This window comes from Corythoichthys intestinalis, chromosome 18, assembly GCF_030265065.1.
Source record: "Corythoichthys intestinalis isolate RoL2023-P3 chromosome 18, ASM3026506v1, whole genome shotgun sequence".
Classification (NCBI taxonomy): Eukaryota; Metazoa; Chordata; class Actinopteri; order Syngnathiformes; family Syngnathidae; genus Corythoichthys; species Corythoichthys intestinalis.
The window spans coordinates 34,036,198-34,161,030 of record NC_080412.1 but is presented as its reverse complement, the minus strand read 5'-3'; the positions used below and the strand labels follow the sequence as shown (position 1 = coordinate 34,161,030).

At 39.1% G+C, this 124,833-nt stretch overlaps 4 protein-coding genes across 10 annotated transcripts; 2 read left to right on the top strand and 2 right to left on the bottom strand.

The window, feature by feature from the left end:
- Positions 1-23,939: 23,939 nt before the first annotated feature.
- atf5a (activating transcription factor 5a) lies at positions 23,940-27,817 on the top strand. Of its 3 annotated transcripts, XM_057820132.1 has the most exons (4): positions 23,940-24,189; positions 24,718-24,969; positions 25,143-26,298; positions 26,372-27,817. In XM_057820132.1, the coding sequence occupies exons 2-4, from the start codon at positions 24,816-24,818 to the stop codon at positions 26,556-26,558; spliced, it is 1,497 nt and encodes a 498-aa protein (XP_057676115.1). In that variant the 5' UTR covers positions 23,940-24,189; positions 24,718-24,815; the 3' UTR covers positions 26,559-27,817. The 3 variants fall into 3 exon arrangements, with proteins under 3 accessions (XP_057676115.1, XP_057676116.1, XP_057676117.1); XM_057820133.1 differs by lacking the exon at positions 23,940-24,189 and having other exon boundaries at positions 24,837-25,053; XM_057820134.1 differs by lacking the exon at positions 23,940-24,189 and having other exon boundaries at positions 24,837-25,053; positions 25,127-26,298.
- A 1,060-nt stretch (positions 27,818-28,877) lies between these two features.
- Positions 28,878-42,767, bottom strand: stk36 (serine/threonine kinase 36 (fused homolog, Drosophila)). 2 transcript variants are annotated; one of them, XM_057821023.1, is made up of 21 exons: positions 42,730-42,767; positions 42,570-42,616; positions 42,325-42,465; positions 39,745-39,822; positions 39,537-39,667; positions 39,204-39,453; positions 39,033-39,126; positions 37,145-37,326; positions 36,911-37,068; positions 36,466-36,577; positions 36,260-36,391; positions 36,003-36,179; positions 35,836-35,927; positions 34,556-34,619; positions 34,369-34,479; positions 34,225-34,299; positions 32,991-33,108; positions 32,786-32,912; positions 32,535-32,712; positions 31,337-32,236; positions 28,878-29,190 (listed from the first exon to the last, which is right to left on the bottom strand). In XM_057821023.1, exons 3-21 carry the CDS (start codon positions 42,436-42,438, stop codon positions 29,074-29,076), a joined length of 3,210 nt encoding a protein of 1,069 aa, XP_057677006.1. In that variant the 5' UTR covers positions 42,439-42,465; positions 42,570-42,616; positions 42,730-42,767; the 3' UTR covers positions 28,878-29,073. The 2 variants fall into 2 exon arrangements, with proteins under 2 accessions (XP_057677006.1, XP_057677005.1); XM_057821022.1 differs by having other exon boundaries at positions 42,570-42,741.
- A 1,730-nt stretch (positions 42,768-44,497) lies between these two features.
- LOC130906072 (serine/threonine-protein kinase 36-like) lies at positions 44,498-60,097 on the bottom strand. Of its 4 annotated transcripts, XM_057819979.1 has the most exons (21): positions 60,034-60,097; positions 59,548-59,649; positions 59,317-59,457; positions 59,160-59,237; positions 58,941-59,071; positions 58,616-58,865; positions 58,457-58,550; positions 56,680-56,861; positions 56,458-56,594; positions 53,636-53,723; positions 53,429-53,566; positions 53,168-53,344; positions 52,998-53,089; positions 52,836-52,899; positions 52,503-52,613; positions 48,846-48,920; positions 48,573-48,684; positions 48,360-48,486; positions 48,100-48,277; positions 45,506-46,396; positions 44,498-45,421 (listed from the first exon to the last, which is right to left on the bottom strand). In XM_057819979.1, the coding sequence occupies exons 2-21, from the start codon at positions 59,629-59,631 to the stop codon at positions 45,308-45,310; spliced, it is 3,264 nt and encodes a 1,087-aa protein (XP_057675962.1). In that variant the 5' UTR covers positions 59,632-59,649; positions 60,034-60,097; the 3' UTR covers positions 44,498-45,307. The 4 variants fall into 4 exon arrangements, with proteins under 4 accessions (XP_057675962.1, XP_057675963.1, XP_057675964.1 ...); XM_057819980.1 differs by lacking the exon at positions 60,034-60,097 and having other exon boundaries at positions 56,680-56,825; positions 59,548-59,896; XM_057819981.1 differs by lacking the exon at positions 60,034-60,097 and having other exon boundaries at positions 53,168-53,293; positions 59,548-59,895.
- Positions 60,098-63,233: 3,136 nt separating this feature from the next.
- Positions 63,234-97,200, top strand: LOC130906893 (A disintegrin and metalloproteinase with thrombospondin motifs 15-like). Its single transcript, XM_057821575.1, has 8 exons — positions 63,234-64,354; positions 75,107-75,239; positions 75,497-75,664; positions 83,453-83,736; positions 83,824-84,001; positions 84,100-84,272; positions 90,122-90,297; positions 92,338-97,200. The coding sequence occupies exons 1-8, from the start codon at positions 63,374-63,376 to the stop codon at positions 93,131-93,133; spliced, it is 2,889 nt and encodes a 962-aa protein (XP_057677558.1). The 5' UTR covers positions 63,234-63,373; the 3' UTR covers positions 93,134-97,200.
- The last annotated feature ends 27,633 nt before the right edge of the window (positions 97,201-124,833 follow it).

The following is a 124,833-nucleotide window of genomic DNA, read 5'->3' as shown; positions in this document are numbered from 1 at the left end:
ATGCATTAAAAACATTAGCTCAAACAAAAACTTAGCTTACGTTGGTCTTAACTGGGAGCAGTTGGATTCAGCCATGTGAAAAGAGGCAGACCAGAGGGCAGTGTCCCCACCCTAATCAACAAAACTAAATGCAAACACTTTCAAAATAAACCATTACAGCACCAGTTTAATTAAACGAATACTCGAAGCAACAAAATTTAATTTGAATATTTTTTTTTCTAATCGAATACTCGAGTTAATCGTTGCAGCACTAATCTGAAGTGACAGGATGGCCCAGTAATCACAGAAATAGATCTGACAGGTGCTTATTACATTCCCAACATGGATTATTAAGTTTTCCGCGTTTGAAGTGAAAACACTCGCGCATTTAAGTCAACGTGCCCCCATTTCAGTAAATTGACCCCCCAAAAAGTAGCGTACAGTGCTGGCCAAAAGTATTGGCACCCCTGCAATTCTGTCAGATAATGCTCAATTTCTCCCATAAAATGACTGCAATTACAAATGTTTTGGTGGTAACATCTTCATTTATTTTGCTTGCAATGAAAAAACAAAAAACAAAAGAGAATGAATTTTTTTTTTTTAAATCATTATCATTTTACACAAAACTCAAAAAATGGGCCAAACAAAAGAATTGGCACCCTCAGCCTAATACTTGGTAGCACAACTTTTAGAAAAAATAACTGCGAACAATCGCTTCCGGTATCCATCATTGAGTTTCTTACAATGCTCTGCTGGAATTTTAGTCCATTCTTCTTTGGCCAATTGCTCCAGGTCGCTGAGATTTGAAGGATGCCTTCTCCAAACTGCAATTTTCAGATCTCTCCACAGGTGTTCTATGGGATTCAGGTCTGGACTCATTGCTGGCCACTTTAGAAGTCTCCAGTGCTTTCTTTCAAACCATTTTCTAGTGCTTTTTGAAGTGTGTTTTGACTCATTGTCCTGCTCGAAGACTCATGACCTCTGAGGGAGACCCAGCTTTTTCACACTGGGCCCTACATTATGCTGCAAAATTTGTTGGTAGTCTTCAGACTTCATTATGCCATGCACACGGTCAAGCAGTCCAGTGCCAGAGGCGGCAAAGCAACCCCAAAATATCAAGAAACCTCCGCCATGTTTGACTGTTGGGACTGTGTTCTTTTCTTTGAAGGCCTCGTTTTCCCCCCCCTTTCAACTCGATGTTGATGCCTTTTCCCAAAAAGCTCTACTTTTGTCTCATCTGACCAGAAAACATTCTTCCAAAACGTTTTTGGCTTCCTCAGGTAAGTTTTGGCAAACTCCAGCCTGGCTTTTTTATGTCTTTAGGTCAGAAGTGGGGTCTTCCTGGGTATCCCTCCATAGAATTTAACTGAGCATTTGTATTTTCTTTCACATCTTAACCAGTGAATTTGGCACCAGGGGCATCATTTTCGGACAGAATTGGTAGGTTTAGCTCAGTAAACATCTTGTTTGTACACTATTTACATGCATCTAGCTAGCATGAGGGACAAACGCCAGTTTGACCCCCCCAGCAACAGTTGCTAACATCATGAATATTAACGATCAAAGGTGACGTGTTACGTGCGGTACGCTATTACCACATGACTCCATTGTACCATTCAAAGTAACAATGTTTTTACTCCACTAGAGGGCACTAATGCTGTTGTTCTGGCCCGAATTCAATGATTTTTGTACCATCTTTTTGGCCTAATATGGTCATGTAATAGGTTATAGTACAGTATAATAACAACAGTTAGATGAAGTTGTGCTGAGAAAAAAAATATACCATTGTTTAAAAAAAAAAGAGCCATGATTGGATGCAGTTATTCACAATGTTACTCATTACTTGAGTATTCTTCAAATACTTTTTTACTTGTATTTGAGTAAAATTTTGGATGACTACTTTTACATGAGTAGCGCTACTCTTACTTGAGTAAAATTTTTGGATACTCCACCAACCTCTGGCTGCCTGTGACGTGTTCCCAAAGAGCCTGCCCAGTGGTTGGTTCTGCTGTGCAAACAGAGAAAGCAGTGTGCCATCGACCCCCAAAGTGCTAAAACACAAAAAACCTGAAGACTATAGTGACTTTTTTTGTTTAGTTAATTAGTTAGTTAAAATTTTAAAAAGCATTTTTTTTTTAACATTATTTTTGTCCTATTATTTGAGAAATAATACAGTCTGTTGAGTAACCTCTGAGAATTTGAATTTGTGTCTTTGGTCATATAGCTGATATTTTGTTATAAAACTGCATTTTCTGTCCAGGCACACTTTAAATATATTTAAATGATAAGGCATCTGAGTGAACTTTGAGTAAAATTTGATTATCTCGTGGCCAGGCCTAGTGTCCTCTTTTTTTGGAAATCAAAATATACAGTGTATCACATAACAGTAAATCCCTCGCATTTCTGCAGATATTTAAGTATATCTTTTCAAGGGACAACACTGACAAAATGACACTTTGACACAATGAAAAGTAACGTGTGTGCAGCTTATATAATAGAGTTTATTTATTTTCCCCTCAAAATAACTCAAAATATAGCCATAGATATCTAAACCCTGGCAACAAAAGTGAGTACATCCCTTAGTAAATACGTACATCCCTAAATGTCCAAATTGAGTACTGCTTGTCATTTTCCCTCCAAAATGTCATGTGACCTGTTACAGGAGTGCTGTCAGCATTGCTGCAGAGATTGAAGAGGTGGGGGGCCAGCCTATTAGTGCTCAGACCATTCGCCACACTCTACATCAAATTGGTGTGCATGGCTGTCACCCCAGGAGGAGGCCTCTTCTAAAGACTGTACACAAGAAAGCCCGTAAACATGTCAACAAAGCACATGGATTACTGCAGTACTTCTCAAATAGTGGGGCGGGCCCCCTAGGGGGGCGCAGAGCGATGCCAGGGGTGGCGCATGTGACCTCGGGGAACATACTTTTTTGCCATACTAGAATAATGTATCATTTTCAAAGTGTGTGCAGTATTTTTGAACAAAACCAGAGCACACAGCAAATAGCACTGGAGATATGATGAGCTAAGACGAGGAAATATGACTAAGCAAATGTAACGTTTGGCTTTGACTTTTAATACAGTCGGAGACGAGAAAAGACAAGTCTGTGTCCGAAAATGTTTGCAACGGACAGCAGGAAGCCACATCTAATAAGATGTCGCTTATAAACATTAGACCCCACTCACATTGATAAGCCACTTGATTTTTTTTTTTCAACCAAGACGTGCCGAATATTGCCAAGAATCGTCCCGCTTTGTTTCGCGGTGTTACATCAGTAAACCAGCGAGCATTGTTAACATCATATAAGGTGGCATACCAAGTTGCTCAGTGCAAAATAGCAAGAATAAAAACTGTCTAACTGTCCAATGACACTGTTGTTTTTGTTTGATTATTTTTTGTTTTTACGGTTAAATGGTTATTTGAATGTATTATTATTTGTTTATTGATTTTATTAAAATTTATTTTTCCCTATCAAATGGTTAAAAATGTACAGCGAATGTATTTTTACAGATTGGATGTGACTTTTTTTTTTTTTTTAATTCAGGCAAAGTGATGCACTTTCTTTTCTATACTTTATTGTAAGTTGAGCTATTTATTTTTTCTTTAATATTAAAGAGGACACAATATTAAGCAGAGGTATACTTAGACTTAAAATATTCAGAACGAGGAAAACGCGACGAAGAGAGCCGCAAAATGTCAGTTTCAGTCTCTTTACTCCAATATTTTTACAGGATATTCTTTTTATCCAAGTATTTTTCCCCAATAGCTAAATAAATGGCTTGAGAAGGACTAGTCAGCCCGTCGAGGGGGAACTATTCACAACGAGGAAAACGCGACGAAGAGAGCTGCAAAATGTCATTGTTTCTGTCTCTTTTACTTCAATATTTTTACAGGATATTCTTTTTATCCAAGTATTTTCCCCAATTGCTAAATAAATGGCATGGTCATGACAAATAAGTCTTGTGCTAAATGGAATATGAAATAATAAAAATGCACTTATTCAGGACGACATGGCACCTTTACTGTCGCACCTCCCGAACGATATTTTATGACACCTAAATCGGACATATGTCATTTCCCTTCCCCGGCTTCGGAGAATGTAAACAAACCAAAAGGCGTGACAGCTAGCCGACATGCTAACCCGAACCGAGTGATGTTTCAAAGTCTTCGAAGCGGAAAATCACACATGAATAGCCTGGATTATTTGACATGATGACTGGGTTGTTGATTGTTTTTGCGGATCGGCAAACCGCCCGGCGGAGAGCAATTTACAGTTCGTTCCCCGGAGGAGGGTGGCTGCAGCTGTTGTGCAGCTAACGTGCTGCTAATGTGCATGAGGAGAGCTTTTTACATGCCTATCAATGATCAAACATAAGTAGTCCTTTATTTAAAGAAAGTTTGTAGTGTTTACTTTGTAATAGCTGTATTAATATTTGACATAATACTAATGTTTACTCACTTCCTCGTAAGTCCAATGGTCCCACAGTAGTCGTCGGGCTTGTTTTGGCCAATATCCACCGTGAATGGGAACATTTTGAAACTCCAAAAAGGCGCATACGCCTCTCCCTCATAGAGATTGATTTTTCTGCAGTCGTTTGGCTGGCGTGATGCGAAAAAGAAACATATTAATCCGCAAAATCAGCCGAATCCTTCGTCCTCATACACAACAGTACGCTGTATAGTGAAGAGGGCGCCTTCTACCGTACACGTCACAGCGCCTTCCTCCTCGATGCAAGACCGAAGCCGGAAGTCACTCATTTTCATGGCGCGGGATTAAAAAAACTAAATAAATATAGCGATCGCTTCCACACACATCCAAGTGGTCCAAATCATTCAGGAGCATAAAATACCGCGTGTATTATGAAATAAACATGCTTTTTCGTGTCACATGCACTTTAAACATCTCCACAAATGTGAGGGGTGTACTCACTTTTGTGATACACTGTAACTACAAAATGACTTTCCAAAAACGGCCGAACATTTCCACATCACTTGGCTTTGGTTTGACCTTGGGCGAGGTTTCACACATCTTTGAGCCTCACGCTGCAGCCGGCAGAATAACAAACAGATCTTTAAGAGGGATGTGTGAGCTTATTAGCCAGTTGCTAAGTAGGACTGACACCCAGGATTATGGCTGGTGAGATACACGCACAGGCCACAACATTTGCTACGCCTACGTAATCTAATGAGATCGAATACAACAACTTGTATCTCGTTGATCATGTTTTGGGGATTGTTCTTGCAGTTGGCAGTGGCGTGAAGCAGCGTTAAATGATATAGAGTTGGTTTTATTATTGTTTTAAAAATTTTAGTAACATTGCTGCCGTTACAAGCGCAATGGAATTGTAGGAAAATAAATATTTCACCTCTGACCGAATGAAGTTATCATCACTTGTCAAAGATTTCCTCTCCAGCATCCTTCATGGCATCACAGCTCAGATATTTATATCATATACAGCTCTGCATTACTACATGAGATTAGACTCATTTGGGTGATTAAAGAGAAATTTCCTGCCTTGCCCAGACATGCCCACACTCTCGTTCAGCAGATGAAAGCCTCTTTCACCAGACGCAGTTAATACTATAACCCTCTGCCTCCATTTGAAAGAGAAGCTAAATAAATGTCATTAATTTCAAATGAGATACACAAATCATTAAATCACAATACAAAAGCCTGTTTTGGGATTTCACAGCAACAACAAAGTTATCATAACCGGAGGGGAAGTAACACAATGTACAGCAGTGACCTAATGAGGCCATCCAAAACATTACAATGAACAATAGTTTCACTTGATGCCATTGCTTTGAATTTCATTCACTGACAGTTTTAAAAGTGAGTTCCTTTCTCCAGCACTGTAGGAACTCTACCGTGTAGAAAGTGTACTCGCCCCTTTTCAAATGGCAGCTTTTTATGATATAAAAATACAAGACGAAGACTCAGAATACACCATATCCCAAATCAAACACGTTTGACATTTTACGACATAAACAAGAAATACTTATACAGGGTCCCTGGTTAAATGCAGTTTCCTATTCATCAAATTTTGGATTTTTGTGATCCACTTTGTGTTCAACCTGAGGTGGGTAATACCACATTACATTTACTCCGTTACTTGTTACTTTTTGAGAAAAATGTACTTCTAAGAGTAGTTTTACTAAGCTATACTTTTTACTTTTATTTGAGTAGATTTGTGAAGAAGCAACGATACTCGTACTCCACTACTTTGGGCTACATTAGAGTCGTTAAATTTTTCCTTTTAATTCTACACATTGATTTTATTATTGCCTAAGATGATACCAACAATGGCTCTACCAGTTTCACCAATGAGACATCGCAACGATAACCACATGACTCCATTGCTCCAATCAGACTCAAGCTTGCCGTTTTATAATCACGCCGGCCTGTTCAGTAACATGGTGTCTTTAAAGCACCGTAAAAATAAAGTATTAAAACGGACACAGACCGCTGCTCTCAGCATGACTCGATTTTAAACTCTTTCCCAGTTTTTATTTGGCACTGATTGACCATGGAAAACTGGAAATATGATCCTTTTAATTTCATAATCTTATAATAATGTTTTCTCCACTAGAGGGAACTCATGCTCGTTGGACGAATGTATGTAATTTTTTTCTCTCGGCGGAATTCAATGTTTTTTGTTTGTTTGTATTTCTTTGGCTTAATGTATATAATACGCTATAGTACAATACAATAATAAGAGTTTCTATAGATACCTTTGTGCTGAGAAAAAAAATACTGTTGTTTAAAAAAAAACAAAAAAACAAAAAACAAACATCATAAGCAGTTACCCACTATGTGCCTCATTACTTGAGCATTCCTTTCATCAAATTGTTTTTTTTACTTGTACTTGAGTATATTTTTGGGATGAATACTTTTACATTTACTTGAGCAATATTATTTTGAAGTAACACTACTCTTACTTGAGTAAAAATTTTGGCTACTCAAAATAGACTAATAAGAATTGCAGTATTGCTCCAACAAATGGTGTGTAGATTTTTTTTTGTACAGATGTGGGTAGTGGGTGGCTGGCCCAGCCATTGCCGTACCTCTTTTAACGCACCACATACATTTTACTCCACGGGGTGGCTTTGGCGTGGGGCGGTGGGACGTGCACAGACCCGTGCCGCCCATAAGGCAATTTAAGCAACTGCCTAAGGGCGCACCCGCATCCAAAAAGGCGTCAAGAAAAATATTCAAATATTTGATGAAAGCAGTATTCAAAAAATTATACAAAACAATAAAACAAAAGAACAACAAAACCGTTCATAAGTCTTTAAATAATAATGAAATCATTTTTCTAGTGTGCCTTCTGCCCATTTCACTTTTTCCTGTAATGCGATAATTTCACCACGGACCCTAGTCTCACCACCCAGCAGACCAGCGAGCTACCTGAAGGTGCTATTTTTAGCCTCCGCAGTTGAGCGACGTTACGGTGAAAAGTCAACTTTATGACAAGACAAAAGCCCTTCGGGTCAGAAGAAAGAGAAAGAAGACAGCAAAGAAAACAGTTTTTTTTCAACAGCATAAGCACGTAGACTTAGCGCAACTGCAAGCTAGCGGTTATTTACATAGGGCTTATATGACTTAGTGCTAAAGCAAAATTATACTGTATCATTAGCCAGGCTGTTGTTTTAGAAATATTTTCAGTATTCAGCCAGCTGTGGATTAGTTTCAGTTAAATTTACTACCCCTCCAATTTTAGAGAAATTTGGACAAAGTGTATGGGAGACTAAAATTGTCTTGCTTATTTTCATGTGATGTGAACCACTTTTACCTTGTGTTAAATTGTGCTTTTCAAATAAATTTGCCTTGCCTAAAAGTGTCAAGGTTAATTAAAAAAAATACACCATTAAATATGGAATTAATAATGTCAAAGTGCTGTGGTATGGGGGACTAAAAGTGCCACTAAAAGTGGGTAATGGCTGCTAGTCGGGGACCTGGCAGCTACAGTAATAGGGCTGTGTTCCACACTTTTTCTAAATGGCGTGGCCTCCTCAGCCTGAGCTGCCGGCCGTGGGGGCGGGTCGGGGCTCCGACACGTGTCTGATGGGATTCACGCATGACTGGGTGCAATTAGACACACTCAAGTCAAGAAACTATCGGTGCCAGGATTAGGGATCAGGCAGCATGGAATAGGATGTCAGCATATCCACACTTACAAGTGATTTACATAACACTGGGTTCCACACCTCTCATTGCTGATTTGTGTTCACCCCATCCCTCCCAATCATATGTCTTTCTGACACCCCCCTCCTTTTTCTCCTTGGTCATCAGGCCCCCCACATGGTGTCTACCGGAAATACTACTAGCAAACGATAGCACAAACATATTCATAATTACGCTAGGAATTAAATGTATTAGTTATTGTCGTTTGTTCTTCTCTTCTGTCTCTCGTTTTTTTTCTGTCCACCCATAACCCCTTCCTGTTTGCTGCATTCTCCTAATAAACAAAACACAACGAATAATCACAATGGGAGTGTGTCATACTCCCGGGTGATACATTAAAACTGTTCAGACAAGGGCTGCAGCTATCGATTATTTTAGTAGTCGATTAATTGATAAACTAGTTAGTTCGAATAATCGGATAAGGAACATAAAAAATTGAAATACCTGAAACGGTATAAAGAAAAATAAATAATTGTTAGGTTTTGTGTTGGTTTTTTCCTAGTGTGACTTGTCCCTGTGATTACCCATTGATTTCACCTGGTGTACCTGCTCCTAGTGCATCCTCCTGTATTACCCAGCTGTTCCTCGTTGTCTCGTTACCCCTTGTCTGCATGTGTGTATATAAGATCCTGGTTTCTTTTCACTCCTTGTTGCGTCATTGTCTGTGCCAAAGTCAAGATCCTTTCCAAGCCCTCGTGTTCTAAACCCTCCGGTAAAGTAAGTTTTGTTTGAACCTTGCCTTTTTGATCCCCAGTACTTTTGGTTGTACTTTGTGTTTTGTTAGTTATTATTAAAACATTTTTTGAGATCACCACCACCTCCCTGGCTGCCTTTTGTTTCCCTGCATTTGGGTCCACATCACCTGCCCGTGTTTTCCACAATAATGAGGATCTATGTACAACAAAAGAACAATTAGCTAACTTGCATAGCAAAAGTCTGCTACCTTAAATGCTATAAAATGCTGTTTAAAAAAAATTTTTTTTTTTACAATGCCTTAACAAATGGTTTAGACACATAAACAATAAACACAATAAAACACAGTAAAATGGCTAAATATTAAAGACCAAATGTGAAGTAATTTCATAAAATGCCAAATAGGGTCACAATCAAAGTAATTAAACATTGTCCAACAAATAATTAAAAAATAATTTATATGTTGTATGTTTGACAAAATAATCACGTTTCCGAAGTTCGAGCCTGAGAGGGGACGAACCCGGAAGTGATACGTCACACCGAGAACAGCGATGGCAGCGCTCCATACGGCCGCCCTACAAAGCCCTTCAAACAATGATTCAAACACCGATATAAGCGATAGATCGAGCGCAAGTGAGGAGATCCAAGTTTTTGAAGAGTTGGAGGAAGAGGACGAGTTTGGAATTTTATGTTGGATGTACATGTATTAGCCAGACGCTAATCAGGATGCAAACAATGTGCCCAGACTACCTGACATGGAATGGAGACAAGACCCATCGAGATTACAAGATTGGTAAAATATAGGCTGTTATTATTTTTATGATTTGAAGCATGTCAGGTAAATAAACCTACTATTGCCTGGGATAAAAGAAAAGTTTTGACGAATCCCCAATCATGTGGAATGAACAGTAGAAGCTAGCGACGTTAGCTTTTTTTTACCCGACATGTTTCGGCGAACACCTCTGCCTTCGGACCCTCTGACAAAGGCAGAAGTGTTCGCCGAAACATGTCAGGTAAATAAACCACCGACTATTGCCTAGGATAAAAGAAAGGTTTTGACGAATTTATAAGTGTAGGCAAAATGAACTCAATACAACTATGATCGGGAATTGCCACGAGTTAGCTTTCGGCTAACGTCGCTAGCGTCTACTGTTCATTCCACAACACAATCGGGGTTTTGGCTCGAGTTACCTTTCGGCTAACGTCGCTACCTTTTACTGTTCATTCCACAATAGTTGGCAGCTCTGCTTTGACAAAGTCATCAGTCATCTACCCAAAAATCACACTTTTTGGCAAATCCTTGATCATAAGCAGACCGGTTGAGGAAGCAGGCATCTTCGAAGTGTTTGTAGCAGAGAACACAACTCGATGATGGTGTGAAATTCATTTGCTTCGTGCGAACGAAAGATGTCCATTTACGTGCCCTGCTATCCTTCGGCCACTCATACAACTTTTCTTTAGATTGAGAACAATACATCAGCCAGTGGAGCGATGACAGCACGGAAATTATATGTTCAAGTCTGGGTTAAAAATCGAGCAGCAGCATTTTAAACAAGTTGCAGACGATAAATAGAGAACTTGGGAAGACCAACATAAAGATTTTAAAATATTTTTTATAGAGATGATTTAAGATTTTTTTTTTTGCAATCGAATACTCGAGTTAAATCGATTAATCGTTGCAGCACTAGTTCAGACCCATAGGACACCCATTCTCTGTGTCAAGCAGCTGAACAGGACAGCCCCCCCCCCCCCGCCCCCAAATAAAAGTTTGCAAGCTGTGCAATGCAAAAGTGAAATTCTGCGGAAACATCAAGTTATTTTTGTTCTTTTGGCCATGCGGTGGTTAATATACATGGATGCTCAAGCTAATGTTTCCACCTGTTTTACCGCTGGGTAATTAAATAATGTTAATATTATAATGTTATAATATAATGTTAAATATTATATAACACGTACACGATATATTATATAAATATTGTGTAATAGTGTATAAATATATATATATATATATATATATATATATATATATATATATATATATATATATATAAGGGCTGTCAAAATTATTGAGTTAACGGGCGGTAATTAATTTTTTAAATTAATCACGTTAAAATATTTGACGCAATTAACTCACAAACCCCGCTCAGATTAAAATGACAGCAGTGTAATGTCCGCTTGTTACGTTTTTTGTTGTTTGGCGCCCTCTGCTGGCGCTTGGGTCAAAATGATTTTATGGGTTTGGGGAGTGAGCATGGTGTAATGACATCAACAATGGCGAGTTACTAGTTTATTTTTTGATTGAAAATTTTACAAATTTTAATAAAACAAAAACATTAAGATGGGTTTTAATATAAAATTTCTATAACTTGTACTAACATTTATCTTTTAAGAACTACAAGTGGATTGCTTTAAGAGAATGTTAATAATGTTAATGCCATCTTGTTGATTTATTGTTATAAACAAATACAGTACTTATGTACCGTATGTTAAATGTATATATCAGTCTTGTGTTTTATCTTTTCATTCCAACAATAATTTACAGAAAAATATGGCATATTTTATAGGTGGTTTGAATTGCGACTAATTACGATTAATTAATTTTTAAGCTGTAAATAACTAGATTAAAAATTTTAATCGTTTGACAGCCCTAATATATATATATATACACAGTGGGGAGAACAAGTATTTGATACACTGCCAATGGGTTTTCCCATTGACTGTGTATCAAATACTTGTTCTCCCCACTGTATATATATATATATATATATATATATATATATATATATATATGATATAAATATATTTGACACGAGACTCATATCTATTGGTGCTAAAATTAGGGTGTGCTTTAGACATGAGTACAAGAATTTTCCCTCGATTTTACAGGTAAAGTTGGGGTGCGCGTTACACACGGGTGCGCTTTATATTTGGGAAATTACGGTAACATGTTCATTTAATCTGTGTCGAGCAGCGGCAGGCCCCGAATTTAAGATTAAACAGAGTTCCCCTCCAAAGATATCTTGTTTAACAAAGTACATCACATAATTTAAGCCCACAAGTTACATCAGGTCAGGGTGTTTGCAACACGAAGGTCCTGATGACATTCTATGACTTCATTTCCTAGACAGTGGTCTGCTTGAACAGTAGCAGCTGATGACATTAGAAATCTGGACAGGTTGATAAGGAAACACAACGGCGTTCTTAACTGAACCCTGGACTGAGTGTCGGGGGGGTTACAGAGTATAGTAGCAAAATTTGGTAATCTCTGACTGACTTACAAATGACTCCCACCCAGTGTAGGACACAAAGATACTGTACTCCTTCAGTGATAAAGTGCTTCCAAACATCTAATAATGTAGGGTAAATAAGTATTTAGTCAACCACCAATTGTGCAAGTTCTCTGACTTGAAAAGATTTGAGAGGCCTGTAATTGTCAACATGGTTAAACCTCAACCGTGAGAGACAGAATGTGGAAGAAAAAAAAGAAAATCACATTGTTTGATTTTTAAAGAATTTATTTCCAAATTAGAGTGGAAAATAAGTATTTGGTCACCTACAAACAAGCTAGATTTCTGGCTGTCAAAGAGGTCTAACTTCTAACGAGGTCTAACGAGGCTCCACTCGTTACCTGTATTAATGGCACCTGTTTTAACTTATTATCGGTATAAAAGACACCTGTCCACAACCTCAGTCAGTCACACTCCAAACTCCACTATGGCCAAGACCAAAGAGCCGTCGAAGGACACCAGAGACAAAATTGTAGACCTGCACCAGGCTGGTAAGACTGAATCTGCAACTGTGGGAGCAATTATTAGAAAAACAAGACCACTGATAATCACGATCTGGGGCTCCATGCAAGAGGTCACCCCGTGGCGTCAAAATGATAAGAACAGTGGGAAAAAATCCCAGAACCACACTGGGGGACCTAGTGAATGACCTAGAGTTCTGGGACCACAGTAACAAAGGCTACTATCAGTAAAACAATGCACCGCCAGGGACTCAAATCCTGCACTGCCAGACATGTCCCCCTGCTGAAGAAAGTACACGTCCAGGCTCGTCTGCGGTTCGCTAGAGAGCATTTAGATGATCCAGAAGGGAGGATTAGGAGAATGTGTATGGTCAGATGAAACCAAAATAGAACTTTCGGTAGAAACACAGGTTCTTGTGTTTGGAGGAGAAAGAATACTGAATTGCATCCGAAGAACACCATACCCACTGTGAAGCATGGGGGTGGAAAGAACATGCTTTGGGGCGGTTTTTCTGCAAAGGGACCAGGACGACTGATCTGTGTAAAGGAATGAATGAATGGGGCCATGTATCGAGAGATTTTGAGACAAAATCTCCTTTCATCGGCAAGGGCATTGAAGATGAGTGACAAGGATGCACTAAAGGACCCAAATGCTCGACAGTTCAATCCAAACAAAGATTAATAAAGTTCAAAAAAAGGAAGTTTACAAAAATTCACAGCATCGGCTGGACAGTAATCAACAAAAATTCACAGCAACAGCTGGACATCAATCAAGTGAGTAGATTTCACTAGAAAAAAAAAGGCATTGGTTCAAAAACATGACTCGTTCTCAAAAAGGGGCTTACACAAGGACACGGCAGGATAGCAGACAAACAGACACTGGGCTAGGTTAGAAGCAGGCTATTTATACAGAGGGTCACAGGTGGACGCAATCAGCCTGATTGGCAAGGGCAGGAAGTAAAGTTAACTCTAGGAGACACGCCACTACCAAAATAAAAGAATCTGACATGAATCAACACAAAACATTAACAAGACTTCCGAGACGTGACAATGAGACATGGCTGGGTCTTTCAGCATGACAATGACCCCAAACACACAGCCAGGGCAACAAAGGAGTGGCTTCGTAAGAAGCATTTAAAGGTCCTGGAGTGGCCAAGCTAGTCTCCAGATCTCAACCCCATGGAAGTGTGGAGGAAGGTCCGTGTTGCCCAATGACAGCCTCAAAACATTACTGCTCTAGAGGATATCTGCATGGAGGAATGGGCCAAAATACCAGCAACAGTGTGTGAAAAGCTTGTGAAGAGTTACAGAAAACGTTTGGCCTCCGTTACTGCCAACAAAGGGTACATAACAAAGTATTGAGATGAACTTTTGGTATTGACCAAATATTTATTTTCCACCATGATTTGCAAATAAATTCTTTAAAAATCAAACAATGTGATTTTCTGTTTTTTTCCCCCACATTCTGTCTCTCATGGTTGAGGTTTACCCATGATGACAATTACTGGCCTCTCTAATATTTTCAAGTGGGAGAACTTGCACAATTAGTGGTTGACTAAATATACTTTTGCCCCACTGTATATTAGAATGGTGAATTTATCGTAAGATATTGATTATTTTCCTTCTCAACAGGAGTTGTGACCACAGCATAGCCAAGGTTTATGCATTGTGTGACCTGTATTTTAATCTTCAATAGACAGTTGCTGTGCAAGTATTATTTTTACTGATAAAATAAGGGGCGGGGGAGGATATAAACTTGTGTCACAATTGTACTACTGTTACGTGTTATGTCGTGTGCATGGATTGTGATGACTGAATATTGTCTGTGTAAAACGAAAAAGTGACAGACGTTTAGTCTCTGGGGTTTCACTGAGTGTTACAAGAGACACCTCCAGACCCAATGGGACCTTTTTTTCTCCTTGTTGCGTGCAGCAAGTTTTAAAGTAAATTTGGCTCGGTCAAATAGTGGATTGGGGGAAACACAAGCATAATTGTGGAATTTGCTTTTCAATTACCGCAATTTTTGGACTATAAGCCGCTACTTTTTTCCCCTCGTTTTGAATCCTGCGGCTTATACTCCTGTGCCGGTTGATTTATTTGGGTTAATAGGTAAAACTTTATTTGACAGCGGTGTCATAAGACTGCCATAAAACCGTCATAATGATAATATGAAACTATCATGAGCATTAATGAACACTTATGATAGATGTCATTAAGTGTCATCTGGCAAATAATGTCACTTAACTCCATTTATGTCCAGCTCGGATCTTTTACATCCATTCAAAAGTGGGATAATTTGCCGGTGACACAAAATGACATCTGTCATAAGCATTCATTAATGCTCATGGCAGTCTCCTGTCATAATTATGACGGTCTTATGACAGTTTTATGGGGCCACTCTTAGACTTCATAATGTATTGACGGGACATGGGGCACAGGGCTGTGAATAAATGCATAAATCCCTGAATTCTTTATAAATATGGACGTAAAATGGTCTCAATTCTTGGTTAAAAGCAAAAAAACGGGCAGTTAGCATTTATTTTACGTAAATATATTGAATGTGCTGCTAGTATTTAAGCCACTGTGGCGCCGCCTTATAGCCACAAAGAGCTTTTTACGTTGAAATTCTTGTGAAAAAATGCTTACATCCCTGAATCCTTTATAGATATAGACGTAAAACAGTCTTGATTCTAGATTAAAAGCAAAAAAAAAAAAAAAAATGGGCAATTAGCATATGGGGCCACTCTCAGACTTCATAATGTATTGACGGGACATAGGGCGCGGGGCCGTGAATAAATGCTTAAATCCCTGAATTCTTTATAAATATAGACGTAAAACAGTCTTGATTCTTGGTTAAAAGCAAAAAAAACCCCCCAGAAAACAGGCAGTTATCATTTATTTTACGTAAATATGTCGAATGTGCTGCTAGTCTTTAAGCCACTGTGGCACTGCCTTATCGCCACAGAGTTTTTTACGTTGAAATTCTTGTGAATAAATGATTAAATCCCCAAATTCTTTACAGATATGGACGTAAAACAGTCTTGATTCTTGATTAAAAGCAAAAAAACGGGCAATTAGCATTCATTTTACGTAAATATTGCGAAGTATAATGCCAATGCTGTAGCGTCTAATTTCTCCACCTGATTTTTTCACATTTCAAAATGCATGCATGGTACGAAAAATATAATAATTACTTTGAATCCTCGAACAAATCCCTCCTGAGACAATCCTTCTTGTTTGTATGCGATACAGCTTTTGTACTTTTTCAACCTGAATCCGGCGTTGGGTCGCTGCATGTGTTTGAGAAGAACTAAGGCCGACAACCAATAACTGAAGCGGGGTGTGGGATGGCCCCCTATGCAAAGGCGTGCCGCAGGGTCTGGGGAATCTGTCCCGTCAATATAATTATGAAGTCTATGGGCCACTGTCAAATAAAGTGTTAAAAATACCAGAGCTAGCAATTAATGAAACAACTGGAAGAGTAAATGAAGATATAATTAGCACAGAACATGAGTTTTGATTGTAATTTATATCTGTAGCACTGCAATGCATGCTAGGAGGCATGTTGGAAAACAAAAGCATTGACAGCAGGTGGCAGCAGAGGTTGACTGTGTCCCCCAGGGGAGCAGTGATGGCCAAATGAAGCTTCTTGAAGCAATGAAGCTTCATTGTGATTCATTTGGTCTTATGATGCCGCTGTCAAATAAAGTGTTACTTGGTTAATATATTTTAGTGTAAATATCCAATATTACAGTAAGGACAGCTGCGGCTTATAGTCAAGTGTGGCTTATCGATGAACAAATGCCGTTTTTGTGTTGAATTTGATGGGTGGCGGTTTACAGTCAGGTGCGCGTTATAGTCCGAAAATTATGGTATGTTTTTTTTTTCCTTAGGAGTAAATTTGTCATTCAGTCTTATGTGTGTAACAGTTTGTTACAAATAAAAAAGTGATTTTACACTAAAACACTGAAATAATATTTAAGACAATTACACACCTGTTCGACACTGCGAAGCATTTTAAAGCTCTTTCATTCTTGTTCGAATCATTTTTCGATACAAAATTTTAATTGAAGGCAGTGATGTCTTTTATTTTACCACATCATGGATATACTGTAAAATGTATTACTTTTCAAATAGAGACACTAAATAAAAGCAAAAGCACATGTACCGTTGACATCGGTGCTTTTTGTTTTGATGGTATGTTCAAAGTGTGGCAAAAGTTGAGGACAATAAATTGTGAGAGCGCTGATGATGAAAGGATGGTGTAACCCCCACTAACTTGCCATACGTGCACTTGGCATGCAGCATGTACTCTTCTGACTTCTGCCATTTTACACAACGAATGAGGCTTGTGTCTGGCATCCTTATTTTGGGCCTAATCCATAGTTACTACAGATTAGCGGTCGGTACTGAGAAAAAAGTGCTTTTTTGAATCTTGGAATGAGGGATGCTTAAGTGCTGTCATGAACGACACCTTGGTTTTCTCTTAAGATGCGCAAACAGGAATCCCTCAGTGGACCAATTAATGCAGCCGGGCAAAGCAGTCAGCGATTTCCTGGGAGACTCAGACATACTACCATCTGAATTGAGTCTCCATTACCGACGCGTTTTTTTTGATTGCGTCAGGTTTTTACAAATCTTGATTCTTTCCGAGTAGTTACAATTTAGCGGCGGTAATACACTTACTAGACTGGAAATGAACAAGGATACTGAGAACTTTTTAGGATGCTGTTTAAGACGGTTTGTGAAGAATTCGTCCGATAGTGGAGAGCAGGGTTGGTTGTCACATTTTTATTTTATTTTATGAGTATCTTCCAAATAACATATCCATAATCATTCATATATTACAGGGACATTTAATATCTTGGCTTGTATTTTACATCCTTTCATTTACCGTATTTTCCACACAATCAGGTGCATCAGAGTATAAGGGGTATATATACAGGGGTGCTGGAAGTTACGCAATGCAGGGGGTGCTTGTTTTGTTTTTCACCATCCCAAAACAGCCGTTTCGGTCCAAATTTGTCATGCTCGCGTTTTTTTCTCCATACAGGAAGTGCGCAATGGCAGTACACACGTATGCTGGATAGTTTAAGTACTTAACGTATTTTTCAGACTATAAGTCGCAGTTTTTTTTTTCATAGTTTGGTTGGGGGTGCGACTTATGTGTGAAATTATTAACACATTATTATATCATTTCACATGTTATTTTGGTATTTTGGAGTGACACTGATGGTTTGGTAAACTTGTTAGTATGTTCTTTATGCTATAGTTATCTGAATAACTCTTAATAGCTATGGCCACGTTACCACACCGGCCACGTTCGCATTTTGTTGTTCATGCATCATATAACATTATCATACTGTACACTTATTCAGCATGTTGTTCTATATTGTATTTTTATTTTAAATTGCCTTTCAAGATGAAATATCTGTTCTATGTGTTGGATTTTATCAAGTAAATTTCCCCCCAAAATGCGACTTATACTCCGGTGCGACTTATATATGTTTTTTTTCTCTTCATTAGGCATTTAATGGCTGGTGTGACTTCCAGCTGCTCCCTGTTAAGACCAACCAAGTTTTTGTTTGAGCTAATGTTTTTTTAAATGCATTTGGAATTTAGTTTAAGGTATATTTAGCCATTTTTTGTGGGAATATGTGTTTGAGCTATTTGTAAAGAGCATTGTAAAAACACGTTGGCATTTTATAGCATTTAAACTAGCTGACTTTTGCAATGTACGTTAGCCAATAGTTCTTTTGTTGTACGTATATCCTCATTTATTTATGTTTTTTATAACGTTTGAGGCTCAAGTCATTCATTCATTCATTCATTTTCCATGCCGCTTTTCCTCACGAGGGTTGCAGAGCTCAAGTCAAATATTTAAATTTTTTATGTTCCTTATCCAATTACTCGATTATTCGAACAGAGTAGTTCATCGATTAATCGACAACTAAAATAATCGATAGATGCAGCCTTACTGGGCACTATTATAAACTATCATAATCATCTTCATTTCCGACCTCAAATTGAATTTTCGAAAATTTCGCTGTTTTTGTGAAGAAAAAAATCGCTTATTTGTTTTTGCGCCATATAAACGCCTCCTCTGTCAACAGGTAAATTTTCAGTTCCACTAGCGCCTTATCCAACGTGACCTGGGAGAAAACAAAGTGTCAGGTTGTGCTGAGTTAAATATGCTATTGTTTCAATGTTTTATTTATTTATCTATAACACACACAGACTCCCCAACACCAGAGGGTGCCCTCAGCACCCCACTTCCTGCGCCTCTGCATATATAGGGCGCACCGCAGTATAAGGCGCAGTAGTAGTAGTAGTAGTAGTGTTTGGTGGTGCGTTATGCATTCACTAGATGGAGCATTGCTAAAGGGACTGTCATGCCATGATTAATCATTATTGATCGATATATATATGAAGCATCGGCTTATAAGACGCGCTGTTGGCTTTTGAGAAATTGAAGGCTTTTAAGTGCGCCTTATAGTACGGAAAATACGTTAAAAAAAAAAAAACGGATTTATTATCAGTTGTCACCACAGATGGGTAGTAACGCGTTACATATACTTCGTTACATTTACTTGAGTAACTTTTTGAGAAAAATGTACATCTATGAGTAGTTTTACTAAGCCATTCTTTTTACATTTACCTGAGTAGATTTGTGAAGAAAAAACGTTACTCTTACTCCACTTCTTTGGGCTAAACAAGAGTCATTACATTTTTCCTTTGTTCTACGTATTAGATTTATTATTGTTTTTGCCAGCGATGCCAAGGGTAGCTCTACCAATTTCACCAATGAGACATCACAACTAGGGCTACAGCTATCGAATATTTTAGTAATCGAGTAATCGACTGAAAATTCTATCGATTAATCGAGTAATCGGATAAAACAAATATATTTTTAGGTGAAGAGAAATTATAAATATACATGAGAAAACAAGACATTTCATCTACTCTTGAACCATTTTCAGTCAATCAATGTCTTTATTTTCGATGTATATTGTTGAAAACAGCCAACAATTGCATCTCAGATGTAACTAGAATTAAAAAAAAGACAAATTCACTGCTTTCACTCAAAAAACCTTTAGATATTATTAAAATATATATATATATATTTATACCTAAAAATGTCATTACGCTTGATAACACACATCACTTAAAAGTTAGGATTTTTCCCCACCTGTTTCAATTGAATTTCTATTTGTGTCAAGCCATTTTTAAGTTCTAGTTAAGTTTTACGCTACTCTAAACTGTAAGTCCTGATAGGATTTTATGTTTTTGCAGTGTTCAAGATAAATGTATGATACAGGCTGGATTGGAGCACATTAGGGACCAGTGCTACTTGGTGTTTTATCCAGCAATGACTACTAAGCTAAAATTGATAGTTAGCATTATTGAGTTTTTATTTTACACCCTTATCACTCCACAAAGCTATGTTATGTTAAAGCCTGTATGTAAGACACGTTAGCCACGCATCGAAAGTGGTCATAATTAATAGAAACCTAGCCCTCCGCAGGGCTAACGTTACGTGAGTTAGTGACTCAGACTGTAACGTTAATCTTATTTTTTAGCGCTTAGCGCTCTTTATTAGCGCTTAGCGCTCTACTGCTTTAAGATGGCCGCTGTTTATTAACGCTGCCCAGACGCGGCCGAGTCTAGCACATTGCATCTAGTTCAACATACATGTGATCTCTATGAGACTCCTCAGATGCTACCTGCAACCAACTTAACATCATGCGGGCTAGTTTTTAGCAACGTCAGCGTAGTTTGGAGCGGCTGTCGGCTGCGGAAATGTTTTTTATATTTTTTTATTGCTTCTTCCTCTACGCACGTGACGTCCCGCATTAAAAGTAGTCCGAGCGAAACGTGATGCTTAGAGCTGTAAAAATAAACGATTACTCGAGGTGAATAAAATTACTCGGATCAGTTTTTAAACTCGAGTTACTCGAGTTGCTCGAGTATTCGTTTCAGCTCTAATCACAACAATAATCAAATGACTCTATTATACCAATTTAACGCAAGCTTGCCGTTCTATGATCACGCTAGCCTGTTCAATCATGTGGCGTCTTTAAAGCACTGTAAGAAATTAGGTATTTGACATAGAGCACTGCCCTCAACATGAATCGAAAGCGCGGACCTAAACCTCTCATCCACTTTTTATTTGGAACCCATTGACCACGGAAAATACTTTAAATTCATACTAGTAACTATGAAGGAAGTATTCACTATTCAAAGTATTCTTTTCACTGGAACATTTTTTTTTACTTGTACTTGAGTACAATTTTTGGATGACTACTGTTACTTTTGTAATATTATTTTGTAGTAACGTGACTCTTAATTGAGTAAATTTTTTGCCTATTCTACCCACATCTGACTGTCACACACTATGGAGTTGTTTGCCACATTTAATTTTTACTTTAAAAATACGAATTTTAAGTTTTTTTCCCCCAAACTAAACGACTAACATTAAAAAAATAAATTATATTATTGTTAGATTAGAGCAGGTTTACATAAAAGAACAGGTTTACAATATTACTTCAACAGAATAAAACAACCGAAACAACAAATTATTTGCACTTAAGAGCTCTTTTAGAGGTAGACCCTATTCAACACAAAATTGAATTGAGTCCAGAAATTAACATCAACACATTGACCAAAAGCTTTTCAATGTCTGAAACACAGTGGTGGCAGGTACTTTTTATGGGCGTAATTATCACTAACCCTAACCCTAACCCTTTGATGGTGGAGTTATGGCATGTGTTACAACAAACTCATGCAACAACCAACCCTGCTCTCCCCTATATAATATTGATGTTAAGATATTCCTCTAATTTTGTTAAATAAAAGACACTTCATTCGAAGTGCTTCTCAACTCCAAGGGCGTAGGTTTCCATAGGGACGGTGGGACATAACACTACCAACTTTTCAGGATTCTCATATTATCCCACCAACTTTTAAGCAACCTTATTTGCATTATATAATGACTTCAGTTCTATAGGTCATTTCTTCCTATCTATCCCTCCTATATGTTGTAAGGATATAATTGATCCTACTATTATTAAGTGAATTACAGTACTTTATGTTCAGACTTACACTGACCCCTTTTCACTCGCTGAATGTGCCAGTCCATTTTTTCCCCTAAAACGCATGTTTGATTGGCTGATGAATTGACCCCCCCCCACACACACACCCATTCACAGCCCGACAGAAATACAACATACCGCCTCCCCCGCCCTCTTCAAAGACGAGGGATATTAGAAGTTTTTTTCTGCCAGCAGCAGCCACTGTAAGTCATGTAAAAAGACGTCAAAGTTGTGGAGGTGGGGAACACACCACTAATTTCACTACTGCTAGTTCTTCAAGTCGATTTTACTCACTGAGATTTCTTGAAATAAGAAAAAAGCTAGCTGAAAATAGGCTTAACAGACCTATTTCAAGGAAAATGTTTGTATATTTAATTCTAAAAGAAAAACTTGTCAGAAATGTTCTTATTTCAAGAATATTGTTCAAAACATTATTTGAAAGAATCTTTTTCTTGATTTAGGTGAAAAATGACCAACTTTTAGATGTATGGGCTCAATACGAACAAATAATAACGTTTAGTTAAAGTAAGTGGAAGAATCTGACACATTAATCTGTTAACTTGCCTTTAACACTCAAAAAAGATGGAGAAAATTATTTGATTAGATTTAACAAAGACATAATTTTGCAATGTGAAAGTTAGCATAGGTCAGTACAGATTTATTTTGCATTAATCATTTAGCCTATCAATTATTAGGTTCATATTGGTGTGAAATGTAGCCCTGACCCCCATTCACCAAATATGTTTGGTTTTATTAATGTCCCGTCCGCAGCAAAAAGTGTACATGCAGGTTATGCTCTTATATCGTCCCTACCAATATTAAGACCAAACCTACGCCCTTGCTCAACTCCATCTGTATGCAAAAGGCATGTTTCATTCCCTCAAGCCATGGCAATCATCTGAATTAAGACAACTCACTTTGCTTAACTGGAATCGATACACTGACGTGCCAGAGTAACTACGAGCTAAATGTGTCAATGTAGTCAATACACAAATTGCTGCAAAGACGGGGAAAACGCCCATTTGTTTCGGGCAATTATTGCACACAGATGCAACTCAGCAAACAGATTGGGCGGATGCTTGGTTGGGAGGGGAAGAGCGGAAACAGAGGTGAGGTGGATGACAAACACCATGCCGGGACAGGAATGCAAATCCCATGGCAACAGCAACCGGAAAACAAGTCTAAAGTAGGGGCAGTGTCCACTATTACTATAGCAACAGAGGAAAGCTTGGGATTTGCTGAATGGAGAAAAACAAAGTTGTAGTGGTCAGATGGTTGAGAATGACTGTCATTTTTTAATTCATTTAGGCTGCTATGTCTAAAATAATACATGAGTAATTATCAAGGTTTTCTGGTCTATTTGAATGATGTATCTGAAACTGATATTTTTTTGCTTTGGACATAAATTGAGCTCCTGTGATAACAAAGCATAGTTTTAAATTGTAAAAAAAAAAAAAAAAAAAAAAAAGTGTCAATTATATTCATTTTGCTTAGGGAAAATAAACTTGAGGTTTTCTGATTGGTTAGTTCGAGTAAACATCAACAAGTGAAAGCTTTCACCGGATTAAAAATCTCCACCGCTGGTTTGTTTACGTGAGCCATGTGCACCCGCTGCACTCACAAGAAGATAAAGACAACAGCGTCTTCTCCTTGCCTACCAGCGACCAATCACAATTCACACTGGATCCATTCCAACCAATAACCGTGCGACAGTCTGGCCAGCTCGGCCAATAGGCGCAGAGCACGGACCACTGATGCAAGAGAGAGGCAACAGCTATCCTACTTCTTGTTTTTACGCGTCAACAAAGTGTTGAACAAGTTTAACACGAGGACGGCTACTTTAAAACATGATACCGATCGTTGATAAGTAAAATGCGGTCTCAAGTCAAGCCCGTGTCCGTGTTCTCGCGAGGCTTGTTTCCCGGAAGAGGTGAACGCCCTACAACACGAACACGCTCATCAGTAATGCATCGTGGGAAAAAAATGAAATATTATTTAAAACGCTGTAAAATTAATAATTGGTTTCACGATGATGACGTGGTTAACATAATAAACTTAACAATACCTGAATTTTGCACTACAATAAAAGGAGTTGATGACATCATAATTTACTTTTGTGACTGAATATATTTGAATGACTTAATGTTTAATTCATAAACTGCCAGTGTTATTTTGGCGAAGAGACGCACGTTATTGGATGGTTGCGCTTGTACGGAACGCGGAGGAGGCGGAGGGATACGGAGCCGAGTAGCAGTGACGTGGTTGGTTGCTAGGTGAAAGTGACCGTGATGCTTTCACACCAACACGCTGCTGCTCGCTCAGTTTACTATTCAGCCGCTACGCTGCAACAGTTGCACTTCATCCTCGTCTGCTCCGAGCTGACACAATGGCTTTTTGAGTTTTTCAACACCTTGCAACCAAGAGGAATCCGTGCTTTGCTTTGGCAACGCACCCCCAAGCTCTCTAAACTATTTCTCTGCAAGAATGGAGTAAGTAACGCCAAATTTGTCTTGTTTTGTAACTTTTGTCATGCTCTTAACTCGTCTTTTAGCGATTGTTTTTGATAAAATTCCTCTCTGAGCTGATTTGACAACACTGTAAAACGTATTTAAAATGTTTCGGAAGTTTATGATGGAGAAAAAAGATCGAAATGTATGGAGTTCTCACTTCTGTAGTCAATATTTCATCACATGGTTGTTATTGAAACAGTTCAAATGATTATGTGATTAATTTGATATGACTAATGAGCATGTTTAATCCAATTTGAAGATCATCTCACTCTTTGTGTGAGGCTCACGCACAGGGAGTTCCTTAGCAACCATTTGGCCCTTGACAGCCTGATGCTTCCCAAGAGGCTTTTGGCTGCCATGCGTCAAGTGCATGTTGGTTAGCTAAGCCCATGGGACAGAGCTCTATTGGGCCCTCATTTTAGTTGAGAACTGCCATCTCCACCCTCCCATGTCACCCTTTTCACATCTATTTGTCAGCAATGTTTAGTGTTCTTCTCCCTCTTCCAGGTTTTACTATGCCCACCCAGCCCTGCTCTCTGTGGCCCAGCTGTCAGATCCTGCCTGCTTCCCGCACATGCACCGACTCGGACTGAACCGAAGCGCCGATGGACAGAATGATGATGGCGACGTCGGCTCCTGTTTGGAAGACGCTTCGCGCGTGCCCGGCAGACCCCCTCGCTCTCTCTCACCCACAGGCTAACCACAGCCAATCACAGGGGTGCAGGGGGGAGGTGTCAGAGGGGAGTCAGCACTTAATTGGTGAGTTGCGCTAAGTGGGCTTTTTTATATTTTGCCACATCTCAGGTGGGCTCGGCACTGCAGCACATCCTTCCTTACCAGACAGTAAGTAAGAAAAACAGGTAGACTTGCTTTGACTGTCAAGAAATTTGCTGTCTTTGCTCATTATTTGAACTAGGATCATTTGTCAACAGGTGATGTTCTCACTGACTGGATGACGGAAGAAGTGGACTTCTCCTCGTACCTCCCAAACCCTCCCTCCCCTCTTTCCTCCACCAATGCCTCCCTTCCCCCGTCACCCCTTCACAATGATATCCAAGTGCCCTCTGACTTAGAGGTTATGACCTCTCTGCTACAAGAGGAACTAGCCCAACTGGAGGACTACTTCCTGTCCGAGCCATTGCCGGAGAAAGGTCCCAGGCTGGGAAAATGTGAGCGGAGTCCCCTGCTGACTGGTCCTCAACCGTTCAGTCAGCTGCCTTATGCGTCGTATTCCGCACCCAACCAACCGGAATCGAATCCATTTCTTCTCACCCTGGCAAGCGGAGAACTAGACCTGCTAGGAGTGTGTGGCGGGCCCGTGGGGCGCTCCAAAATTCCCAGGCACACCCCGTACAGCTGCAGTCGTCCCAGCCCGTACGTGAGGAAAAGAATCCCTGACAGTTTAAGATGCGGTGAAAATTACGACAACAGCTCAAGTTCCAAAGGAAGCAACTCCGTTAACTCGGCGCTTAGTTATTGCTGCGTGGAAGAGGAGCAGTTGGCCGGAAAAGGCTACTGTCTGGGCAGTGCTGTCGAGCTACGAAAATGCTCAATTCTAGCAAAAGAAGAGAAAAACTGCCGCTTCGGTCACAACTCCGTCGGCAACGCAAGGGTCACCGCAGCCGCTGGCGGATTCCATTTTGGGGCAACGCTTGACGACTCGCTAAAGAAAGAAGATCTGTTGATGTATAGCATGAGAGAGGTGAGCGACGGCGCCGCTGACAATGAAGTGCTGACCAGCATCAAAACTGGCGTGGAGGTGACAAAAGCCACAGTTTCATGGAAAGCCCAAAGCAGTGAAAATTGTTACATTTCGGCAACACCCCAGTCCGAGACCTTTCACGGCTTCTTCACCGAGCAGGTGAAAGCGGAGAATCTGCCTATAGGGCAGCACGAAATGCACTGTAATTTCCTGGAGGATCCAAGTCCAGAGTGTCTTTTGATGGCAAAGGATAGTCTGAACTTGGAATCTTGCAGGGTGAAAGAAGACCAATGTGCCGTGAAATACGAATTTGACGTCCTTCCCGCAGAAGGAGGAGGAGAGCGCAAACAGAAGAAAAGAGATCAGAACAAAACAGCGGCTCATAGGTAAACTTTTTTTTCACTAAATACAGTTTTGAGCGTGAATGTTTTTGTGTAATCTTTCATTTGCTTGTTGCAGGTATCGCCAAAGAAAACGGGCTGAGTTAGATTCTTTGGAGGAACAGCTGCACTGCCTGGAAGGGCGCAACCGTGAGCTGAGGGACAAGGCAGAGTCGGTAGAGCGTGAAATTCAGTACGTCAAAGACCTCCTGATTGAAGTTTACAAGGCCAGAAGCCAAAGGCTAAAGCAGGACACAACAGGATAACCCTAAAGTCACGCCAAGAAGTCACCACAGGGAAGTTGTGGAGCTTTTTTGATTGCCTGTAATTGAACGTTGCTTTATTTTTGTAATACATCATGCATGGTTTAAGAGTCATTGAACAAAGTGAGAGTAACATCACTTTCACACTACACCTCTCGAGGCCGGCGATGCTGTAATGACAATCTTTTTAATGCTGTCTCACACTCTGGATTATGAAAATACTCTGAAAATACTTATTGATTTTGCAGGTTGAAGATTTTACTAGCCTTATATTAGAATTGATGTCAACAGCAGAGCTTTTTCCCCGTGTTAATATTTGATATTCTAAACATTTTAAAATGGAATAATTGCTTTCAATTGACCTAAGTTCTATTATTCATCATCTCAATAAAAATGTAGTATACTTTTTTGATATTTCTATTCATACATATGCTTGATTTAGTTGCAACATTCAATTTTAAATCATGTTTTGAAAAGTGACTTCAGCTTTAATGCAGCACTACTGATGTTTTTAATGTTTGGATTTTCTTTATTGCATTTATTGTGAAGACGTTTTGATATAGTTTACATTATTCCCATCAGTCACTCACTGCAAATCATACATCGTGATCACACAGCTCAGGATTAACAATTTGCTCACAAGAATCCATATTTGCCAATGACAGAAAAGTAAATTATTCATGTCTTCCCTTTGACCTCGGACATATTCCACTAAAGCATTTTTGTAGTTATTGTAAAACATTTTTGTTGCATGTCTTTCTTAAAGAAAAAAAAAAAAAATTCAGGATGAATTGTGATTCCTACAAATGCAATACGTCTCATGAGCCTCAGGCTAATCTGCACTAATTTGTACAAATTTTTATATGTTAAGCGAATGGAGTATAATGGTCCCGCTTTGTAGCAAATTTACTGAAGAAAAAAACACCTCATTAAATGGTTGACAATGCGCTTGCATGTGTAACTTTGATTTCCGCTGCTGGCAGAATAGATTCCTACCGGGCAATTTTTTCCCCTATGCATTTATTTGAAGACAATCTTGAATATAAACTGATATTTATTCAATTTACAGGATACAAAATCTTATGGGTTTGCCTACTTGTGGCGTACTATCAAGTTAAGTCGTAGTTAACAACAAATGGCAACGTGTGACCGAGCGTTAGACTTAAAATGTTCCTGTTTAAATTCAATTCCATCAAATTAACAAGCATATTTGTGTATCATTAATTTTTTTTCTGTTAAAAATAAAAGTGTGGCATTACGAACCCTGTGTATGTGCTTTTTAAAAGTCGAATCAAATACATTTTGTGCATGAAAATGTCTTAAAATGGTCATTTAAAATCTGTTTTTAGTTTTAAAAAAATTGTTGGAAGCTACAATAGGAGGTCTACTGAAATAGAGTCAATATTTTCAATAATTTCATATAGCGAAACACAGTACAAAACTTTACAATACATGATCACGCTGGACTTGTCACCAATTGATTGCCGTTATATAGACAAGACAAGCTTTTGTACATGCATTTACAAGCCACAAAGTTAGACGTAAGCCCTAAGTCAAGGTCAGGTAAGTGAACTATTTATTATTCAAGTTATAAAACAACCCCTACCCCTGAATTACATAGATGTATACATTATATAGATGAAAACTAGTATGCAAACAAGTTTATATGCCTATACATTAATATAATGTGGAGTATAGGGATGGCAAGGAGGAGCTCTGATGCTGGAGGCTAACCCCTTGGCACAGGCTCCCAAATCTTGTCTTTTAATGCACAGTTAGGACATTTAGCAATGGGTGGTCCTGTTGCCTGGGGGTTGCTTCCCTCTTGCAGCAGGTCCACAATTAAAATAGGATAATAAATAATACACATTTCAAGAATAATGGTTATCACCATGAGCACCAGTCAAGCTGTGATTACATATATCTTTATTCTTGAATGTACGACGACGATGGCGGTGGAAGTGATGGATGCAATGACATTGGGAAGTGACTGTATTCTCATGGAATATTTAAGGAGTGAAATGGGGGTAGGACCAAAAAAAAAAGCTGGACTTCTTTCCACTCATTTTTGAGCTACATATGTATGTATTTGTTATTATTTTTGCTATACAGTAATAATCATTACTGTTATTATTTTTTTCCTCCACTCTTGTTGTTGTATTTCGTTATTACGGCTCTAAATGAATAAAAAAATCAAATCAAATCAAATCAATCAATTACTATATAGCTCTGATAATATTACAGTGAAAAGCAGAAAAGTTTTTTTTTTTTAAATCATGCGTAACAAACATTTTTTTGGGGGGGGGGGGGGGGGGGGGGACAAATTTTAGGCCTTGGCTATATTTAGTTATTCTGTTATCAAAATTCAGACAGCCATTTAGTATAAGATCATGATTACGGTATATTGTATCATTAAAAAAAAGCTTAATCAGTGCATGCATAAGTTTCAAAAACATGCGGCGATATGCTTATTTTCAGTTAGACATGAATTAATTTACTAATATCACAAAATGTACAATTAATTTGTACCAGTCTTATCTGTTTCGAGCAGTCTAATAAGAGGGAGATAGTCACATTGCAGAGGAGCCTGCTGGGCCTGAAGTAGTTTGCCTCTGGCATCCAGTGATTCTAAGACCTAAAGACAAAGAAGAAAAGAAACAGTCACTCTACAATAGGTAGTAAATACCCAGAAAAAAAAAAAAAGCTACTGTTCTGGAAGAGTTGTCCGATAATTACTTTTTAACCGATAGCCCGATAATGTCTTAACTCCAAAAATGTACTTAACATATTATTTCTCAATCATTTATTGTTCATTTAATTTTTGCACCATGAATGCAAATGGTCTGGTCACTTAACAATTCCCAATCATCTTATTATTTTTAAAAATATCTAATGGTCAAGAAGCAGGGGTGAAAGTGGGCGGGAACGGTCAGGAACACAGTTCCGGTATAAGATTCCGGGCCAGAACACAGTTCCGGTATAAGATTCAGGGCCGGAGCGCTGTTCCGGTATACGGTGCTATGATTCTGAAAATATGACGGCAACTGTCAAAACGCTATGTAAAAAAAAAAAAATAAATACAAAGCTGCCACACATGCATTTCATCTCCAAGAAGAAAACAATCTACCAACATCAGATTTACATACACAAGTGTTAACAACAAGCATAATAAAGTGCTTGTGTAGTGTAATCCGCTTCCATGGATGTTTCCCCAGCTGCTGCAGTTATCCGAGTTTGACAATGACGAGTCATGTCAATGTGTGAATGCACGCAGCAAGCAAAACGCCTGGGCTAATTTATCCGTTCAATTGGCTGACATACTGACATGTGATCACCAGAGATAGTTAGCTCTGATTGGTTCAAATGTGCATCTTTTCTGAAACAGCAAAAAAAAAAAAAAAGAAAAAAAAGAAAAGGCAATGCAACAGAAAATTGGATCAAATCTTTAAGAGCAAGAAAGAGTTAAGGTAGCTTATTTATCATATTTAGTTTTTTTTTGCTCTGATGGGGAAGTTCAGAACATCTTAGCTGTCAATGTGCATTTTGGACTTATTATTTGTTCATTTATGTTAGGCTACTTATTCATTTCCTTATGATTTAAAAAAGTCAATGTTTGCTCGATCTTCAAAATAATTCAATTTCACTCAGCATAATATGTCATTTGTACTTATTTTTCTGAATGTCTTATATCTTTATTATTAAAAAACACAAAAAAATGTTTACATTATCTTCAATTTTAATATAGATCCTATGTTCTTAAGTAGTTAAAATTGACATTTGTCATTTAGTATGTGAGGAAATGAGGGAAAATAAAAATTAGGAGATGGAGGTAAGGGTTATAGCTGTTTTTGTTAACTTTTATTTTGCAAATCGTTGAAAATATACAATTTTGAATTAAAATTAGTTTTTGTATGTCTTATAGAAATAGCTGACCAAAAGTTTTCTTTGCATTTCAGTAGTTTTGCCCCCCCCCCCCCCATAAATTCTGGAATTTATGCATTTATTTACAAGAACTTTAAAATTAAAAAGCTCTTTGTTTTGTTATGGCTCCCTTGTTGGATTTTGTATCCATTCACATTAGCGTAACTTTACATTAAAATACTCAGGTCATTTTTGGCCAACTGCCTGTTTTTTGGCAAAAAACTAGTCCTTTAGACATTTCTGCGTCCATACAAAAGAAAAATGGGCTTTTACGTGTTTTATTTTATGGAACATTTCAGTCTAAAAATGACAAGGGCCAGATAGGCCGGCAAGACATGCTGAGGCAATAGTGACATTGGAATTCAACTTAAATAAGTAGTGATTGTATATATAAAATGCAAAACTTGCTTTTGTTGAGTAAAGTTAAAGAAAGCATGAAGAATCATCGTAAGTTTCTGGTGTGAAAATTGAGTGATTTATTCGCTGTTGAAATATTATGTCGAAATTGCAATATTGCTATTGATCCTGAAAATATAGGTGATTATCTTCTGCATTTGGTAATTTTTGTGCATCTAGTGTAAAATCTGAGAATTTTATAACCATTTTGTCATACTTCGGGAATTTATTAGAGAACAAGTTTGACTTTTTCAATGCCGCTACTCATGGAACCCATATGTGCCTAAGGGAGGTGCCTGTTTTGGTTTTAGGTCGCTAGCGGCTTTGGATTTGAAAATATTTGAATTTTAAGTTTTTGAAAATAGGCCCTCTACGGAGCGCCCCGTTTCCCGTCAACTGATAGTGAAGTTTATGTATCGGCTACCCGATAATATCAGACAACTCTAGTCCTGGTCATTCATTACCTGTCGTATTGCGTCCTGCTGCGTGTACAAGCTTAAAGTTGCAATGGCGGCTTCTCTCACAACACTGTAAGAATCTGTGCATGCAGCTCTCAATAGTAATCTGGACACACTTTTATCCAGCAGCTGGGGTATGGCACCCTGAACATGTAGCAGATTTCCTAGAGCTGCACAGGCGTGGAGGCGCGTGTGGGCATCAGGGTTCAAGGTGAGTGATGCCAGCGTGGCCGCCGTCATCCTGGCTTCTTCTAACCACTGACTCATCTCGCCTTTCCTTAAATTGCTCTCTTTTGTCTCCCTGCTTGAACCCTCGTGTGCATCATTGTCCTTCACTTTCAACCACTCTGTAATGTTCCCTACACGTTCATTGGGCCTTGCCGTGTTAAACTCAAATGCAATATAACCCAACCATTTGCCAACTGACAAGCAAGCTGCCCGCCGCACATGCGAATTAGAATCTTCAAGAAGGTTTATCATTCTTTTAAAAATGCTAAGCTGCAAATCAGGCATATTTGGAGATTTGAATGGATACAAATTTCCTAGAACTTTGCATGTGGCGGCCCTGATGGGGTCATAAGAGTGAGCAAGCGCCTGGCGCAAAACGGTCGGTTCAAGATGAAGTTGGAGATGGCCAGAGTGAGGCCAAAATCGGGTTAGGACGTATAACAGGGATAGGAGTTCTACAGCAGTTTCGCCTAGCTCCTCCTGCAGCAGCAAATCACACAGCAAACAACTGACGGTTCTGGTCCTTGTCTGCTGAACCGATGGAGGCAGTGCTGGCGCAAAAAAACCCCGAGCAGCTTTGCAGTAGTGGGAAACAAAGCGCTGACGGTCTTGGAGCAACAAGCGCCGTAGAAGTGACAGTGGCAGCTCCACTAATGAAAAAGGAAGAGTTTGAATCACCTGCCAAAGAATAAAAGCAAAACACGTCAAAATCACAACAGATCAAACAGAAGACAAAAAAACAAGGAGAAAAACAGACACAATAATATGCTTGATATGTTTTTGCAATTGTTATCCTTTGTTGCATCACTGAATGATATCTCCAAAAGTCAACGAGAGGTCGCAATTAAAGTGTCTCTTCTTAGTGAGGCCAACTTTAAATCAGATCTTACATTGACTTAAAGTGGTAAAATGTCCCTAATTATGCGAAACATTATGTTCACATGTATTTGTTTCTTGAGCATCAACACACACTAACCTGCAGAAGCCCCTGAACAACACCACAGCTGTCATACAATTGCAATATCCTCGAAGTAGTCTCAGAATTCAAATCCAAAGCAAATGGAAGGCACAGGAAGTGGCAACTAAACTGGATAAAGCTCTCGTGGCTCAAACTTTTCTCAAACGTACCTGAATGGCCGTCAGTGAATAAAGAACTGTGGGGTGAGAAAGTCGCTTTTTTGTTAAATTCTAGTGATCAGGAATTCTGAACAAAATGTCAACACCAACCATTCAGAGCTCAACAGCCAGCCAAGAGTGTGTAAAAATGTTGACTGACTCTCACAAAACAGTGAAATATATGAATAGGGATCCTTGGAGAAGAGGAACAATGTCACAGACATAAGATAATGCAGTCCTGAAACAAAAACATGGACATATGTATCAAGTATTTACGAACCGTTAATACTTTGTTTTAATAATCACATGTGCTTACCATTTGTTGAACAGAGGTCCACGTATGCATTTGTCCTTGTCAAAGCGGTGCCCATCACTTGCCAAATGTGATGACACACGCGTGGATCCCAACATAATGGGATGTCGTCATCATCATTCTGTGAAGAAGACAAAAAGCGGTTTACAAGGAAACCTAAAAGCAAAATGTGTAACAATGAAATGCTTAATCGCAGCCATCTCTGCAATCTCAATTTGATTATCATTAAAAATTGAACACATGAAAAGGATATCAATCTACACTATACTTACAGTATATATAAATGGAGCTTTGTGTGTGTGTTTGTCTATGTTCATTCCCTTTGGACTCCTAAACGGCCGGACGGATTTTGACAATATTTTACAAAGTTGTACTTTATGGGCGCTTTCACACTAGCGCTGTTTGGTCCATTTTAAACGGACCAGAGTTCTTTTTCTCAGATAGTCTGCTTTGTTTTGCAAATGTGAACGTGCATCCGAACTCTAGTTCGGCCCAAACAACCGAACTCTGTCCGCTCAAAAATCGTGGGTCTCAGTCTGCTTTAAGCGCACCCTGCTTTGTTTGTGAATGCGACCGGAGCAGGATGCTCTTTTGCTATTTTACATGTCATTACATGTCATTACAGCTCCAGGCTGTAATGCTCCAGGCTGTGACACTGGATGCAGTACATCCTTGGAAGCGGAGGTACAGCGCGCACGATATCCAAAATCAACAATGGCAAGGGGACAGACGATTAAACATGGCCAAATTTGCTGCGCTACGTAGTTGCATTTGATACACAGAGTCAGGTTCTTATGTGTCAGTTGTGTTTTGCATGTTGTTCCTTAGTACCTGTGTGCAATAATAAGGGCGCTGTCTCTTGGGGTCATGTGGTGTATGGGGCACAAGAGCAGCAAGTGTGAAACATAAAAACTCTGTCTCTCTCATTGTTGTTTACGTTGCTCGCCACAATACTGTACGGTATGATGGAAACGCGATTCTGCATTAAGCCCTTTATAGTGTCTATTCTATTCTATTCTATTACAACATTACAGCTGCATCTCTAAGGACAGTTTGTTTAATCTGCCATTCGGTTGTATTGCGTTCACGTTACACAAACCTGAACAATGCCGAGTCATACTGCTAGTCATTATTAAAAATGAGTAACGGCTATCTCATTAATGGAAAAAAAAAATCACCAAGTAATATTAGTTAGTGTCTAGGCGGTCTAATAAAAAAACACTATTTATTGGCTGACCTCAGTGAGAGTGTGTAGTAGTAAAGACAGGAGGCCATCACAGAGTCCCCAGCCAGGTGGAAGTGGAAGTTGGACCTACCGAGGTAGAAAACACCTAGTCAAATCAGCAATCCATCGGAAGAAAAAGTTGAAAAGATTGTATACCTTACGTGAACCAGACACCAATTCTTTCAGCAAGGAAGTAAGACCATTCAAGTCAGCCTTAACCGGAAAGTTTTGTTGAGTAAGCACCGATAATATGCTTGCAGCAAGAGGCTGAAAGAGGAAAGACAACATGTCATAGTATGAAAAAATACAGGACATTTGAATGTATACTTTATTGAGAACATACGGCTAAGGGGTAGAGGTCTGCTTGATTAAGAATCGTCATGAAGGGATTGATGAATTGTTCAGGTCTGCATAAAAAAACAATGTATGAGCTTATGTATGATGGGTGCAAAACAATGACACCAAGATAATAACTTCTATAAATAATACCGTAACTTAATATCAGTGTTGTTTCCGTCAGCGATGATGATAACGAAAATATTTCGTCAATGAACACTATTTTCATGGCAATGACAAGATGATAACGAGACGATAACGAGCTAAAAATGCACAATAGTTTCTGTCACATGTTCAGAATGCGTGACAATGTATGTGGAGTTAGCCTACATCGTAGCTGTGTCACTCATGGGACGTGCTGCGTTCTCCTACCCCCTTCCCGACACACCAGTGTGTCTCCTCCAGTCTGAATACAGGCTTGCACACAGGTAAGATTTGTTTTCTTATCTTGGCAAGATAGAATATGCAATGTTTCTTTAGCCTTTAAGGTCTGAGTGTGATCATCACATACTAAATGTAACTCGTAGCATTAGCATAGCGTTCACATTAGGCTAATGCTAATGGCGAGTGTCCTCTATAACTCCCAGACAACTTTTTTTACATACAGTTCATCGCGTCCAGGTGGGTATAGTAATTAAAAATAATGTCCTATTTTCCTGCTGAGTGTGTATTATCACTAAGCTGGCATTGTCCTGGTAGACGCTACAATATGTACTTGTCAGTCAATATCAATTCAAAATAGTAAAATAGAAACATTTATTTATGATTTTTTTTTAGTATTTTAAATTTTAAAGACGAAAATAATTTTTTGTAAACGTCAACTAAAACTGGACGAAATTAGTCTTGAGTTTTCGTCAACAAAATTTTGACAAAGGCAAACACATTTTGAGGTGACTAAAACATGACTAAGACTAATAAGTATTATTGTCCAAAAGACTAAGACAAAAATTAAAAGGGCTGCCAAAACCAACACTGCTTAATATAATAATAATAATGATAATTTTTCCATAAAAAGAAATAAATCCCAACTCAACATCAAAGTTGCAATTGGGCAACTACATTATTACAACGATTCTGACCCCCCCTTGAGGAAAAAACAATCAGTTGATTTGCACAGGTTGTGAATCACGTTAAATGGTAAAAAAGTATTCACAAAATTTATCCTGTTCTCATTTTTCTATATTACAAAGATCTCACATTTGAACAAGGGTTTGTAGACTAGATTTTCAATGTAGCCAATCTCTTAAACATAAACCAATCGATGCGAAAGAAATTGAATCGTCTGACCCATTTTCCGCTCTCAAGCTGTCATTGTTCTTGTCGCAGTATATCAGCAGAACGACAATCATTTGGCCGACTGATTGCAGGCCCCACGGTTGCTGCTCATTTGGAGAAAAAAAAAAGATTATCAGAATAAGACCTGAATTTATTGAACATTTATTATTTTTCCTCACCTCAACAAAATATGGATTCTCCACAGAGTTATGCACCAAGTCAATAAGGACACATGGCAATCCAAGTTCCCTACCAATGTGGTTCCTCATGGTATGGTCAGAGTTTAGAAGCAGGCTCTCAAGGGCCCTCAATGGAAGGTGAATGGACTGCATGTTTTTCAGGACACCTTCACCTAACTTAGCACAGAAACAGGACTAAATTAATGTGAATAAATGAAATATATCATTTCACGTTGTTATTTCCTGCACCTAATCACCTGTTGTTTAAACAGCACAATTGTGTTTTTCAGTTTAACAATAATGGTGTTGTAGTCTAATGGGTCTTTCTTGTGTTGGCTTGATTCTAACTCCTCAACAAGCTTCTCCCAGAATTCCTCACTGTCGCTGTCCTGAAAGAACAAATTTTAATGGCAAAAATATTTTATTCACAAAGATGTAATTAGAAACTGTCAGCCTGACTTACTGAAAATATTTCTAGTTCCGTTATAATGTCATAACTGAGTGTCCTCCGGTTTAGTCGTGGCCCGACCTCTACTGAAGGGAACTCTCGTTCGTAGTCCTGACTGATAGGACCCCTGCAGAAATAATGACCGCAGTACACATACCTTAGTCCAGGGGTTTTCAACCCAGTCCTCAAGGCACACTGTGGGTCCTGGTTTTTGTTCCAGCCGATCCAGCAGAGACAGTTGAACCAATGAGGCTTCTGCTAAAACAAGCCACACCTGACTGCAATAAACTGATTGCACTTGTAAAACACCAGATTGGGGAAAAAGTGTTGTCATCTTGTTTGGTAAGAATGAAATCCTGCACCCACAGTGTGCCTTAGTGGAATAGGTTGGGAACCCCTGCTAGTCTATGACAGGAAAACACCATTTTGTGTAGAGTACACACACACATTTCATAAACACCTGTTTTCTAGATTTGATCTCACAGCAGCATGATTCTTCAGACATGTACTTGGAGGGACTGTCAAAGTCCACGGAGTTGGAGCTGAATATGTATCTCTAGGGGGCGCTACAGTCAATGCAGGATTGCCTTTTTCACTTCTCAGTTCATCCATCATATCCTGTAAATGAAGATCAGAAAGATGTCATTTGTGATATTTCATTCCTAAAAAAAAAGGTAAATGGCAATGTGCTTACTTTAGCACATTCAGTTGCTTTCTTGGTGCTACTTTTGCTTCTCTGTTCTTTAAACGTTCTCAATATTCTGCTCTCCCCGGAGTTTAGGGATGTCTTTTCTGCCATTTGTTTAAGTTTCAGCGCCAACATGTCTGGGTCAGGTGTGACAGTCAGAGGACTGAAAACATCCGTGTCTGGAATCACTGCAAACACATCCATATGATAGTTTCAAGTAGGCCTGCTCAATATATCGTTTGAATGTCACTATCGCGATGTGCACATGTGCAATAGGCTATCGCAGGATGTGCGATTTTTATTAAAAGCAGCAAGTGTGCCAAGACATGGCCTCCTGTATCCCTTTTAGATATAGCAATCTTTATCATTTAATCATTTAAAAAAAATAAATCTTCATCACTAAAATAAACCCCCTTAGCCTGGATTAAACGGTATTACTGGTATATGAATACAATGATACATTCCAGTTTTGCAATTTTTTTTGCACTTTCTGTTCTTAAAGGGAACCTCGGACTTGAAGAGTTGTAGGCTCTAATAAGCCACAATTGTTCTCTTTTACGAAAATATGTTATGAGAAACACATAAAATACTGCCATTCATTTAAAAACCTATAATATTTAGTACCTGTTTTGACCTACAGAGGGCGCCATGTTTTAGGCGCACAATGGACGCTCGGGGTTGATGACGTAGATTATCCTGTCCTAGTCACTCGACGAATACTACCGGTTACTGCAATTCCTTCTACAAGGCAAGCCGTCCAACACATGCCCTCATCGGTTAAAAGCGGTGAATACTTACTATCTGTGTTTTTATTGAGTCTTTTAATACCTTTTCATTGCCTCAAAATACTTTTTGCGTGTGTTTCCCTCTCATACTTTTAAGCATTGTGTTTTCCTGTGGTAGCTTTAAAGCAGATTGTTGATCTGTTGACCACATTAGTCATGTAGCATATTTAAACCACCCTGATTTGATATAACTACGTTTAAGTATTTTCTTAAGCCATCTTTAGTATGCTCTGTCTGTATGCATCTAAACAAAACAAGCTGAAAGCGCACAGTAGTACTTTGGGTGTCAAATTCGCCTCTTGTAGGACATTTTGGCAGAACAGTTTTTTTCCCCCGACGCGCGTCTCGTCTCATCCCGTCTTTCCTGTTCATTTTGCCTTTGCTGCTCGTTTTGTGAAATATCGACAATGTTGTTATGCTCATTAATGTTCCTCTCGGGTTCAAATTGAAAGGGTTGAACAGATGACATGTCTATGTTGCTAGAGTCATACTCCAGAAGCCCGGCAGCGGAGCCATGTGACGTCACTGCTCTGCAACGTCAACAACAATGGCGACCTACTAGTCCAACTAATTTTACGAATTGTATAAAAACGGAAAATCAAGAGTGGGTTTCAAAATAAAATTATTTTAACTCATAATAACGTTTATCTTTTAAGAACTACAAGTGTTTCTATCCATGGATCCTTTTAAATAAATGAATAATAAAGGAATAAATACAATTAATCTGAAGCACCTTAAATCTAAAGTATAATGCTGCAATAAAAAATTACAGAAACTAAGATAACATTTTTATACTAAAGAATATTCAAAACGGTTTGAAGATTCTAAAATAAAGGGAACAAAATTAAGAATACAAGGATAAATGAGAAAAACAAAGGGGAAACTCAAGAAAAACAACCTAATAAAATACTGACTGCAATACACTAATACGAAAACATGATGAGTCAACCAAAGTCTTCCCAAACGGAGCTATTCATGTCATCTGGTGAAAATTCATCTAGTATTAAGATTGCAATATATATAGCAATATATCGCAAACCCCCAAAAAGTCGCAATGTCAATATCAAGCACAACTAACATGCTGTATTCAAAAAAGTAATTGTCAACACCTTGAACACCATCAGCAACAAAAGGATGGTGCAGGAGGTCTGGCCATGACAGTCGCTTCTGAGGGTCTTTGGTCAACAAACCTTTCAGAAAACTCTGGAAAAAAATTATACAATTATCTATTTAAGCACAGTAAACTGACAGGATCAATAATCATATGGTTTACTTTGTACCATGCATGTGCTGCTCATAGTGTCAGGCCATTTAATGGGGTCTTTGACAATGAGCTGCACCAAGTGGAAAATTGAATTAGTGTAGAATGGAGGCGCCCCTGTGTGGAGTTCATAAAGAATGCAACCCAGAGACCAGAGGTCAGCAGTGTGATCATAAGGCTTCTCTGCCACTAACTCAGGGGACATGTACAGTGGTGTTCCCTTAATAGACGTCAGCACCATGGTAGAGACACTCATTGCTCGTGCAAATCTATTAAATAAGATCAGACAAGATATATTTCTTTTTACAGATTAATTACGGCCATGTTAGTTATTGCCAATAAAGGTACATACCCAAAGTCGCAAAGTTTCACCACACCATTTTTATCAAAGAGGATATTTTGTGGCTTCATATCTCGATGAAGAATACGGCGGGAGTGCAAATAATATAGAGCTGAGACGAGCTGGCAGGCAATCTCACAAACCTGGGAACAAAAAAAGAATGAAAAAATTGTTCAGAATTAATATCGTCGTGTATCTAGTACAAGTAGGAAACTAGTACCTGACATTCTGGTAAACTCCCATCATCTTCAATAATCTGGAACAATTGACCTTCGGCATACTCGGTCACAACAACTACCTATTGGACCAGTTACATGTAATCAGCACATATCATGCATTTTTATTCTTCTATCTATATCAGTGTTGTATTGTAATGGAAACAATAGTATTCAGTCCAAATAAACGGCTCAGATTTCATCAGAGGTGGGTAGCCAAAAACTTTACTCAAGTAAGAGTAGGGTTACTTCCAAAATATTATTACTCAAGTAAAAGTAGTCATCCAAAAAATGTAGTCAAGTACAAGTAAAAAAATATCCAGTGAAAAGAACATTGTGAGTAACTGCTTATTTTTGTTTAAAAAAAAAAAAAAAAAAACTTGGGAATTTTTTCTCTCAGCACAAACTTATCTATATAAACTGCTGTTACGATATTGTACAATAATCCATTACATAACCACATTAAGCCAAAGAAATACCCCCAAAAATCATTGGATTCCGGCGGGGGAAAAAAAAGACAGAAATGAAGCATTATTCATCCAAAGAGCATGAAAGCCCTCTATTGGAGAAAATAGTTCCTAGTTTGAATAGTGAATACAGTAGTTCCTTCAGTTACTATTATGAAACCAAAAGGATCATATCTCCGGTTTTCCTTGGTCAATTGGTGCCAAATAAAAACTGGGAAGGAGGTTTAAATCCCGCTTTCGAGTCATGTTGAGGGCAGCGCTCTATGTCAAATACTTCTTTAAGGTGCTTTAAAGACGCCATGTGACTGAACAGGCTGGCGTGATCATAAAACTGCAAGCTTGTTTCAGATTGGTGGAATGGAGTCAACCCAGATAGCAGACCGACGTTGAAAATATGTTGGATGAACATTCCGCTGTCGATCTTATATCGTTGAATCAACGTCACTTTGGCACTCTCAGTCAAATGGTGTTAAATGGTGTTATAAAATGTTGTTTCAACGTTGAACTCCTTACAAAACCTAAACGTCATTTCGATTAATAATAATATTGGAACAATGCTGAATCAATGTTATGTTTTTGACCAAAACGCCCGCTCATCCATAATTCACTGACCTTTCAATCATATTTCCCGGTCAATCATAAATCAACTATTTGTCAACATTAGTTCATCGACTATAAAACAATGGTAACCCAACCATCGCCTGACATACCATAGAAGAACATTGTTTCAACATCACTTGACGTCGAAATCTTCGATGTCAACCACACTGATGATTTTGATGGAAAATCAACGTTTATTCAATGTCTGTGAGCTATCTGGGATGTGACTATTGTTGCGACGTCTCATTGGTGAAATTGGTAGAGCTACTCTTGGCATCGCTGGCAAAAAAAAATAAAAATAAATCTTAAACATAGATTAAAAAGAGAAAAAATGTAACGACTCATGTTGCCCAAAGTAGTGGAGTAGGAGTAGCTTTTTTTTCTTCACAAATTTACTCAAGTAAAAGTAAAAAGTATGGCTTAGTAAAACTACTCTTAGAAGTACATTTTTCTCAAGAAGTTACTCAAGTAAATGTAACGGAGTACATGTAACGCGTTACTACCCACCTCTGGATTTCATGTTTGTAGTTTTCTGAACAAATTGAGACCAAGTTAGTTAGTTCAGCATACTGGACTGTCTCAGAAAATTAGAATACACAATATTCTAATTTTCTGAGACAGTCCTGTACATTAATCCACCATTTAAAGCAGGGGTGTCCAAACTTTTTGCAAAGGGGACCAGATTTGGCGTGGTAAAAATGTGGGGGGCCGACCTTGGCTGACGTCCTTTACATAGAACAATATACAGGACTGTCTCAGAAAATTAGAATATTGTGTATTCTAATTTTCTGAGACAGTCCAGTATACTAGGGGTGCACGATATCCATTTTTTGAAACCAACATCGATAACTTCCTGATCCTCAAGGCCGATACCGATACGATAACCGATAATATATAAATATATAATTTTTAAATGTATATTCACATGGGTTTTTGAACACGTGTAGGCCAAAAATACAAGTAGTGGATTCAGCATAGACTTGCCTTTGACCTAACAGAATTTTCATGATGACATGAACATTATTATAATGAACAAAACAAAGACAAGAACAGTTTTAACTTCATATAAGGTGCCCCTATTTATTTTTTCAAATAAATAAAATCTTGAGTCAATCACAATCAGTTAGTCAATATAATTAACGATTTGTTTCCCTGAGCAATAAGCACTAAACTAAAACAAACTTAAACTCAACAGGTATTGTGATTTGTCAGCAGATAAAACATTTGGTGCAAAAGTAGAATTTTGTGGTCTTGATCCATGAAATAACTCAAACGCACACATTCCAATCCACCGACACTGTGCCAAAAATATATATTATCGGGCCTATTAATGTTATTGGATTTACTGTGATGGCATCATAATTCCTATTATCGGACCACACCTCTAGCATATACAGTACTTTTTGTGATATTTTCTGTAACAATGAGATTTTTGAGGGGTAAAAAACAACTATATTTTGGCTCAATAAGTGGTTTGAAACTTGGCGTTGGTGAATGCATCCTGCATACAGAACACACCTCTGTTTCAGTTTCAAAGCTGTCAAAAAGTTTCACAATGTTTGGATGTTCAAGGTTACTCATGATGTCAATTTCCTTCTTGAGACTTTGCAGCTCTTTCTTTGAGCGTCCCATCTTTGGAATGAACTTCAGAGCCACCACCTGGGCATGCGTGCATAAAAAAGAACATACAAAACAATGTTCAAATTAATTTCGTTCGTGGGGGGAAAAAAGTATTGTAAATCAGTAATTTCAGAGCAACTTACTTGTCCTGTAAATTTGGTGATTCCTTTATGAACTCGACCAAATGAACCTTCTCCCACCAGTTCCAAAGTGTGATACGAATTCATGTTAATGAACAATAAGACCTCGAAAATTGAATAAAAAAAGCAATATGTATGTATAACGTACTGAAGCTAACTGTACCTTAGCGCAGGTAGTTTGAATATTTAACCCCCTCCCCCGCCCCCCAAAAAAGGAAAAAGCTAGTATGCATGTTCGTCTGCCAGGTGATAACACCAACATGCATTTTGAGTAAAGTCTTATGTTATAAAATTATTACAAATTATATTCTACAGACTGCAAATTTTTTTTATTTGAAATTCACGATTATGGAATATGTATTTAGGTTTAGAGCGTGAGAAATTGAATCAGGCACTCCTTATGGGCAACTAAAAATCGGGGCCCTAAGACTGGCAACCGAGATCGCGTTCCCAGCAACAGGCTGTCAACAAACCAGCGCCTAGTATTTTCTAAAACCTTTGAATACAACTTTATATCAGTTAAATTTTGGACCCAACTGGTGTCTATACATATATTTTCAACAATTTGTCGAAAATATTCATTATGGGCGTTGTTAGAATACTGCACTTGTGAATTTTAAATACCTACAAATACTATTAAAAACATGTCAGTTAATGCCCACTAGATGTCGCACACGCACCATTTCAAAGCTATGTATGCAGTACTTAACAGTGGTACCTCTACTAACGAAATTTAGTGGTTCTGGAAGTAGTTTCTTAACTTGAAAATTCTGTAAGTAGAGACGCGTTTTCCATGTCATCCGTTCCAAGCCCCCCCAAATTAAGACAAATCTTTTAGAATGCATAAAAATCTATTAAAACGTATAACAAATACATGTTACATTAAGATTATTGCACAATAAACATAAAATCTGAGTTGTGCATAATGTTAAACACCAAGAATAGTGTAAAAAGTAAAAGTTAATACACTCGAATAGAATAGAATAGAATAGCCCTTTATTGTCATTATACAGTTGTACAATTAAATTGTGGAGAAGCTCCCTTTACAGTGGATAAGCTAAGTTAAAATGTCAAAGTGACTTGCAAGTATAAGAGTATAAAATTTAAATACATATAAATTAGGGCTGTCAAACGATTAAGATTTTTAATCGAGTCAATCACAGCTTAAAAATTAATCGTAATTAATCGTAATCAATCGCAATTCAAACCATCTCTAAAATATGCCATATTTTTCTGTAAATTATTGTTGGAATGGAAAGATAAGACACAAGACGGATTTATACATACAACATACTGTACATAAGTACTGTAATTGTTTATTATAACAATAAATCCACAAATGGCATTATTAACATTCTTTCTGTTAAAGGGATCCACGGATAGAAAGACTTGTAGTTCTTAAAAGATAAATGTTATAGTTACAAGATATTGTAATTTTATATTAAAACCCCTCTTCATGTTTTTGTTTTAATAAAATTTGTAAAATTTTCAATCAAAAGTAAATATAATAATAATAAATATAAAAATAACAATAATAAGAATTGAGTGACCGAAGTCTGAGTAACTTATATGTGTATTTTGCATTGCTATTTTGATTGGGAATGCCAGTTCACTTTGCATTGTTGTTTAACTGTGTGAGAACAGGGCCTCATTACTACAGACTGAAGTGCTTTTCTTTATGTGAACATTATTTTTTTTTAAGAGATAGGAATATTATTTTTGTTGTGCTTTCACTAAATGATACTTATGTTTGTTGTGAAGGAGTTGCCGAAGCTTATGCTAATAAACGGCGTGGTCCAACGAACGCCTGTGTCCACTCGCCTTTTTAACATATACATCATATATACAGTGGGGAGAACAAGTATTTGATACACTGCCAATGGGTTTTCCCATTGGCAGTGTATCAAATACTTGTATATATCATAGATAGTTCACTGTTTATATCATAGATAGTTCTATGATCAGGTAGTGCAAATAATCGAAGTAGCAGCAGATTGACAGTGAAGGCATTGATATTTGCACGTAAGTAAGTATTGCACATAGCATATTGAAAGTAAATGAATATTAGTGCTGGATAATTGGTGTTACCTATGGCAGTTCAGAGTGGAGATGGCTTTAGCACAGATACTGTTCCTCAGTCTGTTTGTTCTGGCTTTTAAACACTTATAGCGTCTCCCATAAGGGGAGCAGTTCAAACAGCTGGAAACCAGAATGTAAAGCCATTGAAACACGAGGACGTGTGAAGAGGACGCTGGGATACACAAATACACATACAGTAGTGGTTCTTCTTAGCCAATTGGATGCCAGGAATGCTAGACAAAAACCAATGGCAGAGCAGCTATAAGTATGTTACGTGCAGTAAACACTGGGAACTGTTGAGTACGAGTCATACTGTATTTTTGCCTTTTGTATTATGAAATTTCCTTCTGAACTAGAGGCAATAGTTCCCATTTAAGCATGTATTAACCTGAAAATTCTGTATGTAGAGATGTTCTTAATAAGTAGAGGTATTGCTGTATTCCGATATACACTATGGTTCAAAAGTTTGGGGTCGCTTAGACCCCAAACTTTTGAGTGGTAGTGTATGCATTAGGTTTTCATTGTGTCATGCCTAGGTGATAGATTCATCCAAGTCAGTATAAAATGTTGTGTTTTATTTGACCAGCACTTACAATATCATCTTGTGGAAGAGGAGTTGCTTTAATATCAAATTCCATACATCGTGTAAACGTCCATAGTTTCTACAATTCTCTCATTTGCCTTATTTGTCTGATGAGAGGAAGATAGTCACATTCCGAAGGTGAGTGTTGGGTCGCGTGAAGCAGCTTTTTTTCAACATTTAGAGATATCAGAACCTTAAACACACAAAAATATTAAGTTTGGTCTCCAAGTAATGCACAAACAACTGTCAAAACATAATTTCAGGTTTCATTTCATACCTGTAGCATTGAGTCCCGCTGTGCATACAAGCTTAAAGTTGCAATGGCGGCTTCTCTCACAGCCTTGTGGGAATCTGTGCATGCAGCTCTTAAAAGTAATCTCGACACACTCTCTTCCAGCAACTCTGGAATGTCCCCTACAGCATGCAGCAGGTTTCCCAGGGCAGCGCAGGCGTGGAGACGAGTGTGAGCATTAGGGTCAGAGGTCAGTCCTGCCAGTGTGGCTCCAGTCATTCTGATGTCTTCAAGCCACCTTCTCATCTCAACTGTCCCCATGGTGATACCTGTCTCCCATTCTGAACCCTTGTGTTCATCATTGTCCTTCACTTTGAGGGACTCTGTAGCGCTGCCTACGCTTTGATTGGGTCTACCCACGTTAAAGCCTGCCTCCCCCGCAATATAACCTAACCATTTCCCAACGGACAAGCAAGCTGCCTGCCGCACATAGACATTGGAGTCTTTTAGAAGATCTATCATGCTTTTAAATATGTCCGGATTTATATTAGGCAGAGTGGGAGACTTGAATGGAAACAAATTTCCCAAAACCTTACAAGTAGCAGCTTTTATCGGATCATAGGAGTGAGCGAGCGCCTGATGCAACACAGAAGAATCAAGGTGAAGCTCAAGATAACTAGAGTTAGGGTAAAAACAGGTAAGCAGGTATAGCAGAGATAGAAGTTCTACAGCAGAGTCTCCCAGGTCATTCCGCTTCAGAAAATCATTGAGCAAAGAACTGGCGGTTCTGCTCGGTATGCGCTGACCCGATTGAGAGAAAAAGCCATTCGCATCTTTACTGAGACGGGAAAGAGAGCGTTGACGGTCACACAGCAACAAGCGGCGGAGAAGTGACAGTGGTAGCTCCACTAGTGAAAGAGGAAGCGTTTGAATCACCTGTCAAAAATTTGAAGCGAAAACAGACATCAAAACCATCACACAGAAAACTATAAAAAGGATAATTCTACAAATTACTAAATAACAGTGGTATGAAGAAGTATCTGAACCTTTTGGAATTTCTGCACCATTAAATGTGATCTGATCATTGTCAAAATCACACAGAAGAAAAAACAGTGTCTGCTTTAAATAAAACCACCCAAGCATTTATAGGTGTTTATATTTTAATGAGGATAGCATGCAATCAATGACAGATGGGGGAATAAGTGAACCACCACATTTGACATTTTGCCCGCCCCCCTCCCCCCTCGGCAGCAATAGCTTCACCCAGATGCTTCCTGTAGCTGCAGATCAGTCTGGCACATCGATCAGGACTAATCTTGGCCCATAATTTTCTACAAAACTGCTGCAGTTCAGTCAGAATCCTGGGATGTCCAACATGAATCGCTATCTTTAGGTCATGCCACAGCATCTCAAAAGTCTGGACTTTGACTTGGCCGCTACAGAACGTGTATTTTGTTCTTCCGAAACCTTTCTGAAGTTGATTTACTTCTGTTTTTTTATTGGTTTTTTTTTTTATATCATTGTCTTGTTGTAGCATCCATCCTCTTTTAGCTTAAACTGTCTGACAGACGACCTTAGGTTTTCCTGCAAAACCTTTGAATTCATTCTTCCATTAATGATTGCAAGTTGTCCAGGCCATGAGGGAGCAAAACAGCCCCAAATCATGATGCTCCCTTCACCATGCTTCACGGTGGGGATGAGGTATTGATGATGCTGACCTGTTCCACTTTCCTCCACACATGCCGTTGTTTGTTACTCCCGAACAATTCAACCTTGGTTTCATCACTCCACAAAATATTTTGCCAAAACGTCTGTGGAGTGTCCAAGGTTGCCTTTTCGCGAACATTAAACGAGTGAAGTTTTTTTTAGACGGCAGTGGAGTCCTCCCATGAACACCATTCTTGGCCATAGTTTTACATATAGTTGATGTGTGCACAGAGATACTGGACCGTGCCAGTGATTTCTGTAAGTCTTTAGCAGACATTCTTTTTTACCTTTCTGAGTATTCTGCACTGAAGTCTTGGCGTCATCTTTGGTGGACGGCCACTCTTTGGGAGAGAAGCAACAGTGCCAAACTCTCCATTTGTTGACAACTTCTTTGACTGTCGACTGATGAACATCCAGACTTTTAGAGATGGTTTTGTATCCTTTCACAGCTTTATACAAATCAACAATTCTTGATCGCAGGTCTTCAGACAGCTCTTTTGACCGAGCCATGATGCATGCTTCTCAACAAGACATTTCTTACCAGGTGTGTGTTTTATAGGGGGCAGGGCAACTTTAAACCACTCATCAGTGATTGGGCAAACACCTGACTTAAATTGTTTGGTAAAAATTGGTTTCAATTGCTCTTTAAGTCTCCCATGGCAGAGGGTTCACTTACTTATTTTACCCCCTTCTGTCATTGTTTGCATGCTATCCTCATTAAAATATGAAAACCTATGAATGTTTGGGTGGTATTAGTTAAAGCAGACAGTTTTGTCATCTGTGTGATTTTGACAATGATCAGATCACATTTGATGGTGATTTTATGCAGAAATGTAAGAAATTCCAAAATGTTCAGATACTTTTTCATACCACTGTATGTTTGCTGTGCCAGACAGTAAGGTCTAAAATAGGTAGTCTACAGTGATAACAACCTGAAGAAGCCCTTGAACCACACCACAGCTGTCATACAATTGCAGAATCCTGGAGCTGTTGTATGCAGTCAGGTCCAAAGCAAATGGAAGGCAAAGGAACTGGCAACTCAACTGGATAAAACTCTCATGTGTTAGATCCTCCAATTTCACTGGATTGCCTTTGACAAACAAAGGGAGACTGGGAAAAATAATAGACAATGATTACAATTATTACCGTTAGATTTAATCTGAAATATAAACTCAAAATCATCAACACAAACCATTCAGGGCTGAGCACCCAGCCAAGAGTGTAGACAAATGTCGATTTGCTCTCACAAAAAAGTGTAACATATGAATAGGGATCATTGCAGAAGAACAACAGTGTGGCAGACATGAGAAAATAAAGTCCTGAAAAAGAAAACCGCCAAACAAGAAACTACACTTGTGATTTACATGTTTTCCATTTATAGTGTGCATCAATAATGAATGTTTACCGTTTGTCGAACAAAATTCCATGTCTGGCGTCGTCCACGCTAATGAGGTTCCAGTCCTTTTCCAAAGATAATAAAATGTACGTGGATCCAAACATGAAAATCCACCACCGTGCTGTTACACGTGATTAATGGTTAATATTGCTGGGTCAAATATCTGCAGTCTAACCGTATAAACGTTTTAAAACAGAGATCTTGATTGATATGAATCCATTCCATTTGCAAGATCTACAACTTCTCTAAACTGTATTTCTGCAAACATTTTTGTCGGCTGACCTCAGAAAGTGTATGCAGAAGTAAAGACAAGAGGCCATCACAGAGACCCCAGCCTGACGGGAGTGGAAGTTGGAGCTAGAGTAGTGAGAGAGCAAATGACCAACGTTCATCAGATTAAGTGTCTATTAAAATCCAGAGGTGGGTAGAGTAGACTAAACCTGTACTCAAGTAAGAGTAGCGTTACTTCTAAATAATAGTACTCAAGTAAAAGTAGTCATTTGAAAATTTACTCAAGTACAAGTAAAAAAACATTTGTGGAAAGAATACTCAAGAAACGATTGACATTGTAAGTAACTGCTGACAATGTCTGATTTAAAAAATTAATGATCTTCAGTGCCCTCCATAATACTTATTGGCACCCCTGGTTAAGATGTGTTTTTTTTTTGCTTCTAATATTTTTTTTTTCAAATAATATGAGACCTTAATGGAAAAAAAGAGAAAAATCCAACCTTCAATACAAGTGCATTTATTCAGTGGGGAAAAATCCCACATAAAGAAATAATTATTTGACATCAAATAATGTGTGTCACAATTATTAGCACCCCTGGTGTTAATACTTTGTACAACCCCCTTTTGCCAACAAAACAAGGTCTGGGGACTGAGATGGCCATGGGAGGAGCTTGATTTTGTGTCTGGTGAACCATTTCTGTGTAGATTTGTCCATATGTTTAGGGTCATTGTCTTGCTGAAAGACCCAGTGACGACCCATCTTCAGCTTTCGGGCAGAGGGCAACAGATTTTGATTCAAAATGTCCTGGTATTTCAAAGCATTCATGATGCCATGCACCCTAACAAGGTTCCCAGGGCCTTAAGAAGCGAAACAGCCCCACAGCATCACTGAACCACCCCCATACTTCACAGTGGGTATGAGGTGCTTTTCCGCATGCGCATCTTTCGTGGCACGCCAGACCCACTTAGTGTTTGTTGCCAAAAAGATCAATCTTGGTCTCATCTGACCAAAGCACACGGTCCCAGGCTTCAACTGGGACCGTGTGCTTGTGTGCTTTGGTCAGATGAGACCAAGATTGAGCTTTTTGGAACCAAACACTCTAAGTGGGTCTGGCGCCACCAGGGGTGCTAATAATTGTGACACATATTATTTGATGTCAAATAATTACTTCTTTATGTGGGATTTTTTCCCCACTGAATAAATGCACTTGTATTGAAGGTTGGATTTTTCTCTTTTTTTTTCCATTAAGGCCCAAATATTATTTGAATTAAAAAAAAAAGAAGAGGCATAGGCCAGATTGCTGTCGTGAACAAATTATTCATTATTTATCTGCGGGCCGGAAGAAAATACACCACAGACCGGCGCCGGTGCCCAGCCCGGTGGTTGAGGATCACTGCTTGTTAGATTTGAAGCTAGGTTTATGTACACCTAGCTTGGCTAAAAAGAACACGTAGGAAGTCGATGCAGCTTTTGTGGAGGTTGGTAGCTGCTCCCCCTGCTGCTGTGATGGCAGCCTTCTTTATTCAGGGGCAAACAAGAGGATGGGATGGGTCAGGAAAGCAACATAGTACAGAGACTAGAATACATAGATTACATGGGGGCCACATGGCCCAGGACAAAGGAATGGCTGACTAAGTTGTCCTATCTGGTGACTAACTATAATAAGGAAAGCATAAATGTTAATGTTACAGTGGGGCAAATAAGTATTTAGTCAACCACCAATTGTGCAAGTTCTCCTACTTGAAAAGATTAGAGAGGCCTGTAGTTGTCAACATGGGTAAACCTCAACCATGAGCGAGAGAATGTGGAAAAAAACCCAAATAATCACATTGTTTGATTTTTAAAGAATTTATTTCCAAATTAGAGTGGAAAATAAGTATTTGAACACCTACAAACAAGCAAGATTTCTGGATGTCAAAGAGGTCTAACTTCTTCTAACGAGGTCTAACGAGGTTCCACTCATTACCTGTATTAATGGCACGTGTTTTAACTCATTATCGGTATAAAACACACCTGTCCACAATCTCAGTCAGTCACATTCCAAACTCCACTATGGCCAAGACCAAAGAGCTGTTGAAGGACACCAGAGATAAAATTGTAGACCTGCACCAGGTTGGGAAGACTGAATCTGCAATAGGTAAAACGCTTGGTGTAAAGAAATCAACTGTGGGAGCAATTATTAGAAAATGGAAGACATACAAGACCACTGATAATCTCCCTCGATCTGGGGCTCCATGCAAGATCTCACCCGTGGCATCAAAATGATAAAAAGAACAGTGAGCAAAAATCCCAGAACCACACGGGGGGACCTAGTGAATGACCGACAGAGAGCTGGGACCGCAGTAACCAAGGCTACCATCAGTAACACAATGCGCCGCGGGGGACTCAAATCCTGCACTGACAGACGTGTCCCCCTGCTGAAGAAAGTACACGTCCAGGCCCGTCTGCGGTTCGCGAGAGAGCATTTGGATGATCCAGAAAAGGACTGGGGGAATGTGTTATGGTCAGATGAAACCAAAATAGAACTTTTTGTTAGAAACACAGGTTCTCGTGTTTGGAGGAGAGTGAATACTGAATTGCATCCAAAGAACACCATACCCACTGTGAAGCATGGGGGTGGAAACCTCATGCTTTGGGGCTGTTTTTCTGCAAAGGGACCAGGACGACTGATCCGTGTAAAGGAAAGAATGAATGGGGCCATGTATAGAGAGATTTTGAGGGAAAATCTCCTTCCATCAACAAGGACATTGAAGAGGAGACGTGGCTGGGTCTTTCAGCATGACAATGATCCCAAACACACAGCCAGGGCAACAAAGGAGTGGCTTCGTAAAAAGCATTTCAAGGTCCTGGAGTGGCCTATCCAGTCTCCAGATCTCAACCCCGTAGAAAATCTGTGGAGGGGGTTGAAAGTTCGTGTTGCCCAACGACAGCCCGAAAACATCACTGCTCTAAAGGACATCTGTATGGAGGAATGGGCCAAAATATCAGCAACAGTGTGTGAAAAACTTGTGAAGAGTTACAGAAAACGTTTGGCCTCCGTTATTGCCAACAAAGGGTACATAACAAAGTATTGAGATGAACTTTTGGTATTGACCAAGTACTTATTTTCCACCATGATTTGCAAATAAATTCCTTAAAAATCAAAAAATGTGATTTTCTGTTTTTTTCCCACATTATGTCTCTCATGGTCGAGGTTTACCCATTTTGACAATTACAGGACTCTCTAATATTTTCAAGTGGGAGAACTTGCTCAATTAGTGGTTGACTAAATATTTATTTTCCCCACTGTATATGCACAACAATTGCAACACTGCTATAACCTATTACATAACCATAGTAGGCCAAAATAAATACACCAAAATCTTAAAATTCAGATGAGAAAAGTGAAATATCACCCATTCAAAGAGCAAGAGGACCTTCTAATGGAGAAAAAACATTGTTACCTATTATTGGTGGGCATATCTGGTAAAATAAAGTCAATATGTAGATAAAAGAAAGAACATGTAATGCCTCTAGTGTAGTCCAAAGTAGCGGAGCAAGCGTTGTGTTTCTTCTTCACAAATCTACGCAAGTAAAACGTATTGCTTGGTAAAACTAATCTAAGTAGTATATTTTTCTCAAAATTTTACTCTAGTAAATGCAACATGTTACTACCCACCTCTGTTAAAATCAAGCAGATGTTTTGAAAAAGAAAAAAGGTTCCATACCTGATTTAAAGCAGATACTTGTTGTTTTAACAAGGAACTGAGCAAGGCCACATCAACATTGACAGCAACCTTGTGTTTAGCAAACAGGGACAAAACAGAAGCAGCCAGAGGCTAAAGGAGAACAAAGAATCATCATTGGTTAAATCCACAAACTGTTCAATAAGCCAAGTAGTAATCATTGACAACTAAAATCACCAACAAGCATATCTTTCAGATTCTACTTCAGTTTTAAAACTTTATTCATCCTTCTCTTGCAAAAAATGACAAAATGAGTAATAATACTAATAATACCAATACTGTATAATTCATAGAGAATATTTAGGTCACACTCACAGCTAAAGCATGGAGGTTTTCTTGATTGAGAATGGTTATGAATGGCTCCACTAAATTTTCTGGTCTGCATGCAGACAATTGACGTGATTTGTTGATGCAGGACTGGCAGCGACATTAAGACATGTTACAACACTCAGTGTGAAGGAAAATCAATGATCAAACCTTTTTTCCTCCCCTAACCAATCCTGGTTCTTCTCCCAGTAGATCAGCAGTGCAGCGATCATTTCTCCAAGTGTTTGAAGACTCCACGGCAGCTGCTCAGTCAGAAGATCCAACAAATGATTTGATTATAGGATTAACAAAACTTAAACAAAAAAAATCCTTATTCGCACCTGAATGAATCGCGCACTTTCCACAGAATTGCGAACCAAGTCAAAGAGGAAACATGGCAAGCCAAGGTCACTGCCAATGTGGTTTGTAGTGGCAATGTCAGAGGTCAGAAGCAGGTTCTGAAGGACCTTCAGCGTAAGGCCAATGTGATACGTATCTGTTAGGACACCATCTCTTAGCTTAACACAGTAAATACAAAGGAAAAAAAAAAAAAATGTCATTTAATGTCATTTTGTGCTCGGTCGAAAGCTAAACATAATTACCTGCTGCTTAAACCTTAAAATGGTGGATTTCAGTTTAGAAATAACAGTCCTGTCTTTTGATTTTGAAAATCCTTGGTTTTGTCGGTTTGGATCAGTCTCCTCAGCAAGTTTCTCCCAGAATTCCTCACTTTCAGTTATCTGAAAGAGTTTTTTGGGGGGATATCAGTCATGCAGTTTTGACCAGTTGAGTGGAACAATGATAATTACTGTTGAACTTTTGGATCCACTTCGCTCTAGTCCTGACCCGACGCCTACTGATAGGAACTCTCGTTCATAGTCCTGACTGATCAGCCCCCTGCAAGTGAACAGTGAGTACACACACAGTGTTAGAAATGGCTTGCAAATGATACAATATGATTGTATGTGCCATATTTTTGGGACTATAAGTCACACTGGAGTAGGCTAGGTTCAAACTGCAGGTCTTACTGCACAATTTAGATTTTTTGTCATCTCTGTTTTTTTGGTGTGCCCTTTAAGACTGCATTTGTCCATTGAGCCCGTTCAAGTATTACGCATGCGCACAAATTTGCAGTCTGACACGCGCTGAACAAACTGACCCGCATGTGCAGAAGCATCAAAACAAAGAGCTACACAATGTGCGTACATGACACACCCATCAGCCCTATGTGTGTGTGTCAGTTTGCCCCTACTCAGTCATGTAAGCAATACTGAAATATTGCTCATTTGGTACATAGTAAGAAACCTAGCATTATCAGGAGTATCCTTTTCTGCATTGTATTTTTTATGACTGTGGTCAAGCCGGCCTCCTGCGTAGTTAAAGCCGAGTTCAAGCCAGGTGCTAACGCTAATGAACAGCTATATCGCTGCAGTCTTGCGTGCCGCTCTCGCTCTTTGCTGACATATTTGCTGCATGAATTCCGATTCCAGAGACTTGGCAGTTCAGACCGCCACCACATTCTGGAAAAATTTAGCCCAGATCACTGACCACTGACCTAAACCACTGACCCAGATCGAATTTGAAATGGTCCACTTCTATGCGACTTGTCCCGTTCAGTCCGTCAAGTTAATGCCTCACTCGAGTCAGAAAACACGTCGGAAAAAATCTGATTCATACATTGCTTGTTTTTTTTGTCTTCCCCAAATTATACTTCGGGGTGGGGAATGGGAAAAATCATGTCTTATATGTATCTTTCTACAGCTATTACCGTATTGGCCCGGATATAAGACGGCCCTGATTATAAGACGACCCTCTCTTTTTCAAGACTCAAGTTTGAAAAAAGATTTTTTGAACACACACACAAAATTAATTTTTATACAGAAAATCAGTTACAGTACATCTGAAACAAACGATTATAACAATATATTTGAGAGAAAAAGCATGTTATTTTGCCTCATTCAAATCTTAATATCTGAACATTTAAATATGTAAACTAAAGTGTAATCACATTCGTAAATGAATGGCTTCTGATTTTTGAAATGTAAATAAACCAATCTATTTTGATAAAACAACAAAATTGCAATAACTGCATTAACCATCAAAGTGATGTCTAACTAACTGTAGTCTTGAAATAAATCTTAATAAGGAAAAACATTGCAATAAAATAGTGCAAACTAGTTAAACCTCAGAGTAGCTGAGATCTGTCACATCGCTTCAATGATATCTGGCGCCACCTAGCGTCATGAATGGGTATATGTCTAGACCGTGAATATAAGACGACCCCCACTTTTTCAGTCTTATTTCAATGCAAAAAACACTGTCTTATATTCGGGCCAATACGGTAAATCTGAATAAATACATTGAACACACTAACAATAAATTACAGGCCCGAGCACCGAGTGGTGCAAGAGCCCTATTGTAATGCAAAGGATTATCCCAAGGATCTCCCAAGGAGTGGCTGTCCACCAAAGATGACATCAAGAGTTCAGCGCAGAATAGTCAGAGAGGTAAAAACAAGAACCCTAGAGTGTCAGCTAAAGACTTACAGAAACCACTAGCACAGTCCAATATCGTTGCGCACACATCAACTATATATAAAACTATGGCCAAGAATGGTGTTTATGGGAGTACTCCAAGGAGGAAGCCACTGCTGTCTAAAAAAAACATTGTTGCTCGTTTAATGTTTGCAAAAAGGCACTTGGACACGCCGCAGAAGTTTTGGCAAAATATTTTGTGGACTGATGAAACCAAAGTTGAATTTTTGGGGAGTAACACACAACGTCACGTGTGTAAGAAAAATGGAACAGTTCACCAACATCAACACCTCATCCCCTCGTGAAGCATGGTGGAGGGAGCATCATGATTTGGGGCTGTTTTGCTCCCTCAGGGCCTGACAACTTGCAATCATTAATAGAAGAATGAATTCAAAAGTTTTTCAGGATGTTTTGCAGGAAAACCTAAGGCCGTCTGTCAGACAGTTAAAGCTAATAAGAGAATGGATGCTGCAACAAGACGATGATCCAAAACACAGAAGTAAATCAACTTGAGAATGGTTTCAGAAGAACAAAATACACGTTCTGGAGTGGCCAAGTCAAAGTCCAGACTTGAACCCCATTGAGATGCTGTGGCATGACCTAAAGACAGCGATTCATGCCAGACATCCCAGGAATCTGACTGACCTACAGCAGTTTTGTAGAGAAGAACGAGCCAAGATTAGTCCTGATAGATGAGCCAGAGTTATCTGTAGCTACAGGAAGCGTCAAGTTGAAGTTATTGCTGCCAAGGGATGGGGTACAAAATATTAAATGTGATGGGTCACTTACTTATTTTCCCCCTTCTGTCATTTTTGCATACTATCCTCATTAAAATATGAAAATCTGCAAATGTTTGGGTGTTTTTAGTTAGAGCATTTTTTTCATTTGTTTAATTTTGACAAAGATCAGATCACATTTGATGGTGCATTTATGCAGAAATGTGAGGAATTCCAACAGGTTCAGATACTTTTTCATACCACTGTTAGCTCCCCCTCTACTTCGCGGATTTTTGATTTTCGCAGGGGGTCGGCGGTCCCTCTTAGGCATCACTGTATGACATTTGATCTACAAAGATGGCTAAATTGTTTTTGCTAAACCTGTCTGGTTGGTTGGGTGGTGGGAGACTTGCAGGTGGTGAAGTTGAACTAGCTGAGACAAAATCAAAAGGGCGAGATGTATCTATAATAGGTATCACTCTACAATCTCTTTCGGAGCGCACCCAGTCTTTTTTCCCCTGTAAAAGAGATGATCATTTCAATAAATTTAGATTACAATACAAATATTGCAGATTGTTGATTTCAAATGAATGTCTGGCTGACTTTATCACTCTCGCCCTTATTCTTTGTGTTCGTCTTGCTTCTTTGCTCCCGAATCTTTCGAAATATCCTGTTGTCTCCAGAATCTGGCGATGTCTTTTCTGCCATTTGTTTCAGTTTCAGTGCCAACATGTCTGGGTCAAGTGTTGCTGTCAGAGGATTGAAAACATCTGCGTCTGGTATCACTGCCAACACACCACAGCGTTAGTAAGTAACCCACAAATACAGTGGGGCAAATAAGTATTTAGTCAACCACCAATTGTGCAAGTTTTCCTACTTGAAAAGATTAGAGAGGCCTGTAATTGTCAACATGGGTAAACCTCAACCATGAGAGACAGAATGTGGAAAAAAACCCAGAAAATCACATTGTTTGATTTTTAAAGAATTTATTTCCAAATTGGAGTGGAAAATAGTCACCTACAGACAAGCAAGAATTCTGGCTGTCAAAGAGGTCTAAGGCTCCACTCGTTACCTGTATTAAACGCATCTGTTTTAACTCATTATTGGTATAAAAGACACCTGTCCACAACTCAGTCAGTCACACTCCAAACTCCACTATGGCCAAGACCAAAGGTAAAAACGCTTGGTGTAAGAAATCAACTGTGGGAGCAATTATTAGAAAATGGAACACATACAAGACCACTGATAATCTCCCTCGATCTGGGACTCCATGCAAGATCTCACTCCGTGGCGTCAAAATGATAACAAGAACGGTGAGCAAAAATCCCAGAACCACAGATGGGGACCTAGTGAATGACCTACAGAGAGCTGGGACCACAGTAACAAAGGCTACTATCACTAACACAATGCGCCGCCAGGGACTCAGATCCTGCACTGCCAGACGTGTCACCCTGCTGAAGAAAGTACACGTCCAGGCCCGTCTGCGGTTCACTAGAGAGCATTTCGATGATCCAGAAGAGGACTGGGAGAATGTGTTACGGTCAGATGAAACCAAAATAGAACTTGGTCAGATGAAACCAAAATAGAACTTTTTGGTAGAAAGACAGGTTCTCATGTTTGGAGGAGAAAGAATAGTGAATTGCTTCCGAAGAACACCATACCCACTGTGAAGCATGGGGGTGGAAATATCATGCTTTGGGGCTGTTTTTCTGCAAAGGGACCAGGACGACTGATCTGTTCAAAGGAAAGAATGAATGGGGCCATGTATCGAGAGATTTTGAGTGAAAATAGCCTTCCATCAGCAAGGGCATTGAAGATGAGACGTGGCTGGGTCTTTCAGCATGAAAATGGTCCCAAACACACAGCCAGGGCAACAAAGAAGTGGCTTCGTAAGAAGAATTTCAAGGTCCTGGAGTGGCCTAGCCAGTCTCCAAATCTCAACCCCATAGAAAATCTGTGGAGGGAGTTGAACGTCCGTTTTGCCCAACGACAGCCCCAAAACATCACTGCTCTAGAGGAGATCTGCATGGAGGAATGGGTCAAAATACCAGCAACAGTGTGTGAAACGTTTGTGAAGAGTTACAGAAAACGTTTGGCCTCCGTTACTGCCAACAAAGGGTACATAGCAAAGTATTGAGATGAAGTTTTGGTATTGACCAAATACTTATTTTCCACCATGATTTCCAAATAAATTCCTCAAAAATCAAACAATGTGATTTTCTGTTTTTTTTCCCCCACATTCTGTCTCTCATGGTTGAGGTTTACCCATGTTGACAATTACAGGCCTCTCTAATATTTTCAAGTGGGAGAACTTGCACAATTCATGGTTGACTAAATACTTATTTGCCCCACTGTACATGCTGAACAATTCGATAATTACCTTGAACACCATCGGCAACAAAAGGATGATGCAGCAGGTGTGGCCACGACAGTCGTTTCTGAGGGTCTTTGATGAGCAAACCTTTCAGGAAACTCTGAAATTAAAATATGATGTCTTAGTGTAAATTGCACAAGAGTTCCTAGGATAAATGTTTTGTACCGTGCATGTGCTGCTCATATTGTCTGGCCATACGATGGGGTTTTTCACAATAAGCTGACCCAAATGGAAGATTGAATCAGCACAGAACGGGGGCAACCCTGTATGGATTTCATAAAGAATGCAGCCTAATGCCCAGAGGTCAGCAGTGTGGTCATAAGGCTTCTCAGCCACTAACTCAGGTGACATGTACAGAGGTGTTCCCTTAATAGAAGTCACCACCATGGTGGAAATGCTCATTGCCCTTGCAAACCTGGTAAAGAATCAAATAGACGTGATTCCATTTATAAAATCCCATAAAATGCAGCGAGGTCCAATATGTACATACCCAAAGTCACACAGTTTAACCACACCATTTTTATCAAAAAGGATATTTTGTGGTTTCATGTCTCGATGAAGAATGCGGCGGGAATGCAAATAATACAGAGCTGAGACCAGCTGGCAGGCAATCTCACAAACCTTAAATAAATTACACAAAAAAACATTCTTGGAGTCAAATTTGTATGTGAAAGAAAAATGTTTTGCAAAATGTGCGGCACATAATTACCCGACTTTCTGGTAAAGAACCGTCAGCTTCAATGATCTGAAACAATTGACCTTCTGCGTATTCAGTCACCACTACAACCTTTTAAAAGTAGAAAAGAGTTACCGTGTAGCGTAGTTTAGTGTAACAAAAACTTTGCAGTATGTGAGAGGAAAAACACCTCTGTTTCAGTTTCAAAGCTGTCAAGAAATTTCACAATGTTTGGATGTTGAAGGTTACTCATAATATCGATTTCTTTCTTTAAACTTTGCAGTTCTTTACTTGAACGTCCCATCTTTGGCATAAACTTCAGCGCGACCACCTGATGGATAAACAAACAAGAAAATGACATTGAGCAATGCCGATTCATTAACAAGAAAATAAAAAAAGAGCCTATTTCAACAAAACTTACTTGGCCAGTAAACCTTTTCATTCCTTTATGAACTCGACCAAATGAGCCCTGCCCCACTTGAGCCAAAACGTGGTAGGAATCCATCCTAATGTCAGGTTTCAACTAACAAGTTGTTTCCATATTGAGACATGGAGTGGAAAAATTAGGGCAATTGGAGTCAAAGGGTCTCCATCACAAAGCAGACTCTTTAATGTTAGCCAGCGATGTTGCAATATTTAGCAGTTTATTCAGCATCAAAGTCACATTCTTTTCCCACAGTATATTTTTTCGATAATAAATTTGACTATAAACTTCAAAGTCAAATTTAAATGCTTTGTGCTTCCCAATAAAGATCACATATAGAGAGTTTCTCCTTATACTAGTACTTTCATTGTGTAACAAAATAATATAAAAAAAAAAATCAGAAGCACCTCTTTAGGTCAAGTCAATCAAAAAGAAACACGCACATTCGATAAAGTGTCTCAATTTAATAGCAAGGAGACTCACTAATACTTGAGAAATTCGCAGTTGGTGCCAGCAGGTCACAAGACACAAGCGCCACTGAAGGGCTCAAGTTCTTCATTTGGCCACTAGGGGTTGTATGTGTTTCACAACTAGTACTTGAAACTGTTCAATAAATAAAAGCTAGTGTTTGAGCAGTGACAGTCCGTGTCTATTTCAGTGATATCTTTTAAAATATGTATATAAATGTCTGAAACCTTACAGGCAAACGTTTGAAAGAAAAATAACAATTTATACACATGATTTTTTAATATTAATGTCATATATTGTAACTAAAATCTGACAATGACTTTTTAACCGATCACCGATAATGTCCAACTCCCAAAATCCGATATCAAACCGATACTGATATATGTACTTGTGGACTTAACATATTATTGCTAATTTTATTGTGATGGCCCACTGGATGCTTTAATAATTTACCAACAATGTTTTCCAAATAAATTAAACATTCTGTGAAAAATTAGAGAACAACTTCAAATGAGGTTATAGGAAAAGTGCCGATATTGTACCCCTATATTTATTGTTGAAATCAAAATATTGCAAACACCAGTTTTTAGGATCACGTTCAAGCGCAAAATGCCAATAAGGCACTTATTCAGTCCTCAATGAGTGTGTGGGTGCACAAATTGACAGATAGCGAACAAATCAAGCTCTAAAGAGAAGTCACACGGAGTAAAGTTGAATTGGCTTTACAGTGGTCATCATTCTCTTGACAAAAGCACAGTCATGCAGGGCTGCAGCTATCGATTAATAATTGATTAATCTATTGATTAGTTGCTCTGAAAAATGGAGTAATTGGATTATGAACATTTAATGCATTGCAGAATTTTAGGAGATGTAAAACAAAGAAACAAGTGTTTATACCTGTAATAACATTTATTTTGGCTATTTTGGCTTTCAAAAGAGCATTAAATGTGAATACAAAATAAAATTCTTGAGTGTCTTTAAACTACGCAGAATTACACTTTCATTTTACAATAAATGGATTTAAAACTAAATTCGAATACCTGAGCTTAGCCTCAAACGGTATGAAAAAATTAATTAATGAGGATCTAAGTACAACAAAGGAACGAGTGGCTAACTTTCATAGCAAAAGTCCGCTAGCTTAAATGCTATAAAATGCTAATGTTTTTTTTTTTTTTTTACAAAACTCTTAACAAATCATTCAAACACATATTCCCACAAAAAATAAATAACGAATGCATAAATATGTGGTATTAACAGGGAGCAGCTGGATTCAGCCATGATAGACGAGTTATGACATATTTACTCTTGCCACTTGAGGGCAGTGTATCCACCCAAATCAATAAAACTAAATGCAACACTTTCAAAACAAACCATTACAACATCACTCTAATTAAACAAATCCTCAAAGCAGCGAAATTTGATTCAAAGCTTTTTTTCCCTAATCGAATTACTTGAGTTAATAGATTAATAGTTGCAGCACTACTGTCATGTCACGTCTGACATGACACCTGTCATGTACATTTTGCACCTGGTGTCAACACCATGTGTCATGTCATTTGCATTTTATGTCACCATTTTACTGTATTTCAATGTAAATTTTAACTGAAACGGTGAAGTTTGGCCAAATGGAAATTCGGATTATGTCTATTGTCATGACGTCTGTCATGACGCATGACACGACACCTGCCATGATGAATGATATGACACTTGTCATGTACATGTTGCACATGGTGTAATGCCCAGTACATGACACCGCGTATCATGTCATTTGCATTTTATGTCGCCATTTTACTGTTTTTCGACTTAAATTTTGACTAAAACAGAGAACTCTGGCTAAATTGAATTTTGGAATATGTGTATTGTCATGACGCCTGTCATGATGCACGACACAACGCCTGTCACGATGCCTATCACGACACCCGTCATAACGCACGACATGACGCCTGTCATGACACGTGTCATGACGCACGACATGACGCATGACACCTGTCATGACCCATGATATGACACCTGTCATGGCACATGACATGACACCACGTGTCGTGTCATTTACTGTACTGTACATACTGTATTTTGACGTAAATTTCTGGAGTTAATCCCACATACTTAATATTAATATAATAAATATATATATTATAAAATATATTAAAAATATATTAATATAATATGTTGAGTAAATACGACAGAATACAGATTCTACACTAAGAATAGCTTTCAAATGACACTCTTTATGACAAATATGATTGGCAATGAATAATTATTATAATTATTATACTACTATTATATAGAGTAGTATACTATAATAATAATAATGCTAGAATTTTCTTAAAAATTGTTTTGAATAATGTTGGAAAGGCAAAGTCAGCATTCTGAATCTGTTTACTTTCCATTCTTTTGCACTAGTAAATGCTATCAGCATTTAACGTCATTGTTTACTTGTGATTAATTATTGTTATTTACATGATCATTTGTACTTTAATAAACAATGTAAGTGTTCCAAAATGGTTTTATAAATTAATAAGCGTCAACAAAAATTTCATTGCTAAATTGATTAAAAAAAAAAAAAAAAAAAAAAAAAAGGAAATTATTAGATTAGCCGACTAATCGTAAAACTAGTCGGCTGACTAATCAGGAGAAAATTTGTCGTTTAGGACAGCCCTAGTGTACCGGAACATATTTCCTCCACACCCTTCTCACCTTTTTAACACCTGACCCATGAAGTGGGCCCCTGAATATGTTCGCCTTAGGCCCCAAAATTGCCAAGTCCGCCACTGAATGTATATATCCGTCTTGTGTCTTATCTTTCCATTCCAACAATGATTTACAGAAAAATATGGCATATTTTATAGATGGTTTGAATTGCAATTAATTACAATTAATTAATTTTTAAGCTGTGATTAACTCGATTTAAAATGTAACCGTTTGACAGCCCCAATTTCGACATAAATGACGTAACATGACATGACTGTCAGTCATGATTTTCTTTTTTAAATCTTAAGGAATCCAAATGCGTTGTCTGGCTTTGTGCGGTAAAACATGAAAGGTAAACTCAACTGAAAAGAAAATGCGGATCGCTTGACCACGGAAGTAGACACTCGGCTCACTTCACCGCAGTTGTTGATGAGAGGCTGTGCAGCAATACTCGAGCACGTAGCATCCAATGAGTGTCTCCTCCAACGAACGGACTGCCCCCACCAAACGTGAGATAGAGTTTCCATCATTCCACAGAAGACGAAAAAGCATAAAGTGCACTGAAGACGGCAGTGGAGCGAGCACACAGGTGCAAGCCGGGAATGGGTCAGGACCAGGGGGAGTTTTCACTCAAGATTGTCGAAAGAATCTTGCGCATCGGAATATGCTCTTTTCGAGCTTTTGCTCATTGCATTCCAGGTTGAATGCAAATACCGTCATGTTTATCAGAACAACGTGTCTCCTCCACGTCCTGGTGTCGCTATCCAAACTGGTTCGCTGCATGGAAAGTGAACTTTGCTTCCCTGTCTTACTGGACACGCAACAGCAGTATAATGACAACGACGTGGAGACTCTCCACGGTAAATGTGTGCTAAGAATTCAAGCTTTCCACCAGGAATTAGTGGTGGATTTACGACAAGATTCCGACTTCGTTGGCCCGTACGTTTCCGGCCAAGACGCACCGTGGCTCTCCGGCGCAGACGTCACCATTGACCTCAATCGGTGTTTTTATTCAGGCCACGTAAACGGTGACCGCTCTTCGTACGCAGCATTGAGCCTGTGTAAAGGTGTGCAAGGTGCATTCGGTTACCAAGGCTGGGAGTATTTCATCAGCCCGGTGCGCAACAACACCACAAGTGCGGGCAGCGCGCACGTCATCCGGCGCAGAACCAGTAGCAACCTAAAGCCAAATTCAACCTCCAGGTGCGCAGTGAACAATGACTTAAGCCATCACCTCGCGCAGATGTTGGAGAAATACAAAAGCCTTCAACATGACAGCAATGTGAGCAAAACCCCACTCAGACCAATTGTGAGAAGCAAACGTTTCGCGTCGGTCCCCAGGTACGTGGAGACGCTGGTAGTAGCGGACCAGACCATGGCTGAGTTCCATGGCAACAATCTTAAACATTACATCTTGACGCTTATGTCAGTGGCAGCAAGACTTTACAAGCACCCGAGCATCCTCAACTCCATTAACATCGTTGTTGTGAAGATTGTGGTTCTATCCGAGGCGGACAAAGGACCCAAGGTATCTGGAAATGCAGCCCTGACCCTCCGGAATTTTTGCACTTGGCAAAAAAAGATGAACAAGAACAGTGACAAGCATGCAGACTATTGGGACACCGCCATCCTTTTCACCAGACAGGTAAAATTGAATTTAGACTAGGGGTGTCAAACGATTAAAAATTTTAATCGAGTTTATTACATCTTAAAAATTCAAACCATCTATAAAATATGCCATTTTTTCTGTAAATTATTGTTGGAATGGAAAGATAAGACACAAGATGGATATATACATTCAACATACGGTACATAAGTACTGTATGTTTATTATAACAATAAATCAACAAGATGGCATTACCATTATTAACATTCTGTTAAAGCGATCCATGGATAGAAAGACTTGTAGTTCTTAAAAGATAAATGTTATTACAAGTTATAGAAATTGTATATTAAAACCCCTCTTAATGTTGTCGTTTTAATAAAATTAGTAAAATTTTCAATCAAAAAATAAACTAGTAGCCCGCCATTGTTGATGTCAATAATTACTTACACAATGCTCATGGGTGCTGAAGCCTATAAACTCAGTCGCACCCAAGCGCCAGCAGAGGGCGACAAAACTCCGAAAAACACAACAAGTAAACATTTCACTGTACTGTCATTTTAATCTGTTTGAGCGGGGCATTTGTGCGTTAATTGCGTCAAATATTTTAACGTGATTAATTAAAAAAAAAAAATTACCGCCCGTTAACGTGATAATTTGGACAGCCCTAATTTAGACACAACAACTTTAAACTGTTTTGATCCAAAGTTTTGTTATTTATGCATGCAAATGTCGCAGGATATTACAAACTAAAACAATGATCTGGTGCAGGCATGTGCCGGTATGAGATTCTGACAGTATGATAACCTTAAGCATCACGGTTTCACGGTATCACGAAATTACAGCTCTAAAATGTGTTACTTAAAAAAAAAAAAAAGTGTTAGAGATATCTGGGTTTAAAAAAACTTTTTCCATTGAACAGATTTTTTTTTTTGTTCAAAACATTAGCAAACTGGAACACAAGTATAATGTTAAGTTAAAAAAAATAAAATAAAAAAATAACTGAAATATTATAAATAAAATAAATGCAGTCTTGAGCGTAAACCCACAGTCACAGCTCAACATTATTACCATCAGAACAAAAATAATTGAATTATATTTCATAAAAATCCTGTGTGTATGACTCGTATCATGTTTACATTATACACACACTCTTTCACAACACAGGCAGTTGTCAGAGAGAGGAAAAACACCACGTGTTTTACCACCACTAGACACACTAAAGAGGCTGGAGTTAACTCTCGTAGCTGGTGGGAAACCTTCATGATAGTGTTTACTAGCCTTTAATTTTGTATAAATGCGAAATCATATTGGAGGTATTGCCTCCTCGGCAGCCACCCTCTGCAAACATGTTTTACATGTCGGTTGGCCGTCCTCCTCTAAGCCGCGGCCGTCCGTAACTTTTCTGTAGCCAAAGTATTCCCATCTAATTTTGTTTTCTTCGACTGGGTAAAAAAAGTTAAGGAGTTTCACCTCCTCCAGCCATTGTGTAGCACAGCTGACTCACTGACACTGAGCAACAACCATTGAGGGAGGGTTGAACCTTGCAGCTGAAAGCGAGGGATTTCTCCCTGCATTTTTGGAACATAAAAAAATAGCTAATACCTTGGGACGGTATGTTTTTATGTATTTTTGTGGTTTTGAAACCGTGGCGTTTTCATACCACATAATCGGCACATGTTTAATTTGGTGATATTAAATTCACAACAATACAAAGTAGGGCTGCAGGTATCGATTATTTTAGTCGTAGATTAATCCATCAACTAGTTAGTTCGAGTAATCGAGTAATCCGATAAGGAACATTTAATGTATTGCAGAATAAATTTTGGGAAACATAAAACAATTTGGCTCGGTGGCAGAGTGGTTAGTACGTCTGCCTTACAGTTCTGAGATGAAGGGTGCAACCCCGTGCTTCGGCCTTGCTGTGTGCAGTGTGCATGTTCTCCCTGTGCTTGCGTGGGTTTCTTCGGGTACTCCGGTTTCCTCCCATATCACCAAAACGTGCATGGTAGGCTGATTGGAAACTGAATGAACTGAACTGTGCACAAACAGTTGTCCGTCTCCTTGTGCCCTGCGATTGGCTGGCAACTGATTCAGGGTGTACCCCACCTACTGCCCATAGTTAGCTGGGATAGGCTCCGGCACACCCGTGACCCACGGTGAGGATAAGCAGCTCGGAAAACGAATGAATAAAACAACTTTCTAAGATTGCACTTCCAGAAGAGCATTAAATGTGAATACAAAATAAAGGAGGATCTAAGTACAACAAGAGAACAATTGGCTAACTTGCATAGCAAAAGTCCGCTAGCTTAAATGGTATAATTATATATACATATATATATTTTTTTTTAAATTGTTTTTTACAATGCTCCTAACAAATGATTCAAACACATATTCCCACATTACACGGCAAAATTATTGATAAACTACATTACAAATTACAAAAAACTTAACAGGGAGGAGCTGGATTTAGCCATGTTAAATAAGTTATGTCATATTCACTGTTGCCACTAGAGGGCAGTGTATCCACCCAAATCGATAAAACTAAATGCAAATACTTTCAAAACAAACCATTAGAACGCCACGCTAATTGAACGAATACTCGAAGCAGCAAAATTTCATTCAAAGCTTTTTTCTAACTGAATTACTCGAGTTCATTGAATAATTGTTGCAGCACTAATACAAAGCTGTTGCTTCAATGGCGACAGGTGGATACAAAGGTTAAATATTGTACCTGCTTGCCTGGTACACCAGACTCACCGCTGTTCCAGCTATTGAGTCTGGCCACCATTCAAGCGGATACAATTTCCAGGGCGGAGCAAGCCACAGCAAACAGACAGCGGAGTGGACCAATCAGCGACGGGCAGACGTGACGTTAGTAAAATGACGAGGGAAGGACGAGGGACGAGGTAAACATACGAAGAGAGCGGAGTTTATTCAACATGGCTAGCGCGAGACAGACTGTTGTCAATGACTCGTGTCGATGTGTTTTTGGTCATTTAAAACGGATTTTACCGTGGATTGGAACATATTCTCGGCTCTCCCGGCCACCATCTGTGTTGTCTTGGAGACGACTTTTGACGCGCAAGAGTGACGTTGCTCGTTAAGAACACGTCACGCAAATAAACGAATCTGATTTGTCGATTGATTTTGTACCTGCTCGAAAGACCGTTAATGGGCTGGTTCCCAGACTATACGCTCAGTGTTTGAAAAATACAGGGAGAATAGTCTGGCAGAGCCAGGCAAGTACCTGCTATTATGTAGTGGAAAATCATATTATGTGCATAACTGGTGAAATAAACATTTGTAGTAAACACACGATTTCACACACGAATAAGTGAAATTGGTTCATTTGCTACACCTGATAAACTCTCACCTACCTACTCAATAAAGTAAGATCCACTCACAAGCTGAATTGAAAAAAAACACTTCTCCCATTTGATTGACAGTCTGAGAGAACTACTAATTTAACAAAATGTTTATTATTATGCTTAAGGCTTTGAAGTGGTGTTCAAAACCACATAACCATTTTGAGTACATGTAAAGTGTAATATAAGCTTTTTTCTGAGAATGATGACAGTGGTCATGAACAAAATGCTTGTTGTTTGATCTGCTGAAAAGACATCAAACTAGCTATGTAGAGATGCATGCTTGGATTTGTTTGCTGAAGAAGAACGGAAACATCTGACCTTACCCCAGCAAACACTTTAGTGATGGATCGCAACCAACACGCAAGTCCAACAACAGTGGCCCTTGACCTCGCAAAAGTTCCTCTGGGTGAATCAACCAAAATTCCCACTGACACAGTCCAACATCTTGTAAAGAGTCGTACGAGTAGAAAACAGAGAACATGCCCGCCCCCAGCCTTTTTTCTTACTGCAGCTGTAATGGGGCAGAGTCACTATACTTATATTAGTGTAGCATAAATGAAATGTCACTTCATCCTTTCTTGAAATTGACAAATGATCGACAAAACACACCTGCAATTTTACCACGGACAATAAGCATCAGAGCCCTGAGGGATGCCCCAGACGGAAGTGTAAAGTTTCTTGCAGCCGTTCCCATTCCCCCTTCTCCAGCTGTGACTCCCCCTCCTCCTCATTAAACAGGGACCTCAGGGAGGAGTTACGATGGAGGTTGTGCATGTCCATTATGTCACATCAGGTTTATGCCCCCACCATGTCAGAAACACAACGGTAACTTCTCCACAGCCTCAGTCATCTTACATTATTGAAGGTATTTTGCAAGTATCGTATTTTTCAGACTATAAGTCGCGCAAGCCAAAAAATGCGCAATGAAGAGGAAAAAAACATAAATCTCATTTTTGGGGGAAATTTATCTGATAAAATCCAACACCAAGAACAAACATGTCATCTTGAAAGGCAATTTAAAATAAAAATAGAATAGAGAACAACAGGATGAATAAGCGAACGGTAAAAGAAGAAGATGCTAACGTTACATGACGCATTAACAACGAACTGAGATTGTGCTCGGTATGTTAGCGTAACATAGCTAATAACTTGAACTTTAGATTTTAATGGTCCTTAGGTCACTGGTTCAGATCCGGCTCGAAGGACCATCAAAATGTCAAGTTCATGTCATTTTAATGGTTGGTCCTTGGGTCGCTGGTTCAGATCCGGCTCGAAGGACCATTAAAATGTCAAGTTCAAACACAAAACCTTGGGAAGACATTTATAAACATTACAGAAAATAAGGAGATATGGCACTCAATTTAACTGAACAGCTTGCAAGGAGAACAGAGGGAGCTATATGATGCAACACTGAGACCACACAATACAGAGTCCACATTCGTTCTAAAAAAGCCCCCCGCGCGGCCTTTCTTTTTATTTGGGATGGCCCTACCAACAAAGAAGGGTGTTAACCTTAAGAGTGATTGGGTAGCAAAGTTAGGGTTAATACCAAGTGAACTTGTTTGGCTACGTGTGTGTGAATGTAGGTGAAATTAATACGTGTGTGTCAAATAGGGGTGTAATGGTACATAAAAATCTCGGTTCGGTACGTACCTCGGTTTTGAGGTCACGGTTCGGTACATTTTCGGTACAGTAAGAAAACAAAATGCAAAATATAAATGTGCTAGTTGTTTATTACACACCTTTGTGCTTTCAACAATAGGAACATTAGCCTATACAAAGCAAGAATTCTGCTCAAAAAGTAGCGGGTATTTAAAGATAATCCAACAACAATTTGACTTTCAGACCCCGCGTATTGGTCAGCTTTCTTTCTGAAAGAAAGAAGAAAAAAGAAGTCCTGTGCTAAAGAGAAAACCAATCCAATGACAACGATTTTAACATATATTTTACAAATGAAATGCCTCAATGAATCATTTTTTCCCCTTATGAAATGTTTTCAAAAGCTTTATTGGTGGATTTTCTCAAGTTAAAGCGCCACATAGAAATTAATAAATTTAATTGTGTAAGCAGGATCTGTGTATTATTCTTATCATTTAATTACAGGTGTTTTAGGTCATTTCAATTTATTTTATTTAAATGGGCTATTATTTATTTTATTATGTGTTCATATTTTACAAATGTGATGTAGTATTCATTTATGTTGTATATTTTATGTTGTATAACTTTAGTTCCTATGTGAATATTAGTTCCTACTTGTTTTGTTGTGGTAGGAGGGTTTTTTATTGAACACGGGGCCGTGTTGGTTATTATTATAGCAGAGAAGACAGCATTAAATCAACAAAGGCAAGTCAACTGTGCCCCGATCTACCACTCAAGAGATCTGATGGACTCAAAAAGTGGGTTACGATTGCATATTAGTTTGAAAATCGACCGGATCCACCGTATTTTTACACGAGTGACTTCCGGTCTGCCCGATCCTAGCTACCAGTAGGACTATTGACACAGGAGGGTCGCGTCTCGCGTCAAATAATAAACTCTGCCGTTCTTTTCGCGTCTGTCGTGTTGAGCCGCTTCTGGGACGCGTCTAACACGTGGCTGCACTGCGACTGGTGTGTATTGGCTGATTGACTTTAACGCCTGCGTTTCACTGCGTTTTTGTGGCGGCCACGTTGTCGCGCCGTTGACATTTCTGGGTTATACTGTCCTACCGTGTTGGTCCTCATTGTAGTAGAGAAGACGGAGTAAATATAATCTACACAAAGAAACTGTAACCCGATCGACTCACAGCCTCGAAAAGTAAGGGTAAACCCGTTCGATACGCATCCGTTCCGAACCGAGCACCACGTACCGAAACGGTTCAAAACAAATACATGTTACACCCTTAGTGTCAAAGCATTCCAGCGCAGCAACACTGTCCTTGCTCGGCTATGTCGACAATGCCTTTTGGCAAAAGAAAACAAAACATTTCTTCATTGCGAGCAAGAATAAACAAAGCATCTCTTCATTTGCGAACAATTAATCAAACCGTCAGTGTCACTCCAAATCACTAAATCCAATGAAATTTACATCCTCGGTGTTACTTTTTTAAACAATTCCGCCAACTACGGTTAATATTAATCATTTCACACATAGGTCGCTCAGAGTATAAGTCGCACCCCCGGCCAAACTATGAAAAAAACTGACTCATAGTCCGAAAAAAATGGTAGATAGTTTTTTCAACCAATGATCAATTGCTAAAATTTTAGCCTTCACAGTGGCTGTAGGCCTACATTCTCCAAGATACATTGCTGCTGTTTCCCATTGTACTTCAACTCCAACTCTCTCCAACTGGCAAAAGCTTAGGTGGTTTTTAATGTGTAAATGCACGGAAACATTGACAAGTTTCTTCTTGAATTCAACTTGCAAATCGTATTTGCGTTGCGGCAGCGCAGCAACACGGCAAAATGAGATGACAGATGTGGGAAGTAGGTCGTTGCCGCGAAGCAACCCTTAGCCCTTCTGGTTCTCGCCTATTCATGTTCGCCTCTTATTTTCTTTTCTCGCTAATGACACAAAGCATCTCATCTGTACTCATGAACACATCTGGAGTTCATTTGCATTGGCCGACCATTTTGGTGTTGTCCTTTATTGATGATTTCTGGGCCTGCAAACCTAGCTTGTGTTTCATATGCAACCTTTTTGCTTTGACAATATATGCAAAGAGAGAGGGAGGAGGCGGTCGGGCGGTGCTGCGTGGTTAACTTTGTGAAGTTGTCCTGTGATTAGGAGGCTCAGTCGACTGCTCCAAATGGTTCTTAGCTAAGATTAGGTTTGAAATTGTGTGGTGACAAAAAAAGCCATTTGGGAACTGCTCCTGCATGGAAATACAATGATTGGGGACAAGTGCCATTACGTCACATGAGGCCATGTGCTTCAAGCACTAGTCGGGGAAAAGCCTCATTAAACACCACAAAGTTGTTCTCTCTTTGTAAACTATCTATAGTGTTTGAATGTTAAATTATTTTAACATATAGTTTCACGTTTCTAACCCTGAGATGCATAAGTGGGTCAAAAATGACCCGGTGAGGTTGTTTTCTTGAAATATCTTCGAAATGAAAAAATTGTTATCAATTCATATTCCAGGTATTCCTCAAAAAACATATTTTTGATATAATGTCATTCAAATGTTTGATGAACTTTTTATACATTTGAAGAAAGTGTCATTTTTGTATTACTACCCTAAGCTTCCACAAGTGGGTCAAAAATGACCCACATGCATTTTCTATGGAATCCAATGGGAATATTTCATTCTTATCAACTTTGGCTGTCAGGAATACATTTACCGAGGACCTCACAGACTAGGTATTTAAAAAGTGACATCCCTTAAGAAGATTATTTTACACAGCAAGAGCTGATACGTGTATTGTAAGTGTATGTCCATATAGTATTTTGTATGTGTGTCTTTCATGACTCTTTATTATTATTATCAACAAAATAACCTACTTCATAGCTAGCTAGCTAACTAAGGCTAGGTTCATACTGCAGGTCCTAATGCACAATTCCGATTTTTTGTCATATCTGTTTTTTTTTGTCGTACCCATTCAGACTGCCTTTGTCCATTGAGCCTGTTCAAGTATCACACATGCGCTCTAATTCGCAGTGCGAGACGCGCTGAGCAAATTGGCCCGCATGCACAGGAACATTGGAGCAGAGAGAAACCGAGTATTGTCAGGCTTATTCTCAACCCATTTTTTTTTTGTGACTGTTGTCAAGCCCGCTCCTTCACCAAAAGCCACGTTCAAGCTAGGCGCTAACGCTAATGCACAGCTGCACGACTACCGTAGCACCCTCTCTCGCTCTTTGCTGATGTTAATTGCGGCATTAATTCCAATTTGGGGGACTTGACAGTTCGGACCGCAGCCACATTCTGGAAAAATGTGGCCCGGATGGGATTTTAACCACATACGAAAGTGAGCTGGATCGAATTTGAAAATGGTCCACTTTTATGCGACTTTTCCCGTTCAGTCGATTCGGAAAAACACGAAAAAATCGGATTTGTGCTAGATTTACAGCTGAAATGGTCCTACAGATGTTGGATGATGGAGAGGCAGTGACGGGGTTGGACTCAAGTGTCCGAAATTTTTCATGATGGGGACCCAGATTATTGTCAAGGTGGCAGTGGCAGTTGTCCACCTGGAAATCCAACTGAACAGGATCAATCTGACTCAAAAAATTCCACGTGGCCTTCAAAGAAGAAAGTGTCCAAATCATGGCCAACAGAATGAGTTGCTAGGGGCTCTTACTAGAGAGAATTACCTCCCACCCAGGGCAGAACACAGAGCCACAATATCCTCCGAAATCGGTCAGTGCCTCCACAAGGGCTTAGCACCGCTCTCTCACCAAAAAGATGCATGGGAGCTCTTCATCATTGATGATAAAATACAAAAAATGTTAATTCAATCATAAAGATATTTCAAGCATGGAATCATTCTTGTGTGGCCGTAAATATCATACTAATTAATATGCAAGTGATTATTCTTCACCAAAATGGCATAAAAACAAATTGGTTCTAATATGGGTCATTTTTGACCCACTTATGGAAGAGTGTAGGGTCCAGTAACTTGTGCATCTAAGGGTTAAGGATCATTTGCCTATTTGTGAAGCAAAAAGAAAGGGGGCGGGAGGTGAATGTGAAGAAAACCTGACAGGACAAGAAACAAATATTTAGGTAAACAGACAAGTTTTAAACAAACCTCCAGAGTAGAAAGTCAACTTTGGGATAACAAACAACGTAGTCTGTTGTCAACATCCATCATACTAAAAGGTTTGTCTCATTCTCTTGTTTTAAATAAAGTTTTCATCAATTTTATGAACTATTTTATTGACAAATGTCTTGAAGCACACTTCTTAATCAATGTATGTCAATGCAGTTCCCAGAATCTTTGGAGTTTTGTGTGGAATAACTTAAGAGCTCAACTTTTGGAATGAAATAGAACAGAGATTCTGAGCCAGGCCCTCTCTCGGGTCCAACATTAGTCACCTCTGACCTCACACATCTGGATGAATGGACAAAAATTTCCAGAGACACATTCTAGAATCTTCCCAGACGAATGGAAGCCAGACTAAAACTTTATCTTTGCTCAGTCATATTTTCATGATACTACAAAGTAGGTAAATTGGGACTTACCGTATTGGCCCGACTATAAGACAGTGTTTTTTGCATTGAAATAAGACTGAAAATGTGGGGGTTGTCTTATTTTCGCGGTCTAGACATAATACCCATTCACGACGCTAGATCACGCCAGATATCATTGAAGCGATGTTCTGTCATGACAGATCTCAGCTACTCTCTAAGTTTAACCAGTTTGCATTATTTTTTTGCAATGTTTTTCAGATTTGTTTCAAGACTACAGTTACAGTTAGACTTCACTTTGATGGTTAATGCAGTTATGGCAATTTTGTTGTTTTATCACAATAGATTGGTTTATTTACATTTCAAAAACCAGAAGCCATTCATTTACGACTGTGATTGCACTGTAGTTTACATATTTAAATGTTTAGATATTAAGATTTGAATGAGGCAAAATAACATGCTTTTTCTCTCAAATATATTGTTATTAGGACTGTCAAACGATTAAAATTTTTAATCGAGTTAATTACAGCTTAAAAATTAATTAATCGTAATTAATCACAATTCAAACCATATATAAAATATGCCATATTTTTCTATAAATTATTTTTGGAAGGGAAAGATAAGACACAAGACGGATATATACAGTACATTCAACATACGGTACATATGTACTGTATTTGTTTATTATAACAATAAATCAACAAGATGGCATTAACATTATTATCATTCTCTTAAAGCGATCCATGGATAGAAAGACTTGTAGTTCTTAAAAGATAAATGTTAGTACAAGTTATAGAAATTTTATATTAAAACACCTCTTAATGTTTTCATTTTATTAAAATTTGTAAAATTATCAATCAAAAAATAAACTAGTAGCTCGCCATTGTTGATGTCAATAATTACACCATGCTCACTCATGGTACTAACCCATAAAATCAGTTGGACCCAAACGCCAGCAGAGGGCGCCAAACACCAAAAAACAAGAAACAAGCGGACATTACACTGTACTGTCATTTTAGTCTGTTTGAGCGGGGCAAGTGCGTTAATTGCCTCAAATATTTAAACGTGATTAATTCAAAAAACTAATTACCGCCCATTAACGCGATAATTTTGACAGTCCTAATTGTTATAATCATGTTTCAGATGTACTGTAATTATTTTCTGTATAAAAATTAATTTGGTGTTCAAATAGTCTTTTTCAAACTTGAGTCTTGAAAAAGAGGGGGTCGTCTTATAATCAGGGCCGTCTTATAGTCAGGCCAATACGCTATGTGGGGTTCATATGATGACTGTGTTTCTTTGATTTTCCAGGACCTGTGTGGAGCTTCCACATGCGACACCCTCGGAATGGCCGACGTGGGAACCATGTGCGACCCCAAGAGAAGCTGCTCCGTGATCGAAGACGACGGATTGCCTTCGGCCTTCACCACAGCTCATGAACTTGGTGAGCCATGCCAGCCTCGTGCATCACACATTAGTAGACGTGCACCGAAGAATTGAGGCTGCAGGGAAAAACAGCTAATTTCTCACTGTCAGTAACAGGTCCATTAGTATAATCATGACTCGACCACCACTTATGACTCCTCTGTGTATTAGCCCAGCAGAGACTCGCTCTCCACTGCTGACCGCACATGAACATCTATTGACAAATTAAGTCAAGCGTTTGTGAAAGCCATTTGTCATCTTTTCCCCTCACCGCAGGACACGTCTTCAACATGCCGCACGACAATGTGAAGGCCTGTGAAGATGCGTTTGGCAAGCTGCAAGACAATCACATGATGTCTCCCACGCTTATTCAGATTAATCGCACCAGCCCGTGGTCACCGTGCAGCGCTGCCATCATCACAGAGTTTCTGGACAGTGGACACGGTCAGTTTACATGAGTTACCTTCTGCAAACAAATGTTTTAACTAGGGTTGTTCCGATCATGTTTTTTTGCTCCCGATCCGATCCCGATCGTTTTAGTTATATCTGCCGATCCCGATATTTCCCGATCCGATTGCTTTTTTTTGCTCCCGATTCAATTCCAATTATTCCCGATAATATACATTTTGGCAATGCATTAAGAAAAAAATGAATAAAACTCGGACGAATATATACATTCAACATACAGTACATAAGTACTGTATTTGTTTATTATGACAATAAATCCTCAAGATGGCATTTACATTATTAACATTCTATCTGTGAGAGGGATCCACGGATAGAAAGACTTGTAATTCCTAAAGGATAAATGTGACTTTGTATATTGTGACTAAATATTGCCATCTAGTGTATTTGTTGAGCTTTCAGTAAATGATACTGTAGCCATGCCCAAATGCATGATGGGAAGTGCAACCATGACTGTGCTTAGTGCTACCAGTTGATATATCTTCTCTGCGTTGGGAAATAAAATAGGGTGTTAAGAAAAAGATCAATTACTACCTGCTTCCCCTGATATTTCTAATCGTAGGGAGAAGGATTGTAAGGCTTTAAGACAAGGCTCCAAAGGCTGCCAAAATTCACTCTACTCATTTTACGCTGCCTTTTAGCTCTCTATATAGGTAAAACGGCGCCATTACAGATTGAGCGCGACAATGCGTGAGTGGGTTGTGCAGCGCATTCATTAATGATAGATTTTTTAAGACATTTAATTAGCGCCGTTATCGGGATAAATTTGATAACCCTACCTTAAGTCTAAACTAAAGACTGGATAAGTGTAACATATTATGTCTGTAACGTTAAATACAATTAGAAAACGAATTAATTAAAAAATATATACAGTATATATTAAAAAAAGGCATGTCCGATAGTTTTTTGCCGATTCCGATACTTTGAAAATGACGTGATCGGACCCGATCGATATGCCGATCGATCGGGACATCTCTAGTTTTAACTAGTGTTGCACCGATACCATTTTTTGGCCCCGATTCTGATACCTGGCTCTGCAGAATCGGCCGATACCATACCAGTATAACTTTTTATTGTATACCTGGTATAGGTGACAATAGTTAAATAAACCTTTGGCTCTCAAAGGCCAAAATAGTGCTAAATTTGTGAAATTAAAACATTGATTATACTAGCCCAACAGCAAGAAAGTAAAAATACAATGAATGATTAATGAACTATTTTAAACCCTGAGTTTTGTTCCTCAAAGGCCAAACAGTGCAACTTTCATGAAATTATAAGTAATAATAATTGACCACAGCATCCTGTCTCTCTATTATCCTCCCTCTCTGTGCACCAGCAGCAACACACACTTAGCCACTTAGCTTGGCTGACTTTGCTTACTTCTTCAGCACTTGTTTTGAAACAGGTCTCAAATTACTGTGGCATTTCTTTCAGTAAAAGACAATAAAAGTAAAGTAGGTGACCAGGGATTGTTGCTCCGATCCAGCCCCCTTCCTCTGGATAGCAGTCCTGCTGTTGCAGCCTCAAACTCTTTGTGTTCATTCACATGTTTCGTCTTCAAATGTTTTATCCCGTCCGAGGAATTGAAACTGGCCGATTTAACTCCACCTCTCCAAACTTTCAGGCCGCAAATCTTGCATGCAGCCATTGTACGCGACGGAAATTATAAGCTGAAATATTTCCAGACCGCCGACATTTTCCTCTCGCAGTTTTGTTTTTCCTACATATGAAAAAGCTACCCCGGCATTGTTAAGAGTGGCTATTGGCTCACTCTCATTGGTCTGGAGCAGGCCAATAGCGATAGCTGCTTGGCATGCAAAGTGATAACGTGTCATCACACAACAGAGTGTAGTGAGCGGCAGGAGAAAAAGTATCTGTGGTCAAGTGTTATAATACTGGACCGGTAAATGGTATCGGCGATTTCTTTGTTGTTACTCGCCTAATCTACGTAGTGACGTAGGCTCTTACGTGATGCGTCATAACAACGTGCCAGTCGCCTCCCATTTAACACGCCGCACAACCGTGGTTATGTCGATGCCAACAACAAAGTTAGTAGAGGAAGAACAATTCATGTCGCCTAAGTTGCCTCAGCACAAGCAAAATGTTGATCCTTTGCTGGATTTCGACCATTTTGAGGGCAGTAAAAAGCATGAAAACAGAACACAAACGGAAAGGAGGCTTCCATGTTGCTCTGCATTGTTTACTTCCTTGAACTGAATGAATTCGGTCGCACTTGCCGACGTTCATCTTAGCGTGGTGACGTCACGTAACCTTACGTACGGCTGAAGAGGGGTGGGGGGTTGGACGGGTGAAAAAAAAAAAGACACGGCTTTTTTTTGTCAGTGGGAAAGGTGCCAAATGCCCATTGCTAGTGGGTTGCATCGGCTTGGAAAAAACACACGTTGACCCACTAGTTTCAGTGGGAAAGAGGCATAACATGAAGTGACTCGTAAATGCCCCAAAAAGCAAAAAGAAGGGACCAAAAATCAAACAAGAAATGACATGAAATGCCCCAAAATGAACTCATTGCCTGGCATTGGCTGCTACTGACAGCTAGAGACGTCCAATTCATTTGAAGTGGGGTGGGATGGCAGGGAAGGAACATTCGTTCGTTGCCACCCTCACAGTTCAAACGGATTGGACGTCTACTAGTGAAGTTGAATTGGGAGGGCTCATTCCAATTCATTCCAAGGATGACGAACAAGCACCTTGTTCTTCGTGGTTAAATATTTGAATGATGATCACATTCATAAAACACATGTTTGTTGTGTATGATTACTCTGTTCACAGTAGCATTGCCAGTAAAGGACGTTTGCTGTTTTTTTTCTCCTCGTCATCTCCAGCTAGAATATAGTACAATCATTTCAATTTAACGCATGGCTGACTATATGCATTCATGCATTCTCTAGATGAATAAAAATGGAATCAGACTGTTCGCTGACATGCCAGACCACAAAGCTCGGCTTCGGATTGACGCTGAACTTATATTTTAAAAAGCGCTTCACATCTGTCCTCGATTAGTGACTTTGTTTAGAGAAGCGTCACCGCAGTGGTTTGGAGAGCAGAGCTTTAACCAGCCAGTATTTCCCATACAGGTTGGATCTACGTTTTTGATTCATGCGCTGAAAACAGGGAACAAGAAGTAGTTAGGATTGCATTTTGTTTCTTTTCAATTACCTGTTTTCCACATTTTATAACATGGTTTCTTTTCGATATTGCTCATAAATTGAGGTTTTGACAGAACAGCTGGGAGAATGAAGACATGTCGCGACAGGTCCGAGGTCGTTTGCATGCTGTGCGGCGTCCACAATTATTTGTAACATTCTGGACAACATCAGACATTGTTTTGAAACATTCTCTTTATAGTACGAGGCACTTTGGAAGTTAATCAAAAGGTTTCTTCCGTCATTTGAATTGGCGGTGAAACAGGAGGAAGCAAATAACTGCTTTATTTTTAGATTTTTTTCCGGCTAGTTTAAATTACCTAAAAAGAAAATAGCATCTTAAACAGGTGGGGAACCAATTCCTCCCGTCTTATTTTTCAACACACTGAATTGTATTTAGTAAATTCCTCCTAAGGCTTAAAAGTTGTGCACCTGACAAAAGCATTAAACACCTCCTCTTGGAAACTCTTCTATATTAGTTCCTTTCATTATTCCAAGCACCTGCTTGTCAAATGCTTCCTATTATTAGCCCGGTCCTGGAAAGGTGCCGGATCGCCGCTCAGCTTAATTTGACTTGTATCAGTTAGAATGGAAAATCCAATGCTATTAAATCGCAATTTGAAAGTATTTCTAAACTGTAACTCATTTAATTGCTACATGAGGGGAGGAAGTTGTACATTTTCTGCAAGAGTTAACAGATGAAAGGATTTAGAAGAGTCTGGGTGGTATTCTTCATACACTGTTGCAAGATGTTTTGAATGAGGGAATCAACCCACTTTCCTTTCAAGATTTTGTAGAATTAATACAACATTAATTAGATCTTTTTGTAAATTGGCTGTAGATTGATGGAATGTAGTGGCGGATGCTGGTCTTTCAATGAGGGGAAAGTCAAAGTGTCCACCTGTGGGTGCTTTGTGGCGGTTGAGGGGCTCAGTCACATCTGCTGCTTGGTAGGGAATGAAACTAGAGTGCCAGAACTTTGTAGGCATGTGCCCGTATGATATTCTGACGGTATGATAACCTTAAACCAAAATATCAGGGTTTCACGGTATCACGGTATTGCAATTACAGCTTTAAAATATGTTACTTTTTTTTTTTTTTTTAATAATTTGAAGAGGATTTTTATTTTTCAAAACATATGCAAATTGGACATAAGTATAATGTTAAGTTAAAATAAATTAAAAATATATACAGTTCAAAAGTTTTCAAAACTTTTGAACGGTAGTGTATATTCTAAATAAAATTAAAATAAATGTAGTCTTTTAGGTGAGCCTAAACCCACAGCCACAGCTCAACATTATTACCATCATCAAGGCTGCCAACAGACTTGCAGGGGCCCGGGGCCAAAAGACCATTCTAGGGCCCCCACACACCACCCCTGCCACCGGCTTATCATGACAACATACGCAGTACCCTTAACGCTTTGCAAGCAATGACAGTGAAATTTTTAAAAATTATTTGAGATGGACATGTAAATTTAACAGACCGTAATTTGATGTGACACAATTAGGGCTGTCAAACGATTAAAAATTTTAATCGAGTTTATTACAGCTTAAAAATTAATTAATCGTAATTAATCGCAATTCAAACCATCTATATAATATGCCACATTTTTCTGTAAATTATTGTTGGAATGGAAAGATAAGACACAAGAAGGATATATACATTCAACATACGGTACATACAGTAAGTACTGTATTTGTTTATTATAACAATAAATCAACAAGATGGCATTAACATTATTAACGTTCTCTTAAAGTGATCCATGGATAGAAAGACTTGTAGTTCTTAAAAGATAAATGTTAGTACAAGTTATAGAAATGTTATATTAAAACCCCTCTTAATGTTTTCGTTTTATTAAACTTTGTAAAATTTTCAGTCAAAAAAAAAAAAAGTAGCTCGCCATTGATGATGTCAATAATTACACCATGCTCACTCATTGTGCTTAAACCCATAAAATTATTTGGATCCAAGCGCCAGCAGAGGGCGCCAAACACCAGAAAACAAGTAACAAGCGGACATTACACTGCTGTCATTTTAATCTGTTTGAGCGGGGCATGTGCCTTAATTGCGTCAAATATTTTAACGTGATTAATTAATAAAAATTAACGCCCGTTAACGCGATAATTTTGACAGCCCTAGACACAATATAAACAAACAATTTCCATCTATTGTCCAATGTAGGCTACAGTACAATACAACTGAGAGTGCTATGCCTGTCTGCTCAGCAAGAAAACAGTATTACTGAACATCCTATGCCTGCCCCCTCCACATCCTTGGGGTTATCAAGCCTTCAAACAGTGATGCGCCTAGATTATTTGACAGCAAAGTCATTCATAACGTCAGTGAAATCCAGTTTTTGAGCAAGCTCACGCTCAATGGAGAGCATGGCTACGTTGTTAAGCCTGCCCTGTGATATGGTGAAGCGTTTGTAGTTTTTTATCATTTTCATTTTACTGAAGGCTCACTCTCCTCCAGCTACAGTCACTGGCAAAGACAAGAAAAAAAAAAAATTCTCGTTCACCTCTATGATCTTCATCTCTTTTTCTTTTTTCTTTTCTGCGCACTCGATTAATGACGACTCGCCATGTTTAGAGTTTATAACAATGACAGATTTTAATTTCCCGCTTCTGTTCACGTACGTAGTGTAGCCTTGAGTGCGCCAGAGCGGGGTCAAAAACCAATCACTGCTACGAAAGACTGTGCGGGGAGGGGGCGTAGTACAAAAAAAAAAGTATATAATATTATACTGTATACTATATATATATATATATATATATATATATATATATATATATATATATATATATATATATAATATACACTCACTGGCCACTTTATTAGGTACAGCATGCTAGTAACTGGTTGGACCCCCTTTTGCCTTCAGAACTGCCTCAATTCTTCGTGGCATAGATTCAACAAAGTGCTGGAAGCATTCCTCAGAGAGTTTGGTCCATATTGACATGATAGCATTACACAGTTGGTGCAGATTTGTCGGCTGCACATCCATGATGCGAATCTCCCGTTCCACTACATCCCAAAGATGCTCTATTGGATTGAGATCTGGTGACTGTGGAGGCCATTTGAGTCCAGTGAACTCATTGTCATGTTCAAGAAACCAGCCTGAGATGATTTCAGCTTTATGACATGGCGCATTATCCTGCTGAAAGTAGCCATCAGAAGTTGGGTACATTGTGGTCATAAAGGGATGGACATGGTCAGCAACAATACTCAGGTAGGCTGTGGCGTTCCAACGATGCTCAATTGGTACCAAGGGGCCCAAAGAGTGCCAGGAAAGTATTCCCCACACCATTACACCACCCACCACCAGCCTGAACTGTTGATACAAGGCAGGATGGATCCGTGGTTTCATGTTGTTGACGCCAAATTCTGACTCTACCATCCGAATGTCGCAGTAGAAATCGAGACTCTTTAGACCAGGCAACGTTTTTCCAATCTTCTATTGTCCAATTTCGATGAGCTTGTGCAAACTGTAGCCTCAGTTTCCTGTTCCTAGCTGAAAGGAGTGGCACCCGGCGTGGTCTTCTGCTGCTGTAGCCCATCTTCCTCAAAGTTCGACGTACTGTGCGTTCAGAGATGCTCTTCTGCCAACTTGGTTGTAACGGGTGGTTATTTGAGTCACTGTTGCCTTTCTATCAGCTCGAACCAGTCTGGCCATTCTCCTCTGACCTCTGGCATCAACAAGGCATTTCCGCCCACAGAACTGCCGCTCATTGGATATTTTTTCTTTTTCGGACCATTCTCTGTAAACCCTAGAGATGGTTGTGTGTGAAAATCCCAGGAGATCAGCAGTTCCTGAAATACTCAGACCAGCCCTTCTGGCACCAACAACCATGCCACGTTCAAAGTAACTCAAATCACCTTTCTTCCCCATACTGATGCTCGGTTTGAACTGCAAGCGATTGTCTTAAACCATGTCTAAAGCACTGAGTTGCCGCCATGTGATTGGCTGATTAGAAATTGAGTGTTAACGAGCAGTTGGGCAGGTGTACCTAATAAAGTGGCCGGTGAGTGTGTATATTATATATAGTATATATATATAGTATGATATAATATTTATATATGGAGTAGAACATATTTAGTCAGACTATGATTTAAATACAAAATAAATATGTGAATGTAAAGTAAAATAAATTAAAGGTCATTTAGGGGCCCATCTGGTCCTGAGGCCCGGGACAACATACCCGGTTGGACGGACTTGTTTCGTTTCGCTGTCTCATGACACTTTGTGTAATGACAATAAAGACGTTCTATTCTATTCTATTCTATTCTATTCTATTCTATTCTATTCTATTCTAGTGGAACGATGCACTCATAACTCTGGAAACGCACAGCGTCCACACTGTTTAAAGGACTGTGAATCTGAAAAGCCGCATCATACCTCGTGATAAGAAGCTAATTCTGAACGTTGCAACGCGTATTTAGTCAATGACATGCACACACAACACTATACATTTGAGCACTTATTTTATGACATTTTGGGGGAAGCCGAGCTTCCCTTGCAGTCTAACAGCAATCTGGTGGAAAAAAATGTGTGCATGTGATGTTGTTAAAGAGAACTGATTTTGGGAACCTCTTCCAGGGGAATGTTTGCTGGACCAGCCTCATAAACCATTAGGCCTCCCAAATGTACTTCCCGGAGTATCCTACAACCTCGAGCGTCAGTGTGAGCTGGCCTTTGGCGAAGGTTCACAGCCCTGTCCCTTCATGCAGCCGCCATGCATTCGCCTGTGGTGCACAGGAAAGTCCAACGGCCATTTGGTGTGTATGACTCGTCACTTCCCTTGGGCGGATGGGACCCCTTGCGGCAGTGGCAATTTTTGTGACCGAGGGATCTGCTCTCCCAAGGAGGACCAAACTTTGAAAGTAAGGCAAAGCTTCAAATTGTACGACAGTACAGTAATACCATTTGGAGAAAAAAAAAACAACTTTTCTTGTTCATGCATTTTCAAGGTGGACGGTCGCTGGGGTAAGTGGGCTACGTTTGGTACATGCTCACGGACATGCGGAGGTGGCGTCCAACTGGCTAAAAGAGAATGTAACAACCCGGTTCCTTCCAATGGGGGGAAATACTGCCAAGGAGTTCGGGTCAAATACCGCTCCTGCAACCTAAACCGCTGCCCTGATACAGGTTTGAATTGCTCCGAAACAGGAAATTACATCAAGCGTATTTCTCAAGTGGGTTCCAATTCTTGATCTTATTTGCACCACTTTCCCCTTACTGTGCAGGTAAAACTTACCGCGAAGAGCAGTGTGAATCCAGCGGGCGGGGTTTCAGCAGCAACCATATCGCCCCCTCTGTTGTGTGGGTACCCAAGTACTCCGGAGTGAGTGTCGATGACAGATGTAAACTCATCTGCAGAGCAAATGGAACCGGCTATTTCTACGTCATGGCACCTAAGGTAAGAAGTTATATTGAACACAGTCAATGGACAAAAGACTTACGAAGCTGTTTATTTCCATCGAAGTAAAAAAGTCGTTCGTTGTGACATCCTGCATATACAATGGTACCACGACATACGATCACATCGAGATATGATCCTTTCGACATCCAATGTAAAATTTGACTCGCTATTTTTCTCAACACATGATGACTTTGAAAAACAGAATAGTTCTGTTCTGTGTTGTTTTTCGTCAACGACAACGAAAATATTTCGCCAACGAACAATTTTTTTATGACGATGACCATACAATGACGCGCTGTGTCTTGGGATACTAAAACATAACAAGATTGATGCCAGTTGTCGTCTGATGACACGAGAACGAGATGAAAATTTGCTATAGTTTCCGTCATAAATTCACACTGTGTGTGATATTCTTATTGTATGTGTAGTTAGAACGCATTTAGCAGTGCTTGGTCGTGTCACTCATGTGACGTGCTGCACCCCCCCTCACCCCACACACAGGCTTAAGCAAGTGCCTATTCTAGGCTCCTCTTGTGAAACGTGTTAGGTGCTGCATGGTAAGTTTCTTATCTTGGCTATGCCATATTGCTTTAGCCTTTAAAGGTCTGTGCAGAGTGATCATCACACACTAAACTAACTTGTAGCGTTAGCATAGCGTTCGCGTTAGCATTCGCATTTAGCGCAGTGACTCAGCGTTTTCTTAAACTCTTGGAAAACATTTTAAATACAGGTCATGGCGTCCAGGGAAGTTTAATTAATTGCAAATAATATACTGTTAATAGACAAAAACATTGTGAAAATTGTCGAATAAAACTAAACAAAATTCGTCTGAGTTTTCGTTGATTAGACGAAAACGAACACATTTTGAAATGACTAAAATATGACTAAGACTAATAAGTATTTTCGTCCAAAAAAGACAAAGACGAAAATTAAAATGGCTGCCAAAAACAACACTGTTTCTGTTGTAAGAGCAAGTTTTTTCTAGCTTGTCTCTTGGCCAAAGTGAAGCCTTTTCTTAGTCGCCACGAACTTGAAAAAGCAATTTATGTCTTTATAAGCTCAAGACTGGATTACTGCAATGCACTTTAAGTTGGTCTTCCCAAGTTCTCTATTTATCGTCTGCAACTTGTTCAAAATGCTGCTGCTCGATGTTTAACCCAGACGTGAACATATTACTCCCGTGCTGTCATCGCTCCACTGGCTTCCAGTTAATTTTTTAGTATTTTGACCTACGGAGGGCGCGATGTTTTATGCGCACAATGCACGCTGGGGGTGATGACGCAGTTGGCCTGGACTGGGAGAATAGCTGTGCTAGCTAGCAAGCGAAGCTAGAATGACGACTGGCATGATTTTGTCGCATTCTGCCGCTGGTCAGATTGTTTTATTACAGAGACGTGGGAGTTCCCAACGTCGTACCTGCATTCAACTCCAGCTTATCAGCAGTGTCTTTACACCGATCCCAGGCGGCTTGCCGATATATTGCGTTGCCGCCATTTGACAGTTTGTATATCCCTCAGTTGCATCATTGCCTTGTTTTTTTACATTTGTCTGTCCGTCACAGCGGTTTTCCCTCGTTTATAGAATTTTTTTAAATTTTATTGATACCGACCTACTGTCACAGACCCTTTTTGTGTCTCCTTTTTCGTGATCACGTGTTTTTTGTGTGATCAATAAACCATTGTACGCACTCCTTATGTTATTGTTGTCTGCTTGGTGTCTGAAGTGAGAACCGTTTTTTAATTCCGTAGTCAAACCCGCCCCACTTTCTTTTCAGTTGCGGTTCCCTTTCAGGCGCCCAGTGACGTCACCGCCCAGAGTGCATTGCTTTGTCAACAACAATGGCGACCAACTAGTTAATTTTACAAATTTTATTCAAACGAAAGCGAGAGGGGTTTTAATATCAAATTGTTATAACTCATACTTATATTTATCTTTTAAGAATTACATGTCTTTCTATTCGTGGTACCCTTTAAGGATAGCGTAGGTTTTTTGGCTGTGGAACGAATTAATCGAATTATAATGTATTCTTATGTGAAAATCCCGCTCGACATACGACCATTTCGACTTTAAAACCAGGTCCAGGAACGAATTAAATTCTAATTCTAATGTGGTGGTACCACCAGTGTTGTTAATAACGGCGATAGAATATAACGGCGTTCCTAACAGCGTTATTTTCTTCAGTAGTGAGCAATCTAACTAATTACTTTTCTCATCTTGGCAACGCCATTACCGTTACTGAGGCGGGAAAGGCGTGCGTTACGAAGCGTTGCGATGTTGGTTGACTGACGCGATAAAAGTCTGAAAAAGATGGACTCACGGAGACGAGAGAGCAGACCAGGAGTGGGGAGGAGGCAAGGGAGTGCGACGCCGTTGCAAACGCGATGGTACTATGCTAGGTGGCTCCATTAATACCTGACTGTAGCCGATAGCCTACAAACTACGCCCACATGATGTTTCCTTAGATATCACATATATACAGAACTAGATGCAAATGACAGACACGGCTGCATTAGCAACATGTATAATACAGAACTACACTCACCGGCCCCCTTTTGCCTTCAGAACTGCCTCAATTCTTCGTGGCATAGATTCAACAAGGTGCTGGAAGCATTCCTCAGAGAGTTTGGTCCATATTTACATGATGGCATCACACAGTTGGTGCAGACTTGTCGGCTGCACATCCATGATGTGAATCTCCCTTTCCACCAAATCCCAAAGATGCTCTATTGGATTGAGATCTGGTGACTGTGGAGGGCATTTGAGTACCGTGAACTCATTGTCATGTTCAAGAAACCAGTCTGAGATGATTCCAGCTTTATGACATGGCGCATTATCCTGCTGAATGTAGCCATTAGAAGTTGGGTACATTGGGGTCATAAAGGGATGGACATGGTCAGGAACAATACTCAGGTAGGCTGTGGCGTTCCAAGGATGCTCAATTGGTACCAAGGGGCCCAAAGAGTGCCAGGAAAGTATTCCCCACACCATTACACAACCACCACCAGCCTGAACTGTTGATACAAGGCAGGACGGATCCGTGGTTTCATGTTGTTGACGCCAAATTCAGACTCTACCATCCGAATGTCGCAGCAGAAATCGAGACTCTTTAGACCAGGCAACGTTTTTCCAAGCTTCTAATGTCCAATTTCGATGAGCTTGTGCAAATTGTAGCCTCAGTTTCCTGTTCTTAGCTGAAAGGAGTGGCACCCGGCGTGGTCTTCTGCTGCTGTAGCCCGTCTGCCTCAAAGTTCAACATACTGTGCGTTCAGAGATGCTCTTCTGCCTACCTTGGTTGTAACGAGTGGTTATTTAAGTCACAGTTGCCTTTCTATCAGCTCGAACCAGCCTGGCCATTCTCCTCTGCCCTTTGGCATCAACAAGGCATTCACTGGATATTTTTTCTTTTTTGGGCCATTCTCTGTAAACCCTAGAGATGGTTGTGCGTGAAAATCCCGGTAGATCAGCAGTTTCTGAAATACTCAGACCAGCCCTTCTGGCACCAACAACCATGCAACAATCAAAGTCACTCAAATCACCTTTCTTTCCCATACTGATGCTCGGTTTGAACTGCAGGAGATTGTCTTAAACCATGTCTATATGCCTAAATGCACTGAGTTGCCTCCATGTGATTGGCTGATTAGAAATTAAGTGTTAACGAGCAGTTGGACAGGTGTACCTAATAAAGTGGTCGGTGAGTGTAGATGCGTTAGTAAACAGCCGCTTCTCAGGAAGGCTCTGTTGTAGAGAACTTTCCTAGCGAACCTAAGTAACTTTTTATTTTTTTAACCTTTTTTTGAGGGGGGGGGGCCATGAAAATTATCACCAGTTACTTTGCCAAGTGACTAATTACTCTTACATTCAGGTAACTGAGTTACTAACGCAATTACTTTTTGGGAGAAGTAATTTGTAACTGTAATTAATTACTTTTTTAAAGTAAGATTGACACCACTGGGTACCACTGTATTGGAATTTTCAAGAAGATCAAGAAGAGTAATGTATGTAACCTTGACAAACAGCAAGTGTCTCTTGCTGAGGCCAGTTGAGAGAGAAATGAAGTGAGAAACATAAGAATATTTAACTAGGACATGCCACACTTTTCTCCAACACAGTAGTTGTAACTAGGGTTTTTCCGATCATGTTTTTTTGCTCCCGATCCGATCGTTTTACTTTGAGTATCTGACGATCCCGATATTTCCCGATTCGATTGCTTTTTTTTGCTCCCGATTCAATTCCAATCATTCCTGATAATTTTTCCCGATCATATACATTTTGGCAAAGCATTAAGAAAAAAATGAATAAAACTTGGACGAATATATACATTCAACATACAGTACATAAGTACTGTATATGTTTATTATGACAATAAATCCTCAAGATGGCATTTACATTATTAACATTCTTTCTGTGAGAGGGATCCGCAGATAGAAAGACTTGTGACTTTGTATATTGTGACTAAATATTGCCATCTAGTGTATTTGTTGAGCTTTCAGTAAATGATACTGTAGTCATGGCCAAATGCATGATGGGAAGTGGAACCATGACTGTGCATAGTGCTATCAATTGATATATCGTCTCTGCGTTGGCAAATAACATCAGGTGTTAAGATAAAGATCAATTGCTACCTTGCTTCCCCACATTGCTTCCCATGATATTTCTAATCATTGGGAGAGGGATTGTAAGGTTTTAGCCAATTATAAAAAGGCTCCAAAGGCTGCCAAAATTCACTCTACACATTTTACGCTGCCTTTTACCTCTCTCTATAGGTAAAAGGGCGCCATTACAGATTGAGCGCGACAATGCGTGAGTGGGTCGTTCAGCACATGCATTAATTGCGTTAAATATTTTACCGTGATACATTTTTTAAAAAATGAATTACTGCCGTTATTAGGATAAATTTGATAACCCTACCTTAAGCCTAAACTAAAGACTCTGGAAGAGTGAAACATATTATGTCTGTAATGTTAAATACAATTAGAAAACGATTTGATTAAATAAATATATATATATTAAAAAAAAGGCATGGCCGATATTTTTTTGCCGATTCCGATACTTCGAAAATGAAGTGATCGGACCACATCTCTAGTTGTAACCACATTCTCCAATATCTTCTCTTACATGCCAAACATTGACGGTAACAGCTGTGCCAGTTCCCTTCCCATGTAGTATTCAATTGCAAATAGTATCCGTTTATTTCTTCTTACATTTTACAATGTCTACCGTAATTGATGCTTTCTCTCGTTGCCTCTCTTTAACAGGTGTTTTTTTAAATGTATTTTCTAAAATTAATCTAAAATCTTAAGCCTATCTATTAAGTTGGATTGGAAAAAATGATAAATATATTTGTTGTCACCAGTCCGCATCAGGGATCATCCCAGTCATTTGAACTATGCGGCTGAAAGTGATTTCATTTGCGAGCAATGTGAATTCATGAAATCCTCTGAGGGAGAACAGCATTGCATGGGACCATGGAGAGGAGTAGAAGGAGGGTGTTTATCATCGTGAGATAATATGGGTGTGGAGTGAGTGTGAGCAGCCGTGAGAGAAAGTTCACACTAGATCATATTGAGTTAAGAGGACAAGAGCACTCAGGGGACGTGTAGCACTGAATCATCGAGCAGCTGCATACTTGTTTGAAACATCTGAACCAGATATCATTTTACACCACATCCTCTACCATGGGTGTGTGGAACTACATGAATATCAGCTTTTAGAAATGATGGCAATGTAATAATAACAACTAAAAATATGACCATACGACGTAAAAACGACCCAAATGAAGTAGCAGATTGTGGGTGCTTTTTAATGAATGGTCTTCCCTAACATAGTGAATGTTGTCTACACCGCAGGTTGTGGACGGAACACCATGCTCACCAGACTCAACAGGAGTGTGCGTTCAAGGAAAATGCATCAAGGCTGGCTGTGATGGAAAAATTGGATCAACCAAGAAGTTTAACAAATGCGGGGTCTGCGGAGGTGACAACAAAAGCTGTAAAAAGGTCTCAGGACTCTTTACCAAACCTCTGTGAGTACACTGCAAAAACACACCTCCTTAAAACTAGTTAAATTCCCTTGTTTTCAGAGTAAATCTATTAGAAATAAGTAAAATAGCTAGCTGGAAAGCGTGACGGATTTATTTTAAGCAATAAATTTGTATATTCAGTTTTACAAAAAGCTTTGAAATGTCAGAAATGTTCTTAATTCAAGAATAGATAATGTTCAAAACATTATTTGAAGGCAGTTTTTCTTGATTTATGTTAGGGTGACCAAAGGTCCTCTTTTGCCCGGACATATCCACTTTTTACATCCTGCCCGGGCATCTGGTGGCGTTTTTTTAAATTAGTGAAACTGTCCGGTTTTCATTATTTTTCACAGGACCAATTAGCATGTGTTGAAATTGACTGACGCTTTGCACAGAAGACTACGGTACTGTGCTGCCTGTGACGTGTTCCCAGAGAGCCTGCCCAGTTGTTAAGGCTTATATTGTGATCAGTACGTATGTACAGTGGGGCAAATAAGTATTTAGTCAACCGCTAATTGTGCAAGGTCTCCCACTTGAAAATACTAGAGAGGCCTGTAATTGTCAACATGGGTAAACCTCAACCATGAGAGACAGAATGTGGAAAAAAAAAACCAGAAAATCACATTGTTTGATTTTTAAAGAATTTATTTGCAAATCATGGTGGAAAATAAGTATTTGGTCAGTACCAAAAGTTCATTTCAATACTTTGTTATGTACCCTTTGTTGGCAATAATGGAGGCCAAACGCTTTCTGTAACTCTTCACAAGCTTTTCACACACAGTTGTTGGTATTTTGGCCCATTCCTCCATGCAGATCTCCTCTAGAGCAGTGACGTTTTGGGGCTGTCGTTGGGCAACACGGACTTTCAACTCCCTCCACAGATTTTCTATGGGGTTGAGATCTGGAGACTGGCTAGGCCATTCCAGGACCTTGAAATGCTTCTTACGAAGCCACTCCTTTGTTGCCCTGGCTGTGTGTGTTTTTGGGATCATTGTCATGCTGAAAGACCCAGCCACGTCTCATCTTCAATGCCCTTGCTGATGGAAGGAGATTTTCACTCAAAATATCTCAATACATGGCCCAATTCATTCTTTCTTTACACAGATCAGTCATCCTGGTCCCTTTGCAGAAAAACAGCCCCAAAGCATGATCTTTCCACCCCCATGCTTCACAGTGGGTATGGTGTTCTTCGGATGCAATTCAGTATTCTTTCTCCTCCAAACACGACAACCTGTGTTTCTACCAAAATGTTTCACTATTTTGGTTTCATCTGACCATAACACATTCTCACAGTCCTCTTCTGGATCATCCAAATGCTAAGTAGCGAACCGCAGACGGGCCTGGACGTGTACTTTCTTCAGCAGGGGGACACGTCTGGCAGTGCAGGATCTGAGTCCCTGGCGGCGCATTGTGTTACTCATAATAGCCTTTGTTACTGTGGTCCCAGCTCTCTGTAGGTCATCCACTAGGTCCCCATGTGTGGTTCTGGGATTTTTGCTCACTGTTCTTGTTATCATTTTGACGCCATGGGGTGAGATCTTGCATGGAGCCCCAGATCGAGGGAGATTATCAGTGGTCTTGTATGTCTTCCATTTTCTAATAACTCTCCCACAGTTGATTTCTTTACACCAAGCGTTTTACCTATTGCAGATTCAGTCTTCCCAGCCTGGTGCAGGTCTACAATTTCGTCTCTGGTGTCCTTCGACAGCTCTTTGGTCTTGGGCATAGTGGAGTTTGGAGTGTGACTGACTGAGGTTGTGGACAGGTGTCTTTTATACCGATAATGAGTTAAAACAGGTGCCAAGTGGAGCCTCATTAGATGTCGTTAAAAGAAGTTAGACCTCTTTGACAGCCAGAAATCTTGCTTGTTTGTAGGTGACGAAATACTTATTATCACTCTAATTTGTAAATAAATTCTTTAAAAATCAAACCATGGGATTTTCTGTTTTTTTTCCACATTCTGTCTGTCATGGTTGAGGTTTACCCGTGTTTCATCGTTCGATAAGACACCTCATTGACCGTGTGTTTAATTTTTGTTCGCAGGCATGGCTACAACTTTGTTGTGATGTTGCCAGTAGGCGCTACCAACGTAGACATCCGTCAGCGCGGATACCAAGGCATGTTGGGTGACGACAACTACTTGGCGGTCAAGAACAGCAATGGGCAGTACCTTCTTAACGGCGACTACGTGGTGTCCGCCGGGGAGAGAGACATCATCGTGAAGGGCAGTCTGCTGCGCTACAGCGGCACCACTGGCCTTTCAGAGACTCTACAGTCTGTAAATCCCTTGGGGGAGATGCTCACTGTGGAAGTGCTATGTGCTGGCAATTTGACGCCGCCTCGCATACGGTACTCCTTCTACATAGCTCGCATGAACAACAAAGAGGACAAAACCGTAAAGGTGGAGGACCGTGAAAAATCGCACAACAGTGTTCTTACTGATGATAACGTTAAGGAGACGCCAGTCGCAAACTTGAAGAAACCTTACAGCAAAGAGCAGCCTCTCCTCGAGAACTGGACATCAGCGAGCTGGGACGAGTGCTCGGTGAGCTGCGGCAACGGTTTCCAACGGCGGATGGTGCAATGTTTGAAGACGGACGGAAAACCGGGATTGAACTGCGATCCTTCCAAAAGACCGCCAGCCACCAGAGCCTGCGGAGACCCTTGCCCGGGGTGGCACGCCGGAGAGTGGTCGTCTTGTTCCACAAGCTGCGGGAAAGGCTTTAAGAGACGACCGCTGCACTGTAAAGCCCAAACGGGACATATGCTTCCCAGGGACCACTGCAGTGGCTTACGCAAACCACAGGAGCTGGACTTCTGTAAACTAAAGCCTTGCTAAAGACTTGAAAACTTATCCTCATTGAACTTAAAGTTAAGAATTTTTGACATTAGGCTTAATCTTCGGGTCAGCGCGGATTTTAATCAGTTGGTGGAGTTGATTTAAACAAATTCCGTGCAGTTTGTCAGTTATTTGTTAGTTTCAGGGCTCCGGAGTGGCTAAGCTAGCGTAAGTCAATGGTGCCTACTTAGCATGCCAATTAAAAAAAATGATATTACCAGATGTAACAAATGTAATAAATTCAAAATGCAAATCATTGTTCGAAACTCTCATGCGGCCAAAACTATGTCACGCCAAAGTGCCGTAATTCATTTCATTCTAAAGAAGGGACTATTTTTTTTTTTAGATGAGTAATGCGACCACAATAGAGAGTGCCGTCTGGGATGAAAAAAAAAAAACAATGTGATATCACTCAAATGTTGCTGTTCATACTACAATTATTGACATCCAATGGTAAATCCTAATAACTTTATCCTGAAAACAGAGCCAACACTATTGATTGCATAGGTCATCAGAGATTCGAATGCGTGCATATGTTGTTTTTGATTGGTATGCTAAGCAGTAGAGGTGTGCATCGGCACTGCCCTCACGATTCGATTCGATTACGATTTGGAGGGCCACGATTCGATTCGATTCGATTCAGAGAGTCACGATTCGATTCGGTTCGATTCGGCAATGCATCACGATGCCTTAAAGCCTGGGATGCATTAAAATTCTAAAGCAAAGCATATTTTTCGTGAATCATGAGGCAACACAAGCGGTCAGACATTAAACAACTTTTTATTGGCTCTTGTGTCACTCCTGGTTGAAGTCAAATGAAAATACTTTCAGATGTATAGATTATTAAAAAAAAAAAAAAAAACAGATCACAGCATTTAATTGGTGCTTTGAATGAGACCAGGGCTTTCTTTTTTTTTTTTTTTTTTACACACATTAGCAGCCTTTCACACAGTGCAACATCTGAACTCCTGTGCAAAATCAGTAATAACAATCACTGTATTTTAGTCATAACGACCCATCAACAAAAATATTCAAGTAAATATTAAAGAAAAGGACAAAGAAAATATTGTAGTGCAGCAGCATCTTTATCGCAATATCAATCCAGGGATCAGTTCAGTTGCAAACAAAACATCAACTAAATTGCAGTGTAGAACAAAAGTAAAATGTAGGCAAATGTAGACAATATTCTAATTTCCTGAGACAGTCAGGAAATTAGAATATTGTGTATTCTAATTTCCTGAGACAGTCCTGTATATATACACAGGACTGTCTCAAAAAATTAGAATATTGTGTATTCTAATTTCCTGAGACAGTCCAGTATATGTGCAATCAACTTAGAAATGCAATCAGTAACTACCACATAACAATAAAAAATAATGAATTAAACTGAAGTGCAGCAGCATTTTAGCAGCCATAACAATCTGTTTCAACATGAGGAAATATCAGTTTTTTGCAATCGAGAGAGCAGAAAGATAGTAGAGGTTAGATCGGGCCTAAAAAATCCAGCCTGACCCGACACGGCCCGCTGGTATTGAAGCCTGACCCGGCTTGGAGTGACGCGAAAAAAAAAATGCAGTAGCAGCAATTTATTTTCATTTCTTCGAGTTGGCAGAAAAAAACGCAAGTTTTCTTAAATAGTTTTCTTTAAATAGTCTACATATTTTTATAATCATTATAAAAGCATTTACACAACGAAATAACGCTGGGAAAGTTTAATATAAAAAAAAAAAAAACATGCGACTTTGCGGACACACAGAGAAGATTCAAAAGGATCACATTTGTGTTGCCTTTGTGTGCATAAAAAAAGTGTCTTTTGTAACGAATTCTCAGTTGGCAGAAAAAAACCCCCAAGTTTTCTTAATGTTTAAATAGTCTACATATTTTTATGATCATTATAAAAGCATTTACAAAACGAAATAATGCTGGGAAAGTTTAATATAAAAAAAAAAGAAAACATGCGATTTTGCAGACACACAGAGGAGAAGATTCAAAAGGATCACATTTGTGTTGCCTTTGTGTGCATAAATAAAAGTGTCTTTCGTAACGAATCGCAAGCGCCACAGTGGAGGAGAAGAAGAAGAAAAAGCGGGCGGCGCCACTGCGTTCATGTGTGTGCACAAGCAAATGCACAATACAGAGAGCCTGCTCTCGGTTTTATCCCATTTTTTAAAAAATAATTTATTAGTCCGGCGCGGCGGCCCGACCCGACCCGAACGTGAATGACATTTTGGGCCCGATCCGACCCTTTCGGGTTCGCGCACCACCTCTAACCTCTAAGACAGGGGTTCCCAACCTATTCCACTAAGGCACACTGTGGGTGCAGGATTTCATTCTTACCAAACAAGATGACAACACTTTTTCCCCAATCTGGTGTTTTACAAGTGCAATCAGTTGATTGCAGTCAGGTGTGGCTTGTTTTAGCAGAAGCCTCATTGGTTCAACTGTCTCTGCTGGATCGGCTGGAACAAAAACCAGGACCCACAGTGTGCCTTGAGGACTGGGTTGAAAACCCCTGCTCTAAGAGATAGGACATAACATAACAATGGCTGAAGCGAAGAAAGAGGGAGCGAGAAAGATTATTGATGCACCTAAGACATTGAAAGCAGACATCTGGAGACATTTTGGCTTCTACGAGGTTGGTGGGAAACTTGACCAGAGTTATGCGGTGTGTAAAAAATGAAACATGAGAATAATACAAATGGGGAAACCAAATCCATTGCATCACCGGAATTGCGCAGGGAAGATTTTTGAACGTACTTATATATTTTAAAATGCGCTGAATCGATTTGGCTTGTTGCCCGCATCGAATCGAATCGTCCATGCCCCGCATCGGGATGCAACGCCGCATCGATTATTGTTCACACCACTACTAAGCAGGCACCATTGACTTGCGCTAGCTTAGCCACTCCGGAGCCCTGAAATCAACATATAACTGAAAAACGGCACAGAATTTGTTGAACTCAACTCCACCGACTAATTAAACCTCCGCGAACTCGAACATTAAGCCTCATGTCAAAAATTCTGAACTTCCCTTTTAAGCCAACAGCACATTTCCACACACTCTCTATTGCATCACCAGACACATAGATTAAAGACCAAAAAATAGGTGGTGCAATGTTTTTTTCCCCACCATTTAAAGTAAACCACTTCTGTCAACAAAACACACCACAAAGTTGCTAGGAAGCTAAAAGGTTCAGTTATTTTAACTGTAACTTAACATATACACTATATAAATATGTATTATATTAGTAGGCAATTTATCTTATGAGTCTGGAACCCATGTCATATTTTGTTAAATGTTTATTTTTTTATGTTCACGGTAAAAGATTTCTGTGGCCCGCCAGGTCCATTAAAACAATGAAAGGGAGGAGGGGTTCAATTTTCAAATCACAATTGAGTATTTTTCTTTCATCTACAAAAAAAAAAAAAAAAAAAGGTGTTTTGGTTAACGATTGCACCTTTTACCCACTACCGCGTCATTAAAAAAAGAAAGCCATGTGCCTCAGTTGTGCCATCAGTTAATTGCTAAAGATACACAACCACTTGTTATGTCCACTCTGGTAACTCCTGTTAATATATTACTGTATAGTCTTGTTATATTCCCCAAAGGACCCACATTGTCGAATACAACATCTCACCACAGGATGGATCCTGTTATAGTCATACTTTGATTTTTTTTTTTTTTTTTTAAATCAACTTTTGCACTTTGTACAGCAAAAGAAATAAGTGACTGATATGATATGGGCTGTACTGTATACTATGTATACATATTTTCAGCTCTGTGCAAAATTTCATGTAAATACGTTCAGTGCATCTTGCAAAGTGAGCTCTTCTTTTTTTTTTAAATCACATTTTTGAGAGGAGTGTGGATATATCACAACAGGCTCAATAGTCTGACCTACATAAAACAGATGAAGGAGCATCTGAAGGGCAGCCAATGGACATATTTGTTTGTTCCCCCAGTGTCCTCTCACCCTAGTTCACTGTCAGATCTTGTTCCAGATTTGGCATTAAATTGTACGAGACAACTTATTAAAAAAAGTAATAAAATAAAATCTTGAAATGTGTGCTTTTAATTTTTGGATTTGGAATGGATTAAGCTTACAATGTGAATCCACCATCCCTGTTCTTTATAAGTATCTGAACCTTTTGGAATTTCTCACATTTCTGCATGAAATCACCATCAAATGTGATCTGATCTTTGTCGAAATCGCACAGATGAAAAAACAGTGTCTGCTTTAACTTAAACCAACAAACCACCCAAACATTTATAGATTTTCATATTCTAATGTGGATAGCATGAAAACAATGAAAGAAGGGGTAAAAATAAGTAAGTGAATAATCAAATTTAATATTTTTTGCCCCCACCCCCACTTCTGCAGCAATAACTTCAGCCAGACACTTTCTGTAGGTGCGGATCAGTCTGGCACATCGATCAGGACTAATCTTGTCCCATTCTTTTCTACAAAACTGCTGTAGTTCAGTCAGATTCCTCAGATGTCTGGCATAAATCGCTGTCTTTCGGTCATGCCACAGCATCTCAATGGGGTTCAAGTCGGGACTTTGACTTGGCTACTCCAGAACGTGTATTTTGTTCTTCTCAAACCATTCTAAAGTTGATTTACATCTATGTTTTGGATCATTGTCTTGTTGCAGCATCCATCCTCCTTTTACCTTCAATTGTCTGACAGACGGCCTTAGGTTTTCCAGCAAAAGATCCCGATAAACTTTTGAATTCATTTTTCCATTAATGGTTGTAAGTTTTCCAGGCCCTGTGGCAGCAAAACAGCCCCAAATCATGATGCTCCCTCCACCATGCTTCACGGTGGGGATAAGGCGTTGATGTTGGTGAGTCGTTCCATTTTTCCTCCACACACTAGGCATGTGCCGGTATGAGATTTTCACGGTACGATAACCGTGAGCAAAAATACCGCGGTTTCACGGTATTGCAATTATAGCTCCAAAATTTTGAGATGTATGGGTTTTTAAAAAAAAAAATATTTTTTTTAAAATTCCATTGAACAGGATTTTTTTTCAAAACATATTTGTAAATTGGAACATGAATATAATGTGAAAATAAATAAATTAACACAAAATAACAAATATTTTATATAAAATTAAAATAAATAGAACCTAGACTATACCCACAGCCACAGCTCAATATTAGAGTAAGAACAAAAATAATTGCTATAAAAAGTAAAAAGACTTCTAAATAAAATTAAAAATATATACTGTATGACTTTTTTTGAGGGGGGAAGCTCAAGTGAAGTTTCGCCATTTTCAGCCACTGTGTCAACTCTAGTCTACATGATGCCATGCCTTTGTGTTAAAAAGAACAAAGAATTCATAAGTTAATAAGTTAGTTAAAAATGTATAAGTTAGTTTTATCAATGTTAAAATGTAAATATTGTTGAGGAAAGGTTTCATCTAAAAAAAATTTTTTTTTTTTAAAGTGAGGAGTGAGACCTCCTTTCTCAATTAGCGATCTTTGACGCGATTCTTTTTCTTTCCCCCCTTCATTCAAGCTTGTCTCTCTCTCTCAGCGGCTGTGAGACATAAAATCTCGACAAAGCTGCTCTCCCAGCTTAGCCTAGGCTAACATTCGTCTTTGTAAGTTTTAGTTAGTTTGTATATTGAATTTGAAATGAAAATGTGTGTTTTGTTTTTGGCAAACTTTTTAATGGTGCTACTGCTATCCTGTTGAACCTAATCACACGTGGAAAAATACAATTGTACAACGTTTTAAATGTATTCATTTGTATATTTCACCACGATTTGAGAGCTCAATAAATTGAAGAAAAGTACGCCTTGTGTTTGGAGGATTTGTTTTTGGGTTTGCTGGCTATTTAGCAGAATAGCGTCACTGACACTCACGGCAACAAACGGGAAGGGGTGAGCGGTGCCGCACCAAGCCACTTCGGCTGCATTTTGGCACATGAAAAATAGCGAATACCGTACTAAGGTATGACGGAAAATTTTAGTGGTTTTGAAACCGCGACGTTTTCACACCACGGTAAACCGTGAAACCGGTAACCGGCACATGTCTACACACGACACTGTGTGTTACTCCCAAATAATTCAACTTTGGTTTCATCAGTCCACAGATTATTTTGCCAAAACTTCTGTGGAGTTTCCAAGTGCATTTCTGTGAACATTAAACAAGTAACAATGTTTTTTTAGACAGCAGTGGCTTCCTCCGTGGAGTCCTCCCTTAAACACCTGTCTTGTCCATAGTTTTACATATAGTTGATGTGTCCACAGAGATATTGGACTGTGCCAGGGATTTCTGTAAGTCTTTAGTAGACACTCTAGCTTTTTTTTTAACCTCTCTGAGTATTCTGTGCTGAACTCTTGGCGTCATCTTTGGTGGACGGCCACTTCTTGGAAGAGAAGCAACAGTGCCAAACTCTCTCCATTTGTAGACAACTTCTCTGACCGTCGATTGATGAACATCCAGACTTTTAGAGATGGTTTTGTATCCTTTCCTAGCTTTATACAAATCAACAATCCTTGATCGCAGGTCTTCATACAGCTGTTTTGATCGAGCCATGATGCAAATCAGACAATGCTTCTCATCAAGATATTTCTTACCAGGTGTGTGTTTTATAGTGGGCAGGGCAGTTTTAAACCGCTTATCAGTGATTGGCACACGCCTGACTTAAAATGTTTGGTAAAAATTGGTTTCAATTGCTCTTTAAGTCTCCTTAGGCAGAGGGTTCATTTACTTACTTTTCCCCCTTCTGTCATTGTTTGCATGCCATCCTCTTTAAAATATGAAAACCTATAAATATTTGGGTTGTTTTGGTTAAAGCAGACACTTTATTTTCAACTTTGTGATTTTGACAAAAATCAGATCACATTTGAAGGTGATTTTATGCAGAAATGTGAGAAATTCCAAAAGATTCAGATACTTTTTCATACCACTGTATGTTCACTGGCAATGTAATTTTTATGACATTCAACAAAAAAAGTCTGACATTATATTAGGGCTGCTACTATCGATTATCTTAGTAGTCGATTAATCTATCAACTGTTTAGTTCGAATAATCTAGTAATTGGATTAGGAACATTTGCTGTATTGTGTTGCAAAATGAATTTTAGGAGATATAAATCAGAGGCTTGCAAAGCTTTCAAAGAGCACTTCCCAAAGAGCATTAAATGCTATTTCAAAATAAAATTCCCGAGTGTTTTTTCAAACTATGAAAAATTGCTCTGTCATTGAAAAATAAATTAAAATACATGACCTTAGCCTCAAATGGTATAAATAAATAAATAAATGAGTATTGAAGAACAACAAAGGAATAATTGGCAAACTTGCATAGCAAAAGTCCGCTAGCTTAAATGCTATAAAATGCCTGTTTTTTTTGTTTGTTTTTTTTTACAATGCTCATAACAAATCGTTCAACACATATTCCCACAAAAAAATGGCTAAATATACCTATAAACCAAATTATGACTGAATTAAAAAACATTAGCTCAAACAAAAACTTACCTTATGTTGGTCTTAACAGGGAGCAGCTGGATTCAGCCATGTTAAATGAGTTATTTCATATTGACTGTTGCTAGTAGAGGACATCCATATCAATAAAACTAAATGCAAACACTTTCAAAACAAACCATTACAACGCCACTCTAATTAAACGAATATTAGAAGCAGCAAAATTGGATTCGAAGCTTTTATCTAAATGAATTACTCGTGTTAATCGCTGAATTGTTGCATTACTACATGATATTCTGGCCAACTAATTTACTGAATATACATCTCTTTGTGATACAATATAGTCAAATACTAGAGTTTTTTTGACATTATAGGTAGATGATTATTTGCCGTTAATAGCATTTTAAAATGATATCGGATAATTTCGACATCGGTTTTTCATTATCGGTTTTGGGCCAATATGCATATTGCCTTCAGAGTGAATGTAGAAGCCTTCTGTCTTTGTACAAGGGCTGGTCACAGCTTAGCACTGCAGTTATGCTTATTGACCATTAGATGTCTCCAAACTAAGATGCTTGGGATTTGTTATGTGAGCATTATCATTATTAAAGCATCCAGTGGGACATAACAATACTTTAAGTCCACGACCGTATATATCGGTGTCGGATTTTTGGAATTGGACAATATGGAGATATCGGTTAAAATGTTCTTATCGGACAACTCTAGATAAAAGCATTTCAAAATGATGATATCAAATAATATCGACATCAATTTTTCATGATCGGTTTTGGGCCAATATGTATGTTGCCATTAAAGTGAATGTAGAAGGGTTCTGCCTTTGTACAAGGGTTGGTCACAGCTTAGAACAGCAGTTAAATACTTATTTAACATTAGATATCTCCAAACTAAGATGCTTGGGATTTTGTATGTGAGCAGACAATTTGCATTCATGGTGCAAAAATTAAATAAACAATAAATGACTGAAAAATGATGAATATGTTAACGCAACACTAGGTAACTTTTCAACCTTTATAAAATATTTTTGTAACATTAGTGATATGTCCACAGACAACTACACGAAGCAGCACTAAGCCACACGGTTGCTCACCGTCATATGCTATTGTTTAGCCACAACTGGATTCATTACCTTATTACTTTTCATCCTTCTCACAGCCGCTGGAAACAGAAATCTTGTTTAATCCATCTGTAGGCGATCATCATGATGTTACGACATGATGCAGGTGTGCGCTGGTCCTCATGGGAAACGCAGCGCTGGTCCTCATGGAAAACACAGTCTTCCATAAGGCAAAACATTACCGATTTTGTCCACCAGGGGCGCTAAAATGGACTAAAACTGAAAAGTTACCAAGTGTTGCCTTAACATACGACATGAGAAAAAAAGTCTTAAATGGCATTATTATGTGAATTAGGATCATATTTTGACACGATTCGACTATATACAACAATTTAGCAAAGCGCAGATGACGAGAAATTAGTCTTTTAATCTGCTGATTAGCCACGCCTACCATTATAGGGCTTTAGCATCCCCAACAGGTAGATGACGTCAGCGGTAGACTGGGCTCATCGGTTTTACTGTTCAGCCCATTGAGGGGGAATTATTCAGAACGAGGGAAAACACGACGAAGAGAGCCGCAAAACGTCATTGTTTCAGTCTCTCTACTCCAATATTATTAAAGGATATTCTCTTTATCCAAGTATTTATCCCCAATAGCTATATAAATGGCTTGAGAAGGACCAGTCAGCCCGTCGAGGGGGAACTATTCACAACGACGAAGAGAGCTGCAAAATATCATTGTTTCTGTCTCTTTACTTCAATATTTTTACAAGATATTCTTTTTATCCAAGTATTTTCCCCAATTGCTAAATAAACGGCATGGTCATGACAAATAACAGTCTTGTGCTAAATGGAATATGAAATAATAAAAATGCATTTATTCAGGACGACATGGCAAAATTACTCCATAATGATCAAAACTGTCGACTTCACCTTTACTGTCGCACTTCCCGAACGATATTTTATGACACCTAAATCGGACATACTGTATGTCATTTCCCTTCCCCGGCTTCGGAGAATGTAAACAAACCAAAAGGCGTGACAGCTAGCCGACATGCTAACCCGAACCGAGTGATGTTTCAAAGTCTTCGAAGCGTAAAATCTCACATAACTCGCCTGGATTATTTGACATGATGACTGAGTTGTCGATTGTGTTTGCGGATCGGCAAACCGCCGGGCGGAGAGCAATTTACAGTTCATTCTCCGGAGGAGGGAGGCTGCAGTTGTTGTGCAGCTAACGTGCTAATGTGCATGAGGAGAGCTTTTTACATGCCTATCAATGATCAAACGTAAGTAGTCCTTTATTTAAAGAAGGTTTGTAGTGTTTACTTTGTAATCGCTGTATTAATATTTGACATAATACAAAACAAGATGTTTACTCACTTCCTCGTAAGTCCAATGGTCACACAGTAAATATCCACGGTGAATGGGAACCTTTTGAAACTCCAAAAAGGCGCATACGCCTCTCCCTCATACAGAGTGATTTTTCTGCAGCCGTTTGGCTGGCGTGATGCGAAAAATGAACGTATTAATCCGCAAAATCAGCTGAATCCTTCGTCCTCATACACAACAGTACGCTGTATAGTGAAGAGGACGTCTTCTACCGTACACGTCACAGCGCCCTCCTCCTCAATGCAAGACCGAAGCCGGAAGTCACTCATTTTCATGGCGCGGGATTCAAAAAACTAAATAAATATAGCGATCGCTTCCACAAACATCCAAGCGGTCCATATCATTCAGGAGCATAAAATACCGCGTGTATTATGAAATAAACATGCTTTTTCGTGTCACATGCACTTTAAGTCCACGACCCCATATATTGGTATCGGTATTGGATTTTTGGAATTGGACAATATCGGGATAATGGTTAAAAAGTCATTATCGGACAACTCTATTAAATACAATTATGAAAAATATGAATATCATTCTCAGTACCTCGTAAATTGAAGCATTGAGCATAAATTTCTTAGTAATGGCAATTTTTTTTTATATAGTTCTTGGATTGGACATGAATGAGCATGTGACACGAACTGTTGTGTTAGGCATTCTTCAACAATAATACGACTTTGGTCACTCGTGTTCCCATTAGAACTTTTCCCCCTCAAAGCAAATTCCCCTTTTAAATATGAAAATGATTTTTAAGAGGTGAAAACAACCACAGGTTCTAATTCATGTGAGCGAGCGGAACGATGACACAACCAATGTGGTTTCTGTCTGGGTACTGTCTGTCTCTGTGTGTGATCAGCAGCAGATGCGTGCTAGCAGATAATGCTGACCTGAATGGTCGACTCACCACAGTCACCACCTCAATAAGCTGCTTTGTAGCTGCGAGGCGTGATGGTGAATGGGTTCATGGAAACATTCAATGAGGAGCCACATTATTGTGCATCACTGCGGATCTGCTGACTTCAGCAGGCTCATTCCACAAACAATATCTGTGACACATTCACAGAATCACAACTGACCTCGATTTACTGCCAACAAGTCTATGATTCAGTCAAAATTTAATCCCAAAGGTGACGTGCCCTCCAAATTAGCAAGGCAAAATTTTAACGTATGCACCCTTGGCTGATCTCTTATTTCATCAACAAGTATTATCAATATACTGATGAACAGTCTGCACAACAAAAATATCAGTAAACACATTGATTTGTGTGTTTAGTTGATTTAGTACTTATTAGATACGAATCAATATTGAACCGTCCCTCAAGCAACAGTCAGAACAACACTCAAAAATAAGGCATACATAGGTAAAATGACAGAAGATTGTGGGAGTGAGTGACTTAAATAGACAACCAGCGAGCACTAGGTGCACCCACTCAGGCAATCACTGCAGGTGACACACCTGATGCTGACCCATCAGATTTTTCATGCAGTGTGGACCACACAATCCACATTATTGTCAAATCACACCTGCATCTTAATCATACAGTGGGGCAAATAAGTATTTCGTCAACCACCAATTGTGCAAGTTCTCCTTCTTGAAAAGATTAGAGAGGCCTGTAATTGCCAACATGGGTAAACCTCAACCATGAGACAGAATGAGGAAAAAAAAAAAAAAAAAAAAAAAAAACACAGAAAATCACATTGTTTGATTTTTAAATAATTTCCAAAATGGAGGGGAAAATAAGTATTTGGTCACCAACAAACATGCAAGATTTCTGGCTGTCAAAGAGCTCTAACTTCTTCTAACGAGGTCTAACGAGGCTCCACTCGTTACCTGTATTAATGGCACCTGTTTTAACTCACTATTGGTATAAAAGACACCTGTCCACAACCTTAGTCAGTCACACTCCAAACTCCACTATGGCAAAGACCAAAGAGCTGTTGAAGGACACCAGAGACAAAATTGTAGACCTGCACCAGACTGGGAAGACTGAATCTGCAAAAGGTAAAACGCTTGGTGTAAAGAAATCAACTGTGGGAGCAATTATTAGAAAATGGAAGACATACAAGACCACTGATAATCTCCCTCGATCTGGGGCTCCATGCAAGATCTCACCCCGTGGCGTCAAAATGATAACAAGAACGGTGAGCAAAAATCCCAGAACCACACGGGGGGACCTAGTGAATGACCTACAGGGAGCTGGACCACAGTAACAAAGGCTACTATCAGTAACACAATGCGCCGTCAGGGACTCAAATCTTGCACTGCCAGACGTATCCCCCTGCTGAAGAAAGCACACGTCCAGGCCCGTCTGCGGTTTACTAGAGAGCATTTGGATGATCCAGAAGAGGACTGGAAGAATGTGTTATGGTCAGATGAAACCAAAATAGAACTTTTTGGTAGAAACACAGGTTCTCGTGTTTGGAGGAGAAAGAATACTGAATTGCATCCGTAGAACACCATACCCACTGTGAAGCATGGGGGTGGGAACATCATGCTTTGGGGCTGTTTATCTGCAATGGGACCAGGACGACTGATCTGTGTAAAGGAAAGAATGAATGGGGCCATGTATTGAGATATTTTGAGTGAGAATCTCCTTCCATCAGCTAGGGCATTGAAGATGAGACGTGGCTGGGTCTTTCAGCATGACAATGATCCCAAACACACAGCCAGGGCAACAAAGGAGCGGCTTCGTAAGAAGCATTTCAAGGTCCTGGAGTGGTCTAGCCAGTCTCCAGATCTCAACTCCATAGAAAATCTGTGGAGGGAGTTGAAAGTCCGTGTTGCCCAACGACAGCCCCAAAACATCACTGCTCTAGAGGAGATCTGCATGGAGGAATGGGCCAAAATACCAGCAACAGTGTGTGAAAAGCTTGTGAAGAGTTACAGAAAACATTTGGCCTCCGTTATTGCCAACAAAGGGTACATAACAAAGTATTGAGATGAACTTTTGGTATTGAGAAAATACTTATTTTCCAGCATGATTTGCAAATAAATTCTTTAAAAATCAAACAATGTGATTTTCTGCTTTTTTTCCCCCACATTCTGTCTCTCATGGTTGAGGTTTACCCATGTTGACAAGTAAAGGCGTCTTTAATATTTTCAAGTGGGAGAACTTGCACAATTAGTGGTTGACTAAATATTTGCCCCAATGTATATGGCGCTTCCAGGAGTTGACGCACAGCACAGAAAGTCTCGAAATGTGTCATCTACGTCGTACTGAATACATTTTTGGAGATTCCGTGGGTTCCTCTGGTCTGATTTGGCAGTTTTAACTTTGTCAACACTTCACTTCAACCGCAATTCAGGTTGTTCTTTCTAAATCGCAAGTTTGAAGAAGACATTTTCCAAGATGGCGCCGATCGCTTAAGACACTTGTCTATTGTTTCAATATGCTTTATTTATTTATTTATTTATTTTCAACAACAACAACAACAACAAATCTCCCCAACACCAAGTGGTGCTGCAGCACCCTCAGCACCCCCAGTTCCCACGCCACTGGTAAAATATGTCACCACTGTTCGACAAAAATAAAATAAAGATGCAGAAAATACCTTTTGCTTTTTGATACTATAGCATGAAATCCTAAAAACTGCCACAAATGCATGATGGCGGAGACAATACAGTGGCACCTCTACATAAATATTTAATTTGTTCAAGGACCTGGTTTGTAAGTTGAAATGGTCATGTGTCCAGTTGGACTTTCCCATAAGAATGTATCATAATTCTATTAACTCGCTCCAGAGCTTTAAAAACCTACGCTAAATCCTTAATAAATACTGCTAGTACAATTACAAATAGCAATTCCACTTAGCAAAATAAATAAATACAAATCAGAATAATATCATAATAATAATTACGTAAAGAATCGGTTTCTAATGAGGCGGTTTTGTTTTGCATGCTATTTCTGAACGCACCATGTGATTGACGACAGAGAGAGAGGTGCGAAAGAGTTTTTACTTGCTCTTTTCATGTTTTTGTTGGTCTCGGCTACGGTGGATAGTAGCTGTGCTGTATTGCACAAGTTTTGAAATACATGATTACAAACCTGACAAAACTAGCGACTTCCTTGCCGATGTTACAACGATAATAATTGTCACCGTAACTCATAAAGACTGGCGAACGGAGGTCGGAGGAGGACTGTCGCGATTATAAACATTTTACGGCCATATGGTCGAGCCAGTTCAACGGATGCACACACCACGCTCATATTTTTGTATCGTTTTCATCTTAATTTCAATGGTAAGCATCACCTTTTTCTTTTTTATACCACCTGCACTAACCTTCTTGGAACCAACAGTGTATCACAAAAGTGAGTACACCCCTCACATTTCTGCAGATATTTAAGTATATCGTTTCATGGGACATGGGTCATTCCCAACCCCATGCTTGACTGTAAGGCATGACACACTTAGCTTTGTACTCCTCACCTGGTCGCCGCCACGCATGCTTGAGACCATCGGAACCAAACAAATTAATCTTTGTCTCATCAGACCATAGGACATGGTTCCAGTAATCCATGTGCTTTGTTGACATGTCTTCAGCAAACTGTTTGCGGGCTTTCTTGTGTATCGTCTTCAGAAGAGGCTTCCTCCTGGGGTGACAGCCATGCACACCAATTTGTTGTAGAGTACAGCGTTTGGTCTGAGAACTAACAGGCTGACCCCCCACCTCTTCAATCTCTGCAGCAATGCTGACAGCACTCCTGTAAGGAGTCACATGATATTTTGGAGGGAAAATGACAAGCAGTACTCACTTTGGACATTTAGGGATGTACATAGTTCCCATGCGGTGTACTCACTTTTGTTTCCAGGGGCTTAGATATTGATGGCTATATTTTGAGTTATTTTGAGGGGAAAATAAATTAACTCTATTATATAAGCTGCACACAGACTACTTTTCATTGTGTCAAAGTGTCATTTTGTCAGTGTTGTCCCATGAAAAGATATACTTAAATATCTGCAGAAATGTGAGGGGTGTACTCACTTTTGTGATACACTGTATTAGAGCTGAAACGAATACTCGAGCAACTCGAGTAACTCGAGTTTAAAAACTGATCTGAGTAATTTTATTCACCTCAAGTAATCGTTTATTTTGACAGCTCTAAGCATCACGTTTTGTTCGGACTACTTTTAATGCGGTACAACGCGCTGATGTCACGTGCGGGGAGGAAGAAGGGAAAGAAGAAAAAAAAAGTACTGCAGCCGACAGCCGCTACAAACGACGCCGACGTTGCTAAATACTAGGCTGCACGATGCTACGTTGGTAGCAGGTAGCGTCTAATGTGTCTCATAGAGATCACATGTATGTTGAACTAGATGCAAAATGACAGACTCGGCCGCGTCTGGGCAGCGTTAGTAAACAGCCGCCATCTTAAAGCAGTAGAGCGCTAAGCGCTAATAAATAAGATTAACGTTACTGTCACTACTAGCTCACATAACGTTAGCCCTGCGGAGGGCTAGGTTTCTAATAATTATGACCACTGTCGATGCGTGGCTAACGTGTCAGGCTTTAACATAACATAGCATTGTGGAGTGATGAGGGTGTAAAATAAAAACTTAATAATGCTAACTATCAATTTTAGCTCAGTAGTCATTGCTGGATAAAACACCAAGTAGCACTGGTCCCTAATGTGCTCCAATACAGCCTGTATCATACATTTATTTTGAACACAGCAAAAACTCAAAATCCATAAGGACTTACATTTTAGACTAACTTAAAACTTAAAAATAGCTTGACACAAATAGAAATTCAATTGAAACACGTGGGGAAAAAACCTAACTTTTAAGTGATGTGTGTTGTCAAGCGTAACGGCATTTTTATTTTTTATTTATTTATTTATTTTTTAATAAGATCTAAAGGTTTTTTGGGTGAAAGCAGTGAATTAGTCTTTTTTTTATTTTTTTTATTCTAGTTACATCTGAGATGCAATTGTTGGCTGTTTTCAACAATATACTGTACATCGAAAATAAAGACATTGATTTAATGAAAATGGTTCAAGATTAGATGAAGTGTCTTGTTTTCTCATGTATATTTATAATTGCTCTTCACCTAAAAATATATTTGTTTTATCCGATTACTCGATTAATCGATAGAATTTTCAGTCGATTACTCGACTACTAAAATATTCGATAGCTGCAGCCCTACACTGTATATTGATTTCTCTCACAAGAAAATCCGCTGTGCGTCCATCTTGGGGGGGATTTAAATTGCGACAGTATCATAAATCGTCATATTTTGAGCATGTCGTCATATGTCGAGACAAATGATGACTCAAATTTTACGTCGGATGTCGAAAGGATCGAATGTCGAGGTACCACTGTATTCACTTCCCCACTGCAACACTTGAAATTGGAATCAGGGCAGTGTAAATAAGGTCTAAATAACACAATTTTGGTGTACAAATTTACCTGAATATGACCTTGTTAAGGCCAACTGTGGACACTAATATCATCCATCACAACAAATACACTATAGCGGTGGTTACGTTATACTTTTAAGGAACAAATAGAAAAACAATTCCAGATGTTTGCATTTGTTCGCTAAGCTATCGTCTGGATGACGCCCGTATCATTCGTACAGAAAGGCAAAAATAAGTCACATTCACCAACCAAAGGTTCCTAATACAAAACAGAATGTCAGAGGCATGTGAAACCATTACCATTACAGCCCTTGATATTTTGATCTGCTTAAGTGCATGTGAAAGTTTAAATTTTTTTTTTTTAATTCATAGCTCACATTAAAGCACAAAAACTAAATGACAACCAGTTATAAGCTTTTAAAGCATGAAGTAGAAGCATGCGTAAGTAAAGTACAAACTCTAAGAAAGGATACAGGCCCTATAACTGTTTAAGCACTCCCCTTTGTTTATTTTCCACCACAACTCCGCCAAAACTGGTCAACTGTAAAATGTGACGCAAACAATCACACAGTAATCATAATCAAAGGACGAAAACGTCAGATGACTGCATTTTCAAAATCTCTCTCTCATTAATGTTATGGGTGGTCCAGTGTCTGGAAAGGATTTTTTAAAATCCCAGTTTGGTGTTCCGCAAATGAGCCTGAGAATACTCAGCGCTAGCTCCACTTTTTTTTTTTTTTTTTTTTTGTCTGACAAGAATAAATAAAATTTTGAACAATTAAATGCAGTTCATAGCATTTATAGCAACTTTATTCTTGATTGCAGGGGTGTCACTAGGTTTGAAGAACGGGGGGCTTAGTTTCACAGGATGTAAGTTAACGTAGCGTACAAGCACAAAACTTCACAAACAGCTAACAAAGACTGATGATTTATATACAGTATATACCGTATTGGCCCGAATACAAGACGGCCCTGATTATATGACGATCCCAAGACTCACGTTTGAAAAAAGATTTTTTGAACACCAATTTTTTATACAGAAAATAATTACAGTGCATCCGAAACAAATGATTATAACAATATATTTGAGAGAAAAAGCATGTTATTTTGCCTCATTCAAATCTTAATATCTGAATATTTAAATATGTAAACTAAAGTGCAATCACATTCGTAAATGAATGGCTTCTGGATTTTGAAATGTAAACAAACCAATGTATTGTGATAAAACAACAAAATTGCAATAACTGCATTAACCATCAAAGTGAAGTCTAACTGTAACTGTAGCCTTGAAACAAATCTGAATAAGGAAAAACATTGCAATAAAATAGTGCAAACTGGTTATACTAAAAGGAGTAGCTGAGATCTGTCATGACAGAACATCGCTTCAATGATATCTGGCGCCATCTAGCGTTGTGAATGGGGAGAGTAGCTGAGATCTGTCATGACATAACATCGCTTCTATGATATTTGGGGCCATCTAGCGTCGTGAATGGGTATAATGTCTAGACCGCGAATATAAGAAGACCCCCTCATTTTCAGTGTTATTTCAATGCAAAAAACACTGTCTTATATTCGCCCCAATACGGTATGTAAATACATATATTTAATCACAGAGGCTAATTCTATGTCTTTCGCCCACAACACATTTACTGTTTGTTCCCAAATATTTGTAAGTCGCACAGATTACATTTTGGGCACATATGTAAGAAAAATGATTGTAGTATTTAAACCCTGAAAAATACTACGAATTGCTTGAATTTAAGTAATATCTGGGTCAGGCTAATTTTGCCTTGCACACACACACTATCCACTGATGATAATCATACGTGAATGAGCTCAGCTCCTATACTCATCTCTGGGTAAAGTGAGAAACACAGCTGACGCTCCAGAAGGAAGTCACCCCAGAGAGTAAAAACTTAACTCTACTAGGACCTTCACAATGCATTTCAGACTAATTATCTAGCAGCAGTTTAAGTAACAGCGTTATTTTATACCTGGGATGTAACTTGACCGCAAAACAACAAAGGTAAAACGTGCGCAGAGATTATCTGTAGTGTGTAAGCCAGGTTTTTATTTGTCAAACACGGAGCATTTGGTTTATCAATTACATGGGACTTTCTGCTGTTAGCTGGGGGCTGGAGCTAACTAACTTACTACCAACAGTGATTAATACTCACTTTCTTGAAAAACCATCTTATGACCATCTTTCATCGATCTATTCACTCTCTGCTCTGGTCTGTGTGCGGCAGAGATATACACGCACACAACGAATGTACGAACTGCAAGCAAGATCACAGGGAAAACACGGACTGGATTTTCAGTGATGTGGGTGCTTTCTTGGTAACACTTTACAATTAGGGTCCCTTAATTAACATTAGTTAAACATTACTTATTGTCTAAAAATGCATTAAGTAACATTACAATAATTAAAATAATTGCTTATCCAACATTAATTAATTAATTAACATGAGTTAATGCATTAGCTAATGCATAACCAGACAGTAACTAATGGTTTGGTAAAATTAAAAAAAAAAAAATATATAGGCCTATATAGGGTTTGGGTTTAGGGCAGACATGTCCAAAGTCCGGCCCGGGGGCCAAATGCGGCCCGTTGCCAAATTTCATGCGGCCCCCAGCATCTGTCATAAAATCAATAACGTCTGGCCCGCACACAGCCTTAATAAATTAGTCAGCAGTACTGCTACCAGCATATGAAGTAGCTTACATACTAAATGCTGCTCCTCATTTACCCACTAAAAGGCAGCAGCACTCTAAACAACATTACCCCATGTTACGCTTTACTTGCAATTTTCTAAAATGGGGACAATCAACAAAAAAAAGAAAGTTGACTGCGATGTCCGACGCTTCAAGGATAGGTGGAAATTGGACTATTTCTTCACTAAAATACGCAACAACTGTGCCTTTGTCTCATTTGCAAAGAGACAGTCGCTGTTTTTAAAGAGTTCTATGTGAGGCGATATTACCAAACAAGACACGCTGACAAGTACGACAAGATTCGCAGGGAAGATACGCAGCGAGAAATTGAAGCAACTTGAAGCTAGTTTGATTTCACAGCAGCGGTATTTCACTAGAGCCTGAGAGTCTAAAGAGAACGCCACAAAGGCTAGTTGCGAGATTCTTAAAATTATTAATAAAAAAAAAATAATAATAAAGCAAATGTGACACACAGAATGGCTAGCTAAAATTTGCTTAAATATATTGTTTTACGTAAAGGACGTCAGCCAAGGTCGGCCCCCCACATTTTTACCACACCAAATCTGGCCCCCTTTGCTAAAAGTTTGGACACCCCTGGTTTAGGGTTAGGGTTTGTTAACTTACCATTTATAATTTCTTTGTTAAGCATTACTTAACCTTAATTAACCATTACTGAATGTTTTTTGGACCCTTATGGTAAAGTGTAGCACAAGTATCCCTTAACTACGAAATTATAAATGTTTAAGCTCCCCACTCTTAACCTTTATTAACCATTACTGAATGCTTTTTGGACCCTTATTGTAAAGTGTAGCACATGTGTCCCTTAACTAAGAAATTATAAATGCTTAAGTTAACAAACCCTAACCCTATATAGGCCTATTTTTTTTTTTTTTTTTACCAAACCATTAGTTACTGTCTGGTTATGCATTAACGAATGCATTAACTAATGCATTAACGAATGCATTAACTAATGCATTAACTCATGTTAATAAATATATTAATAAATGTAAGATAAGCAATTATATTAATTATTGTAATGATACTTAAACATTAGTTATTGTCTTAAAATGCATTACCTAATGCATTAACTCATGTTAATTTATATACTAATAAATGTTAGATAAGGGGTTAAATGAATTATTGTCATGTTACTTAAACATGAGTTACTGTCTAACAATGCATTAACTAATGTTAATTAAGGGACCCCTATTGTAAAGTGTTACTGTTTTCTTTATGAACAAGTGGAATGGATTTGATAATGAAGCATTGAAGTGAGGGAAACATACAAATTCATAATCATATTTAAGCTAATAATGTCAGGTTATATGATTATTGATTTAAACTAATATTCTGGTGACTTCATAGTCAAGATGTCAGCATTTTTTGTAATTTTTTTTTTTTAAGTAAAACAACACAATTTATATAGGGGGGCTTAACAATATTTTAGGGGGGCCACTGCTTGATTGTACGTTCAATTCTTACGGAAAAATGCTTCAGACAAGTATATCTTTGGAAGCAGACACGCAAAACATGCTAGTGTAAATTATGTGGAGCAAACATTTTTTGCATCGTAAGATTCTGAATGGCAAACTTTAACTTCCAGAGGCATTTCGAGGCCAACCCCCCCCTCCCCCCATTCAACTATGTGAGGTAAAAATTCCTGGCAAAGGCAAATAATCTGCTCAATTTCAAAACACCACCTAATTCCTTTCAAAGTTGGCCCAGAAGACGAGTAAACTCTTGCTGCTACAGATTTGAACGGCTTTGGAATTTGGCCATATCGGTCTGTTTCTCAACACAGTGAGTTCACGTCTTACTAGACAAACACCTTAAAAGGGAGCAATGGGAGGATGAAGTCATTTTGGTGATGCCTTTGACTAAAATATACTACACAAACCCTTAAAACCATTTGCTTCCGCTTTATTATTATAGATAGACAATGCGGTATTCCAAACTCGACTTTATAGTGAATACGCGAGCAGACCTCTAAAAAAAAACGTATAACTAGTGATTTATGAACGTGAGCAAAGGAGGGCAATATCCCACTTATCTAAACCTGCTGCAGGCTAAACGCTGAAAACATGCTTGGAAAATGCATCGGATCTGGTCTTGTTCAAGGCTCAATATTAGGTCACACACTGCGCTTTGTGCTGTGCTCTGCTTGACATCAACGGCTGCATTTTGGTCATAAAAGAGCAAAAACTGAGGAATGAGACTTGGTCCATCTCTTCATACAACCACAAAACTACCTTTCCTATTCAGCTGCTTCGACACAAAAAATGGAAATTTGAGTGTCATTATAAACTGTTCCAGCCCACTTTTAACCCTGGTTAACGCACATACAGTGGTATGAAAAAGTATCTGAACCTTTTGGAATGTCTCACATTTCTGCATAAAATCACCATCAAATGTGATCTAACCTTTGTCAAAATTACACAGATGAAAACACTGCTGCAAAACACACTGAAAAGTCTGCTTTGACTAAAACCACCAGAACTTTTATAGGTTTTCATATTTTAATGAGGATAGCATGCAATCAATGACAGAAGGGGGAAAAATAAGTACGTGAAGCATCTGCCCAAGGAGACAAAGAGAAATTGAAACCAATTTTTACCAAACAATTTTAAGTCAGTTGTGTGCCCAATCATTGATGAGTGGTTTAAAGCTGCCCTGCCCACTATAAAATACACACCTGGTAAGAATTGTCTTGATGAGAAGCATTGTCTGATTTGCATCATGGCTCGGTCAAAACAGCTGTCTGATGACCTGCGATCAAGGATTGTTGATTTGTATAAAGCTAGGAAAGGATACAAAACCATTTTTAAAATTCTGGATGTTCATCAATCGACAGTCAGAGAAGTTGTCTACAAATGGAGAGAGTTTGGGACTGTTGCTTCTCTCCCAAGGAGTGGCCTTCTACCAAAATGATGCCAAAAGTTCAGCGCAAAATACTTAGAGGTAAAGAAGAACCCTGCAGTGTCTGCTAAAGACTTATAGAAATCACTGGCACACTCCAGTATCTCTGTGCACACATCAACTATATGTAAAACAATGGCCAAGAATGGTTTTCATGGGAGGACTCCACGGAGGAAGCCACTGCTGACTAAATAAAACATTGTTGCTCGTTTAATGTTCGCAAAAGGGAACTTGGACACTCCACAGAAGTTTTGGCAAAATAATTTGTGGACTGAAGAAACCATAGTTGAATTGTTTGGGAGTAACACACAATGTCATGTGTGGAGGAAAACGAACAGCTCACCAACATCAACACCTCATCCCCACCGTGAAGCATGGTGGAGGGAGCATCATGATTTGGGGCTGTTTTGCTCGCTCGGGGCCTGGACGACTTGGATGTTCATCAACCGACAGTCATAGAAGTTGTCTACAAATGGAGTGAGTTTGGCACTGTTGCTTCTCTCCCAAGGAGTGGGGTTTACCCAAGATGACACCAAGAGTTCAGCACAGAATACTCAGAGAGGTAAAAAAAAAAAAAAAAAACAGAACCCCAGAGTGTATACTAAAGACTTACAGAAATCACTGGCATAGTCTAATATCTCTGTGCACACATCAACAGTGTGTAAAACAATGACCAAGAATGGTTTACATGGCAGGACTCCACTGCTGTCTAAAAAAAACATTGTTGCTCGTTTAATGTTCGCAAAAAGGAACTTGGACACACCACAGATGTTTTGGCAAAATATTTTGTGGACTGAAGAAACCAAAGTTGAATTGGTTGGAAGTAACACACAATGTCATGTGTGGAGGAAAACGAACAGCTCACCAACATCAACACCTCATCCCCACCGTGAAGCATGGTGCAGGGAGCATCATGATTTGGGGCTGTTTTGCTAGCTCAGGGCCTGGACAACTTGCAATCATTAACTCATTTGCTCCCAGAAACGTATAAATACGTTCTATTTTTAAATGCTTCATTGTCCCAAAAACGTATTTATACGTCTTTTGCGTTTTTTTTTTTTTTTAAATTTTTTTTTTACATGAAGTATCTATATCTTGCGATCTATCTGAGAAACAAAAAACAAGGCTCCAAACCCATTTTAAATCAATAAAACTGGCCACTGGAGGGCAGTAGCGCATTTTATAAGACCCGCAACCCGATTCAACAGCAATGAATGGCCGGGCAGCACGTTCAGAGCGCTGGCGGCATGATGCCAGGCGGCGCTCCGACTGAACAAAACAGCCAAGAGGACGCCTGGGAGGCCAGGCGCTGGACGACCGAGCAAAACGAGTGGGACCCCCAGTGCAGCGGCTCGCCAAGCCGACCCCACCGAGACGCAAAAATAATCCATCTTTGTGAGACAGACAACGATGACCGAAAAGTTTACACGGCTGACGTGGCGACAACGGCGTCATCTTGGCGACAAAGCGTCATCTCTCAGTAGTCATGTGTAAATAAATTGTTACTTTGCTATCAAAAGCTCTATTTGTCTGGTTGTTCATGGTATTTTGTAAAAGGAAAACATTATTCAGATGTTTGGGATGTAACTGATGCAAAAAATAGCTTCGTTAAAATCAATGTTTGAAATGTAGGCGTTTACAAAAAGCTCATTTTCTCAGTTTTTTCATCAGGAATTGGAAAATTGCTCAAACTAAGCTATTTTTTAATGCTGATTTCTAAAGAATGGAAAAAGATGTGAAGTTACTTTTTTCTGCTGAAAGAAGAGTCTAATCTTTTTGGTGGGTCAATGTTTATATGCCAATAGAACAGAATTTTCTGTGGGCCTTGCTCTGGTGAAAATGGCTGGGAGTGAATGAGTTAATAGAAGAATGAATTCAAAAAGTTTTGCAGGAAAACCTGAGGCCGTCTGTCAGACAGTTGAAGCTAAAAACAAGATGGATGATGCAACGAGACAATGATCCAAAACACAGAAGTAAATCAACTTCAGAATGGTTTCAGAAGAACAAAATACACATTTTGGGGTGGCCAAGTCAAAGTCCAGACTTGAACCACATTGAGATGCTGTGGCATGACTGAAAGACAGCGATTCATGCCAGACATCCGAGGAATCTGACTGAACTACAGCAGTTTGTAGAGAAGAATGGGCCAAGATGCAGCTGCAGCTACAAGAAGCGTCTGGTTGAAGTTTTTGTTGCCAAAGAGGGGGCCACAGAATATTAAATGTGATGGTTCACTTACTTATTGTTAGGTTTTGTGTTGGTTTTCTCCTAGTGTGACTTGTCTCTGTGATTGCCCATTGATTTCACCTGTTGTACCTTCTCCTAGTGTATCCTGCAATCTGCATCCTACTGTGTTACCCAGCTGTTCCTCGTTGTCTCGTTACCCCTTGTCTGCGTGTGTGTGTATATAAGCACCCAGTTTCTTGTCACTCCTTGTTGCGTCATTGTCAATGTCAAAGTCTATGTCAACGTCTTTGTTCATGCCAGCGTCAACTTTGCCTCTTCCCACGTCACAGCCCTCATGTTCCTCTGCCTAGTAAGTTTTTGAGACCAGTCTTTTGCCAAAACCCTGGGTTTTGTTTGCAACTGTGTTTTTGGGATTACCTCAGTTTTGGTTTGTACTTTGTTTTTCTGTCGGCTTTAATTAAATTACTTTTGCACCACCTTTTTGCCTCGCTTCCCTTTCCCTGCACTTGGGTCCACACACCACCTGCCTCCCCTCATTCCTGATACTTAATTTTCCCCCTTCTGCCATTGTTTGCATACTATCCTCATTAAAATATCAAAACCTATGAATGTTTGGGGGGGGTTTAGTTAAATCAGACACTGTTTTTTCATCTGTGTGATTTTGACAAAGATCAGATCACATTTGATGGGGATTTTATGCAGAAATCTGAGAAATTCCAAAAGGTTCAGATACTTATCATACCACTGTAAATACAAAAAAAAAAAAAAAAACGGAATTGGGCTTGATTTTTTTTTTTTTTTCAAAATTAGAAGGAAAAATGAATGGCTGAAAGGTACACGGATTGTACTCCCATTGCGGTTACTCTTACCGAGGGGACACCATGTGGGTCTCCATTCTACTTTAGCCCAAATGGATTTAATGGGTCTGTGTCATGGTTCTGTGCGAGTTCTCCCACACGAAACACATTCAGTAATGACTTAATGGACCTTACTTTAGTCGTACCGCAACAAAAAAAAGGATGTTTTACCAGCTGTTTATACAAAGTTGAAACTGTACAATTAATGAAGAATTACGATTGATAAATGAATTGCAGGGTCTTGTCCATCACCTAATTTGATTACTGACTCGATTAAGAATTAAGTCGGAATATTTGTATCAGTATAGCGTGTTTTCTAAGTTTGGCCAACATCGTCTCCAACACAAACATGACCCGACAAGATGTTTTATCTGGTCATCCTGCCAAGAACTAAGCGGAAAGAGCAAAATGTAGCAAGGCAAAGTGGATGCAAAAACTATCAAAACAATGTGAAACAAGAGTGGTGCTTCATGCTTCCTGTGGCCGTCCAATTGTCAGCATGGGGGAACTGGAATCCACATCAGAAAAGCATGCATCGGTCATTAATCGTGCTGGTGGATAAATTGCAAATTCTCTCTCAGGTTTTGCCAAAGAGTATGGCCAGTGTCTTCCTGTTTCTAATTACTGTGCTCTTTTTAGTGTATATGGGGCTACAGTATTGCCACTATAGTTTCTCATCTACCCTTTCCAATAAAGATGAAAAGATTCCAGTGAAAAACAGATCATTTGATGCAATTATTCAAATTTCATCTTCTGGACATGTTTCATCCGGTTGACAATGTGGAAGTGTATGTAAGGGAAGCAAAGCACACAAGCTTGATAAATTATTCTCACGTGCAATCCTGTCTGTTGGTACTTTGAGGCAACATCTCCCTTCAGGTTTGTAGTCCCAAGAGTCAGCCTCAGATTGTGAAACATTAGGAATGATTGTGTTTACCCCAATGAATAATGTCTGTTTTTAAATAAAAAGGGGCCCACAGCCAATAGTGCTTGGGGCAAACCAGAAACAACCAATGAATGTTCATTTAATTGAAAAGGAATGTATTTATGATGCCTTTAGAGTACACTTGAAATTCCTGGAAAGCAGCGATGAGATTTCCTCTTCCTGTTAGAATTCTAAAAGTGGGGATCCGTTTCATAAAAGAATGAAAATAAGAGAAGCGGACATGCTTATGCCAGAGTCCAGACCAAGACTAACAATAAATTATCATAAATGACAGGATGTGAATGCACAATTCATTTCAATGAGGCAATTTTTAGTATCAAAATAATACATACTGGAAAAGAAAGTTGAATTACATGAGCCAGTGGTAAAGAAAATTCTCTGAGTAAATGGTGTAGTAAGATATAGTGACTAAAGCTGTTCCGACTAGTCAACGTAGTTGACGTCATCGATGACGTTAATGCATCGACGATAGGGTTGCCACCTGTCCCTTGAAATAAGGACTGATCTGAAATTGGGAATTAAATGTTGCATTCCGTATTGAACTAATACGGAATATAAATGAATAGATACATTTCTATGCATTTTAGGAGTTTTGGGAATGTCCCTTTTTTTCTCTGCCTGTACAGCTTTGGGCGCGGGAGGGGCATCCCATATTTCTTATTTCTGAAAGTTGGCAACCCTAATCGACGAGCACAACATCCCATCGATGGTTAATGAAGGGTTAAAAAAATACAGTATATGTGTGGAAAGTTGAGAGAATGTCGGGTGCTCGGTATGCAAGTGGGGAGAGTGGCACAAAACAAAACAAAAAATCGCACCAGAGTGGCCAAAACTGACTTATTTCAACGAAACAAAGGAGGGTAGACTGTTGTGTGCTGTCTCTTCAATGCCAAGCTTGCATACCAGGCTGCACGTGGGCTGTGAATGAACACCTAAAGCGCCATAACCCAGTTGTAATTTTGGAAGATGACAGGAGACGACAAGCTGGCAGATCGTAATTCCATCTGACTAACTAACTAACTAACTAACTAACTAACTAACGACATGTTTTATTAAAGTTGCTAAGCCTGTCGCGATATGCAATGAGTCCATTTATCGCACGGTAAATAAAATTGAGGGCGGTAATTTTCAAGGCTGCGTGCATGCGTGCACAGATTTGTGCGTGTTGATGAAATGAAACTCCAGTTCCTTTCATAGAGGTTTATTGGTCATCAACAAGCCGTAGAATTAAAGTTCAGACATACAAAATAAGAAAATGCATCTAAATTAAACACTGTAAACGTTAGCATTGCTACATTAAGGCTAATGGGGGGAAAAAGATAACCTACTTTAGCCAGCTATAAAACTTTGGCAGTCTTCTCCAAAATGCAAACTTGCGGTTAAAATGTGACACTTCAAAAAAGAAAAAGAAAAAAAATCTATTGCTGACACGATACACAATGACGAAAAGTGCTTTTTTTGCAGAGTGTAAAGGGCCATTTACATGGTGACTCTCCGAGAATACGAAATATTTCAAATTTGCATTTGCATTTGCGCCTCCATTCAAACAATGTCGCAATTCCGCATGAAAACGATGTAGTATTCATGCCAGGCCCTAGGGGGCGGTGCAGATTTACAGGGTGACAGAGAATAATGCACTTTGACCCCACCAAGCTCCCTCAGCCCGGAAAAAAATATGCACGCCCACTCGAAGCAATGGCATTTTTCTTTCGTTCAAAAAGGCACAAAAATGGAAACATTCAACATATTTAATTTAAAAATATTATTAAAACCGTAAATTAAAGCCGACATTCCGCCATATTTGCTGTTTTTAATGTTTAGTAGCACCCGCTGCGCACGCCCAATGTGACGTGTACGAGTGCTGACGTTATCGGCGCGGTCTCGCGCCGCGGGAGCCTTTGATATGCATGCCAAGGGAGCACCCCTCAATCCCCCGCAATCGGATTCATCCACTTTCGAGGCAGGATTCAGAATTTTCCGTCTTCGCCGACACCGCGAGGCCACTCTGCAACACAGTTATTGCGTCTTTGTGTCACAGAGTCGCCTTGTAAACTGCCCTTAAAGCTTACGGATAGCGGTTTAGTGAATGTCCTTCCGGTGAACATTTCAAAATGAAAGCATGTCATGTTCGTGATATAAATAACAATTACAGATTCTACACCTAGAATAGCTTTATAATGACACCCTTTATGAAAAATCTGATTGGCAATGAATAATTATTATAATTATTATAATACTATTATATATAGTAGTAAACTATAATATTAATGCTAGATATGTTTTTTTAAGAACTGTTTTGAATCATGTTGGAAAGGCGAAGTCATTGTTCAGAATCTGTTTACAATCCATTCTTTTGCACTCGCTAATGCTATCAGCATTTGACATCATTGTTTATTTGTGATTTATTATTGTTATTTCTGTGTTTATTTGTACTTTAATAAAGAATTTAAGTGTTCCAAAATGTTTTTGTGAATTATTAAGCGTCAGCAAAAACTTAATTGCTATATTGGTAAAAAAAAAAAAAAAAAAGTTATTAGATTTGTCGACTAATCGTAAAAGTAGTCGGTTGACTAATCCGGAGAAAATTAGTCATTAGTGACGCTTTAGCTTCACAACTCAGACACCAACATTTAACAGCTATTTCTTTCACTTCTATTTCTTATATAAACCAATTGAAAATAATTTATTTGTTTAGGGGGGAATATTACATTCATGGAAGCGAGCGTCTTGCTGCCGTCAGTCCTTTTGCAAAAAGCAATGCAGATGCCAAATGTATAACCAGCACAGAAGAACAAGAGTGTAACTGATCTGACTGCTATACAGATGGCCCCGCTCCAACCTGAGTTGACCTGAGGGGCTCATTTGGCTCTGCAAATGTAACATGAAAGCCTACATACATCAAGAAAATGAGCCGTGTAGCACTGACGTACACAAAAATTAAGAAGTTTATCATTAAAATGTGAGTTGACTAAAGCTAACAATCTTCAGAAATGGAGAATGTGTACATGTAGATATACAATGACAAACTGTGAAGCAGTGTCACCCTCCCCACCAGTACCGAAAAAAAATTTGAACAGGGCCTGGGTGTGAAAAGCAGAAACGGGACCCCTGAGTGGTGCGCCAGGGGGGCTAAAGGACAATTATTCGCAGGTCCCTCAAGACGATCTTCCGGTGTGTGTGTTTGAGTGTGTGTTGGGTCGGGGGGGGTGGAAGTGGAAATTTATTTTTGCGGGCCCCTCCAGACAACCGGGCCTGGCAGAGATATTTTAACCCCTAAAACACTACATTATAGCTCCGAGGATCTTACTTTTCTGTTTGACCCCCTCCTTACCCAACCACACCCACTTGATGCACGCAAACTAGGCCCCCTTACACGCTCGGTCCCAGTCGCACTTACTTAGTTCCACTCCTGTCCCCAATCCAATTTAACATACATTTTTTGAGAGTGTATATTATATTATCAATAAGTAGATATGAAACCCCTATTAATGCATATGTTATCATTAGAACAATAAAGAAAAGTTTGAAATAGGAATATCCCAATCCGATTACATGATCGAAAATCGGGCTGATAACGGCATTTTTTCAGAGGATCGGAATCGGGTGAAAAGGATCGGGTTTTTAATTTAAAAAATATATTTGTGTTTCTATGCTTCGTGCTTGTACAGCTCCACAGCCTCTCACCCTACCTCCTGCTAAGCAGTGCGGCCAAACTGTCCAGCTTGCATTTGGTGATTGACAGGTTTGTAGCTTTGATCTTGCCAGAGAACCTTGGTAGCTCTACGGTAAGAGGCACAAATCTGTCAATCATGGTTAAACTTGCATAAGTGTGCTGTGGCAACTCATTGTGTAAGTGAGAGGCTGTTTTCTGCAGCGTGAGCATCAAAGCCTGAGTGGACTCGTTCAATTAAGCAAATTTTTTTTAAGTTTGAAATTTTTTTTTTTTTTTTTTTTTTAAATAATTCACCTTATGAAATTGGCACAGTGGGACAGTAATATGTTTGGAACATTCGTTCAAAAAAAAAAAAAAAAAAAAAAAAACCTAAACTTTTTCGGTATTGGATTGGGACTCGGTATCGGCAGATCTCAAAATCAGATGACTCGGACTCGGGTGCAAAAATATGCCATCAGGACTAGTTTGAAACATGTAAATAAAATATCCAGTAGATAGATGAGGAGACAGTGTAAAGCGCTTTGAGTGCCTTAAAAGGTGGAAAGGCGCTATACAAGTGTAACATAATTTACCATTTACCATTAATAATATAAATAACATATAAAATATGGCGGAAAACACTCAGGTGACTTGAAGTTCTGCTCTGAGACACCCAATTTGGCCCAATTTCAAAGGGGGAAGGAGACTTTTGAACAGTAGGGCATTAAAAAAAAAAAAAAAAAAAAAAAAAAAAAAAAAAAAAAAAAAAAAAAACATTTTAAATCCCTAAACCCTAACTCGAGGTGAGAACATGAGAGAGCATAATTAAAGACACCATTATTTTAACTAGGGTTGTTACGATCATGTTTTTTTGCTCCCGATCCGATCCCGATCGTTTTAGTTTGAGTATCTGCCGATCCCGATATTTCCCGATCCAATTGCTTTTTTTTTTTTTGCTCCCGATTCAATTCCAATCATTCCTGATAATTTTTCCCGATCAGATACATTTTGGCAATGCATTAAGAAAAAAATGAATAAAACTCGGACGAATATATACATTCAACATACAGTACATAAGTACTGTATTTGTTTATTATGACAATAAATCCTCAAGATGGCATTTACATTATTAACATTCTTTCTGTGAGAGGGATCCACGGATAGAAAGACTTGTAATTCTTAAAGGATAAATGTGACTTTGTATATTGTGACTAAATATTGCCATCTAGTGTATTTGTTGAGCTTTCAGTAAATGATACTGTAGCCATTTAACTTCTGCCCAAATGCATGATGGGAAGTGCAACTATGACTGTGCGTAGGGGCGCCAATTGATATATCTTCTCTGCGTTGGGAAAGAACATAAGGTGTTAAGAAAATGATCAACTACTACCTTTCTTCCCCACATTGCCTCCCACGATATTTTTAATTGCTGAGAGAGGTATTGTAAGGCTTTAGCCAAATAAAATATGCCTCCAAAGGTTATCAAAATTCTCTCAACTCATCATACGCTGCCTTTTAGCGCTATCTATAGGTAAAACGGCGTCTTTATAGATTGAGTGCAAAAATGCGGGAGTGGGTTGTGCAGCGCATGCGTTAATTATTTAACGTGATTAATTAAAAAAAATTAATTACCGCTGTAAATGCAATAAATTTGATAGCCCTACTTTAAGCCAAAACTACTCTGGATGAGTGTAAGACATTTTGTCTGTAACGTTTAATACAATTAGATGCGATTTAAAAAAATAAATAAATAAAAAAAGGCATGTCCGATATTTTTTTGCCGATTCCGATACTTTGAAAATGACGTGATCGGATATTATCGTGTACTTACCTTGTTTCAATCCAAAAACTCCGTGTAGCATATATCACCAAGTGTCAAGACACAGCTGTGAATGGCCACAGCTGGACTTTTTGGGGATTTTATAGGTGAAACACGGTAGAATAACAAGGGTCGCGATGCAGAAAACACAGACATCAAGGAGTGGTCGAGATTTTCTTTTCCAAATATTTACCCTATTAAACGTTTTTGTTTGTTTGTTTTTCAATTTTTCTTTGTTTGGATTGATAATTTATCATCTAACATATCGGAGAAAATGCAACAGTAAAAAAAAATACAAATACAATTAAGCGATAGTTATGAGGTAGACATCAGTGACCTGTTAACAG

Excerpts from the sequence above, each read along its gene's own strand:
- LOC130906893 (XM_057821575.1), top strand. The coding sequence starts at position 63,374 with ATGCTCTTTTCGAGCTTTTGCTCATTGCATTCCAGGTTGAATGCAAAT. Across the intron at positions 64,355-75,106 it reads CCATCCTTTTCACCAGACAG|GACCTGTGTGGAGCTTCCAC; the intron begins GTAAAATTGAAT and ends TTGATTTTCCAG. Across the intron at positions 90,298-92,337 it reads GGACTCTTTACCAAACCTCT|GCATGGCTACAACTTTGTTG; the intron begins GTGAGTACACTG and ends TTTTGTTCGCAG.
- LOC130906072 (XM_057819979.1), bottom strand. The coding sequence starts at position 59,631 with ATGGATTCCTACCACGTTTTGGCTCAAGTGGGGCAGGGCTCATTTGGT. Across the intron at positions 58,866-58,940 it reads GTTAAACTGTGTGACTTTGG|GTTTGCAAGGGCAATGAGCA; the intron begins GTATGTACATAT and ends ATTCTTTACCAG. Across the intron at positions 48,921-52,502 it reads AAGTATCTGCTTTAAATCAG|CTCCAACTTCCACTCCCGTC; the intron begins GTATGGAACCTT and ends TCACTACTCTAG.
- atf5a (XM_057820132.1), top strand. The coding sequence starts at position 24,816 with ATGGACAGAATGATGATGGCGACGTCGGCTCCTGTTTGGAAGACGCTT. Across the intron at positions 24,970-25,142 it reads GGGGAGTCAGCACTTAATTG|GTGATGTTCTCACTGACTGG; the intron begins GTGAGTTGCGCT and ends ATTTGTCAACAG. Across the intron at positions 26,299-26,371 it reads AACAAAACAGCGGCTCATAG|GTATCGCCAAAGAAAACGGG; the intron begins GTAAACTTTTTT and ends TGCTTGTTGCAG.
- stk36 (XM_057821022.1), bottom strand. The coding sequence starts at position 42,653 with ATGAATTCGTATCACACTTTGGAACTGGTGGGAGAAGGTTCATTTGGT. Across the intron at positions 39,454-39,536 it reads GTGAAACTTTGCGACTTTGG|ATTTGCACGAGCAATGAGTG; the intron begins GTATGTACCTTT and ends CTTATTTAATAG. Across the intron at positions 32,913-32,990 it reads GGACCTCTGTTCAACAAATG|GACTGCATTATCTTATGTCT; the intron begins GTAAGCACATGT and ends TTTTTGTTTCAG.